At 45.7% G+C, this 111867-nt stretch overlaps 2 protein-coding genes across 5 annotated transcripts; one reads left to right on the top strand and one right to left on the bottom strand.

Annotated features, from left to right (window-relative positions):
* The first annotated feature begins 12320 nt into the window (after window positions 1-12320).
* On the top strand, window positions 12321-52597 carry LOC127584293 (phospholipid phosphatase 4-like). Of its 2 annotated transcripts, none has more exons than XM_052040965.1 (8): window positions 12321-12442; window positions 35485-35595; window positions 36092-36201; window positions 37283-37373; window positions 38218-38281; window positions 41038-41162; window positions 46764-46934; window positions 49545-52597. In XM_052040965.1, exons 3-8 carry the CDS (start codon window positions 36142-36144, stop codon window positions 49709-49711), a joined length of 678 nt encoding a protein of 225 aa, XP_051896925.1. In that variant the 5' UTR covers window positions 12321-12442; window positions 35485-35595; window positions 36092-36141; the 3' UTR covers window positions 49712-52597. The 2 variants fall into 2 exon arrangements, with proteins under 2 accessions (XP_051896925.1, XP_051896924.1); XM_052040964.1 differs by lacking the exon at window positions 12321-12442 and adding an exon at window positions 27003-27398.
* A 4980-nt stretch (window positions 52598-57577) lies between these two features.
* Window positions 57578-100075, bottom strand: LOC127584375 (phospholipase DDHD2-like). 3 transcript variants are annotated; one of them, XM_052041148.1, is made up of 17 exons: window positions 99557-100075; window positions 86116-86482; window positions 84894-85104; window positions 83194-83384; window positions 80411-80500; window positions 78521-78731; window positions 76554-76695; window positions 75226-75434; window positions 74654-74760; window positions 73020-73112; window positions 69034-69129; window positions 68605-68772; window positions 65808-65963; window positions 64677-64779; window positions 61235-61402; window positions 60269-60428; window positions 57578-59423 (listed from the first exon to the last, which is right to left on the bottom strand). In XM_052041148.1, the coding sequence occupies exons 2-17, from the start codon at window positions 86455-86457 to the stop codon at window positions 59342-59344; spliced, it is 2529 nt and encodes an 842-aa protein (XP_051897108.1). In that variant the 5' UTR covers window positions 86458-86482; window positions 99557-100075; the 3' UTR covers window positions 57578-59341. The 3 variants fall into 3 exon arrangements, with proteins under 3 accessions (XP_051897108.1, XP_051897107.1, XP_051897109.1); XM_052041147.1 differs by having other exon boundaries at window positions 99778-100056; XM_052041149.1 differs by lacking the exon at window positions 86116-86482 and having other exon boundaries at window positions 99557-100056.
* Between the last annotated feature and the right edge of the window lie 11792 nt (window positions 100076-111867).

Raw genomic sequence — 111867 nt, 5'->3', positions numbered from 1 at the left:
GGAGACAAACACCTGAAGCTGTTCTATTGTGCCACTGAACAGTGCCAATGTTGGGATACATTGTTTGGTTGTAAGTTCCACAAAAAGCTTGGTGAATGTATGAAATCTATAACCCCAGGGCACATGGTAAAACTCCATTTATTTCCCATTGCAGCAGTTTAGTGCTTACAATACACAGAATGCACCATTGCGAATTGAGTCCATCCAGAGTCTGTGCCGATAATCAAGCACCAATTTACACAATAGTGTGTCACTATTTCCTACAACATTCTGTTTCCTTCTTCATGTGACACTGATTGAAACCTTTAAAATCGGTCCCAAATGGGTTTGGTACTCCTGTGTGGTGCGTTAGGTGTCTTGAGTGGATTGATATCTTTGCATGTCACAATGACTAACCAAATGGTTATTAGTTGCATAGTTGAGACATAATGTTTCCTAATTAACCAATAAATATTCACCTTGATCTGTTGAGGCAGTATTCCTCCGAATCTGAGGCAATATTTCCTGGATGCTTCCTCGTGGACCCTTTAGTTCAGCCCTATAGAAGTTACCTCTTCCTACTGTGGCTCTATTTCTTTGTCCATCTCTTCCTACACATCCACGGCACCTATGATGTTCTCTGCCACTTTGACAGGTTCCAGTTTCCTGGTCCAACTGCTTATCTTCACCGTGGATATCCAATCTCTCTATTAGCTTCATTCCACTCTAGGAGGGTCTGAGGTCCCTTCACTTGGTTGAACTGAGACCCCCTTCACCACCACACCTATTTTGCCCGACTGAACTCGTTCTTACATTGAATAACTTCCCCTTCAACTTCACTCACTTGCTGCAAGTCAAAGGCGCAGCTATGGGAACTTGCATGGATCTAAGCTAAGACTCTCTCTCCACAGGATAGTTCAAACAACCCTCGTTTCAGGCCCATTCAGCCTTCCTCCCTCAACTTTTTCTTCCTTTCCGTTGATGACCATTGGTTCTGCTTCCTGCACTCATGCAGAAATTAAAAGAATCATTACCCCTGCTGCTACCAACCTACCCAGCTCTCACCTCCACAATGTCCATATTTGGGTCTTCCCTTTTTTACTCCATGTCAGGGGAAAGGTTAGTAGTCAATATCCATTGTAAGCCTCCAGACTCTCTCAGCCATTTCAATTACACCTTTTGCCACCATGCTTTCTGCAAGGACTCCCAGTTTCTCCATCTGTCAGATTGTTCTTACAATGAGGCTTTCCACACCAATGTCTTTGAGATACCTTTCTTTCTGCTTAACCATGGTTTCTTCTCTAGTATAGAGCAGAGTGCAAGGTCATCAGAACAGAAACAGGCCCTTTAGCTCACGTATCCATTTTTCACCACCTGATCCGTGACCTTCACAGTGCCTTGGTGATTCAAGTACTTGTCTGGACACAAATGTTGCGAGAGTCTCTGCCTCTACCGCCTCAGGAAATGTGTTCGAGATTGCAGTCACCCTCTGGGTGAAAACTATCTTTCTCAGATCCCCTTTAAAGCTGCCCTTTACCTTAAACTGCCACCATGGAGAAATGTTTCTTACTATTTACCTTGTCTATGCCTCTCCTAATTTTGTATATTGTAAAAGTCTCCCCTCAGCCTCTTCCATTCCAAGGAAAATAAACCCAGCCAATCCAGTCTCTCCTCATAACTGAAACGCTCCATCCCAGGCAACATCCTGGTGAATCTCCTCAGTGCAATCAAATTCTTCCTATAATGTGGAGACCAGAACTGTACACAGTCGTCCAGCTGTGGCCTAACCAATGTTTTTTTATGAAGTTGTAATCCCAGCGGTTATATCCTATGTCCTAGCTAATCAAGGCAAGTATCCCATAGGCCTTCTACACCGCACTACCTGTGCACTACCACCTTCAGGGATTCTTGAACTTGTACATCAGGCTCCTTCTGTTCCTCAGTACTCCCTCAGGCCCTACCTTCATTGTGTATGGCCCGTCCGTCACAGTCCTGCCAAAGTGCAACTCACACGTCAGGGGAAATTGCTCTGCCCAAGTTACCAACTGATCAGCCTTCCAAACTCCCCATTCAATGGGTCATCCTCTGTCATCCCTGCCATTTTCCACTACCATACCATCTTCCCCTCCCTCCCCTCCCCTCCCCTCCCCTCCCCTCCCAGCATTCCAACAGGACTGGTCCTTCTGCAACTCCTTGGGTTGTTCCTCCATCTCCACCAACTACGCCCCTTACACAGAACACAGAACATAGAACACAGAACACAGAACATTACAGCACAGTACAGGCCCTTCGGCCCACAATGTTGTGCCAACACTTTATCCTGCTCTAAGATCTATCTAACCCTTCCCTCCCACTTAGCCCTCCATTTCTCTTTCATTTATGCGTCCACCTAAGAGTCTATTAAATGCCCCTAATGTACCTGCCCCCACAACCTCTGCCGGCAGTGCGTTCCACGCACCCACCACTCTCTGTGTAAAAAACTTACCTCTGACATCCCCCTTATACCTTCCTCCAATCACCTTAAAATTATGCATCCTTGGGTTAGCCATTTTCGCCCTGGGAAAAAGTCACTGACTGTCCACTCGATCAATGCCTCTTATCATCTTGTACACCGCTATCAAGTCACTATCAAGCCTTCTCATGGCTCTTTCCTGTGCAACCTTAAGAGTTGCAGCATCTGATCTTCTCCATCTTCCCTACCCAGCACACAGATACCCAAACGGCTCTTCCAGTTCTAGCAATGACTCATTTGGATCTAGTCTACTGCATTCACGTGTGCTCACAATGTTGTGTGGAGCTCTGGTATCCCTACCTAAGGAAGGGTATACTTACAATGGAATGAGGGTGATGGAGGTTCACCAGGCTGATATCTGGGGTGGAGAGTTTGTTGTATTAGAGAGCAAGCATTTTTGAGAGGTGATTTCACTGAAGTATACAGCATCCTTACAGAGCTTGACAGGGTAGATGTGGAGCTTGTGGTTCCCCTGACCGGGGTCCCTTGAATCAGGGGTCACAGCTTCAAGATAAGAAGTTAGCCAGTTATTTGCAGAGGTGAGGAGGAATGTCTTCACTTAGGGTAGAGAGCCTTTGGAATTCTCTATCAACTACCTATACACTACCTTTGTGGAAAACCATTCAATTCATTTCTTCGCTATCCCCAAACTCTCAACACACGGCTTATTAGCATTTACCATTCTTCTTCCTTCTGAAGTGATTATGATGAGTTCTAGCCACACAGGAGCTTGAATGTCCAGACAGCCAGAATTAAGCACAGCTTCTTCCCCACTGCTAACAGGCTTCTGAACCAATCACCTCTTTCACACCCCTTTCCCGGTAGTGCTGCCATGTTCTCGGACTCTTAACTCTCCCTCTCTCAGTTGTCCTTTATTGCATTACTTCAGATTGCACTACAATCTTTGCACCATTCCCTTGTTTTTGTGCTCCGTGTATTTATTGCTGTGTTTATTATTGTCATGTTTACTGTTTACTCTGTGAGCTTCACACGAACAAGGAATTTCATCACCCTGGTGGATATGACAATAAACTAATCTGCATCTATTTTGCCAGTGTCTCTGGTAGGGTGATTCATCTGCCCACACCAAACTACTCATCAACAGGACTCACAACCTCTACCTTTAATGGTTTTGAATGAAATCTTGCCTGCTAGTTATTATCTTCCCAACCAGTGTCAAAACCTTTCACCAACTTGAACTGATCAAAATTTAACTCTGAAGGTAGTCATAATGTAAGGGGTGAGAGTTTAAAGTGAAGATGTTCAAGGCAATATTAAGAGAAAGCATACTGTTGTGTCCATGCACCTTTTGCCTCCACAATGCTGCTTGACCTCAGCATTACTAGCCATTTATCTCCTTTGAGATGCTTGAATTAGTGGTTAAGTTTATTTACACAGTACTGGACTTCACTAGTAATTCACTGGCTGTAAAACACCTTGGTGTATCCCAAGGCTGTGACACTGCAGGTAACTGAAGGCGGTAGGTTCCACTTCACTGTCTACTCCAACGCTGCTGAAGGACTGTGCGGTGTTCTGCTTGCCTTACTACGGGAGGATGTGATAATGTGGAAGGGATTGCAGAGGAAATTTATGAGAATATTTCCCGAACTGTAGAACTTCAGCTACGAGGAGACACAAGTTACAAGGGCGCAAGGGCAGCACGGTAGTGTAGCGGTTAGCGTAACGCTATTACAGCGCCAGTGACCCAGGTTCAATTCCGGCCACTGTCTGTAGGGAGTTTGTACATTCTCCCCGTGTCTGCGTGGGTTTCCTCCGGGTGCTCCGGTTTCCTCCCACATTCCAAAGACGTATGGGTTAGGAAGTTGTGGGCATGTAATGTTGGCGCCGGAAGCGTGGTGACACTAATGGGCTGCCTCCAGAACACTCTACGCAAAAGATGCATTCCACTGTGTGTTTCAATGTACATGTGACTGATAAAGAAATCTTATCCTATCTATCTTATCTTATCTTATTTCCTTTGGGAAGCGACCAAGGGAAGGTTTAAACGAGATGTATGACATCATGAAAGGCCTGGACAGGGTGAACTCGGTTCCCGTGACAGAGAGATTGATAGAGATTGATAGCTGGGGGCATAACTGACAGAAGCACACAAGGAAAAGTTCGTTCACCCAGAGCGGGGTTGTGGCCTGGAACTCACTGCCAGAAGCAGAACCACTGACCACGTTTGGAAAGTACCGGAATGTCCGCTTGAGGAGCTGTCACTTACAGGATTAAGGGCTGAGAGATGGGAGGAGGAAGAAGCATCACTTGCCGGTCTGAATGACCCCTGACTGTGCGGTGAATTTTGATGATTCCATGATCTCCCAAGTTGTTAGATTCATTAATCTCTTATGTACTTTATCAGGGAGCTTAACAATATTCTCAAAGTAGTAATTCTAACAACTAATGCAGTACTTTAATTGAGCCTATCCATGATTTTTCCTTCATTGTCACTGTGCCAGTAGGTTAACCCATGTTGGTAAGTAGGAATCTCTTACTAGCCAGCATTGACTGCTCTACTGTGGCTGGAGAGCATTAGGTCTGCAGAACAGATTTGCCGCACATTTGGTTACCACTGGCTGGGCTAGCATTTATTACCCTGACTGATGTCCTGCAGTGGAATGAGTCCTCCAGCAGCCAGGACCACCTCTCCTTTGAGCCACTGAGCCTGCTACACTGGGACAATAAGAGCCGAGGTCATACTGTGAAGATTCAAATCGGGATAGATATCATTTTCACAAATGACCAGCCTTTGACACGAGGGAAGATTTATGCCCTTTACATTTTGGTTTTGTTAGAATGGTCAAGATAGATCAATGTGAACAAGGACTCCTACCTTAGCAAGAAGACAAATCAAACTGAACCAAAGCTTAAAGTTTCAGATGTCTGGGCTACAAATTCCACTGGGGAGCTCTTGCTCCCCAATCTTGACTCCAGTCACTGCGTAAGTATTCCAGGACCAAATAGGAAGTCATTTGGCAGGGTGATGGATGATCTTGCATCATCCCTGTCTCTGCACATCCTTGACTTGCCCAGATTATCTATCAATTTACAACAAGGCAAAGTATTAACCTTCAGATATCATTTGATAAACGCTCTTATCTTTAGCCAGTGCTACTGAATCAACTGCTTCTCAATTGTGCTATTCAAGATGTAGAAAGGCTGGAATACAGCAATGTGTATGACCAGGAAGGGATGTTCAGGTCAATCAGCGGGGTGCCTGTCACCTCTGTGTACCTCACAACCTTTCTCAGTATTTACCCGTCCAAGTCATCCTCTCCACCTTCATAACCCTCTGCCTCCATAACCCTCCACCCACTTCTGCTAAATGGCCCCAAAATTGAGCTATCACCAGTTCTTAGGAGAACTTTTATGCTTAATGCATGGTCACACTGCTACCATGCTGAGGACGGTGTTAGAGTGTGCAACACTCACAGGTACAGAGAACACAGAGGGTAAGTAGGTAGCAATGTCAGTGCAGTGCTGAATTGTTGCTGGCATTGTTGACCAACCTCTTATGTGAGACGTTATCAAAAGTCTTCTGGAAATGTAAATACACAAGCTCACTTGTTCCCCCTTATCTACACTACTAGTCATATCTTCAAATGGACTCCAATAATTTAGCAAACATGATTTTCCTTGCATCAATCCATGCAGCTACTGCTGAGTCCTATTATATTCCAAGGTGTTCTGTTGTGACATCCTTCATTATAGATTCCAACATTATCCCTACTAGTTGCTGTTAGTTCCTTGTTATCTCTCTCCCTCCTTTCTTAGAGAGTGTCACATTTCCCACCCTCCAATCTCCAGGGACCATTTCAAAATCAATAGCATTTTGTAAAATGATGATAAAGCGTCCACTAACAATAACCACCACTTTCAAAACTCTGCAATATAGATCATCAGGTGCTTGGGGTTTATTGGTTTTCAGTCTCACCAACTTCTCTAGTATTATCCAGACCTTGGAGCCCTTATTTTAACAACATTTTGTCTTTGTACCTAACCTTTTGAAAATCTAGGTATACTACTTCTACTGGTTCTCCCTGGTCTAACCTGCAATTTATATTCTTAAAAAAAACACTAATAGATTTGTCAAATGTGATTTTCTCTTTATAAAATCACATTGATGTTGTATAATCTTATTATGATTTTTCTACTGCTTGAATGACAAGATCCATCCCTAATGATGGATTCCAGTTGGAGCAGTAAATCTTCCTCTTAAGTTCAAGTTTCAATGAAAGGTCATCGAACTGAACTGTTAACTCTGTTCCTCCCTCTAATGTTTGATCTGCTGATTATTTTCTGTTTCTGTCTCTTCTTAAACTGCCTTTTTGCCATTGTCTGATTTGATTCATCAAGCTTGAAAAAATTGCATTGGAGCAGTGTACTGCATTATGTGAAAATAATTGGAGTTTTGCATCAAGCAATGCAAGATTGTCAATCAATGGCTCTTGCAAAAGTAGACCCTTAACGGCACTTAAGGAGTCAATTATTGCATGTGACAGATATCGACTTAAACTTGTAATTTGTACCAACATAACGTTCAGTGTAACAACAGTTTGAAAATAACACATCTTCACAGCAAACCAACAATTCAAACAAGTTCATTAATAAAATTAATCACCAGCCTTCACTATACTTACCAATATTTTTTCCAAGATTAGTTGCTTTTTGAGTTCAAAGTAGCAGTCATACACTTTCAGGATTCTAGCTTATACAATTTCTTTCCAGTCGATAGCTGGGATAGTTTGGGATGATTTGGAGTCTTCGAATACTTTGTAAGAAGCTGTTTGGTAGCAAGTTTGCATTTAAAGCTTCACTCCCTTTTTCTGAGACTGTCAGATGTAATGATCAACCTTGAATATCTAGATAAATAATTAAATGTCAGTTCAGTCTATCTCATCCAATCATAGCAAACAAGACTGCTCTTTGTCAAATGTTTAAAAGATACAATGCCACTATACAAACGGACCTTTGAACGTGTAGCAGTAAGGACAATTATACCTATGAACGCTCTTCATCGGCACAGTTTTTTTGAGGATATTGGAGAATTGGCATTTTTTTAAATTGCAGATGAACTTGACTTCAAGGATTTAGCTCTAACAATGTTTCCGGATGTGAGAGCTGATGATCCATTGTATCTCTCTGAACAAGGATCTGTGGGGAACTGTATCAAAGTCAACAAAATGATTACAAAAGAGCAGAGATTGAAATGCCAATGCGCTATTGTTGTCAACCTTCTCTGGGTTGGGCGTTTGTCGGTTTAAGCCGCATGCCGGAGACTTGGACAGAGAATCTCAGCTGATGCCCAAGTCCAAAGGGAGAGTCTGGCATGCTGGAGGTGAGCTGTTAAATCGGCGTCCTGTTGGCCATCTCAGGTGGATGGAGAAATTCACCTGGTGCAATTCTGGGGATGGCGGTCCTTCCCGCTGTCTTTGTCAATCAAGATTACTAGCACGGATTCCTTGGCCGACACCACACTGCTGTGTGTGAAAGGCTGCTGTGAGAGTTTCCTGCAGAACTTGCTCCATGGCAGTGACGACTACATTTCAAAAGCACCTCACTGGCTACGGGCAACACACAGTTGACGTTTTGGGTCGAGACCTTTCATCAGGACTGGAAAGGAAGAGGGCAGAAGCCAGAGTAAGAAGGTTGGGGGAGGTCTCTCCACAGATGCTGCCTGACCTGCTGAGTTCCTCCAGCATTGTGTGTGGTGCTCCAGATTCCAGCATCTGTGGAATCTCTTGTGTCACTAACTATGGGACATCCTGAAGTCGTGAAAGGCGCTATGAAAACACAGCCTGTTTCTTTAGTTTGCATTACACTTCCTGCATGGTTTTGGAGATATTTGCAAAGCAGGCTCCTTGAAGATCATGTTCTCTATTTTAATATGATCGCAAAGTCAATGATTCTCCGCATTGGAATTACTTTGTGATGACAGATATTCCCCAGGGCTGGTCATGAGCAGGGGATAACCCTCATGGTAGTGTATTTGGGTAACTGGAGTTCAGGTTCGGGTGACCCGCTGCACTTTGTGGCTGGATGGAAGGTATGCTTTGGCAGGTTCACTAAGACATAGGCAACTAAGTTACAGCACTGAGAGGCCCTTCAGCCCAAACAGTTCCTGCTGGAGTTCATCCTCCACATCTTTGCATGAGCAAATAGTCCTAATTACGTCCACCGTCTCTTCCTCTGAACCCTTTATCCTTCTTTCTGACCTACAGAAATTCGCCGGCAAAGTTAATGCAACACATTAACGTCAACGGAATCAAGACTCGTCCTTCACAGCTGCTGAACGCGGGCCCTGTAATAGTGCCGTCCGTTAACCTTGCTTTATCTCTTGCTGCAATGATCTGTGTGCCCTTGAAAGATGGGACTTGATGTACCAGACTGACAAATGGTGACAGGCTCTGAAAACAGGACTTCATTGTTCACGCAGAGACTGAATGCTGGGCAAGGTTACTCCTACAGCGGTGCAAAACAGCTTCAAGGCCACTCCTGTTTGGAACAGTACAATGGACTGACATGACTTATGGTCGTGGACATAACTAGTGGTTCTGGTCTCACCCCTGCCTCGGCTCATTTGATGTTGAACTCCTCATCCATACCTCTGTTGCCTCTGGACTTGACTATTCCAAAGTACTCCTGGCCAGCCTCCCTTGTTCTATTCTCCACAGAATTCACCTCATCTACAACATTAAGGCCCATCTCTTAACGTAGACAAGTCACGTTCACTCATAGAACACAGAACAGTACAGCACAGAAACAGGCCCTTGGCCTGTGATGTTGTGCTAAACTAATTAAGCTAATGACGCCTAATTAAACTAATTCTTTCTGCCTGCACATGGTCATATCCCTCCATTTTCCCCTTATTCATGTGTCTATCTAAGAGCCTCTGATACACCTCTACCACCACCTCTATGCCTCCACTACCACCCCTGGCAGCGCATTCCAGGCACCCGCCACTCTTGTGTAAAAAAAACTTGCCCCACTCATCTCCTTTCAACTTCCCCCTCACATTAAATGCATGGCCTTTAGTATTAGACATTTCGACCCTGGGGCAAAGGTACTGTCTGTCTAGTCTATCTATGCCTTTCACAATTTTATAAACCTCTATCAGGTCTCACCTCAGCTGCTGCTGCTCCAGAGAAAGCAACCTCAGTATGTTCAACCTCTCCTTATAGCACATGCCCTGTAATCCAGGCAGCATTCTGGTAAACCTCCTCTGCACCCTCTCCAAAGCCTCCACGTCCTTCCTGTAATGGGGAGACCAGAAATGAGTGCATTGCTCCAGACATGGCCTAACCAGAGTTCGACAAAGCTCATCACTCCTGTGTTTTCTAACCTTCTTTGTCTCTGGGTTAAGAAACAGCCAAGTCTTAAAAGTCTCATCCCCCTTTTCAATTCCAACTCCCCTCACACCTCCCTATATATAGAAAGACTCACTAATGTCTTTCAGAAGAGAAATCTGCTGCCCTTACCCAGTCCGGCCTGTAAGTGACTCCAGACCCAATGATGTGATTAACTCTTGATGGCTCTCTGAAATGTCCCGGGATTTAATTGGAGGTGGACAATAAATGCTTCCTTGTTAATGTTGTCCACATCTTCTGAAGGAGTAAATGAAACAGTTCACTTCCCATGGCAAAACCCCAAATTCCATACCCTTACTTTTCTGTTTGCCCTTTTATTGTCTGATGAACATTTGCCTTAAAATCCTCTGGTTGACAACAGCACTGACTATATATCGATGCATCCAATATTAGAATCACAGTAGTTTTCCTGAAAGCATCACCTTGCACTTACTAACATTAAAATACATCTTTATTTTCCAAACATAATATACCCACTGTTTCCTTTGGTCTTGTGAAGAATTAGTTTTGGGAAGTATTTTTTTCTGGGCATTATCCCCATCTGTCCAGGAGGAAAGTGCATTAGATTATTACCAGTTAGTCTCGGGAACCCAGTTACTTTGTACGGCTGGTAAGGTGTGTTGACATATGCCATATCTTGATGTGGTCATCAAAACTAAACATTGTTCTCACTGGAGATATCCAAATGAATGGAAATGTCTCCTGAACTAAATCCCATGGGATGTCTTTGCCCCTTGGGGAAAAAATGGCCCTAAGATCCAAAATTTATGTTTTTTATCCTGCTAATCAATTTCAATCCAATTTATTATCCTTCTCCCACATTCTTTAAGCATGTCTTGTATCCTACAATAAAGTAATTTTTGGCTGAAAATCAGATCCAAGAAATTTCCCACCATTTACCATGCTGCTTCAAAGAATGCATTGGTTTGTTAAGAAGATTCAGCAGGGATATGGCATCTGTGATGATCTCTGGACATTTTAAGTTAGTGCAAAATGCAAACCTTCTGAACTCAACACTGGCTCTATACCAAGAAATGCATACTCAAATTTCACTGTTAGACTCATCCAAATGTATGGAAATGTTCTCTCAGTAAAAGTTTAAGTATCAGAGATACTTTGAATTGCTTATCCATGGAAACAAACAATTCCCAGACTGCCATCTGTTTAAAATGAATTAGAAATCTGGTAAACAGTATGACGGATATAACAGACCTCAGGGACACATGGCTGGAACCGTGGAATGAGCAGACAAGCAGCAAATGAAGTTTAATGCCCAGAAGTGTGAAATATATTGGGAGGAAGATCAGGAGACAACAGAGATTAAATGGTATAGTTCTAAGTAAATGGAAATGTCTCCTGAACTAAATCACAACGTTCGAGCAAAGAGGTTGTGGGGATAGAGGGACATGGGTGTGCATGTACAAATCTTTGGAAGTTCAAGGGCAGGTTGAGAAGGTGGCTGGAAAAGCTAATGGGATGTCGGACTCCATAAGTTGAGGCATACAGTACAAATGAAAGGTTAAGTAGAAATTTTATAAAACATTGATTAGGCCGCAAGAAGAATATTCATACGATTCTGCATCACTGTACATGAGGAAGGAGTTGAAGGTCCTTGGAAAGCTGAAGGAATGTCTCCGGAACGGAGGCTTACAGTTGCAACAATAAACTGGAAAAGATAAGGTTGACTCCTTCGAGCAAAGACGGTTGAGGGGAGATTTCCTAGAGGCGTATAAGATCATGAGTAGTGTGGAGAGGGTAAAAAGAGAGAAGCTTTCCCATTAATAGAGGTTCAAGACCCAGAGGATGCAGAGTTGACGTGAGAGGCAAAACACAGGATGTTTATCTCCACCTAAGGCAACAAATGGGGCCCGATTTCTTCTGAAAGACAGTCCCAATGACCGTGTAATGGCCCTTCAATAAGGAACAGAATCGATCTAGATGATGTAGTCAAGTCCCCAGATTAGAGCTCAACCTTAACGTAAACCTCAGCCATCCACAACAAAGTGCAATGATTGGAAATCCCATCCATGTCAACCTGAGAGATGGTGTGCACTGAAGATGGAGAAAAGTCTGACCGACTGGCTCCATTGGTAGGACTGATGCTAAGATGCATTGGTTGTGATTATTTCCAGTGTAACCCTGATCTTGGGAGAAGAATGAAAGCAAATGTGTTCACTTATAATGAACCAAGACTTTCTGTTAAATATGATGACTCACCTTTCACAACCTTTCACTTGCCGTGGATTTTTCAGAATTAGCCTAACCTCCAAGTTGCAGGAAGGTTGATGGGAGTGGGAGCTGTGGCTACTCACATGCCCCGGGCCCTGGTTTACCTTCTTTCCCAACACCCTCTTTCACCTTGCACCATCACATCCTCTGCTGCTTTATATCTATTGCATTATTACTTACAGGAAGTCCCTGGGTTACGACAGGTTCCGTTCCTCAGAACTGTTTGTAACCTGAACTGTTCATAGATCAGAAGCAAGCAACAACAGTGCGTGGGAGAGGATCACAGAAACAGCGGCGAATGGAGAGCGAGGAGGCGCGGGGCGAGCAGCCGCCAGCCGGCCTCACTGATTCGGTGAGTGAGACAGTCTGCTCGGTGCTCCCGCCTCTGCTCGGCTCCGCCCAGCCCCTGGTTGTTGTGGCTCGTGGGTGGAGGGGCTGGGGTGGGGAGAGAAGGCAGGCAGAAATGCCCCATTCCCACCCGGCAGAAGACTCCTGCAGCCCAGCAGCAGCCAACAAATCCACCCTCATCCATCCTGCCCGTCTCCCAAACGCTTGATTGTCTGTACGGGGTGTCTACAAGTCGGGTGTTCATAACACGGGGAGGAGCTGTACTGATCAATTTCTTGGGATGCGGCATGATTGGAATTGATTACGCCTACCTAATTACCCTTGAAAAGGCGTTAGTGAGCTGCCTTCTTGAACTACTGCAGGTTTTGTGATGAAGGTATTCCCGCAGTCATGCTGAGTGAGCAGTTCCAAGACTTAGACCCAGCGATAGTGAAGGGACTTTAATATATTTCCAAGTCAGGATTCTGTAAGTTGTTCCTATTGATCCTGGTGGCAGAGGTCGTGGCTCTGGGTGCAGCTGCCAGGACATTCCAAAGACGTACGGGTTAGGAAGTTGTGAGCATGCTATGTGGGCGCTGGAAGCGTGCCGACACTTGCGGGCTGCCCCCAGAACACTCTACGCAAAAGATGCATTTCACTGTGTGCTTCGATGTATACGTGACTAATAAAGATATCTTATCCCAGGCAAGTAACTGTTTTCCCCCGGGTGCTCCAGTTTCATCCTACTTCTCAAAGATGTGCGAGTTGGTACATTAGTTGGGAGCTGTAAATTGCCCCGAGTGTGGAGGTGAGGGGTGGAATCTCCGGGACAGTTGATGGGAAGGTGAGGAGGAAAGCATTAGGATTAGTGTATAATGTAGGAATGAGAGGGTGGTTGATGGCCTCGGACGTATGGATTTACTCCATGTTCCACCTTCCTCTCCGGTCAGATTCCATCATCTTCAGTGCTTTGTCTCCTCCACCTATCACCTCCCAGCTTCTGACACCATTCCCACTCTCTCCTTCCCCATCTACCTATCACCTGTCCTCACCTGGATCCACCTATTGCCTGCCAGCTCTTGCTCCACCCCTTCCCCCCACATTTTTATACCGGTTACCTCCCTTCAACCTTTCATTCCAGATGATGGGACTCGGCCCAACATGCCGACTGTCTACTTCCCTCCACAGATGCTGCCTGACCCGTCCAGTTCCTCCAGCTTTTTGCGAGTTACTTTAGGAAAAAGTAGTAGGGAGTTGGATTACTCTGTAAATTGGCACAGACTGGATCAGCTGAAATGGCTTCTTTCTTTGTCAAATGGAAAATATATAGTTGACAAAACATGGAATATTTAGGGTGCCAATCAAATCGTTTTCATTACATAGAACTAAAGCACAGTACAGGCCCTTCGGCCCACAATGTTGTGCTGACATTTTATCCTGCTCTAAGGTCTACCTAACCCTTCCCTCCCACATAGCTCTCCATTTCTCTATCATTCACGTGTCCACCTAAGAGTCTATTAAATGGCCCTAAGTATCTGCCCCCACAACCTCTGCAGGCAGTGCGTTCCACGCACCCACCACTCTCTGTGTAAAAAAACTTACCTCTGACATCCTCCTTATACCTTCCTCCAATCACCTTAAAATTATGTCCCCTCGTCTTAGCCATTGTCGCACTGGGAAAAAGTCTCTGACTGTCCACTCGATCTATGCCTCTTATCATCTTGTACACCTCTATCAAATCACTTCTCATCCTCCTTCTCTCCAAAGAGAAAAGCCCTAGCTCACTCAACCTATCCTCATAAGACATGCTCTCCAATCCAGGCAACGGCCTGGTAAATCTCCTCTGCACCCTCTCTAAAGCTTCCACATCCTTTCTATAATGAGGCGACCAGAACTGAACACAATACTCCAAATGTGGTCCAACCAGAGTCCTATAGAGCTGCAACATCACCTCGCGGCTCTTGAACTCAATACCCCAACTAATGAAGGCCGACACTCTATACGCCTTCTTAACAACCCTATCGACCTGCACGGCAACCTTGAGGGATCTATGGACATGGACCCCAAGATCCCTCTGTTCCTCCACACTGCTAAGAGTCCTGCCATTAACCTTGTAATCTGCTTTCAAATTCGATATCCCGAAGTGTATCACTTCACACTCATCCGGGTTGAACTCCATCTGCCACTTCTGAGTGTTCTGGGTGTTGTGTTCCGGTGTTGTAGAGTTTCTTGATTGGCTTTGGAGCTGCACTCAGCTACAAACAGAGAGTATTCTGTCAAGCTACTTGCATGGGTTGAGCGCCTTTGGGGTGTTTGGAGGTGTTGGGAGCAGCCTCTGACCTGGTGTTACATTTTGGTGGATGTCCCAGATGAGTTTTTTGTGAATGGTGTTCCCCATAACATCATCAGAAATAGAAGCAAGGGTCATCCATCCTTGTACCTGGTCAGGCATTCAATAAGGTCACAGCTGATCTTTTAAATCAGTGCAACTTTCTCAGCCTCTGGATTCGTTTATCTTCCCATTCTGGTGAAAGATCATAATGAGGTAGTGCACAAGCTCTGAAATGACTGATGTGATGTCTGTGGATCCAAGCACAGATCCTAATGGTTGCAGCTTCACCTCAGCATCTAGAAATGGTTTTATGTTCTTCTACGTTCATTCTGTTGCTTCACTTTAATCAGGTCTCCAATTAATGACCAAATTAAGATGCTGGTTCATTTTTGCCAGGATTCCTGTATAAAGCTCACTGCTGTGATCTAGTGTGATGGGGTTGTAAGAACTGGACTGCTATTTCTTCGCTCAAGAGTTTTATTTTCATGCAAGATATAGGTTAAATAATCTGAATTTGACAACATTGAATTGCAAAGAGATGGTCCATCTCAGTCATAGCTTAAGGTGAAATGGAAGTGTTGGCAAGTGAGATAAGATTTAATATTCTAGATTGGCCTAGATAAGGTTCTAGTATTATGTCTCAAATACTAGAGACACAAGAGACTGCAGATGCTGGAATCTGGAACGACAAACAATCTGCTGGAGGAACTCAGCAGGTCGAGCAGCATCCGTGGGGGGAAAGGGTACTGAAATCTGAAATATTGACAATTCCTAACCCCTCCCCCCACAGATGGTGCTCGACCAGCTGAGTTCCTCCAGCAGATTGTTTGTTGCATCTCTAATACTGGTCATCTTCCAGCTAAATTTTCCCATTCTGTGTCACAAAGTCATGTTCTTCAGAAGATCCTAGCAAAGGTAGTTGTTTCTTATAAAATTAAGGGAGGCTGAGATAAGATGAACAGGAAGGAACTATTCCCTTTGATAGACATCAGTAACCATGGGATAGTACTTAAAGGCAATCGGTAGAACGATCAGAGGGGAGTTGAAGCAAAATTATTTCACCCAAAAGGGGTGGGTCTCTGGAATTCATTTTTTGAAAGCATAATATATTATTTATAAAGACATATATGATTGGACGATGTACCATGACCTACAAGGCTAAATGCAGAGAGCTGGGAAGTGGGATCAGTTTATTCAGCTGCATGGGCCGAGATTACCTCCATCTGTAGATTTCTATTACTCTATGACTCGGAGACATTGATCCAGAACTGTCAGCTGTCAATTCATGGAGAGAATTAGTTTGGTTTTGAGCATGGACTCTTCCATTCAGTTGGTTGATGAAGCAGTCATTTATTCATCCTCCACAGACAACATCTCTTTGACCAATACCTTGCTGCACTTTTTACAAACCATTTCCCTCCGTATAATTCTTGCAGGTTCTTTTTCCTTCCTGTCACTTTCATCAGCCCAGAAGAAATTCCCCCGAAAAGTCAGATGTTGCAACACATTAATGTCAATGGAAACAAGGCTCGTCCTTCACAGCTGCTGGACGTGGGCCTTGTAATAGTGCTGCCCATTAACCTTGCTTTATCTCTTGCTGCAATGATTTGTGTGCCCTTGAAAGATTGGACTTGATGTACTGGACTGACAAATGGTGCAAGGCTCTGAAAACGGGACTTCATTGTTCACGCAGAGACTGAATACTGGGCAAGGTTACTCCTACAGCGGTGCAAAACAGCTTCAAGGCCACTCCTGTTTGGAACAGTACAATGGACTGACATGACTTATGGTCGTGGACATAACTAGTGGTTCTGGTCTCACCCCTGCCTCGGCTCATTTGATGTTGAACTCCTCATCCATACCTCTGTTGCCTCTGGACTTGACTATTCCAAAGTACTCCCGGCCAGCCTCACAGAATTCACCTCATCTACAACATTAAGGCCCAGATCTTAACATAGATAAGTCGCGTTCACTCAGAACACAGAACAGTACAGCACAGAAACAAGCCCTTGGCCTATGATGTTGTGCCAAACTAATTAAGCTAATGATGCCTAATTAAATTAGCGGTTAGTGTAACGCTATTACAGCGCCAGCGACCCGGGTTCAATTCCAGCTGCTGTCTGTAAGGAGTTTGTACGTTCTCCCCGTGTCTGCGAGAGTTTCCTCTGGGTGCTCTGGTTTCCTTCCACATTCCAAAGACGTACGGGTTAGGAAGTTGTGGGCATGCTATGTCGGCGCTGGAAGCGTGGCGACACTTGCGGGCTGCCCCCCGAACACTCTATGCAAAAAATGCATTTCACTGTGTGTTTCGATGTACATGTGACTAATAAAGATATCTTAAACTAATCCTTTCTGCCTGCACATGGTTCATATCCCTCCACTTTCCCCTTATTCATGTGCCTCTCTCAGACCCTCTTATACACCTCCATCGTATCTGCCTCCACCAACACCCCTGGCAACGCATTCCAGGCACCCACCACTCTCTGTGCAAAAAGAATTGCCCCACACATTTCCTTTGAACTTTCCCCCTCTCACCTTAAATGCATGCTCTCGAGTATTAGACATTTTGACCCTGGGGAAAAGGTACTGGCTGTCTAGTCTATCTATGCCTCTCACAATTTTATAAACCTCTATCAGGTCTCCCCTCAGCCTCCGCTGCTCCAGAGAAAGCAACCCCAGCATGTCCAACCTCTCCTTATAGCACATGCCCTGTAATCCAGGCAGCATTCTGGTAAACCTCCTCTGCACCCTCTCCAAAGCCTCCACATCCTTGCTGTAATGGGGCGACCAGAAATGAGTGCATTGCTCCAGATATGGCCTAACCAGAGTTCGACAAAGCTCATCACCCCTGTGTTTTCTAACCTTCTTCGTCTCTGGGTTAAGAAACATCCAAGTCTTAAGATTCTTACCCCCCCCCTCCCCTCTTCAATTCCAACTCCCCTCACATCTCCCTGATTCAGAAGCCTCCTCTAACCAGAGAACTTTCTGCACGGCATGGATTCTGGGCTTTACTGGTGTGTGACTTTGATTGCTGTACCTTTTCTCCCATCGGTTGTCTGTGCCCCACGCTCTGGAATTTCCTCCCTAAATGTCTCTATTATACACATCTCTCTCCTCTGTTCTGCAGCAGGTAGTACCACTGCCCCACAGCTCCAGCATCCTGAGTTCAATCCTGACCTCCGGTTCTGGCTGCACGGAGTTTGTGTGCTCCCCTGTGAGCTTCCCCCGGGTGCTCCAGTTTCCTCCAACAAAACTGGTGCACCCGGGGAAGGTTAATCGGTTACCATAGATCAGCTCTATAGCTGTGTGGTGAATTTGGAGACTTAAAGGTGATTTAACGGACATGTGAAAAAGAATAAGTGGAAATAAGTGGGAGAATGGGATTGCCCTCAGAGCTGGCATAAACTTGATGGGTTGAATGGTTTCCTTCCATGTCGTAAAGAAATTTGAAAGATAAAATGCTGATTTAACTTTGGAGGCTTCTGATCTACATATTCTGGCTTTTATTTCTCTTATAGCCAGGAGGGCTGTGTTGCTTAAATGGAAGGAAGTTACTCCACCTACTCCTGCTCAATGGTTATGGGATGTTATGTCATACCTGAATCTAGAGAAGATCCGTTGTTCAATTCTTGAATCTGACTTGGACTTTCAAATCCTGTGGGGACCTTTTTTGAATTATTTTCAAAACCTTTGGTTTGGTAACTAAAGTACAGATATTGGCTGATATCGTTATGTCTCAAGGGTCTTTCAGCAAACAGCTTCGGTTTCTGGTAGTGGGTGTAGATTTTTTAATAATAAAGTTATAATAAAATTATTCCAATTTTTTCTTTATTAACTAACTATTACATGTGATTATTAATTTAGAGTATTGTGATCTCAAGTATGATTTAACACAATGTATTCAGTAGTATTTTTATCCTCTCCGATGCATGTACTCTGTATTTTTTTTGTGGAATTAATGAAAATATTGTAAAAAGAAAGAAAGATAAAATGCTTGTTAAAATCTCCCTTGAAACATATAAAATCCCAAGGGGGCATGACAGGGTTGTTGTTGAGACGTTTTCACCAGTGGGAGAATCTCGAATGAGGGGACAGAAAGGGGCTGGTGACTGATAACCACAGTACGTTAAACTTTCTTCTCACAGAGGGAGATGAATCTCTGGGATTCACCGTCTCGCAAAATTGTGGAGGCTGGATCATTGGAAGTATTTAAAGTGGCGGGAGGTGAATGTTTGAAAAATCGAGGGATTGAGGGCTGTGGGGATCTGGGAGTTGAGGCCAGTGTAGATCAGCCATGATCACGTTGAATGGCTTGAGGGGAGAGTGGCCTACTGCTGCTATTTTTTTGTGTTCTTTGTCCAAGCCTTTGCTCTCTTGCCCTCGTTCCTCTTTATATGGCTCAGTACCAAATTTCTGCTTGAAAACATTTCAGTGGCATGACTTGGGACGGTGATGGTCGCCTTGTGTAAGATTTGCTATTTCTACTACTGTGGTATGAGTGTGTGGCTGAAAATCCTGCCATTGTCATGGAATCACACAGCACGGAAGCAGGCCCCTCTACCCCATGAGTCCACACCAACCATCAAACCGCCCATTTACACTAATCCGACACTAATCCCATTCTTTTCCCCCAATATGCCCACACTCACTGACACACTACAGGCAATTTCCTGTGGCCAATTAGCCTACCAGCCCACATGTCTTTGGGAAGTGGGAGGAAACCGGAGCACCCAGAGGAAACTCACGCAGTCACGGGGAGATCGTGCAAACTCCCCGCAGACAGCACCAGAGGTCAGGATTGAACCTGGGTCTCTGGCGCTGTGAGGCAGCGGCTCTATCCACTGCGCCACCGTGCTGCCCACGTATGTCATGTGGTACCTTACAGTCAATAGCAGCAAAACTTGCATTTGTGGGTATCTTTATGTGGATACAGTGGTGAAGCAGTCTTAGGGTTATGTAATTAGTCCCAGTGAAAAGGCAATGAAAAACACGACGATGCTGGAGGAACTCAGCAGGTCAGGCAGCATCTGTGGAGAAGAACAGATGGTTAACGTTTCGGATCCGGACCCTTCTTCAGGACTGAAGATAGGAAAAGGGGAAGCCCAGTATATAGGAGGGAAAAGCAGAGCAGTGATAGGTGGACAAAAGAGGGGAGGCGGGGTGGGCACAGGGTGGTGATAGGTAGATGCAGGTAAGAGACAGTGATAGGCAGGTGTGGGGGAGGAGGGGAGAGCAGATCCACCAGGGGATGAGTCAAAGGTAAGGAGAGAGAGGGAAAAAAGAGGCTAGGAAGGGGGAGAAGAGAAGAAGCGTGGTCGGGGGGGGGGAAGTTGTGGGGATTACCTAAAGTGGGAGAATTCAATGTTCATGCCGTTAGGCTGCAAGGTTCCAAGACTGAAAATGAGGTGCTGTTCCTCCGGTTTGCGCTTGGAATTCTCCTGGCAGTGGAGGAGGCCGAGGACTGTAATGTCAGTGATAGCTTGGGAGGGGGAGTTGAAGTGACTGGTAACGGGGAGATGCAGGTCGACGAAATGTTGGTTGAAGGTGAGTTTTAGGAAGGTTTTCCCAATGCAGAGAGGGAGAAGGGGAAAGGCACTGGGCTTAGATGAATTTCCAGAGGAAGACAGGAGGCTATTGAAAATCAGCAACGTGTGGATATGTGCTGGGAGTGGGGTGGCATTAGTCAAGGTGGTAGATCCCAACACCATAGAACAGTACAGCACAATACAAGCCCTTTGGCCCACCATGTTGTGCCAACCTTTAAACCTCGCCTAAGACTATCTAACCCCTTCCTTCCACACATCCCCCTATTTTAAATTCCTCTATATGCTTATCTAACAATCTCTTGAACTTGACCAACGTATCAGCCTCCACCACCACCCCAGGCAGCGCATTCCATGCACCAACCACTCTCTAGGTGAAGAACGTCCCTCTGATATCTCCCTTGACCTTCCCTCCCATTACCTTAAAGCCATGCCCTCTTGTATTGAGCATTGGTTCCCTGGGAAAGAGGCACTGGCTGTCTACTCTATCTATTCCTCTTAATATTTTATATACCTCTGTCATGTCTCCCCTCATCCTCCTTCTCTCCAAAGAGTAAAGCCCTAGCTCCCTTAGTCTCTCCTCATAATCCATACACTCCAAGACAGGCAGCATCCTGGTAAATCTCCTCTGCACCCTTTCCAACGCTTCCACATCCTTCCTATAATGAGGCGACCAGAACTGGACACGATACTCCAATTGTGGTCTAACTAGAGTTTTGTAGAGCTGCATCATTACCTCGCGGCTCTTAAACTCCATCCCATAACTTATGAAAGCTAACATCCCATAAGCTTTCTTAACTACCCTATCCACCTGTGAGGCAACTTTCAGTGATCTGTGGATATGAACCCCCAGATCCCCCTGCTCCTCCACACTACCCAAAATCCTGCCATTAACCTTGTACTCGGCCTTGGAGTTTGTCCTTTCAAAGTGTACCACCTCATACTTCTCTGGATTGAAATCCATCTGCCACTTCTCAGCCCAGCTCTGCATCCTATCAATATCCCTCTGCAAGCTTTGACAGTTCTCCACACTATCCACAACACTACCTACCTTTGTGTCATCTGCAAACTTGCTAATCCACCCTTCTACCCCCTCATCCAAGTCACTAATAAATATCACGAAAAGTAGGGGTCCCAGAACCGATCCTTGTGGGACACCATTAGTCACAGCCCTCCAATCTGAATGCACTACCTCCACCACAACCCTATGCATTCTACAGGCATGCCAATTCTGAATCCACACTGCCAAGCCTCCCTGGATCCCATGCCCTCTGACCTTCTGAAGAAGCCTACAATGTGGAACATTGTCAAACGCCTTACTAAAATCCATGTAGACCACATCTACTGCACTACCCTCATCAATCTTCCTGGTCACCTCCTCAAAGAACCCTATCAGGCTTGTGAGACATGATCTTCCCTTCACAAAGCCAAGCTGGCTGTCCCTAATCAGTCCATGATTCTCTAAATGCTCATAGATCTTATCTCTTAGAATCCTTTCCAACAGCTTGCCCACCACAGACGTAAGGCTCACTGGTCTGTAATTCCCTGGACTATCCCTACTACCTTTTTTGAATAAGGGGACAACATTTGCCACCCTCCAGTCCTCCGGTACCATTCCTGTGGACAACAAGGATTCATGATTCCATGATCTGTCAATCAATTATTTGCCTAAGGTGCTGATGTAACTGTTTGTGAATGTACAGCTGCAATCAGCGCTGTGCAGAAGTTTATCTTCTGTGGAGGGAGTGAAGAGAAAGAATTCCTAAGACATTTTTCAGGCTCCTTGCAGGACCCCCCAAAGCCCTTTACCACCAGAGATGTAGTTTCGAAGTGGAGTCACTGTAGTGAAGTCCGAAATGCAGCATCCGATTTGTACACAGCAAGCTCCCACAATTGTGCTAATGACCAGATAATCTGTCTCAGTGACGTCTTGACTTATTTTGCATTTTCTCTTCCCTATTGTGATGGATTCATGAGCGGGCCCTGACATCACTGTGTTCCCACACTGTGACCTCACCCAGAAACAGCACTGTCTGGCAGGCTGACTGTGCAGAGTTTTGAGGTGCAGAATTTCATCTCGTATTTCCCTTTGTGTTCCTATTTCAAGTACTCGGCTGCTCTCTGTTCCTTCTCACACATTTCCCTCCTGAAATGCACCGTCTATTGTCCCTCTCTCAGTTTAATCTGTCATTTCATTTCCTATTACTGTCTCACTTTCTACAGCTGTAGATGTAGGTGGCCTGTTTGTGGTGTTCTCTTACAACCTGGAAGGTCATGTGACCCATCAAATTTATTCTGTCTCTTAGAGTAATCCCATTAATACCATTCCCCAATTTCTCTGTCACATGCCCATCGACTCCCCCCAGTGGTCCCATTAGCTAAGGGGCAAATTACAGCGGCCAATCAATCTACCTACCCACATGTCTTAAGGATGTGGGAGTAAACCGGAACATCCGGGGGCAATCTCAGGGATCAAATGGAGAACGTGCTAATTGGAATGTGGAGCTTAATTCGGATAAGTGCATGGTGTTGCATTTTGGAAAATCAAATCCAGGTAGGACCTTCACAGTGAACAGCAGGGCCCTGGGGAGTGTTATAGAACAGAGGGACCTTGGAGTACAAGTATATGGTTCACTGAAAGTGGAGTCACAGGTAGACAGAGTGGTGAAGAAGGCCTTTGGCACGGTGGCCTTCATAAGTCAGCGCATTGAGTATAATAATTGGGAGGTCATAGTGTGTTTGTATAGGACGCTGGTGAGGCTGCACGTGTACAGTTTTGGTCACGATGCTATAGGAAATATATCATTAAGAGTGCAGAAAAGATTTACAAGGATGCCACCAGGACTTGAGGGACTGAGTTATAAGGAGAGGTTGGACAGGCTGGGACTTTATTCCTTAGAGCTTAGGAGACTGAGAGGTGATCTTATAAAGGTGTATAAAATCATGAGGAGCATAGATAGGGTGAATGCACTCAAGTCTTTTGCTCACAGTTGGGGTATCAAGAACTGGAGGGCATAGGTTTAAGGTGAGAGGGGAAAGATTCAAGAGGAACATGAATGGCAACTTTTTTACACAAAGGGTGGTATCCATGTGGAAAGAGCTGCCAGAGGAAGTTGAGGCAGGTACAAAAACAACTTTCAAGAGACAGTTGAACAGGTACATGGATTGGAAAGGTTTAGAAGGTTATGGGTCAAATGCTGGCAAATGGGACTGGCTAGGATGGGGCATCTTGGTCGGCATGGACCAGATGGGCCGAAGGGCCTGTTTCTGTGCTGTCTGACACTGTGACTCCACACAGACAACACCAGAGGTCAGAATTGAACCCAGGCCGTTGATTTGCCCCGATCTTGGTTTTGACCATGTGCCTGGTTGATGGTCAGATTTTCCAAGTATTTCCCTCTCGAGCCCAAGAGTCAAAGAGGCTGGGAGGTGGGTGAGGACGGGGTCGATGGCAGTGGGAAGGTGAGGATGGAAGAGACCTGGGTACAAAGCTGAGATTCCCAAGTAGAGGAGGTGTCCTGGATCGGATCTGTGCTTTACTACTACTCTCTTTCCCTGTTTCTCTGTTCCTCCCTCTCTCATGGAAACACTTAATGATGAAGCCGGGCTCAAGAGCCGGGAGAGAATGAAGCAAATCTATAGTCACAACGTGGTACAGCACAGTGTGCAAAACTTTCCGAGCTGTGCTCAGCAAGTTTTCCCTGTGACCTACCTGGATCTTGCAAGTGATTAGTCATTCTGCAATAAACAGTAACTGATTTGTGCATTAGACCTGATTAGATCCTGGGCTACGAAGAGCATGCAACAGAAAGTGAAAGGACACACAGGCACAACTAAGTGATGACAACCAGCACAAGGCGATCACAGGAAAATTGAGGAGAGGCAATGCAGATGCAGAATGAGTAATGAAAACCCACACGGTGCAGGGATGTTCGGTCGGGCAACACTGGTTGGTAACTTAGCGATTTCGTTGTCCCTTCCCTTCTTCTTCTCGGGCAGTCCTTCAGAATTGAGGATGACTTGCTTCTACTCTGGTCCAAATAGTCTTTAAGGTGGTGAACCTCTTCCACCACGTACGTAGGGATGGATAACACAGCCGCGAGGTTCTCAATACCGTTCCAAATGCTCCTTCTCCACTTTGAGTAGTTGTAGTCCAGAGGTTCCGATGTCGTCCCGAAATCAATTTTCCCCTTCTGTCCACTGTAAGTAACACAGTGCCACGAGGTCGATTCGAACAAATACCTTTATTGGCAGTGCACCGCTGGGAGGATTCTCTTCAGCACTCACTAAGAGTCGCTTCCCGAGTTCTCCCCGAACAAAGGGCAGACAGACATTTATACAGGAATTGTCACGCACATCCCATGCAAACGGCGCCTCGAGTTTCGGTCAAGCTATAGAGATCCCGAGACAGCTATCACAGCTTTTGTCTGAGTATAATTGAGTTATAATCAAGGCTTTCAAAGGCAGGTATCACCCTTCATTGTTCAGACCAAGTCATCACCTCGATGTTAATTACACCCAGTATCGCCACCGTCTGACATATCGGAATGATCCGTTACCCGAAACAAAGGCAGTTAACATACTTAACATTCCAACCTAACTAGTGGGTCAGCAGCTTGCTAGTCCTTGCTAAAGAAATATAAACGCATATATATATATTTTGTTTACCAGTTATAGGTATGGTTGCAATTCTTAACCCTTCACTTCCTCACCCAGGGCTCAGTGTGGATGTTGCATTTCTTTAAGGAAGCTTTGCGTACATCCTTGAATCTTGAATAAAGAGAGATTGGAGAGGCTGGGTTTGTTTTCCTTGGAGCAGAGGAGGCTGAGTGGGGAACCTGATAGAGGTGTACAAAATTGTGAGAGGCATAAATAGGCAAGATAGCAAGAAACTTTTCCCTATGACAGGGGTGTCTAAAAGCGAAGGGCATAGGGTTAAGGTGAGGAGTAAAGGGTTTAGAGGGGATTTGAGGAAGTATATTTCACCCAGAGGGTGATTGCAAGCTGAAACACACAGCCTGAGAGGCAGGCACTCTCAGAACATTTAAGAAGCATCTGAGTGAGCACTTGAATTGCCAAGTTGCAGTAACTATGTACCAAGTGCTGACAAGTAGGATTGGTATGGTTAGGTTAGCATGGACATGGTGGGCCTGTTTCTGTGCTCTATCACTCTCAGAGTGTGATAGATTTTGGGGGAGTTGGTGGGAGTGTGGGGAGAATAAAATAGTTTCAGGAAGGATGTAAATGGGTGTTTGATGGTCAGCACGGAGTTGATGGGCTGAAGGGCCCCACTCCATGTTGTATGACTCTATGACCCTTTAGCATCATCTCAAAGAAAGGTCATTTTTTTCAGTTTTCCCCCAACATTTAACCTATGATATAAGAAGAGAGAACTTGTGTTTGATGATCCCAGGACATCCTTAAGCTCTGTATCCCCAATGGAGTGCAAGGGAGCAGCAATGGAAATTACTGAATTAGATAGCTCCAAAATGAAAATAACCTCTGTGTCCGACAACATTTGTGGAGAAAGAGAGAAAACAACTAAAGTGTCAGGTCACTGACCTTCCATTGGTTTTAATATGGAATGAGTAGAGGGTTTTGCACTGAAATATTTGGCACAATAAACGTTAGTGGACAATTTTTGTTGTAGCAAATGATCACAAGTTGTAAACCATAATGAAGGGTTAGGCCTTTCTTCACTTTCAAGAGATGCTCTTTGGAACAATTCAGTGCTGGGACCTATATATAAATAAATGAGTTGGATGAGATTGTCTGTGGTCTGATAAGGAAGTTTGCTGACAGCACGAAGATTGGCGGAGTTGTAGATAGCAGGGATGGTTGCCTAAGTGTAAAGAGGGACAAAGATCAGCTGGAAAGTTGGGCAGAGCAGTGGCAGACGGAATTTAATTCAGACAAGTGTGAGGTAATGCATTTTGGGTTCTGTTACTGGCTGGAATATTCATGTTCAAGTTCATTGTCATAGGCATACATACCCAGGGTATAAAAGGCAGTAACCAAAACGTGGCTTTCTGATTTGGATCATTTGCAGCATCTTTAAGGTTTTGTTTCAATTGGTAGCAGAAGGGGAATTCTGCACTTCAAGTATTACCTCATTGTTTCAGAGTTCCAGAAAAGGAATGAACTTCAGAGCTTGAAATGATGAACAGTTTATGCCTTCTTGTCCCAATTCGAGCACTTACACAGAGCTGGCCTTGTTGTAAGTCGATTTGTTTTGTTATTTGGAGCCCAAGATCTAAAAAGAAGCTTCTCAATCCCCGAGTTAACAATCTGTGCTGCACTTATATGTTCGCAATGCCTCCTCATCTCCCTCGGTTCCTAATCTTGGAAAGTCTCTATTTTAGAATACCTACTTGCACAACTTGTTAAACAGTCCGCTCTATTAACTTTCACAATCCCTGATGAGCTATCTGATATCCCTGATTTTCATCACTCTACCTCTGAGTACAAGAGTAAGATTTTATCTGATTATGCTGCTGTGAATTGGGACCTTTTGCAATGTTAAAGACCCCCACATAAACATAATTATTTATTCATTTCCTTTAAATCATAACCCTGCCTGTTTGACAAGCATTATCCTTCATGCCTTCAATTGACTGATTGATGTCTCCTATGCACATCTATAGGAATATGGGTTCAGCTGCTTCCATCGAGTTGCATTTATATACTGCCTTCAATGCAATCAAACGCCCCTATTTATCCCAATTTAACACTGTGGCACAGGAGGAGACCCAAGGGTAGGTGACCGGCAGCTTGGTAAAAGGCTTTAAGCACCGCCTTAACATTGGAGAGGGAGGGGATTAGGACCAATTGAGACTCTGCAGAGTCTGGAAGACCCAGTCTCAGGTCTGAAGGTGCCGTGCTTCTCCCGACCTGAAGGGATCGCTGTCGGGGGAGGACCAACCACGGATGGCGCCGCCGCCACCCTCTTGCCTGCCACGTCAGTGGTTTCCAGGTGACCGGGGCTGTGTGGATGGAGCGGCGGCGGGGTGAGCGCGGCTGAGGGCCCGGAGCCTGAGGCGGGCGGTCCGGCGGTGGGACACAGGAAAACGGGTCCATTCGGTGCAATGCGAAGCCTGCGTTAAAATGTACGTGTTCGTTCTGGGTGTGGGGCTGGGGGGAGGATGGGATGGGCTGGGCCTGGCCTGGCCTGGCCTGGCCTGGCCTGGCCTGGCCTGGCCTGGCCTGGTGTCATCAGGGCATCTCCTCCCCTCACATGCAGCCAGTTACCCTCCAGCATTCTTCCTCGTCCCCTGCAGATGCAGGTAATGCGCAGCACTGCAGATGGCACAGACGGCAATGGGCACTGGGCCTCCCTCTCGGCACTGACCGGTGGCGATCCCCCATGGTCACCTTAGACCGGTGCGATCCCCGATGGTCACCTTAGCATTTCTTTCTTGCATTACTTCAGATTGCATTACCACCTTTGCACCATTCTGTTGTTTTGCACTTGTATTTCGAACATAGAACAGCACAGGAACAGGGCCACGATCTTGTGCCCAACTAATTAAATGCTTAACTAAATGAATCCCTTCTGCCTAGACAATGTCCATATCCCTCCATTCTCTGCACATTCATGTGCCTATCTAAGAACCTCACGCCTCTATCGTATTTGCCTCCATTACCACCCCTGGCAGTGCATTCCAGGCACCCACCACTCGGTGCATTTTGAGAGCCTCCCACGGGCAAGGGATTTCATTACACTCTGGTGTATATGACAATAAACTAATCTGAATCATTGTTTACAGAAAAGAAGGCACGTTGTGCTGTGGCCAGCTGCTTGCTGCGCCAGTCTAAGAGCGAACCAGCCAACCTAACCTTAACAACAAACAGGGTGGTTCACACAGGGTCACTTCTGGATTGGCGATCAGTAACTAGTAGTCAATATTAATGACTTGCATAAAGTGATGGCATATACTGCAGCCAGATTTACTGATGATATAAAAATGGGTGGGCTAGCAAGTTGTGAGGGTGACGCATAGAGCCTGCAAAAAGGGATATGTGAACAGGCAAGGAGTTGTTGGAATATAATGTGAGGATATCTAGTTTGGAATAATGAAAATGCAAGTTGTTTTTTAAATGGAGTGAGACTATAAAATATGTTGTGGTACGAAGGGATCTCAGGGTCCTAGTGCAAGAGGCCCAAAAAGTTAGCATGCAGGTACACCAAGTAATTGGGAATGTTGACCTTTATCGCAGGGAGTATGGAGTATAACATTTGGGAAAGTGATGTATGCTGGTGAGACTGTACTTGAGTGCTGTGTAGAATGTTAGCCTTCATAGTAAAGGAATGATATATTTGCTGAGAAGGTTCATTTGATTGATTCCTGGAACGAAGGGGTTGATGTATGAAGAAAGTTGGAGTAAGTTGGCCCAAGTTTAGAAGAGATCTTGTATAAAACACAAGATTCTGAGGGGATGTTCCCCCAGAGCGGTTATTTAGAAAATGGCAGCATAGTTTCAAAACAAGTGTTTGCCCTTTCAAGATAAAGGTTGTGAACCTTTGGGATTCATAATCCCAGAGGGCTGTGGAGACAGAATCATTGAAGATGGAGGTTATCAGACAGTTAAACCACAAGGGAGTCAAAGGGTATAGGGAAAGAGCAGGAACGTGGTGTTGAGGCCAAGATCATATCAGAAGTGATCTTATCAAATGAGGGAGTGTGCTTGAGTTGCTGATTGGCTGCTCCTGTTCTTGTTTCGTCTGATGTGATGTGGTCCTGTTGCATGCACTCTCACCCGTAGCCCTTTGTCTTTCTCTGTGCCAGACACTGGTTGGATGTACCCTTGACAGATGCATGTCTGCTTCCACCACTTGTTCTGGTTCATCCTGTCATTTTCTGTATGTAGAATGTTGTCCTATCCCCTCTTCACATTCTCTGTGATCTTTATTGCTCTGTACAAGGTAGCTCTTTATTATCAAAGTGTAATCTTAGTAATTGACAAAGGATTTGAATTAAAATTATGTGAAGTTTTAGAGAATTGCATTGCAAATCATAATGAGATATTTTTCATTTTGTTCTTGTAATCATCAAATATGTCATTTTCCACTTTTATGGTACCTCAGCTCTTGGCTGCTCCATCATTTCTAAATTACCTGAGATTCAGCAATAGATAAACAGAATCCTTCTGCAACTAAACATTATAAAGATCACAGTTATTTCCTTCAATTGATTCCAAGATGAGCTTTGGGGACATTTCTGCATCATTGCTGCCTATTTCCACATTTGTAACATTGTGCAACTCTGCCATACTATACCTTCTATAGAGTTGCATCCTTCCTGTCACTTCTGTGACTATCCCAACACACCCCTAGCTCTCCTTCCTAGTTCTAATCTGTGAAAACTTGGTCATTCAAACCTTGCTTGCACAAATTCCATTTTCCCATCACCCTGCTCCTGTCAAAATTAATCAACACCAGAGGTAACCATGTCTTAAGCTGTTCAGGTTCTGAATCCCCTCCTTAAACCCTTCATGTTTTAGGGCACAAACTGACAAAGCCTTTGGTTTGCCTGCTATGGTTTTATATAGATCTGTTTCAGATTTTGTTTGGCAATTTTGTTCACAGTGACAATTCACAGTGACTTCCTTCCATGCTGTGTGATACTGTGAATGTCAAAAGTTAGGTGGATCAGATTTTGGCTGTTGTTTATTGTGACATTTGAATCTGTATTATAGAGCAAGTGACCCAAGTTGGTCAGTGACTGATAGCAAAATTGGAAGCATGCTCCATTGGAAGAGGCATGGTATTGGAAGTTGTGCAATGGTGAAAGTTTGGTCTTCTATTTTGTTAACGATTGGTTCCATTTTCATGAAACTTTTTCTTTCTGCCTGGGATTGAATGGTTAAACTCCAAGAGTAAGTGAGATAACTCTGGCAGGTTAAACTCTTGATAAGACTAGCATGTATCCCATTGATTGTGGAAGACAGCAGGCTCATCTGATTGGGGGGGGCTTAAGATCAATAAAGGAATTCTTAGGGTTACTGAGGAAAATTCTTTACTCCAGTGGGAGAGTCCACAGTAAAACAACCTGATTTTGAAATTGCAGCTAAAGCCTTTAATTAGACAATGGAATACACTTTTTCCACACAAAGGATAATGATTCAGATTAGTTTATTGAGATAATACACCAGGGCGCAATCAAATTTCTTGCTTGTGTGAAGCTCACAGAGTAAACAGTATACATGGTAATAAATAGAGTGAGCTCAAAAACAGTGGAATGGTGCAAAGTACCGAGTCCAAACGACTATAGTTAGTGACAAAAAGAAATGAATTTTGTTTCTATAAATTACTATGGATATGGGAAGTTGGGAAATTGGAGCTTTGAAGACTGATGAGTTTTTAGATGTGGGTATTAAAAGATTTGCACAAAGATGGAGCTGGGATAACTGATCAAGACTGAAGTGGCTGAATGGGCCAGCCTGCGTCCATCTTTTAAGTTCAAGTTATACTTTATTGTCATTCACCCATATGCTGTAAAACACACGGAGGAACAAAATGTCATTTCCCCCAGACTCTCACAACAGAGGACGTACATAGAACAGAGAAATACAATAAACGCAGACAGAAAAATTGTGCAAGCACAAATAGTGCAAAAAATGGTATATACAGGATACAAAATTAGTGCAAGGTTAGTGCAAAACTGAATTGGACAAAGAAAATACAGAACTCAGTGTATTGCACTAAGTATATAAACATGTTCAGCAGCAGCCAAAGTTCTTATGCGCTATCGTGCAAACCAGGACTTTTGATGTGGCTTTTGTCTGAGACTTATTTAAGGAATTTGAGCATCACTGTTTAGGGCCACTTTTTTATTGACCATCTGAAATGGTACTGACCTAACTGGGTGGCTTGCAAAGTCATTTCACAAGGCAATTAAAGATTCAAACAAGTTGTGAGTCATGAGACACATATCCAGACAAGGAAAGGGTGGCAAAGAGGAGAGTAGAAATAGAAGGGTCACTTATGAGTTGGGAGGCTGTGCCTCATTGAGTGCTGTAGGGATTGGTGCTGGCACTCCAGCTGTTCATTATCTACATCAATGATTTGGATGAAGGGACCGAGTGTAAGGTCTCCAAGGTTTCTGATGATACACGCTGGGTGGCAACATGGGCTGTGAGGAGGGTGCAGAGGCTTCAGGGGAATATAGACAGGTCAATTGAATGATCCAGGACATGACAGATGGCATATTACTTTGGAAAAATGTGAGGTTCTCCATTTTGAGGAGGAAATAATGGAAAGGCAGAGTTTTATTTTAAATGAGCAATTGAAAGGTGTTGATGTTCAGGGAGACCCAAGTGTCCTTTCACACGGAGCACTAATGTGTAGATACAGCAAGCAATTAGGAAGGCAAGGATGGAGTTGTACTCTGTTGGAACGGGATTTGAGTATAAAAGTTAAGACTCCATTCTGTGATTGTATAATGCCTTGCTGAGACTGATCCTGCAATATTGTGCACAGATCTGGTCTTCTTACCTAAGGAAGGATATACTTGCTGTGGAGCAAGTGTATCAAGGTTCATCAAATTGATTCCTGGGATTGGGGGGGTGGGGAGGGGGGGTTACATCAAATGAAGCAAGATTAAACAGTCTGCGCTGGGGTGGGGGGGGTGGTGGGGGAGGAAGCAGAGCAGAGTAGATTTGGGGGTGATGTTTCTCCTGGCTGGGTTGTCCAGAACACTAGGGGTTGTGGTCTTAAAACAAGGAGTTTGCCATTGGAGATGGAGAGCACATTCCTTCACCCAGAGGGTAGGGAATCTTCAGGATTCTCTATGCAAAGGGCTGTGGAGTCATTGAATGTATTCAATACAGAGAATGATAGATTTTTAGATATTAAGGGAATTTTCCATATTTCCTACAATGTAGAAAGAGACCATTCAGCCCATTGGGTCTATGCAAGCACTCAGTAGTACTATTTCCCGCACTTTTTTTTTCTCATAGCCTGTTCTCTCTGCATTCCCATCAGCTTCCTCCCCAGATTCTACCACGTGCCCATATCCTAGGAGCAATTTACAGTTGACACTGTCACGGAGAACGTGCAAACTCCACGCAGACAACATCACAGATCAGATTGAGCCCGGGTCACTGGAGCTGTGAGGCAGCAGTTCTACTAGCTGTGCTGCTGCCGCTCACCAGGGGTATGTGGTTAGTGCAGGAAAGTCGCTCTGTGGTGATAGACCAGCAATTATTTTATTGAATGGTGACACAAGAGAATTTGACATACTTCTGCTTCTATTTCTTATGTGCTTGTGTTCCTTTTCTGAGCACGTTAGCGAGCCAGATAGGTTTTCCATCGTGACTGGATAATACTGATTCCAGATGTATTCAACTCTCCCACAATGGCGATGGGTGTTCATTGTATCTTTAGATCATTGGTCCATGTTGATGGATACTAGCCCTGTAATTGTACCACTGTGCTGACGTACTTAAATTAGTAATTTGATTGTTGGAATGCTGAGTGGAAAATGTAATTAAGCTGTGTTTTGCACTAATATTTTTGATTTTTTTGGGAGTTTTGGCCACTGGTGAGATTACAAGAAGACCAAATTGGTGCTAAATTATCTGAGTTCACAAGATAGGAAAAGGCGTCAATTTAATTTGTAAATACTGTAGTTGGTTTGACATCTGTCTGTGAGGCTGGTTGTTGCACCAACTTCACACTCAAATGTTTGGTACTGAATTCAAGAACTTGTTACTGTTGGAGGACAGTGGCACACAGGACAAAATCACTGGCCTGTCCAGCCTCTGCCACACAACTGCAGTGTCCTGTGTGTCACAGTGTAAACCTTCAGCCTGACCTGAAGCCATTCTGGGAGAAGCTAAAAATGAATTTCTGTACAAGATTCTTAATGGAAGAAGTTTCAATCAGATGTGTTTTAATTGCCTTCAATGTCATATGATGTCCCTGTGGTCCTTCCTACCAGGGCTTGGATATTGTATTCAGTGTATTGAATAACATACAGCTGACCTACAGAAAGCAAAAGCTTCAGTGTTTTAATTTAAGGCATGGAGACTCTACGCCACGTTCTGGCATTGTCGAATCTTACAGCACTGTAAGTCCATTTGGCCCATCATGCCTGTGCTGGCTCTTTGCAAAAGTTGTCCAATTATTTACAGATCTGCAGGAAACCTACAATTTATCCTGATTTTTTTAACTGTCATACCTTGCACGGCCAAAATAAATAATATGACATTTGTGACTGAGGTTAGGTGACTGATCTTATGCAGTTACTTTACCTTCAGAGTGGTGGGGTCAAACTGCAAGAATATCTTGTGTCTTCTGTTTCCAAGAAAATATTTAAGGGCATGCATTTAAGGTGATAGTGGGTAAGTTCAAAGGAGATGAGTGGGGCAAGTTTTTTCACACAGAGTGGTGGGTGCCTGGAATGCGCTGCTTGGGGTGGTGGTGAAGGCAGCGCATTCTAGAAGCTCTTAGATAGACACATGAATATGAGGGAAATGGTAGGATATGGACATTGTGCAGGCAGAAGGGATTTGTTGGATATTTTATTACTATTGTAATTGGTTTGGCACAACATTGTGGGCCGAAGGGCCTGTTACTGTGCGGTACTGTTCTGTGTTCTACTTCTGATCTATGAACCTTGGGAGGTTAATTGAGGGTCAAAGTCGAGTTTATTGTCTTATGCACAAGTCCATGTATGCACAGGTGCAATGAAAAACCTACTTGCGGCAACATCACGGGCACATAGCATCAGATAAGTTGCATTCACAAGAAAACATAAAACAAATTATACACAAAGTTTACAAGAAAGAACACATTAGACACAATCCATTTACTGCAAAGTGATCAAAATGGTCATATTATTACTAAACTATAGTGATTAGGATTGTGCCGGTTGGTTCAGAACCAAATGGTGAAGGGAAGTATCTTCTTGAACCTGGTAGTGTGGGACTTCAGGCGGTCTGTACCTCCTGCCCGATGATAGCTGCAAGAAGATGGCACGGCCCCGGATGGTGGGGATCTTTGCTGATGGATATTGCCTTGAGGAAGCACCTCATGTAGACACTACCAATGGTTGGAAGGGATGTGCCTGTGATATATTGGGCTAAGTCCACTACTCTGCAGCAGCTTGTGGTTCCTGTGCATTTGAATTGCTGTACCAGACCATACACAGTATGGGTAGGACATACACAGTAAATGGTAGGGCCCTAGTGAGTGTTGATGAACAAAAGGACCTTGAGATACAAGCCCATAGATCCCTGAAAGTGGTAGCACAGAAAGGTAGGGTGGTGAGGAAGATGTATGGACGGTTGCCTTCATCGGTTATGGCATTGAATATAAGAGCTGATACATCATACTACAACTTTATAAAAAACAGTGGTTAGGCCACACGTGGAGTATTATGTGCAGTTCTGGTCACCACACAATAGCTAGGATGTGATTGTGCTGGAGAGGGGCCAGAGGGGATTCACCAGGATGTTGCCTGGGATGGAGCATTACAAATATAAGGAGAGATGGGAATAGGGAGTGTTTGTTTTCGCTGGAGTGGAGGTGGCTGAGGGGTGATATGAGGGGGGTAGATAGTAGGAATCTTTTCCCCCTTGTAGGGTGTGTCAAAAACAAGAGGGCATAGGTACAGGTAAGAGGATTGGTATTTAGAGGGGATTTGAGAGGGTATTTTTTCTTACAGTCAATGGTCAGTATCTGGAATGTGCTGCATGAGGTGGTAGAGGCAGGTACTCCCACAACATTTAAGAAGCACCTAGACAAGCACTTGAATTGCCAAGGTATGGAAGGCAATGGACCAAATACAAGTGAAGGACCTGCTTCTGTGCTGTATGACTCTGACTGTACTACAGGACGTCTCCACTATGGTGGTTTGTCCACTTGCAGGTAAATGTCGAAGTCACAAACTTGTCAGATCCAAAGTTTGATGTGCTGAATCACTGTTGCACAATTGTGCAGCACAAGTTCCAATCACTTAAGTATAGCGTGAAATAATTATTAATTCAAGCCTGGGTTTGATGTATCAGGCCAATGAGTAGAAATTGTTGCTTGTGCTCCTGACACTAAAGGTACAGAGGTGGCAGGTGAGATAATATGGAGATTAAGAGGGGACAAGTGGGAATGAAAGCAGCTCAAGGGTCTACATAACTGAAACTGCTAAATTTCTTGTAAGGGAACATTTAACAGGTGTCTGTGCTTTCAAACAGATTGGCTCTGAAGCAGCGGACCAATAAAACTTGGGCCAACATGCGGAAGAATGGGATAGCGAGTCTGATCTGTGAACTTGCACTAAGATTGTTCCTGTTTGGGATATTCCTGTGAGTGAATGAAGTCGACTCTTTTTGAGTCCTTTTTCCTGGTGTTAACTTTGAGCATTGTTGCATGTTGTCCATTGTAATCATTTGTAGCAGATCATTCCAAAAAGGGACTGATTGAATATTTGAGGGATATCGAGGAGTTGGGTATTGGTGGGTGAAGGGAGGAAGTGGCAAAGAGAAATTTTGGTGGTATGAATCAGGGTTAAACTTTACTCTTGGAACTTAAAGCCAGGGTCATTGTTGGGGCAATGCAGAGGAAGATTCCCTTGCATGCATTGGTCCATACCTAACTTGAAAGTGATTATTGCCATTGGGTGTGGGATTCCCCAACACCAGCATTTTCACCTTGAGTGCATGGGTTTTAATTTAATTGAAATAAGTGTTTCAAAGTTGTCCCGCTCTTATGCTAATGATATACTTGGATAAATATGATATCTCATCAACATTGGAAGAAAGTTTCTTCAGTCTTCATTTGATATATTCCTTTGTTTGGTAGGATTTCTGAGACATTGAACTCCATTCCACCGAGTTATCCATCCAGAAGAGATGTGGTTCTACAAAAAACCCTCGAGCGAGAGGGACACGGTTCCTACTTGGCACATGTTTGTACGTAAAATATTATAGAATTCTTAGTGCAGTTCTAATAATGTAGCCTTTGCTAGTTAATGACACAGGGCAGTTATTGGACATCCAGCTAAACAACTGTTCTGGATTAGTATGGGCAGTGCTAGTCTGGTAGCTTAGTCCAGGGGCATTGAGGCTACTTCTAGTGCTTCCAAACCCTGCTGTGGCTTTCAGTTGGGGTGAATCTGTTCTTCCTGGTCTTTACAATTCTACTCGTGCAGTAGATTAACCAAGTGGCCAGCAGAGCATCTCGGCTGTCATTAAAAACCTCACTGGTAATGGCCCTGCCTAAACTGCAGGATGAACCTTAAAAAACGATTGCAGACAAAAATGTGGAAAAGTAATACTTCTTATTAATAGCAGTAATCTGTGAAAGTCAGTGAGCGTTATTCATTCTTGGGGGATGGATGCAGCTTAATATATAAAAAAATTTTTATACTTAAGAACGTTTTGCAGCTGTTAATGATGTTGACATGTGACTGCTGTCTTTGTCCCAGCTGTCAACCATCATTCTTCAGCAAAGAATTGTGGGGGGGGGTGGTGTGGGTGAGGTGAATGTGCTGGCAGTTGGCACTGGTGGCTCAGATTGTGGCTCAGAGCTGTTCCCTCCCACACCTGAACTGGCGGAAGGGTGGCGGGCGCAGCCCAAGCTCTTGACCCAGTCTGTGCCAGGGACCATGTCGCACTGGCCTGCCACCTGCCCCTCACCAGCAGAGCAGGCGGACTCCCTGGAACTTCTGCAGGCAATTAATCATACCCACCATTTTCCCTGCTGTCAAGTACTCACTAGCCGCTTGCCTGCACCCATTGCTCTGTATGTTTCCCTCTCCCAACTGGGTGGGTATCTGGAGCAGTGAGACTTATTGCATGTGTGAAAGGGGTGGCACTCAGTACTAATGACCAAGGCCAAGAAACTGCAGTGGAGGCCTAATGCTGCAGAATTGCAAGTTATATCGGCCTTTGCCTATTGGTCACGTTAAAGTCTTTTTCATCTGCAGTTTTCACTTCCTGTTTGTCCATTTTATAAAATGGCTGACAACATGTACCTCTTGTCCTTCCACAGGCCATTTCTTTCCTGACACCATTGATGGCAATACTTCTGATGAAGGTGCTGAATAGAACTGAAAGTGGGGACGTGAAGGAAGGCTTTTTAGGTGAGGGATACCATTTGCTTCGGTCTTGCTTGCTCTCAATGTTAGGTCAATGAATATTTTTATTGAAAACTTTCTGATGAGCTGCATCTCAAACAGTCTGTTAATCATGTCAGAGCATCCAAACCTGCTTCCCAGGTCATCGTTTGAAGTATTGTCACGATGGTTATTTAGGGAGGATGAGTCAGGCAGTTATGCATAAAAACAAGTGTGTGGATGGCTGGTTCCTGTTTCCTAACATTTGAAAAATGTCTCTCTGCCAGTTTGAGGCTCCATCAGTACCTAAGCTCGGGTAATGTGACCTGGCCCTACACTTCCAGTTACAAGACCTTCTTGTGCCTGATGTTGGCCAGGCTTTTTGCAACAGCACTACAGTTGGCCAGTGTGTTCCCAGGTCAGGGACTAACATGGCTTGTCAGTGAATTTGTAATGTTCAAGTGGCACAGACAGCTTGAGTGCTTTGAATGATTTTATTGATCTGCTAAATTACAAAACCAACACTTGGAGAACCGAGTACAATAGATTTGCTCTGGATCTTGAAATATTTCAATTCAGATTGACTGGAGGGAAATTGCGTATAGAATTTTGACACTGGTCATCTTGCTTGCTGTGTTATGGAGACGATTGGCCTTCAATTAGGACCAGTTGGGTCAAGATGTTGGTAAGAGTCAGGGCAGCTTTGTGGTTGTAATGGAAAATATTGCCTTCTCTGTGCCCTTGTACAAGGGTGGAAAAATGTAGTGAGCTCCTTCGAATCTGTCATGATACCTTGTAAGCAATTCTGTGCAAAGATTTTATTTTGTTGTAATAGTACAAGTCAAAAGTAATCACTGTTTTTCACTTGCAGCGGCATCTCTGGGCCTGGTTTTGAATGGAGTGATCACAAACACTTTTAAACTGGTGATTGGAAGGTAAGTTTTGCTCAACATCTGGAAACTTAAAATATTTTTGTTATTAAGTTTAAGGAAAACTGAACTCTTAATGATTAAAAATTGTCAAATGCATTATCAAATAAAAAGGTCTACTACTTACTGTTCTGTTGGTACTTTCTTCCCCTTAATTTCAATGTGGCTGTTCTACCAGAGAACTAGGCAATTCTAGGAAGTCTGCTGTCTAGTCAGACTCCTGGAGGAGCCCTCTGCTGCAGGGGTAGCTAGCAGTATAGGCGGCATGGCAGAAGATGCTATGACTGGATTAATTCATCTGCCAATGGTGGACTTGAAGACCTCAGTGGAGAGTAGTGCTTAAGTCTGACGGAAGGGCTGGCACCGAGGCAAAAGGTCTGTCCTCGTGCTTTGACATCTTTGAATCCACTTTGCCATCTTAGAACTTCCAGAATGGACAGTGGCAGACCTCAATGTCCTGCTAAAAGCTAGAATGAAACTACGGCAAATCATTTTATTACTGTGGTCTCCATTGAGAGGTGCTGTAGCTGGCCATGATTTTACTCAGTGATAAATGAGTCCCAGAACAATATTTAATTATTTGCCTCGGGCCTTGTGAAAAGATTGAACTGTTCCTGTCCTCCAATGATGCCTTTGAGGCTTGTGTATCGACCTTCTAGGGTGTTATATTAGTTAGTATCTTTTGTAATTGGCTATTATTTGATGTCCATCATTCTCTTGGAAAAACAGCACCGTCTAATATATAAGCTTGATCAGGTCTACACAAACCTGTGACGCTGGTCCTCCATAATCTATTTAGTTAGAAAAACACAATCAACTGAAATACATTTTGCCATCATCATCTTAGAAATTTTGATCAAATCATCTGGAAGTCTGTCCCCTCAGCTTTCAAGACCCTGTCCTTTTTAACTTCCTTTTAATACCTACGATGCTTCAGATTGGGTCTTGGTTATTTCTTCCTAGTCTGCACCCTTTACAAAATCTCTTGCCCATGTAAATAAGACCAAAATGACAGACAGTAGGTCTGTCCATGCTCCTGTTCAAAATAGGTTGCCTTGCCATGCAGGTGATTGTTCAGTAAATGTTTTCCATTGCATAATTGCTGTAGCCAAATCTTTGCCACAGTGGTTATGAATCTTGAAGGGGGGACTTGCTTTCCTTTTCCACCTATGTACTGCATGTGTTGGACACTTTTCCTGCCCATGTACATTATTTTTCTATTAACTACCATTTGCCTGCAGTGAGCCAATTCCCAAATATATCAAGGTCCAGCTGTAGGAACTGAGCATTGCCAACTGCATTGGCACTCGTAAGATGCCTTGTATCATCTGCAAGCATTAGGATTGCACCTTCCCCTTAACCACCACCAACCCCATCCCCAACCAAATTGATCATCCAAATCACTTAATGGAAATTCAAAATGACATAAAGTCACAAAATCAATTTTTGAAGGACACCATTGGTTGCCACGTTGATCCAAACCTGTACGTCATTACTTTCTGCCTCCTTCCTTCCAATCAGTTCATAATCCTAATTTTATTTTTAACAAAATCACAGATACTAGAGGCTTTCAACTTGCAGTTAACCTTGTGGTAGACAATCAAATATTGTTTTGGAAGTGCATGCAGATGTCTACAGGGCTTTTGTCCTCCAACATCTTTGTGCCTCTTCTAATCAAACTAAATTCACACTTGTGTGACAATGGTTTTTGAAGGGTATGTTTGGGCTCCCGGATATGCCTCTCTCTAGCCCTTTGCTGGATCCCTAACGATTCCCTCAAACCTCTCTCCCTTGATGATTCTGAAGTTTCACATTCTGAAAGTGGCAGCATGAGTGTTGGAGCAAAAACAGTCATTTTTCACCTGGCCTTGCTGAACAGACAGCAGATCCCCCTGTTGTGGCACAGCCTTGTATACTTATGAAGAAGGAAGCATGGATGGAAACTACATCTGTTCAGATCACTGCTGTAGTTTACCATCTAAAGGAGATGCCCCTCATCCCTACCAACATGTTCCCTCATCCCTCATGTGATTATGAACTGTCTCCCCCACCCTCTGCACGTTAAATATATCAGATTCAGATTATTGTCGTGTACACCAGCGTGCAGTGAAGTTCCTTGCTTGCATGAAGCTCAGTGTAAACAGTATACATGGTAATAATAAGTATAGTAGTGCAATCTGAAATAGAGTAAAAAGAAATTCTAAAGTGACAATAACAGAATAACTGAGAGAAGTAGAATTAAGAGTCCGAGAACATGGCAGCACCACTGGGAAGGGGATGTGAAAGGGGTGATTGGTTCAGACCTCCCACTGGTTCCCCTCCCCACCATCCTCCCTTCATCTCTGTCCCTTTGTCCTTTTCTCCCTCCTCCTGCTCCAACTGGCCCCCATCACCATATCTCTTTACCCTTCACCCTCTCTGCCTGCCCATCACCCACACACTCCTCCCACTGGTTCCCCTCCCCATCTCCTGCCCTTTATTCCATTCTCCATCCTGGGCCCTTGATTGGTTCAGAAGTCTGACAGCAGTGGGGAAGATGATATCAATGCTGTTGACCTCAACCACACCTTATGGTAGCAAATTTACATTCTCATTGGCCTGTGGATAAGGAAGCTGCTTCTGAATTTTCTGCTTGATTTATTTTGTGCCTTTTACTACCTCCTGGCATTCTGAATCCGTAGGAGCCTTTAAGGTCTAAACTCTATTGTACTGTGGTAGGAGTGGTGCACCGGGTGATGTTGACTGGTCCTCACTGTTTGCAGGCCTCGGCCAGACTACTTCTATCGTTGTTTTCCGGATGGAGTGGTGACGGAGGACATGCAGTGCACAGGTGATCCTGCTGCAATACTGGAGGGAAGGAAGAGTTTCCCCAGTGGCCATTCTTCTTGTAAGTACATCACCATGTACTAATCATATTCACTTATGGAAATGGCTACATAGGACTTGCCATTCTTCAATGTTTAACATCATGTAGGCAAGTTCAAGAATGACCATTAGTCAGTTTTTGACATGACTTAAATATTTTACATAACGTTCTGTTCTTGCTGCAACTGTGCTTAATCTTCCTCCATCCCATGATGCAGATTGTGCTGGATATCACCTTTCGACCACTGGAACATCAGGAAATAAACTGTTGCTCAGTTCACTGAAGAGAGGGGTATGGAGAATAGAAAGTTCAGGGAGGGATATGTTGATCTGGAGCATGTCAGTATTAAGAAGGTGGAGGTGTTAGATGCCTTGGGATGCATAAGGGTGGAAAGATCTGCCAGGACTGGATGAGATCTACCCCAGAATGCTATGGGAAACTAGCAAGATGATTGCTGAGGCCCTGATGGAGATTTTTGCATCTTCATTAGCCACAGGCAAGGTACCGGAGACTGGAGGATCGCTAATGTTGTTCCTTTATTTAAGGGCAACAGGGGTACCAAGGTAACTACAGGCTGCTGAGCCTCACATCAATGGTAGGGAAATTATTGGAGAAAATTCTAAGGGACAGGATTTGTGTACATTTGGAAAGGCTGGAACTTATTAAGGAAAGTCAGCATGGCTTTATGTTGGGGGATATCCTGTCTTACTAATTTGATTGAGTTTTTTTTTGAGGTGGTAACAAAGGAGATTGAAGGCAGGGTAGTGGATGTTATCTATATGGACTTTAGTAAGGCACTTGACAAGGTCCCGCATGGTAGGCTGGTCCAGAAAGTTAAGGCGCATGGGATCAAAGGCAAGCTGGTTAATTGGATCCAAAACTGGTTTGGTGATAAGAGGCAGAGGGTAGTGGTGGAAGGATGTTTCGTTGTTTGGAAGCCTCTGACTAGTGGTGTACCCAGCGATCGGTGCTGGGACCTTTGCTGTTTGTGATGTATATTAATGACTTGGATATGAATGTAGGAAGTATGATTTGTAAGTTTGTAGATGACATGAAAATTGGTGGTGGTGTGGATAGTGAGGAAGGTTGCCTAATTCTACAGCTGGATATAGATCAGATGGAGAGTTGGGCAGAGCATTGGCAGATGGAATTTAATCCCGATAAGTGCAAGGTGATGCATTTTGGGAAGCCAAATAGTAGTAGAACATGTACAATAAATGGTAGGACACTAGAGAATGTTGATGTACAGAGGCATGGGGTCCAAGTCCATAGTTCCCTGGAAGTGGCAACACAAGTGGATCGAGTGGTGGAGAAGGCGTATGGCATGCTTGACTTCATAGGTGTAGGCATGGAATGTAAATGTTGGGACTTTACAAAACACTGGTTAGGCCACTCTTAGAGTATTGTCTGCAGTTCTGATCACCACACTATGAAGGACGTGGTTGCACGGGAGCGAGTGTAGTGGGGATTCATCAGGATGTTGCCTGGATTTGAGGATTTTGGATATGGGGAGAGATTGAATAGGCTGGTCTTGTTTTCCCTGCAGCAAAGGAGGCTGACTGGTCATGTGATAAGTAATAAAAGACATAGATAGCCAAAATCACTTTCTCGTGGCAAGGGCATCAAGGACAAGAGAGCATAGTTCTAAGGTGAGAGGAAGAAGTTTTAAAGGGGAACAGTGGGGAAAGTTTTTCTCCCCCAGAGCAGGTGTTACTGGAACACGTTGCCGAGGGAGGTGGTGGAATTGGATACAATTACCACGTTTAAGAGGCATTTAAACAGACACTTAAATAGGCAAGGCATCGAAGGATACAGTCCCAATGCAGGTCACAGTCATAGAGCAAAACAGTACGGTTACAGGCCCTTCGGCCCAATAAGTCCATGCCGACCATGGTGCCCACCCATCTAGTCCCAATTTCCTGCATTTGGCCCATATCCGTCTAAGCCATGTTCCTGCATGTACCTGTCCAAGTGCTGCTTAAATGATATTAATGCACCTGCCTCAACTACTTCCTCTGGCACCTTGTTCCATACACTCACCACCCTCTGCGTGAAAAAGTTGCCCTTCAAGTCCCTTTTAAATCTTTCTCCCCTCACCCTAAATCTATGCCTCCTAGTTTTGGACTCCCCTACCCTGGAGAAAAGACTGCTACCATCCACCTTATCTATGCCCCTCATGATTTTATAAACCTCCATAAGATCACCCCTCATTCTCCTCTGCTCCAAGGAATAAAGACCTAGCCTGGCCAACCTCTCCCTGTAACCCAGGCCCTCCAGTCCTGGGAATATCATCTTTTCTGCACTCTTTCTAGTTTAACCATGTCTTTCCTATAACAGAGTGACCAAAACTGTACATAGTACTCCAAGTGCGGCCTCACCAGTGACTTGTACAACTGCAACATAATGTCCCAACTCCTATACTCAGTACTCTGACTGATGAAGGCCAGCATGCTATACACCTCTTTCACCACCCTGTCTACCTATGACGCTGCCTTCAACGAACTATACGCTTGTACTCCTAGGTCTCTCTGTTCCATTACACTCCCTAGTCCCTAACCATTCATAGTATAAGTCCTACGCTGGTATGACTTTCCAAAATGCATCGCCTTACATTTATCTGTATTAAAAAGCATTTGCCACTCCTCAACCCACTTCCCTAACTGATCAAGACCCCCCTGTAATCTATGATAACCTTATTCACTATCAACAACACCTCCTAATTTCGTGTCATCCACAAACTTACTGATCAAGCCTTGTGTATTTGCATCCAAATCATTTATATAAATAACGAATAACAAGGGTCCCAACACTGACCCCGCGGCACACCACTAGTCATCAGCCTCCATTCTCAGAAACAACCTTCAACGACCACCCTCTACTTCCTACCCTCAAGCCAATTTTGAATCCACCTAACTAGCTCTCCCTAGATTCCACAGGACCTAACCTTACCAGCTACTGTATGGGGCCTGTCAAATGCCTTGTTAAAATCCATATAGGCAACATTCACTGCCCTATCCTCATCTACCTTTTTGGTTACCTCTTCAAAAAAACTCTGAAAGGTTCGTCAAGCACGACTTTCCACACACAAAGCCATGCTGACTCCTCCTAATCAGACTCTTGTCTGTCCAAATACTGGTAGATCCTGTCCCTCAGAATTCCCTCCAGTAACTTCCCCACTACTGACATCACGCTGACTGGCCTAAGGTTCTGGATTGTCCTTGCTACCTTTCTTAAACAATGGAACAGCATTAGCCACCCTCCAGTCTTCAGGAACTTCACCATTTGGTGATGATGAAGCAAAAATCTCTGTATGGGCTTCTGCAATTTCTCTTCGAGCCTCCTACAAAGCCCTAGGATGCACTTGGTCAGATCCCGGAGATTTATCCACCTTAATGCACTGTAAGGCTGCAAATACCTTCTCCCTGGTAAGATGAATGTTCTCCAAAACATCTGCACTAGTTTCTCTTCTCTCTTGAGCACCATGGTTTTCTCCTTAGTAAACAATGAGGAGAAATATTCGTTTGAAAATCCCACCCATCTCCTGTGGTTCAAGACATGGGCAGACCTACTCTCTCCCAGGCCACCCTTTTACTCTTAATATACCTATAGAACCTTGTGGGATTTTCCCTAACCTTACCTGCCAGATCGTTCTTATACTCTGTTTGATCTCCTGATTTCCCTCTAAGAGTATCTTATTTTTATAGTCATCAAGGGATTCACTCGTCCCCGACCTCCTAAATCCAGTGTATGCTTCCTCCTTTTTCTTGACCAGAGCCTCAGTATCTCTCATCAGCCAAGGTTCCCTAAACTTGCCAGGTTTACCCTTCACCCTAACAGGAACATGCTGCTCCTGGACTCTTGATATCACACTCTTGAAAGCCTCCCACTTGCCATTCGTTCCTTTCCCTTCAAACAAGCTCATCCAATTGACTTCAGTTAGATCCTGCCTAATTCCCCCAAAATTAGCCCAGCTTCATTTTAGTACCCTAACCTGTGGATCTGTCCCATCACTATCTTAAAACTAATAGAAGAATGCTCACTAGAGCCAAAGTGCTTCCTGACTGCCACTTCAGTTACCTGCTCTACCTCATTCCCTAAGAGAAGGTCCAGTATTGCACCCTCCCAAGTAGGGTCCTCTATATTATTGACTCAGGAAACTTTCCTGGACACATTTCACAAATTGCACCCCATCCAGGCCCTTAACACTCTGGGTAGTCCAGTCAGTACTGGGGAACTTAAAATCTCCCACTAATACAACCCTATTATTCTTACAACTATGAGCAATTTCTCTACACATCTGCTCCTCAAGTTCCTGTTGACTATTGAATACAGCCTCACTAGAGTGACCCTTCCCTTGTTTCTAAGTTCTACCCATATGGCCTCACTGGATGATCCCCCAAGAATGTCATCTCTATGTTACTGCTGTTATGTCCTCCCTTATCAAAAAGGCAACACCCCCTCCTCGCTTACCTGTACCTCTGTCATGCCTGTAGCAGCTGTATCCTGGAATATTGAGCTGCCAGTCCTGCGCTTCTCTCAGCCATGATTCTGTTATGACTGTAACATCCCAGTCCTTGAGCCAATCCACACTGAGTTTGTCCACCTTACCTGTTAAACCCCGTGCATTGAAATAAATGCAGGTAAATAGGATTAGTAGATGGGCAAAATGGTCGGCATGAAAGTGGTGTGTTCTTTCTGTGCTGAATAACTGTTACTCTAAATCATCCATAATCTCTTTTGAGTAGCAGGACAGGATTAAGGGTTAAAAGACTACTTCTCTTTCTCTCTGTCCACAAGCAGGAAGTTCCTATAAGAATGGAAGTGTCTCTTGATTGTTTCTTGATCAGGGTCTGTTCCCAGATTTAAGGAACGAAAGAAGTTGGTGCTGTAATTATTCTCTGTAGCCTCTGCTGCCCCCTTGAGGCTGCCTTGTGTCCAGGGAACGCCGTGCCTTCATAATACCCGGCTAATTCTGTCAGTTTCAGTATTGATGGGGAGATGGTTTTTCAAAAGCCCAGCTACTTCACTCCACTCTCAATATTCACTTCCTTGAAGTTGGCACCTTTTATTCACTCATTTGCCCTCCATATTGTCAGGAGTTAGGGTTTTATGCGGGCAATCAGTGGGTGCAATCTTAGGAAATGAACTATCATTTAATAGTTGAACTCTATGGATTTCCTTTGTTATTTGAGATCTGCAGCAGTTGCTATACACCTGCTCCTCGGTATGGTCAGTAGACTGTGGACAAATGGACAATGATGTCCTTTAAGAGAAGAAATATTTTTTGAATTTCAATCTATTTAAATATTTAAGTTGCTGAGAGATGTAACGGTCTTGTCTGAAAATTTAAATGCAAGGAGAAAGCCGCGCTTTGAATAAGACTCTATTAATGGGATCATAATCTGAATATTTCTGACTGCTGTGACTTCCTGATCACAAGGTACAATGCCTTAACCCTTCTTGTTATTGCCCTATCCTTAGATTTCCTTTCTGAAATCTTCGGGGTCCTGTGTTGTTGGCTTTGACCCATTATTAAATCCCGAGTATACTCCTGTGAATGTTACATTCTGTGCTGGTGACGTGGAGCAGAATTGCTTCTAAATCTTTTTCTTTCACTTGCAGTTGCTTTTGCTGGCCTTGGTTTCACTGCCTTCTACTTGGGAGGGAAGCTCCGCTGCTTTGCATCAGGGGGACGAGGAAAAGGATGGAGGCTGTGTGTGATGCTAATGCCACTCTACGTTGCAGCCGTTATCGCTCTATCACGTGCCTGCGACTACAAACACCACTGGCAAGGTGAGAAGATGGGCACATGTTGTGTGAAATGGTTCTTTTTGGTCTTAAGGATCAAGGACTCTGGACATGAGCTTTGGATATCAAAACTAGTTTAATCACAAAGGCAAACGCAGGGACAGAATGGATGGAAACAGACACACACTCACATACACGCAGGAGACCGCGAACATGCTGGGGGGGGGGGGTGGGGGGGCGTATCGCAATTAGGATAAGATACACTCATACACACAAGCATAATAACAATGTACAACTTCAGGATATAATACTTCAATGCTTGACCCACACTAGCATTGGCTCTAAGACTGCCTGGAATCTGAGTGAAACACTCCCAAACCACATGGTGATGCATTCTTACCAATGATCTCTGCAGCATTGTCTCACTACTCCTGGGGTCGTCCATAAAGAAAGGGCTAGGGGATTGCAGCCCTTTTTATGGTGCTAGGAGGCTGGGCGGAGCCTCACTGTTGTGATTTAAATGAGCCAATGGTCAGGCAAGTTTAGAGACAAAAGGTACTCTCACACCTGAGGGATGGGTGGAGCCGCACCTTGATTGACCGTAGTATCACTTCCGATCAGAGGAGCAATGCTGTCCTCTGGTCAGTGGGGGTCAGTGTCATTACTGTCACGTGACAGCCATGTGCTGTCTCACTACAGCACAGCAATGGTCAACTTTCCCTAACCATCCCATTTTGTTCCACAACTTGTTCTAAATCTCTTTAACTCCATGCTTCCCAACATGTCAACTGCTTCTCACAACTCATTTAGAACAGAATTCCTAGCAGAGTTTGGTAAAATGTAGGTCAACAAAAAGTGTTCATTGTCCAAGGGGTCCGCCCTCTCCTTGTATAAAACTTGGCCAAATTGTTAAAGCACATGATAGAGAAAGGAATACCAAGATAGGTTGAGGTGAAGCAAGATGGGAGAGGCTGATGAGGAGTGTGTGATAATCTGGGCCAAATTGTCTGTTTCTCTATGAATTCTGTTTAAATAACACCAACAATTCGACAGGGCCGTCAGAATTAAATGCAATATTCAGAATTTACTGCATTCATAGTTATGTCCCCTCTTGCCATGTCTGATTTGACCCCACTGATTTGGAGCTTTGGCAGAGTTATATTTCTAGCTACAGAGAGTTAACACTGCCTGTGTCCTGTTCCCTTATCAGCTCCCAGCTCTTCTGTCTGTAAGCTGAGAATATTGGGGAAGGCCTTGGTTTTCCAGAAAACGTCTGCTGAATCCAGTTGGAATTGGACCAAGTGATCGACAGTTCAAACCCAGTTAACTAATTTGTTTCCTTGTGGCCCCAGAAGATGATGCCCTGTCCTAACCTTAACAGCTGTCAACAGTTTCAGCCCAAACTTCCCATCCTTAAACTTGTTCTCTCCACTTCACCCATAACTTCTTTACTTCTCTGTTTGAGTTGTTCCATGGCCCCTCCTTTACCCGTTTTCAAGAACTCTGTTCAGTGCTCCATCTCTGCTGCTGTCAGTGGTGATTCCTGCAAATGCTTAATCCCCAATATCTTCCGAAATCTTTCTGCCACTGTTTTCCTTCACAGCCCTTACTGAAACCTAAACGGTGACCCAAACCTTGTCTGTTGCATTCGGTGCTCTCGATGTGGCCTCCTCTACATCAGTGAGACCAAGCACTGACTGGGCAACTGCTTTGTCGAGCACTTGGGCCCTGTTAGTCTTGGCCAAGTGGAGCTCCCAGTTGCTAGTCATTGTAACTCCCCTCCCCATACCCACACCGACCTGTCTGTCCTCGGCCTTCTCCACTGCCAGGGTGAGGCCAGACACAAACTAGAGGAACAGCACGTCATCTTCCCCCTGGGTAGTCTACAATGCGACGGCATGAACATTGAATTCTCCTATTTCAGGTAACCTGCTCCCCCTCTGTCCCTTCCTCTCTCCTGATCTATCCAGTTCTTCCTATATTCCCTCCCAGCCCCCATCACCCAGTTTCTTTCCCCTCCTCCACATCTGTCCATCACCCACACACTCCTCCCACTGGGTCCTCTCTTCCCACTGTTCCCATCTGCCCTCCCCACCTCTCTCATTTGGTTCCATGCTCCATCTTCCTTTCCTATTAGATTCCATCATCTGCAGTCCTTTGCTGCCTCCACCTATCACCTCCCAGCCTCTGTCGCTACTTCTGCTCTTCCCTCCTCCATCTGCCAGTCACCCCACCTCATCTGGATCCACCTACCGCCTGCAAGCTCTTGCTCCACCCCTTCCCTCACCTCTTTACACTGGCTGTCTCTCCTATACGCTTTCAGTCTAGAATAAGGATCTCAATCAGAAACGCCCACTGTCCATTTCCCTCCACAGATCCTGTCATACCTCCCGAGCTTCTCCAGCAGTTTGATTTTTGCTGTTCCTTCTTCCTGAAGTCAACTTTTTGTCCAACAGCTCTCCTCTGAAGAACACTGGAACATTTCACTGTCTGTTTTACATTGTGTTCTTTGCTATATCTCTTATTTAATAATAGTGGGAGTTTTCACCAAACTTTTCTGGTGAAGAACCACTGCAGCCTTTCTTCGATAAAGTAGATTTGTACGCAAAGAAACCGGTTCGTTCTCCATGATAAATGTGCTTCTTTGTCTTGCAGATGTGCTGTGTGGCTCTCTGATTGGATTAACTCTGGCCTACACCTGCTACCGTCAGCACTACCCGTCTCTGTCAGACCCCGAGTGCCACAAACCTTATCCAAAGACCAAACTCTCAGTGGCACAGGAGCGCAAGCTTGCCAACCCTGCCTTCAAACTGGATGTATAATGAGCTGCCCGCAGTAAGGCAACTCCAACCTTGTCCTCGCCATGTAAACTTGCTTTCCTTTTATTTTTAGGCAACATTTGCACATATTTATAATGGGACCTTTTGCAACACCGTAATAGTGCACATGCATACACAGCCCCGAAAGAAGTGCAAAACAAGGGAATTAAATGGACCAGCAAGAGACCAGAGCATTTCAGATTTTATTGGTTCATGAAGTTAAAATGGTTGATCTTTTTAACCTTTTCTAAAAACGAGCCAATTTTTTTTAACCAAAAGTATGCAAATAAAATATAGATGGTGTGAAGGCAATAGTTCAACATGGTTGTAAAAAGTAAGTGCATTTTGAAATTTCAAGACAGCTCCCCTTCCTAAGGTGCTGATAGTTTGAGTATAATTCCTTGACGAACTGACTTGTATGATGGAATTACTCAATGGGAGCAAATGATTGCATCAATCTGCTCTTCTGCGATGATCAGCAGGACCAAGTGGTTGATATGAATTTCACAGGAAAGCATATCATCATTGAAGCATGCCTCTTGATACATGTCATTGTCACAAGTTACATTACGGAATGTGCTTGCTCCTTGGGTGACCGCGTCATAAGGGAAGCTCTGCAGTTTTCTAGTTTTAGACCAAGATTGAATTTCCAAGTTTGGTACCATAAAAGCTTAAAACAGCAGAGCAGCTCGTGCATGAGCATCAGTGTCACATCTGTGCTGTTGCAGTGACATTCTATTCCAATTGTTTGGTCACTCCAGGGCAGACTGAAACCCTCCCCTAGTTTCAGGTGACTGCAGCAAGTCAGGAATCAAAGTTTAGATTGGTGTTGGTACAGAATTACCAACACCTCCTGCTCTTGATATAAATAAGCTTTTTTTGTGGACCTGATGATGTTGGACCTTTCTGATGCAGCTGAATAGTTTGCTAGGTTACTTCAAAGGACATCTGAGGCACATAAAGGCTAAGATTGAAGAAGGGCATTTGTATCTAGTGTATTTTAATGTGAAACCCACAGCTGTGTGGCCAGTTTGATTGAAAACACAAAACTTTACTGAAATTCTAAACTTATTGATAGTTGGATTTAAACTTGTTGGCAACTTTTTTTCCTAGCCTTTGGATTACAATCCAATATAGAACTGCACCCTTTTATAACATGTCTGTGGACAGGCTTTGAAAGGATTTCATACATTTTGTTTGCAGTAACTTAATTTATAGCAGATGATAAGAGGATAGCAGAGCTCCTCTTGATCTTGGGAACACTGAAATAAATTGAATCAGTTTATGACTTGCATCCCACCAGTTAACTGGTCATAAAAGGGGACCAGACCAACACATGTATGTAGCTGCTTATTATGAGGATCACCAGGGATTGAAGATAAAGCCCCCTTCCTATTGGAATTTGGATATTGTTCTTGAGGCTGCTTATCACACTGCACTATTTCACCTATTTCCATGGGGACATAAGTCTGCAGCCTTGCGTATTGTACTTTCGTATACTGTTTTGCATTGCAAAGCAAAGCAAAAGTGCTGGTAAACCTGTGACTCGTATATTTATTTTGCTTCAAGTTTTTAATGCAGAATTTTGGGTATTGTTTCCATGATTCCTCCTTCCGCTGTAAAGGTGGGGAGAGGAGAAATACTATTAACTGTGACTATCACCATAATATTAACATTTCACTTACAGATGGCTGTTGGCAGGGGATATCCATTGTTCAAAGGAACCTCCTCCATTGATGAAAGGGTCACGAACTAGGGGACATGGAATGAAGGTGATTGGCAAAAGAGACACGAGGGAAAAATTCCCCTTGCCCTGAGTGGTTCGGGTCTGGAATGCACGGCCACAGGCAGTGGAGGAGGCAGATTCTATTGTAGCGTTCAAAGAGCTGGATAAGATTCTGTAAGGCAAGAATTTGCAGCAATTATGGAGAGCAGGCAGGGGAATGGGACTAGCTGGGTTGCTCTTCCAGAGAGCTGGTGAGGATTGGGCAGGTTGAACAACTGCTAAAGCCTTTGTGTGTTGGGGTAGGAGTCTGTGTGCTGAAGGATGATGCAAGGAAAATGCTTTCTCAAACCATATTTCCAATAATTCTGGTGGGTGCAAACAACTGCACCAACGAGACTTCGGACGAGCCTCCCCACCCCATTTTAAAACTGCAGAGATGTTTAGGTGCAGTTAAATGTACATGCACACACCATGACTATTTGCTTTGCACTTTCAACAAGACTTTAAATGCTCAGAGGGCACACTTTTGTACATAGTTCAGCTTTAATAACGTTGCATTATATTGTTGTCATGTCTTAACCATGACTGATACCCACAGCAACGTCACTGTTTTGCTGGCCTGTTGGGCAGGCTGCTGGTTGGACCTTAAACTAACTCTTACTCACTTCATTCCTCTTCACCAGGACCTAACTGAACAGAAACACTGCCCAGCTGCAGGAAAAAGTAATGACCTTGTAAGTTGTGCTGTCTCCACTTGTGGTTCTATAGTGCCTTGTGCAGGACCTGTTTGTCACGTGTCAGAATGGCAGTGACGGTACATGATATACTGTACATAACTAAGCTAATTGCTTCTGTTCAGAACTTTGAACAGACACAGTAACAGGCTAAGGTCAGAATCTAGTCTGAAGAAAGGAAAGCACAGAGCCATGCATGGATGTTGGGAAATTTCTGTTCCATTGCCGTGGAACGTGAAATTCAACTGAATGTGGAAAATGCAGAGCCAACTGTGATCTTTGCAAATTTATCAATTCACTGACTGAACTGTCTATGCAAGGGAGATCGAAGTGTTAGTCCTGTGATCATTGCTGCCTGAACAAAGTAATTTAAAATCAAACCTGTGGATAACTCTGTGTTCTAATAAAACTAAGACCAATATTTAAAAAGCTTTGTATTTCTTGATGGTATTTGTTAATAAACCATATCTTAGATGTTGAATGTTTGTTCTGTACAGCTAAGATTGAAGTTGGCACTAATTCTCCAGAAACAAGGCATTTATTTTTTACTTGAAAAACAGACTCCCAGTGCCTTCATCTGGACTGTTTATCAGATGAAGGGTCTCAACTTGAAACATCAACTGTCCATTTCCCTCCATGGATATTGCCTGACCTGCTGAGTTCCTCCACTGTTTTGTGTGTTGTTCCAGATTCCAGCATCTGTAGTCTCTCCTGTCCCCATCCCAGTTTCATTAACAACAATGAAACCCAAGACATCTCAGTGTTGACACTCTCAGCTCTAATCAGACTGTTTGTTTGTAGATGCAAGACATGATCCACTGATTTGAGCAAAAATTTAGATGGTCTTTGATGGTAGTGTAGATTTGGTGATTTACTATGAATTTTACACTGAAATGTTTACTCTTGCAGACAAGACAGACCACAAAACTAAAGACTATTTTTCCACAATGTTGTAATTTGTGGAAGTATCTGGTGCAGAACTAGGTGGGTCTGGGATTGGATCAATAGGCTAAGTTCCAGGAGCAGGACTATGTCTGAGCTTACAAAATGACCCAGTGGCCAGATGTTACAGAAACTGCAATATCACAGCTTAGGTAGGGTACTAAATGTAGCTGGATGTTTAACAATATACTAACTCAAAACAAATGCTGAACAGTCTTGTGACCCTGAACAACTAAATGTGACATTCCATTCACTCCCTTCTGCTTGGTTCCAAAGCCGGGCTACTCTGACAGCACCTCCCAAAGCTGAGGCCTTCAGGTGCATGACAACAACACTGCACTTGCCATCTGGGCTGTGGGAAGAACATTGCCGTTCCTTCATCATCACTGGGCCTAAACCTGATACTGTTGAGGACAACTGGGGATGGACAATAAACGCTGGTCTTCTAGTGATGCCAAAAATGAATTTTGGGCATCACAAGTTTTGTTCAGATTTAAACCAGGCCTAAACATTCCAATCTAAATTCTACTTTTTCTAAAGTAAACAAGAATTGGCTGCACAGGCATTAAAGCAATGGGTGATCACTGGGCAGAGCAGTAGTGAAGGGTTCCCTGTGGCCATCCCCCTTTCAAACAGATGTACTGCATTGGATACTGCTGGCAGGGAGGTCCCCTCAGGGGAAAACAGCTAGGTTTGTGGTATCACTGGGGACTCGGTTGCAAGGGGAACAGACAGGCCACAGACGAGTTTCTCGAATGGTGGGTTGCTTCCCTGGTGCCAGGATTAGGTATGTCTGAGCAGCAGCACATTCTGAAGGAGAGTGAACAGTCAGTGGTCATGGGTCACATCAGTACCAATGACATGGGTAGAAATAGGGGATGAGGTCCTCCCAACATAAACTTAGACCATAAAGGCACAGGAGCAGAATTAGGCCATTCAGCCCATCAATCTGCTATGCCATTCAACCGTGGCTGATTTTTTTCCCTCAATGTCATTCTCCCTATAACCCTAAACTCCCTTACCAATCAAGCAGATTAAAAGAGCAGGACCTCCAAGCCTGCAGTCTCTGGCTTACTTATGGTACTATGTAGAGTCATACAGCCTGGAGACAGGCCATTCGGACCACCGCATCCACACTGGCCAATGGGCACCCACCTGTATTCAATCCCATCTCCCAGTACTTGGCCCATAGCCTAGGTGATCCAGGTACTTGTCTATGCAAGACACTTAAATGCGGTCAGTGACTGCTGTTACTCTCTCCTGCAATGTGGTCCAGATACGCACCATGCTCTGGGTGAAAGAGGTCCTCCTTAGATCGCGCTCTCTCTCATCCCTTACCCAAAAATCAATGCCCTCTAGTTTCATTCACCCTTGATAAGGTAACTGCAGGAAACATTTCACCTTATCTATATCTCTCATAAAATTTTACATACCCCAGTCACGTCCCCTCTTAAACCCCCTCCGCTCCAGGGAGAACAGACCCAGCCTGTCCTCATAACTAAAACGTTCCCTCCCAGGCAACATCCTGGTGAATCTCCTCTGCACTCTCTCCAGCACTATCACATCCTTCCTTGTGTGGTGACCTGAACTGCACGCAGTCACCCAGCTGAGGTCTGACCAACGTTCTATAAAGTTGGATCATAACCTCCCTGCTCTTGCATACAATGCTCCAATTAATGAAGGCCAATATCCTGGCTGCCATGTTATCTATCCATCCTGTTGCCTTCAAGGATCTTTGGACTCGCACACCAACGTCCCTCTGTTCCTCACTACTCCCTCAGACTTTATCATTCATGGTGTTTGTCCTGGTCTCATTAGTTCGCTCAAAATGCATCACCTCATATCGAGCAGGATTAAACTTCATCTGCCCTTTCACCAACATATCAATATCACCCTGTAGCCTAAGGCAACAGATCAACACCTCCACCAATCATTGTATTGTCTGCAAACTTGCTGATTATGCCTCCCACGTCTACATCCAAATCATTTACGTATATTGTAAACAGCAATGGTTCCACAGGGATCGGTGCTGGGACATCACTTGTCACTGGCATCCAATCACAAAAACATCTCTCTACAATCACTGTCCTGATGAAAGGTCTCAGTCTGAAATGTCAACAGTTCACTTCCCTCCATAGATGCTGCCTGACCTGGTGAGTTCCTCCAGCATTTCCTGTGTGTTCATCTACCACCACCCTGCCTCCTATTGCCAACCCAACTTTAGATCCAACTTGCCCTGTTCCTAACCTTTTGGATCAGTTCTCCCATGTGGGACATGTCAAAGGCCTTTCTGAATCCATGTTCTACTGCACTGCCCTTGTCAATATACTTTGTTACCTCCTCAAGATATTCAGATTGGCCAGTTAGGATCTGCCGTTGACAATGCCATACTGGCCATCTCTGATCAGTGCCTGCCTTTCCAAGTGATCACAGATCCTCAGAATTGTTTGCACAATAATTGCCCTGCTACTGACAGGTCTGTGATTACCTTCTTGAAAAAGGGGGAACCACATTTGCTGTCCTCCAAGTCATCTGCTACCTCACTTTAGCCAGTGAAGATTTTAAAAATCTCAGCCAGAACTGCAACAATCTCTTCCCTTCCCTCACATAGCATCCTGGGGTAAATCTCATCTGGCCCTGGGGATTTATCCACCTTTACCCTCGCTAAAGCATCAAATACCTTCTATTTATAGAGACTTGCACAAGAATTTCACCTTCTCCTTCACTCCATTCCCCAACTACTAAACAGACTTTGTAATAAGTGTGAAAAGTATTCATTTAGGACCTCACCATGCTTTTGGCTCCAGGCACAGATTGCTGCTCTTGTCCCTAATGGGCCATCTGGTTATTCTTTTGTTCTTAATACAAAATGCTTTCAGATTTACCTTAATCCTGTCTGCCAGTGATCTTTCATGACCCCTCTTTGCCTTCTTAATTTCCTTTCTAAGTGTCACCCTCCACATCTTAATACTCCAGACGTTCTCTGTAACTGCCAAATACTTCCTTTTATCTCCTTATTCAACCAAATGAGTGTAGGAATGGGAAGGGAGGATAGGGCAGATGAATGTGTGGGGAAAGGGATGGTGTGGGAGGTAGGGAGGGGTTTAGGTTTTTGAATCATTGGGACTGCTTCTGGAGTAGGTGGGACCTGTACAAGCAGGACCCGAACTGGAAGAGGACTAACATCCTTGCAAGGAGTTTGCACATGTTGTTGGGGAGGGTTTAAACTAAGTTGGCAGGGGAATGGAGTGCAGAGAGATTTACATTTGGGGTGGAGGAGGTGAAGAGGCATTGGGAAAGTACATTCAAATATAGAAGTAAAACTAAGTTGATCTGGTGGGCAGAGCAGATAAGGTATATGGGAGGATTGGAAGGCTAAATTGCATCCATTTTAATACAAGGAGCCTGAATGGTAAGGCAGATAGAGCTTTGATCAGCACATGGGAATATTTACACTATATTGAATACTGAAAAGCCTGAATAGAGTGGATGTGGAGAGGAGTTTCCATCAGTAGCAGAGTCTAGGGCCAGAGGGCACAGCCTCAGAATAAACTCCCTTTAGAACTGAGATGAAGAGGAATTTCTTCCAGTGAATCAGTGGAACTCATTGCCAGAGATGGCTGTGGAGACCAAGTCATTGAATGTATTTAAGGCAGAGGTTGAAAGATTTTTGATTGGATACGGGGAGAAGGCAGGAGAATGGGGTAGAGAAACAAAAGCATCAGCCACGATTGAATGGCGGAGCTGACTTGGAGTGAACGGCCTAATTCTGCACCTATATCTTATGGTCTTGTATTGTTTCAATCACTGAGACATGGTTGAAGGAAGGGCAGGCCTGACAACTCAGTGTTCTAGGGTATAGAAGCTTTGGGCTTGATGGGGAGGAATTAAGAATATTGCACCTTGCAGTATTGATTCAGGAGATCATCACTGCATTAACGAGGGATGTCATCTTAGAAAGCTCTTCAAAGGAGGCCATAGGGGTACAAGCTTGGAAATAAAGTAGGGGCAATCACTTGGCTGGGATTATCCCACCAGTCAGCAGGAGAAGGTGCAAACTCCATACAGACAGCACCGGAGGTCAGGACTGAACAGGCGTCACTAGAGTTGGTGGCTGCTGCTTCATTTTGTCATTCACAATTTCACCTCTTTTGTTCTGCTTCTCCCAGAAAATTGCATACCTCAATGCACTCTGTACTAACTCAATCTGACTACACTGTGTAATGAACTGACCTGTACAATCGGTATGCAAGACAAGTTTTTCACTGTACCTCGGTACAAGTGACAATAATAAACCAATTCCAATAGGGCGAGAGTGCCTGAGAGATTTAGCCAAGGCACCACAATTAGAAAGTACAGTCTTCTGCAGACTGAACTGAATGTAGAAAGCGTTAGTTGTTCAGACACAAGGCATGGTAAAGGTAACCATTACTGCAGCATCTAACACACTCACACTCTGGTGCTGAACTTGCTCAACTGAACTCACGGATCCTGGAAGGTGTTCCTGTGGAAGGTGGTTTCTGTAGGAGCTGGTGTGCCTGCCACAATGGTTCAGGGACCACCTCTGGCCGATCCAACTGCTCGTGAATGGGATATAACCATCTTCTCAAATGGATGAGTGCTGTGAAAGATGCCCCCAGTCAGATGAAAGGCCAGAGGTGAGACTACAGCCCTGGGTTCAGAGATTTGGTGCAGAGATGGGTCTTGGTGTTTATATTTTAGGATGCAGTGACCGTCCTTTTGTACAAGACTGAGAAGACACCCACCACAGCAGTGCAGCTTTACCGTTGTTGGAGACCGCACCAGAGGTCAGGACAGAACCAGCCTCTCGGGAGCTGAGAGGAGGAGGTCTCCACAGGAGCTATCTCTGGAGCAGACTTCTTATGAAAGGAGTGGAGCTCTGTGCCACGGCTACCAATGCACCGCCACCAATCCACGTAGCCAAGTACTTGGTCGCAAAGCACACCTGGAGCTACTGGTCTGATAACTGGTTCCCTGCCACAGCACCCAACCTTGGAGAAGCGGGACTTCGGGGTGGTAACCCAAGGATCTCTATCGCACTGAGAGAAATGGGAAGCCCAGGCAAAAGATTCAGGGGGAAGCTGTAATGAGACACCAAGTTTTATACAAATAGGTTTTTATCCCCCCACACACACTCTGTGCGGCTGATCTGAAACACTTTGGAAAGGCAGTCAATGTGTAGACAGCAAGCTGCCATGCAGGCCAATCAATTCATTTTGGTTACATTACTCCTTGTAGATGGGACAGTGGGAAGAAGTTCCTGGACAAGAACTCAGTTTGGCATCGCAAGTGAAACTGGAAGAGAGAGCAAAGATGTGGCGGTGGGGAGGAAGGGGAGGAATTCTTTTCCAAGTTAATGGCCATTGGTTGGTTCTAAAGCCGCTGTGCTGGAGTTTCCAACAACGGCAAACACTGTGTGTCACAATCTCAGTTCCAACCTCTCCAACATTCACTGAACACCCTCTGCTTCTACATTACAGACATGTTACTTTATTGCTGGTGCATTAATGAACGTGCATCTGATCCATTTACAATTGCTCCAGAACTAAATAGCCACACCACAGGGTGACAAGGACAAAAAGTGAGCATGGGAACTCAAAAACAATGTTACAAAGTGGTTTAGTCATGAGCCCCATGGGACACTTGGTTGCAAAGTGATGATGCAAGTAAATCAGAATATTTCAAGTCTTAAATCCACACTCAGATTAAAAGTGCATTTACAATCCAAACCAGGAAACAAATGGATAAACAAGTCTGCGTTACCTGGTCTGTAGTAACAGCTCCAACATCAAACTCCATCACAGACCACACTCTTTCCGATGCTGAAGACCACATCACTGACTAAAGTTAATCCTGTTAATTGGATGCCAGCACTGATAATGTTTGTGGGCAGGTTACAGACAACAGTGCCTTCAATGCAATTTTTGGAGAGGTTCCCTCCCCTGCATCTGCTGGTTGCAGACACCCTGCATTGCTCAAAATCCAAACTTCAGACAGACAGGCGTTCCAATGCATTTGGCAACCAACCTCATTTGTTACAGAGAAGTTAATGGAAGTCCTCAACACCTTCAGGATTAGCAGCTTCGCTTGGAAGGAAGGAAGAGGAAAGAAAAACAAGGAATGGGGTCATGTTGGGTGCACTGGCGATTCCAACTCTGCCAGCGTTGGGGCGTGTTCGGAGATCTCCATCCCCACTGGTGCAGGTCTCTGTTAGTGCTGTGCTTGTTCAAGGCTGACACCAAGTGTTTGATAAATCTCCTTCAGAATTAGTAGAGCTGTGTCCTCAGATTCCCTACAGGACAAGAAACCACAGTTAACTTTCAAAAAACTGGGAACATTGGAAATAAAACAAGTCAATTTAATTGTTGGGCAGACATTCAAAATACAAATCCAAAAGCAACTGCAGAAAGTCTGCAGAACTTTGTGCATTGCCAGCTGGCCTTACAGTTCACCCAACAGCACGTTATGACCAAGGAATTTCATTCAAAGTTAAGTTGCTGCTGTGATGCAGGAAGCGTCCCGGCCAATTTATGTAAAGTCGCCATGAACAACAACCAGAGGAGCCGTCTTAGAAACGTTGGTCGAAGGGTGACCAATTTGGGCAGATCCTTGAGAGCCCTCGGAGGTGTCCAGAAGGACACATTTGGGAATGGGCAATGAATGCTAGCCTTGCCTGGGACGTCCTGTGTTAGAATAATACAGGGCAACTCCCCTACTCTTCAGAGGAAGTGCCATGGGATCTTTTACGTCCACGTGACTGCACTTGTTTCATGGAGTCATACAGCACAGAAACAGGCCCTTCGGCCCACCATATCTATGCTGCCAGTGTACCTAACACTAATCCCATTTACCCACATTAGATCCATAGCCTCCATGCCTTGGTGATTCAGATGCTTCTTAAGATGTTTCACCTGCACGTCAGCACTGCTGACTGCTCTGGGCAACTGGCCCACAACGTGCTGCTCAAGCACCTGGGCTGTGCTCCAACTCACGACCTTCCCGACTCGAGGGACGAGAGGATGCGGCCAGTGTTTGCTCCACTCCTCTGACACGTGGTCCACCCCATGGACCAACACCCCACCAACTGGACCGCTGGGAGGAGTCTCCCTCATCTACAGCACCATTGTGGCCCCCTACCAGTAACAGAGGTGGCTCTGGAGAGCGAAGAGGTACTCGTTGAAGCTCTCAATGGGCTTCTCCTGCAGCACGTAATCAATGCGCTGCCCGCCATTTAACATCCCGATCTTGATCTCCTCCTCCTGCTGCAGGGAGCCACTCCCGTCCATGTCCGATCCAGCTTAAAAATAGCAACAGGCGTGGGTTAGAATGGAGAGGGGCGGCAGGGTGGTGGGCCAGTTCAACATCCCAGGCAGTAATTCTGCTCACAGGGGGGCGGCAGCACTCTGTCCTGTGACGGGCCGTGGGTTACTGCACAGTCCTGTCTGGAATATCAGTGATCTAGAACAACAGGGAGTGGGTTGGGACAGAGCGACAACACACACACACACACACACACACACACACACACACACACACAGAGGGAGACAGAGAGAACACGCAGAGTGGGATGCAGGGGAGGATAGGTGAGGCGGGAGGGTTGTCGAGAGTTGGTGTGGTGCTGCAGAGGGCAGTGGATGCTCAGTTGAGGTGTGCACACAGTATAGTTGGACTCTGAGGCTAATCAGGAGACATGGACATTGCAGCCTTCTGAGCAGGGCCAAGGGGTTGGGGAGCCCTCTCCCCCTCCTACTTGTGACACTCAGAGCGGGGACCAGCCGCCCTTTCTGGGCACTGGACCCAAACCCGACACTAGGCTCCAGCCCCTTGGCCACAGAGACCAGATGTCCTTCACACAAGCTGCTGGAGTGGGACCTGCCCCACTGGAGGGAGGCTCATCATTAATTCGCCCGGTGACCCCGATCTCTCAGTGACTCGAATGTGTCTCTCCTGCTTTGGGTCCACCTCCCCTCCCAGCCGGGACCAACGCTTCCCGATGGACATCTGGACTCCTTTGGAAAGGGACAGGCAGTGTTTGGGCAGCGTTCGTCGTTGGGGTGCGGGGAGTTCCAAAGCATGCGTGGAGCCACAGGGGGACGGTCCCACCTTCGCTCTCGTTGGCCACTGGCTCATTGGGCACCGCAGTCGCGTCAGGCAGCAGCTGGGGGGGCATGGGGGACTGGATCCGGGTAAAGGACTGCCAGGCGTTCCGCAGTGAGCAGAACAGGCCATTCTTCAGGTCGGAGCCCATCCGCGTCAGGCTGTCCTTCAGTTCTGTTGGGACACAAAGAAAGCACAGTGAAACAAATCAACCTCAACGCACCAGTCTCAGCAGCACAAGCTGGCCATTCAGCCCCCTCCAGTCTGCTTTCCCCACTCAGTCTATCCATGAATGACCCAGTGGCCACATCTCTCAATTCCCTCTTTTTCAGGCTCAAATATACTCAACAGTCGAGATCCACAACAATGCAGAGAGCAGATCGGTGAAGAAATTTCTCCTCTTCTCCGTCTTAAACAACTGACCCATTATTGAGATTGTCCCTGGTTCTTGACTCTTCATCCAGAGGAAGCGATCCCGCAGCACCCGCTCAAAACCTTCCTCTGAATCCCCTCCATCTAAAGGAGTCCCCCTCTTGTTCTCTAATCACCTCATTTGAGCTCTCCTCAGGATAAACCCCCTGAACCAATTAATCCATGCAGAACCAAACTCCAAACCAGAGAGAGAGTGACACGGCACCTTGTATCCCAGTGGGATCTCACCAAGACCCAGTACAAATGGAGGGGGATTTCCTTACTCCTGCACTGAAAATCCCTTTCAACAAAGGACAGCAAACTACACAGGCCCTTCGGCCCAACTCACCCATACCAACCAAGATGTCTATCCAAGCCAGTCCCATTTGCCTGCATTTGGCCCATATCCCTCAAAATCTTTCCTCTCCCTGTATCTGCTTAAGAGTCTTTTAAATGCTTGTAATTGTACCCACCTCTACAGCTTCCTCAGGCAGTTCCCTCTGTGTGAAAAACTTGCCCCTCCAGTCCCTTTTAAATCTTACCACTCTCACCTTAAATCAATGTCCTCCAGTTTTGGGAAAAAGACTATGGCCATCCACCTTATCTACAGCCCTTAAGATTTTATACAACTCTGAAGGGTCACCCCTCAGCCTCCTATGCTCCAGGGTAATAAGTCTCAGCCTTCTCTTATAACTCAAGCCCTGCAGCTCGTAGAGATAGATTGGAAGGCCAATCTTCATACTTCTCCCACTCCCCTCCAAACAGAAAGACTCGATGATTGATCAACACTTGTTTTCTTTTGAAAATGACATTCAACTGCATGCAACAACCCTTTCTCTCAGTGTGCTGGTTCAGTGCTGACGCTGCACACAGCCCTGACAAACCACATGCCCAGTGATTGGCTCGTGGACAAGCAGTGCGACCGGGCAGGGACAATCCTGACGCAGAGAGGATGTTTCCGTTACTAGGAGAGTCTCGGATTCGAGGGCACAGCCTCAGTATAAAGGAACGTCCCTTTAATACTGAGATGAGGGGGAATTTCTTCAACTAGAGGGTGGAAAATCTGTGGAATTCGTTGCCACAGATGGTTCTGGAGGCCAAGTCATTGGGTGTATTTAGGGCAGAGATTGATGGGTTCTTGATTCGTAAGGGGGTTAAGGGTTATGGGGAGAAGGCAGGAGAACGGGGTTGAAAAAGTTCGGCCATGATTGAATGGCGGAGTAAACTCGATGGGCCGAATGGCCTAATTCTGCTCCTATATCTTATGGTCTTTATGATCTTATTTAATGCAACATTTATTTTCATTTCTACAAAGGCTTTCACAACTCTTAGGCAGAATGTTCTGGGACGTCCCAAACATGAAAGTAATTCTGGTCACTGTCGGAACTGATGAAACTTGAGGATGGACTCTCACCAACAACAATGGGAAAATGATCAAGAACCGTTGGAGAGACAGATACTAACCAGGACTTTAAATTCAAGGGAATTTAAATTCTGTTCATGAAAACACCAACTAGTCTTAGCAACGATGACCACAAAACCCAACTACTAGATTGTTGTACACAAAAAAAAACACACCACCATCTGGTTGATTTTCTTCAGAGAAGTAAATCTGCCCTCTTTACACAGTCTGGATGGCAAGTGACTCCAGACTCACTCCATGTGGGATGGCTCTGTGAAAAGGCCTAGTAAGTCCTCAGTTGTAGGCAGCTCACCATCACCTTGTCGAGGGCAATTAAGGACAGGCAATAAATGCTGGCATCTCCAATAATGCTGAGATTCTGGGAAATGAATTAATTGGAGAGCACGTCTTATGAGGATAGGTTGAGTGAGTTAGGGCTTTTCTCTTCGGAGAGGAGGAGGATGAGAGGTGACTTGATAGAGGTGTACATGAGGCATAGATCGAGTGAACAGTCAGAGACTTATTCCCAGGGTGAAAATGGCTAACATGAGGGGGCATAATTTTAAGGTGATTGGAGGAAGATACAAGGGGGATGTCAGAGGTAATTTTTTTTTATTACATACAGAGTGGTGGGTGTGTGGAACGCACTGCCAGCAGAGGTTGTGGGGCCAGATACATTAGGGACATTTAAGAGACTCTTAGATAGCCACATGAATGATAGAAAAATAGGGGGCTACGTAGGAGGCAAGAGTTAGATAGATTTTAGAGCAGGATAAAATGTTGGCACAACATCTTGGGCCGAAGGGCCTGTACTGTGCTGTAATGTGGTATGTTCTAATTCAAAAAAAAAGGAAGACACTGGGGAGAAAAGCCTCCCACTTTCTTCCATTGATGCCATGGGCTCTACTACATCTGCCCGGGAAGGAGAAAGACAGGGCCCATTTTAAACACTTAATCCAAAAGGCAGCACTGTTGACAATACAGCATGCCCTCAGTACTGCACTGGAGGATTGGCCAAGGTGTGTGTGTGGTTGGTCCACAGCAACTGGATTCAAATTCATAATCTGAGCCACAGCCAAAGACAACACATTGCTAAAGAATCACAAAATAAGGGTGGGGGACAGGGAGGAAAATTAAGTCAGAAGAAGTGGATGGATTGAAAGTGTTCCATCACTCAGTGGTTCTTTGGGCACCAGAACAGGCAGCCCTCCAGCAGTGCCCTTACCAAAGGATCTGTTCTGGGGTGCCACAAGCATTGGGCACTGGTACCAGTCTGGGTGACTGCTCCCAGGTAGAGACACAGCCATGGTCTCCTGCCAGAGGTCTTAAGTGGGAGGATTGGGTTACACCCTGTGTGGGTTATGGGAAAGGAGAATGGGACTTCACTGGGTGGTTCCTTCAAGGAAGGATGGCCAAGTACAATATGTCACATAGCATTCTCTGGCCCTCTACAGTACCACCTGTACAATGAGACTTCAGCAGCAAGGGAAGCCGAGATCCACCTCAACTCTGAGCAGGAGCACGTGATCTCCAAGTATATGTGGCCAGTAACTCGTCACTGGGGAAAACATGGTCAGACCTTGTGCTCACCAACAGGTGTGTTGTTAGGTCCTGACCACTGCACAGGTGCCTTACCCAGGTGCATCCTCTTCCTGCCCTTGTGATGGGGAATCAGCATGGGCTCCAGCTCCACCTCAGGGACGATCATGGGTTCAAGCCTGTAGGCGACAGGGTCAAACTACAGAGGGCAAAAGGAAGACATTCACCATCACCACAGAACCTCTGACATTCCTTGGACCAATTCTAGTTTCAAACCCATCACGTTCTGGAAGAAGGGATCAATCAGGAGAGACACCTCAGGTGAGCCGAGCTGGTTACAGAGTCCAATCCATAGAGCACAGAAACAGGCTGCGGGTCCACTGTCCGCACTGACCTTCAAGTACCCACTAACACTCACCCCATTTATTCTCCCCACGTTCCAGCTAACCACCCTTCCCTATATTCTACCACTCACCCACACACTAGGGGCAATTCACAGCAGCCAATTAACCTACCAATCTGCACATGGGATGTTTGGACGTGGGTGGAAACCCACGTGGTCACAGGGAGAACATGCAAATCCTGACCTCGGGTCTCTGGCGCTGAGAGGCAGCGGCTCTACCCGCTGTGCCACTGTCTGACTGGGCAATCCAGCACCAGATTGCTCAACCAATTCCAAAGCTTTACACATGCTCCTTTTCCCTTTCACACACACCACTCTCATCAATTTGATGGCTTCATCAGCAGCTTATCCCCATGGTAACCCCAGCCTCAGTTTACCAGAGATAATCCCTTTGCCCTGTCACCCCCTCCCTCCTGCAACTCAAAACTCAACTAATTTTCTCTTCTTCCCAGTTTAACTGAAGGTTCTTCCACATGAAACGTTAACTCTTATTTCTCTCCCCACAGATGCTGCCTGACCTGCCGAGTGTTTGCAGCATTTTCTGTTTTAATTTCAGATTGCCTTTTTAAAAAAAATTATTTGAAGCTTCGTATCAAACTCCTTAAAGTTATCATGATAGTGGTTTAACTCTTCAAGAGACAACTTCAAAACCATAAATCAATGCGGGATCATTTTATGCCTCGCCCATTTGAAAACATGTCGTCTACTACTCAAGGTCAAGGTCTCTATTAAAACAGCACACCAGGAACACGGAATGGATATTAAGGGTTTCCTCACTAACTTTCTACTGTTATTCTTGCCAAGACGGTGGAGCCGGTACTTACAGGGTGGTAGATGTTGAAGAATCTCCTGCACGTCGGGAACCTGTAGTTGGGATCGATCCTCTTCAGTCCTCGGACAGTCAGAAACATTCCGATGGGCGAGCCGAATGCAAAGAAGACCTCAGGCTCGAAGTTCAGACGTGGATAATTTACCAAAACCTTTGGGGGGGGGGGGGGGCGGTGGAGATGGAATTAAAGAAAGGGATTTGAATGGATATACAGCATAGAAAAATTTGCAAGGCTACAGTGAAAGGGCTAGGGCGGACAAGAGACTTGGTCTGGTAAAGACCCAGTGCAGATACAATGGGCCGAATGGCCACCTTCTGTGCCCTAACCATTCTTTATTCCTTGTAAATTTTAACATGGAACCAGACAGCACATCTCCTTTCGCAGGGAAGCTATTAGCTCATACTCCTTCTGCTCAAAACCTTCACCAAATGATACCAAGGATGACAGGACCAAAGGGAATGGGCACAGCTCCTTTGTGGGTTGGCGGGGAAGATGCTGAGACACTGTTGGCTGGAAAGTTAAACACCACGTTGCCGAACTGGGGGCTGAGGCGAGGCATTAGTCCTTGCACATGGATATGAAATTTGTCAATTCTCAGACATTGAGACTAAAAAAAAAGAAAGACAGAAGAAAAAAAAGAGAGATGAATCTGGTGAAACTTTGTTGCATTCTCTCCATCGCTGTATTCTTGTCCTCCTTGGGCAGGGGGACCAAACCTGGCCTCAAAAGGCCAGATGTAGTCTCATCAGAGCCCTACATAATTTCAGTAAGATGTCTTCATTCTTGAATTCAAACCCTCTAGTAATAAAGGCTAACATTTCATTTGGCTCTTTAATTGCTTGTTTTAATCACTATGTTAACTTGTAGTGATCCATTATGTTTCAAATACCAGTACCTTTCAATCTACTTCCCCACCCCACCCAAACAGTGGACAACCTACTTTTGCTTCCAGCTTGTTCCTCCTCAAATGCAAACCAACCGAGAGTCACAGTTCTGGGCTTCAATATGAACAAGCAACTTGCCAGCCTAACCACTCTTCCTTCTCTGCCTCTGTTGCTCAGCAGCTACCGGCAATGATTCTGCAGCTCAAGGTGTACTTTTCCTCTCATCCCACACTTTGACTCTTTTACTGCCCCATTACCACCCAACTTTGGTTTGCACTCTCCTGTCATTTAAATCTTCTCTGGCACCCATCCTATTCTACATCTTCATGTTCATTCACCTCCCCATCCCTGGCTCTGAGTTTGGCCAAAGGCCATTACATCTTTAACTTCTCCAAAGGAAAAGTACATCTGAACAGCAGAATCATTGCCAATAGTAGCTACAGCACCGCCTCTGTTGCCTCCATTTCTCGCTACACAGACATTGCCTGAACTGCTGCTTACGTTCAGCTATTCCATTCCAGATTTCCAGCAATACTTAGCTTTGGTTTTAACAGAAAATATTCACTGGTACAAAAGGAGACAAGAAGTCAACCCATACAAAGACATTGACTCTCTGGATAGAACTTGGAATGAAATGTTTAGCAGCTGGTCTGGAGATACAAGAGCGTGGACAGTGAATTCAGCACTCGGCACTTTTTGGTTCATCATCGTGTGGGACAAAGCAAAAGATTCAATTAAAAAAAAACTTAACTTGAATCACTTTTGGAATCATTGAAGATTTACAACGCACAGAGATACTCGGCCATGGGTATTTCCGCTGGTTGAATGAGGCATGTTATTTGCAATTGCCTTAAACAACACAGATCAAGGGACAAAGATAGTTACTGGAAACACTCAGCAACTTTGACCTGAAATGGGAACCGTTTCTCTCCACAGATGCTACCCAACTTGCTGAGTTCTTCCAGCATCTTCTGTTTGCTACTCCCCCCCCCTCACCTATCACCTGCCAGCCTGCACTCCTCCCCCTGCCCCCATCTTCTTATTCTCTGGCTTCTGCCCTCTTCATTTTCTACCCTGATGAAGGGTCTCAACTCGAAATGTTGACTGTTTATTTCCCTCCATAGATGCTGCCTGACCTGCTGAGTTCCTCCAGCACGTTGTGTGTGTTGCTGCAGATTCCAGCATCTGCAGGACCTCGTGTCTTCTGTTTGCTTCAGTTTTCCCAAAATCTACAATTCTTGTTTTAAATGTTCAAGATGTAATTACTGTTTATGAACAACTCCACACTAACCAGACAATGAGTTACATTGCCCAGTTAAATTACATAAACTAGTTCAAAGGCAAGAAAAGCATCACGCACATACTGAAAGTTCATTTGGCTGGAAATCGCACAGACGTCATGGACTAGGGAAGACACGCACACAAAGAGCTCGAGAAGGGAGCTGTATTCACCAGGAATCTATTGATGGATCCAAGACTGTGCTTCAAACGGACAAAATGGACGAAGAAGTAGTTATTACAGTAAAGATGGTTGACTGGATCAGCCCAACACAGGTAGTGCTCCCTTTTACTGATGAGATCAGTGCTCCGGCGTTTGTAAAAGTCTTCCTCTGAAGAGTGACTCTGTACCCACCAATGTAGCACGTGACGGCTGGTTCAGAGTTCGTGCCAACTCTTAGGCAAGACCCCAGGGTCTCTGTTTACACTGACTGCAATGATCTTGGCAGAAATGAAATCCTTAGCTTGGGATTACTGACCAGCAATCCCATCCATGTTTACAGTCGTTGACAGTCTATAAACTAGACCAAGCAAGGACTGGGGTATAAAAGCCATTGCTGCCATTTGTAGTTTGCATTTACTCAAGGTGCCTGCTCTCCTCCTCCACTGGAAGGGTTGCCCCGACTCACCTGACCGATGCCAACGTCAAACTGCTCGTAGTTGACCGAAGTGAGACTGCTGGTGGACAGGGGTCTCTGTGACTGCTCACCAGCGCCCCCCTCCTCCGAGGGCAGGCTGGCTTTCTCAGGGATGGCTCTCACCGCTGGCTCACCGATCTGCTCCTCTTCCTGATGCTCCTGAAAAAGAGAGAGTGACTCTAGCAACAAGGGCAGTGAGGTAACGCACACTTGGAGAAGTGACAGAGCCCGATCCTCTCGCGTTAACTCAAATCCCCCTCCCTGGTACTCTGTAAACCAGACTCTGGAGAACCTATGCCACTTCTCTCTGGATGGCTTAGCAGCTCATGGATTACTGAGCACCTCCAGTGCATGAAAACATTCCTGCCAACCACCATCACAGAGATTCAGTACGACACACAGCCAGTGAGCACAGCATACCTGGCTGTGAGCCAATTTCTTCGCCAAACTAAGGATTTTCTTCCTCGGTCCCAGAGGAATCCCCAAGTCCTTCAGTTCAGCATCCGAACACATCGCCTGGCAAGACAAAAAGCGAACAAAAGCATTTATTTATTCATTCCCCCTGCTTAGTTGTGCTCAAGGCGGCGGTGGCGAGCTGCCTTCTCCCACTGCTGCGGCCGGAATGGTGACAGTGCTCCCACACTGCTGTCGGGGAGGGAGGGGGAATTCCAGGATTTCGATCCGTAAATGATGCACTTCCAAGTTGGGATGGTGCGTGACCTGGAGGGGAACCTGCAGGTGGTGGTGTTCCCATGCACCCACTGACCTTGGCCTGAGGTAAGATATCTTTATCAGTCACACGTACATTGAAACACAGTGAAATGCATCTTTGCGTGGGCTATTCTGGGGGCAGCCCGCAAGTGTCGCAACGCTTCCGGTGCCAACATAGCATGCCCCCAACTTCCTAACCTGTTATATCTTTGGAATGTGGGAGGAAACCACAGCACCCGGAGGAAACCCACGCAGACCCAGGGAGAATGTACAAGCTCCTTACAGACCGCGGCCGGAATTGAACCTGGGTCGCTGGTGCTGTAAAGCCTTACGCTGACCACTACACTACCGTGCCTGTCATGGGTTTGGCAGGTGCTGTTAAGGTCACCTGGGTTAACGACCACAGTGATTTTGCAGATGGTACACACAGCAGCCAGTGCGGGCCAGCTGTGGAGGGAATGGACACCCAGGGTGGCAGAGGGGTGCTTTGTTCTTTATGGTATCAGGATCCTTGCAGCTGAACTACCTGGGCAAGTATTCCATCACACTCCCGACTTGTGCCTTGTGGGTGGTGGAAAGGCCACAAATCCTCTCTGCCAAAGTCATTGATACAACCAAATTGATCCCCACAGTAATTCAGTCAAAGGCCTCAAAATGCTCTCGTCAAAATTCTTTTGCCAAAGGCCCCAAAATCCTTTCCACCAAAGTCACTGATACGACCGATTTGATCCCAACAAATTCCAAATCATTTTGCACTTCGGCCAAGCCTGAGCAACTTAACACCAGGATCTCAAATCTCACACTTTCTCTGTCTTTACCTCTCGCTGTCTTGGTAAAGCAGCCAGCATAATCAAAGACCCCACCCACCCGGGTCATTCTCTCTTCTCTCCTCTTCCATTGGGTAGAGGATACAGGAGCCTGAGGGCATGTACCACCAGGCTTAAGGACAGCTTCTACCCCACTGTGATGAGACTTATACAGTTAGATGGACTATGACCTCACGATCTACCTTGTTGTGACCTCGCACCTTATTGCACTGCACTTTCTCTGTAGCTGTGACACTTTACTCTGTACTGTTACTGTTTTTACCTGTACTACATCAATGCACTCTGTACTAACCCAATGTAACTGCACTGTGTAATGAACTGACCTGTACGACTGGTTTGTAAGACAAGCTGTTCACTGTACCTTGGTACAAGTGACAATAATAAACCAATACCCCCGAGGAGGGCAGCATTTTAAACTGGGTGCCAATTTACAGCTAGGAAATAGTGGCTCTCTTTCCCACAATCCTTCCCTCATTTCCCCAAGGATATCATAACAGAACACACACTGTGGGCCGAAGGGCCTGTTCCTGTGCTGTACTGTTCTAACACATGTGGACACTGCCTCTGAAAGGCAAGGCAAGTCAGAACTCACTGCACTTGACCTGAAGCGGTTCCATTACTTTCCTTCTGACAGCCAGCAACAGCTGGGAGTTGATGGGTGTGTCTCCATCCTTCTAGAGCAGATCTACAGGCATCCACCCCTCACTGGGTTGGAGGTCCCTCCCCCTGCCCAGAGCAGGAGAGGTCCATGACATTGGACGCTCCTCATCACCCACAGTTGCCACACCCCATTTAATTGCCACGTCCCCCTCGTCTTCCACAGCCTCGCTATTCAGCATGCTGGGATCAGTGCTCATTCCCTGTTCCTCCATATTCCCACACAACTGAATCTCACACTCTCATTCACCTTTCTTAGTAAAGTTCCCTCATTTGATCACTTCATCCAAGCTTCCTCCGGTCGTGTTAACCCACCCACTGCCACCCTCCCTTGTTCAGATCCCCAGCCTCACCCCAAACCCCATGCTTTCCTTTTGCCACCAGTGCTCTGTGTTTCGTTGAATACAGGATTCTGATCGCTGCCTTCGATCTCCATCTCAGAGTGAACCAGATCACTGGCAGCCTTCCTGGAGTCGGTGTCCAACCCAGGAGCCTCCGTATCACAGTCCTCCCTCCTTACCACCCTCAATCACTTGTTGAAGCCCTCCCTTCGGCTCACCCCAAACCTAGACCACTCCATTCCAGCCCAGATACAACCGTCCCAACGCTAGAGCTCACTTCCTCCAGGTCGAGCCCCTTCACGGCCCTCCCCATGGTTTTGGGACAGTATCAAAGCCAATGACACAGGAGTTAACAGCACATGTCCCAGTGGAAAAATAATCTCCCTGTTGAATAAGAGAATCCTTAACACGCTGAAGGGACTACACAAACTGGGATAAGTTTTCCCAAAGCTTCTGTGGAATGAGATCCGGAAAAGACAAATGCTGGGGCAACTAGAAAGTGTGATCCAGGAAACCGCTGAGGCGTGCCAGTGTCTTTACTTGCTTAGAAGGTTAAAAGGAGGTTTGGCCTTTCACTGAACACGCTAACAAACTTCTACAGGTGTACTGTTGAAAGTATTGACTGGTTGCATCACGGTCTGGTACAGCAACTTGAATGCACAGGAATGCAAGAAGCTGCTGAGAGTAGTGGACTCACCCCAATACATCAGGGGCACATCCCTCCCCACCATTGGGAATACCTACAGGAGGTGCTGCCTCAAGAAGGCAACATCTATCATCAAAAATCCTCACCATTCGGGCCGTGCCATCTTCTCACAGCTACCATCGGGCAGGAGGTACAGATGTCCCACACCACCAGGTTCAAGAACAGCTACTTCCCTTCAACCATTCGGTTCTTGAACCAATTGGCACAACCCTAATCACTACCTTAGTATAGCAACACTATGACTACTTTGATCACTTTGTACTACAGTGGACCTTGTTTTTCATTCTAATTGTGTTCTTTCATGTAAAAATTGTGTACATGTTTAATTTGTGTTTTTCCTGTGAATGCTGCTTCTCTGATGCTATGTGCCTGTGAGGCTGCTGCAAGTAAGTTTTTCATTGCACCCGTGCACACATGTACGTGTGCATTTGACAATAAACTCGACTTTGAGAAATCCATAAGATCAGGAGCATTCAGAAACAAAATCATAACGTTTGCCCGTGAAGGAAAAGGAAACAAATCCAACTGGTTTAAAGGATCTTGTAAGAATGAGGCAGCATATGTGGTGAATTGGATCTCGATAGGGCTTTGTCAATTAAGCTTGGGCCAATTGAAGGAATTAATAGATCAGATTTTGAAGTGAATAGAACTGGGTCCAGGGATTAGTGGCTGACGGACCAACATGAACTTCTGAAAGCACTTCCAGCGAGTTCCCACAAGTGACACTTTACAATGCTCTTTTGCTGAAACCTTCACCTGAATCAGAAAGTGCTACAAAAGTCCAACAGTCTCCAACACAATAAAGGACCAACCTTACCTGGCAAGTGCTTACACGTGTAACAAAATAGAAATAACTTTACATGGGACCAGACAAAATAAATCACCGGAAGGAATTATTATTTAAATATAAAGAAAATGGAAAGCCAAGTGTCTGACCGCTCGAAGCTGCCTCAACAATGATCGGGGACAGCGAGTGAAAGAGACCCGAGGTAAAATCCACTGACCGTCCCAGTGTAGCCCTACAGGTTCGGGTGTCTGGGGCTGTCCAAAGAGTGGGCAGAGGTGTGGGGGGGGGGGGGGGGGTGGGGGTAGGTGTGGTGACCAGAAGTGGAATAGCCATCAAATGAGGAAAATCAAGACATGGGGCTTTCAGAATGATCTTACCAATGAATCAAAATCCAATTTTTCCTTTTCCAAGACACTCTGGAATTCAGATAGCCCGTGCATTTTCAGAGCTTCTTCCAAGCTCTTCACGTTCTGTTACAGTCAACAGAAAAGAGAAAACTTCAGTTCTGCGCAAACTCTTGCCAAACCTGTTCGACTCAAATGTAGACCCAACGATATGGGGGCTCTGTGGCTTGGTGTCGAAGTAAGGACATCAGCAGCAGCATGATGGGGACACCTTGCTCACATTCAGAGGTTCACAGATGGCTGCACAGAGAGGGTACATGATGATATAGGGGACACCAGGTACATAACGATATGGGTGACATCGAGTACTGTCCTGGTACACTGGGCGTTGCTCTCAACTCTGGGGTCAGAAAATAGTGGGTTAAAATCCCACTCCAGAGAGACCAGGACACAAAGGTGTTGGCTCACCATTCTGTGCCACACTGTTGTTGAAGCTGCCTTTCTAAGGGGGTGTTAAAGGTCTCTTTCCATGCACAGGAGGCAGCAATGGGTCCCAGACTACATAGTGGGTAGGAGGAGCATTCTCCCTGGTGTCCTGACCAATATTTGCCCCTCACTTAACATTATCAGATAACCCAATGATCATCGCATCCAGTGTGAGGGGGCTTGCCAAGCGTAAATTGCCAGAAGCAATTCTTACTTCACTATAGTAACTACACCATAAAAGGTATTTCATTGGGTGGAAGGCATGTGGGCTGTCTAGGAAGAGGCAAAAAGCGCTACAGAAATGCAGGTCTGCCTTTGTTTCTCGACCTGTTGTACTGTCTCCAAACCAACAGTCAGTGAAAGGCAGGAGGAGTGAGTGGAAGTTTGACCAAAAGTGAAAAATTAGACACGGGCTGAGAATGGCTGCTTGGGTATTGGCAAACAAAACCCTGGTATGTTTTCTCTGAAGCCGCTGTGTTCAGCATTTCAACACGTTTAACAGGGTCACCAAAACAGATGAGTGGCCTCATTAAGCAGCTGAACAATAGCATCAGGACAGACGTACACACATCAGCAGGCCGAGTTAGATGAGAGAGGACTCGGTGGGCCAAATGGTCTCTTTCTGCATCATGAGAAATTTCAATTCCATAAAATTCAAACCCACAAAAGCAGGAGGAGACCCTCCCACCAATTCCACAACCATGACAGGTCCAAAACTCCATTCAGTTTGCTCTTTTGTTCCACATCCCAGATACCAACCCAATAGCATTTCAAAGGAACCCCAATAACCATGGCCCCACAGATTTCCCCAGGCCCTTGAGGAAAGGACATACGTGGGAGAGTCATAGATTTGCTTTGGAGTTTGCAAACTTCTCCTTGGTCGAGGTCCTAGTTTGAAGAAGTGGTACAGTGTTCATTAAAGGTGCCTAATTACCACTAGGAAAGTTGTAATCACTCCTCTCTCCTGGATCACAGCTCTTTGTATCTCCCAGTTGTGAAGGACAGTGGGAGCTAGACTCACCCAAGGACACACTCGAACTAGTGTCAAAAAATAATGAGCAAGAGGTGACTGTCGAGTACCAATCCCAGCTACAATTGCCAACCCAACCTGCTTATTGATCTCATGCTGAGCTCCACAGGGGGTGTGGTCTGATGCCCCACCCAAGAACACCAGGAAGTACCTTGGCACAGGAATGACAATTCCTTCTCGGAAGTGGTTGCCTCGGTGTTGGTTCTCTGGAGCCCACATCTACCTGGTTTGTCAGTATGTCGAAGAGGATCAGGGAACCTGTGGAACAGAGCACATACTTAGATGGAAAGGAAGTGTGGCAAGGGCTTCCTTGGTTTACAGAGGCAGCATGGAGTCAGCATGCACCTTAGCAACATCTCACATTGTCAGTTGGTCAAAAGACTGGTGTGCATTGCTATATTACTGCAAGCAGGGCGTTAAAACAGATACCAGAATGGAGGGTTCACTGAAACCACACTAATGGATGTGTGTTTAACTGCACACATTCACAGTTTTCTCAGTGAAACAATGGTCACCTTTGAAAGCACACCTTGGGTAGAGAGATTAAATTTGGAGGCAGTATTGGAGGAGGTATCTCACAGGTCTGCGCTAGATGGAGAAGGGATGTGGGCCACGGAGGAGGGACACCGAGGGTAAAAGGTGTAGCGTCACCAGGAGCCCGTGAAAACTGAGGAGGGACAAAACTGGAATAAAACACTCTGCTGACCGATATCGCTGCTTTACCAAGACTGTGTCCAGTCACCGAAACGCCTCCACTGAAGTCCGGATTGCGTTGCTGGAAGATGGTCAAGAGATGGTTCATCTCACTGGCAACTGTGTCCACTATAGTCTGACAGTAGGTGGGGCTGTTGTAGAAGAAAAGGTCGAGGAGGGTCTCGTTGGTGAAGTGTCGCAGACGGCTGATGCTCGGTAGCGTGATCCTCCGAATCTCTCTGGCAGGAGTCAGTGAGAGAGGGGGAGTCAGCGCAGGTGTGTGGCAACAACACTAATAGCTCACTGATGGCTTGAACCTTGGCTGGAAGGTTTCTGCTGTTCTTGACAGAGGAAGCACACAGTGGGAACTCTACCACAGAGCTTGGTTTACACTGGGACCAGCAGCAAGGAGAAGGCCATTCAGCCCCAGATCTGCTCCATCATTCATTGACATCAAGATCAACCTTTTACCCCAGTACCACTTTCTTGCACTAACCTGACATCCCCAACATCTTAATACCTCCCCATCTTTGCATATATGTATTCAGGGACAGAGACTCCACACCATCTCGGGTACAGAATTCCAAGGATTCACTCCCCTGTGGGTGAAGAAATTTCTTCTCCTCTCAGTCCTGAATACCCTGACCATTTTTTTTTGAGACTGATTTCTGGTTCCTGACACACCAGCTAGGAGATCCATTCTCCCTGCACCTACCTTGTCAAGGCAGTGAAGAATTTTGTACATTTCAATGCTAATGATTAGGTGAGGTTAGGACAAATCTCCCTTGGCTCTGGCACACTACAGTGCACCAGCTCCAAGTGGGTGCCATTGGTCCACTCTGGGCATGGGGGGGGGTGGGGGGGGGGTTCCCCATAGAGTATCAGGCTCCCAATAAGCAAGCACTGCCACAACTGAAAGACAGCCTCTGAACACATGGCTGTGATGCAATCCTCATCATCAGACACACAACACAACTAGAACTATGGAAGGCAGCAGTGTACATGAAATGTATTAGAAGCTGAGAATACGTTACCCTGAAGCATGCAATAAACACAATGACATGCATGCATTTACCACATGCACACAAAACATACACACGCAAGCACACAAATAGACACACAAGATGCAAGGATGCAGAAAAGAGCTGCACATATGCATACAGCCTGCACTACTGTACTTTGCACCATTCTGTAGTTTTGCACTCGCTGTATTTATTATTGCCATGTATGCTGTTTACACTGAACTTTACATGAGCAAGGAATTCCATTGCACCCTGGTGTATTTGACATTAATCCAAATCTGACACACACACACACACACACCCAGCTCAATACAAATCGGGAATATAGACACTCACTCATCCACCCCTGTTGCGTCTCCATGCAAAGTGCAGTACCAATTGACGGGCAGAAACTCCACGCGACCAACCTTCTGTTCGTCTTGTGCCTTCTTGAAGTGCGTTTGCAGCAGGTTGAGAGAAGAGTTCCGAAAATCATTCACTGCAAAGGGGCAGAGTGGGGGTTAAATCAGCAAAAGGACAGCCTGCAGCCCAAGAGGTCAGGAGGCAAAACTACCCACTATATCACAATGGCCAGCAAGGGCAACTGGGCACAGCTTTGCTATTCTACTGGTATGAGAAGCCAGTGCTCTATTGTTAACTTGCTGCATTTTCAGGAGTCTGATGCAAGATCACAACAGTGTCTAATAATACATCAAAGAAGACAGAGGTGGTGCAGAACTCATTATTACCAATGTTCAAAGAGCCAGGTGAAGGTTGCCCTTGGTAAGTTACTGTAGACACGAGGGAAGAGTTCCTACGACCTACAATGCACATTACCAAGGGTCACCTGCTGTATTTTTCAGCCCCACTTCCTCTTGGACTGCTATCTATCTGTCTCCATAACTTTCCAATGGAGCTCAACACGAGCATGAAGAACATCACTGCACAAGGACACTGTAGCCATCTGGCATCAGCTTCGAGTCCAAGCATTTCATAATCTGTATCCCACAGACACCTCAGGCACATCTCCTTGTTTCTCAAGAGCATTCCCCCCCACCCCCCCTTTCTCCCATTGAATCACTCTTGCCTTCCTCCCTCTTCTCTTCTCCCCCCACCACACAAAGTTTCTTTAATCTTTATCCAGTTCTGAAAAGTCATGAACCTGAATCATTGACTCCACTGCTCTCCCTGCAGATGCTGCCTGACCAGCTAAGCACTTCCAGCATTTTCTATTTCAGACTTCTAGGTTATACAGCCTTTTGTTCTTCAGTTAATTGTTCACTTCTCTCTGATTTTCAAGGATCCTTTTTTGAAAAGACGTGACCAAACACAAAATAACTATGTTGCAGTTCAGATCTTGAAGGGGCATTCTTAAAGCAGACAATAAGAGAAATGTCTTTAGTTTCAGTCACATGCCAGGGGTTACTGAATGGAATTGGTGATGGGACTCAAGACAATGGCTTTCATCTTCCCAAAATTTAGCTGGAAGGAATTTCTTCTCATCCCAGTACTGGACTCAGGACAATCAGTGCAATCATGCTTCAGGATAAAATACTAGTTGCCAATCCAGAAGGGGATGGCTCCATCCAATAACTTTTAACCAGAAAACAGCAAAAAGCTTGAGACACAAGAGACTGCAGATGCTGGACTCTGGAGCAATGCACAAAGTGCTGGAGGAACTCAGCAGGTCAGGCAGTATCGACGTTTTGAGTCGAGACCCTTCATCTGGATTGAAAGATAGACTGGACTGGAAAGCGTGCAGAGAAGATTTACAAGGACGTAGCCAGGACTAGGGAGAGGTTGGCCAGGCTAGGTCTTTATTCCTTGGAACGTAGGAGAATGAGGGGTGACCTTATAAAAGTGTTTAAAATTACGAGAGACATAGATAAGGTGGATGGTAATGTCTTTTCCCCCAGGGTAGGGGAGTCTAAAACTTGGGGGCATAGATTTAGGGTGGGGGAAGAAAAAGGAACCAGAGGGGCAACTTTTTCCACAGAGGGTGGTGAGTATGTGGAATGAGCTGCCAGAGGAAGTGGGTGAGGCAGGTACAACAGTAGCATTTAAGAAGCACTTGGATGGGTACATGGAGGGTTGGGGCTTAGAGGGGTATGGGCTGAACGCAGGAAATTGGGACTAGCTGGGTGGGCACAGTGGTTGGCATGGACTGGTTGGGCCAAAGGGCCTGTATCCGAGTTGTGTTGCTCTATGATAAAAGGGGAGATGGCCAGTATAAAAAGGTGGAAGGAAGGGGTGGAGCGAGCTGGCAGGTGATTGGTGGATCCAGGTGAGGTGGAAGGAAAGAGTGGAAATAGGAGAAATCTCACCGCACTGAATGATGCTACGGAATCGGATGTCACAAGCCGGCCCAATTCCATGCACCATGAAGACCAAGTGATCCACCTTCACAGGTTCACCGGCGAAGATGTCCCCGTAGGTCTGGTCCGTGCCCCTTTTCATGGCCCACGGTTTACTCTGCTCGGTGGAGGGAGAGCCCCACTCGTCCAGCGACCCCGACGGTTGGAAATGCATCATCAGCTGAGGCGGGGCCACAGGACAGCGAGCGAGAGGGGAGAGAAAACACAGCTGGGCATTAGACACGAGTCACTTCCATCAGGAATAATAAATACCCCCCTGCAACAACATCACAACAACTCAGCCCAAGTCAGGAGCTGGTCAAACCTCAGACCAGCACAGCACAGAGGGAGTCCTGCACTGCTGAAGGTTCCAGTTTTTGGTTTTTAACATTAATCGAGACCCCACCCCCTTCCTCTGCTGTGAATGTTTCAAAAAAAAGCTTAACTTTGAAGAGTTATCCCTGTTCTAACATGGTTAAACTTGGCCAGTTCTGAATGATGTGGACACAAGCCTTTCTCCACTGTGCTAAGGATGTCCAGGCTCACATTTCAATGCCAAGGCTGTGTGCATACCTGATGTAGATTGCTTCTTCCAGCTGTCAATCTTTGCTACCCTTATGAACATCCAAAATATCTCCACTCCTACAATCCTCGGCTTTTGAACATCCCAGAAGTTAACTGCGACTGCAGATGCTGGAAATCTGGAGCAACGCACGCAAAACGCTGGAGGAACTCAGCGGGTCAGGCAGCATCTGTGGAGGGAAATGAACAGTCGACATTTCGGGCTGAGACCCTTTATCAGGGCTGGAATCAGGACAGATTCTGTCTTCTGCCCTCTTCCTTTCCAGTCCTGAAGAAGGGTCTCGGCCTGAAACGTCGACTGTTCATTTCCCTCCATAGATGCTGCCTGACCTGCTGAGTTCCTCCAGCATTTCATGTGTGTTGCTCCAGAATTTAATTGCTCCACCCCAGGGCCATTCCTTCAACTGCCCAAACCTGAAGATCCTGAATTCCCTCCTTCAACCTCTCCTGTGTTCTGCTTCTCTCTTTCTCTCTCCCCACCACCGCCCACCCACCTGGGTCATTCTCTCTTCTCTTCCATCAGGTAGAAGATACAGGAGCCTGAGGGCATGTACCACCAGGCTTAAGGACAGCTTCTACCCCACTGTGATAAGACTATTGAACGGTGCCCTTATACAATGAGATGGACTCTGAACTCACGATCTACCTTGTGACCTTGCACCTTATTGTCTACCTGCACTGCACTCCCTCTGTAGCTGTGACACTTTACTCTGTACTGTTATTGTTTTTACCTGTACTACCTCAATGCACTCTGTACTAACTCAATGTATTTGCACTGTGTAATGAATTGACCTGTACGATCTGTATGAAGACAAGTTTTTCACTGTACCTCAGTACAGGTGACAATAATAAACCAATTCCCCTCTTTCTTTCTCCCAAGATGTCCCTATATACTTGACCAAGTTTTTGATCACCTGCCTTAAAATCTTATCAGGCTTGTTAAACGGTGCTTCAGAACCCTCTTGCGAAATGTCTGAATCTGCGTGCCTGTGATGCTGCTTCAAGCAAGTTTTACACTGTACCTGCACCTCACTGTACTTGTGCATATGACAATGAACTTAACCTGGACAACCTCGCTACATTAAAGTTGCTGTATAAATGCAAGTCTTTTCTGCAGTTGCTAGAGCAGCGCAGAGATCAACTTCCACGGTTTCAAAAGAAGTGGCAGGACTGGGCTCAGTCTGCTTCCTGCCTCACCTACAACATAAAGCACTCAAAAGGTCTCACAAATATCCCAGGTCTGTGAAGTCAGAGCGCACATCTCCGCCAGGCAGTCACCTTTGGATTGTGGAGGATAATGATTTCTCCTGTGCTGAATTCTACCTTCCTGTTCCATTCATTGGTTATCACAGCCTCTTTGTACGATTTCTGTGGAGAGTCAAGAGTTTCCATCAGGCCGGGACAGAGGAATCTCATTTTCAAACAGCGCGTTCTTTTAAAATGAAGAGAATTACTTACAGAATATGGATGTTACTGGCTTGCCTAGTATTTACTGCCCATCCCCTGAACAGTGTGCCTTGCCTGAACCATTTCAGAGGGCAGGTATGGGTGTTGCCCCAGATTTGGAGGATAATGATTTCTCCCATGGGGAATCCACACTAGAGCAGGGAAGAGCAGTGGATTTCTTTCCCTGCTGGAAATCAGTGACAATCTGGTAGTTTGGCACATTACTGCTATCGGCTTTTACGTTCCAGATTTATTTATGTAATCACCTAGAATATTTGAACTCGGTTGTCATACTGGGATTTGAACTCTCAAATCCAGATTAAACCCAGGACTATGGTTGCTGGGCTTCAGTCCTCAGACCTGTGGAGACAGAAGTTCAAATCTCTTCAGGGTAACAAAGGGATTTAACTTCAGTTAATTAAAATTTGTTGCTTGTATCAGTCTTAAAGCTGTTAGATTGTTGTACAAACCCAAAACTGAGGAAATCGATCCTGACCTGATCCAATCCATGTGTGGCTCTGGAATGGCTGTGCAAACCACTCAGTTAATGGACAATTAATGGGCTGTGCCATACCTCATTAACAGATACATAAAGAAACAGCAGAGACCATTGATCTTTGGTGTGGAGCCCAATAGCCAGTGTTCAATAATGCACTGCAACAGTTCCAGTCCCAGCTTCTGTGCCCCACACTGCAAATTCAAATCTTTTCAAATAATTTCAGCACATGAGTGGCCATTCAGCCCACTGAGTCTATGCTGGCACCTGGTGGAGCAACTCCTTCAGTCCTACTCCTCTGCACTTTCTCATCCAATTCCCTTTGACAGCTCCAACTGTTTCCACAGCCTTACAGAGACCAAGTTTCAGACCACGACCCCTCCCTGTAATACTGAGCTTCTCCTTGCATTGTACCTTTTGCCCCAATCCGTGCCCCTGGTTTGCTACCAGGGAGCACATTCCCTCCAATCACCCTCCCTGGCCCAGCTCCTCAAACTCCTTGCAACCTTCTTTGCAGCAAGGAGAAAAAGAACAGCCCCTCCAGTCTAACCCCTCTTCAAAACCACTCTGGGAATTTTTTTTGCACCCTCCACAGAACCACGACTTCCCCCAAAGTGCAGTGAGCAGAATTGGATGCTTAAGCAGTGTTTTATGAAGGTTGAACCCAAGCTCCCGTCTGCCTCCATTTGTGAGTCACGCATGGTTTTCACACTCCTCTCTCAACACGCCCTGCCCACATTCAAATAGTCACGCACTCCCTCTGCTCCTGCACATCCTTCGGAACGATGCCATTGAGTCAACAGCCTCACCTTGTTCTGTTGAAGTGATTCACAGCACACCTCATGGTATTAAATTTCATTGGACCACTCGCCTACCTAATGCAGAGTTAGCAAAGAAAGAAGGGCCAACTGTGTGGGTCACAGGACAAGGACAGGCTTGTGTAACAAGGCAGAGGTTTGGACCACTGGGGATGCAATTTGATGCTGCAAGTGTGAGGTTATGCATTTGGGAAGAGACAAGAAGGGAATACAAAGTAAATGAAGGTAGTGTAGAGGAACAGATGGCTCATAGACATACATCCCTCAAGGCCCACAGGTAGACAGACAAGGTTGTTCAGAATGCATCTTGGGTACTTTGCTTTATTGGCTGGGACACGGCACATGAGCAGGGAGGACATGCTTGAATTGTGCAGCAAAACCCCAATAATCTGTTGTGCAACTATTCGGAAACCTCCCCCAACGGTTCAGCATCTGGCTCACCTGATGGGAGTAAATTTCGTCGGTGTGCCCGGGCTCCCCACAGCCCACCTTGTCCAATCTGACCATGATGCCTATTACATGAACCTCATTTGGCTCCATTAGGCCCGTGTCTCTCCACGCCTTTCCTACCTGCCCAAACGCCTTCTAAACATTGTAATTGTATCTGCCTCCACCTCCTCCTCCGGCAGCTCGTTCCATATAACCACCACCCTCGGTGTGAAAAACTTACCCGTCACATCTCCTTCAAATTCCTTTCCATAATGCTATTATAGCGCCAGCGACCCAGGTTCAATTCTGGCCGCCGTCTGTCTGTACATTCTCCCCGTGTCTGCATGGGTTTCCTCCGGGTGCTCCGGTTTCCTCCCACATTCCAAAGACGTACGGGTTAGGAAGTTGTGGGCGTGCTATGTTGGCGCTGGAAGCGTGGTGACACTTGTGGGCTGCCCCCAGAACACTCTACACAAAAGATGCATTTCACTGTGTGTTTCGATGTACATGTGACTAATAAAGATCTTCATCTTAATACCTGTGCCCTTTAGTTCCAGAGTCCCCTGCCCAGGGAGAAAGGCTCTGACCATCTACCCTATCTATGCCCCTCATAATTTCAGAAACCTCTATAAAGGAACCGAGGGGTAACCTTAAGTTCCAGTGGGAATAAATGCGGCCCGCCAAGCCAGCCAATTGTTGGAGGGGTCCCAGACAAGTGTTTGCCAGGTGCTCTTGCCAGTGCAAGGGGCAATGGGAGTGAAATGAAGGCAGGATTAGAGTGCCAGCCAACAGCCAGTGACAGACGCCCAGCGCAGAGGGTGCACCTGCTGAGATGAGGGGTTAAGGGCAGATCTTGGTTTGTGGCACCGTACCTCGATCTGCTCGCTGAACTCCTCGGTGTAGGGGTTAAACCTGCTGTCCTTCTCGCCCTTGTAGAACCAGGTGCATCGCCGCACTTCGCTGGGCGTCTCCTGCCAGTACACCGCATGCCGTGAGCGCTGGATGAGGAACACGTCGTAACGCCCGCCATCCGTCGCCACAACCACCTCCTCCGAGCTCGACACTGGAAAAAGAGGAAAGGCATTCCCGAGTGGAACTACTTCCCGTTTTTTTTGTCTTGTCCTTCCGGTCCAGATCTACCCTCTCAAACCAAGGAGGACTATCTAACCACACGTCCGCATCATCCTCTCTCCACCCAGGGACACAGTGGAGCAGCTGGTAGAGCCGCTGCCTTACAAAGCTGGAGACCCGGGTTCAATCCGGACCTCTGGTACTGTCTGTGTGGAGTTTGCAATGATCTCCCTGCAGCTGTGTGGGTTTCCTCCCACATCCCAAAGATGTGCGGGTTGGCGGATTCATTGGCTGCTGTGTATAGAACCTGGCGGAAAAGCGGATGGGTTGGTGGGGAGAATTAATGTTAAAAGAAAAAGGGTGCTTGATGGTTGTTGTACATTCAGTACTTCAAAGAGCCATGTTGTATCTATTAAACTAGGATCACACGTGCCTCCCCACCTGGCACCACAGTGGTCTCTGCAAGTTAACGCACTTTGTTCAACACTCAGGCAACACCACTTCCCGTCATGCTACCACGTTACCCTCCGGAGCTCCCCCTCACATTGCTCCAACTCCCCGTGATCAGCAATCCCCTCGCCTGCCAAGGATACGATTGCTCCCGGCCACTGTGACAGAGCGGCTCTCGTGGAAATGCACATTGGGGGGTGGGGGGGGGGGGCTCCAGTTGGGATTCCCCCTTTCTCCCCCCCATCACTGAGCAGGGAATTTCCGGGCTCCCACCAGCGGTCTGTCGGGACCACAAACGACACAATTGGCGCCATTCCACCATCAGAGCACTTTTGGTCTCATGCTTGTCGTCAGATTGAATTCGCCCCACCACAGGCAGCCGTGTGGGAGATTGTCAAGTCTCCAAGCTCTGGAGCTCTCCCTTCCGTTTCATTCTTTTGACTTCTGTCCTTGACCAAGCTTTTGGCCACCTGACCCAGCATCCTCACATAGTGTCAAACAAATGCAACTGTTGTAGCTTTAGCTGCAGAATCCAACCCAATGCTATGCGCCACCTCTCACTGTTCCTCCCGCTCCACCAACAGCGGGTTTCTTCCCTCTTTCCCACTTCCAATAAACCTCACATTCTCTGCATTCCCCAAGTCAGTCAACAACCTTCCAGCAGAGTTAACCGGGGTACGTGGCTGGTAGAGTTGCCGCCTCACAGCGCCAAAGACCCGGGTTCAATCCTGACCTCGGGTGCTGTCGGCGTGGAGTTTGCATGTCCTCCGTGTGACGGCGTGGGATCCCCCTGTGCTCCAGTTTCCTCCCAATTCCCAAGGTAGGTTAATTGGCCAGGGCAAGTTGTTGGTTGGTTAATTGGCCACTGTAAATTGCCCCTTATATAGGCAAGTGGTAGAATCTGGGGTGGGAGGGGGGTGTTGATGGGAAGGTGGGGAGAAATTAGCATAGGATTAGTTTAAATGGAAGCCTTATGGTCAGCAAGGACTTAGTGGGCTGAAGGGCCTGCTTCCATGTTGTACGATTCAGACTTTACTCGCTAGGTGCCTACCAGAACGATACTTCTCCTCCAGCACGAGAGAGTCCAGTTTACTGAAGGGAGTCCACAGAGCCTTGGAGTCTTCCATCTTGCAGTGGAACCAATGAGGCTGCACCGGTTCGTAAGGGCTCAGCACAGGGTCCACCTTCGCCGTCTCTCCACGACCTGTCAGTATCGGGCGATCAGGCTGCCCCTCTCCCCGATCCATTGTTCCTGGGGCACCCTGAAACATTCCAGCAAAGCAAACGGATCACTCCAGCAGAAGGTGGTCACGTTCACAATCTGTCCACGGTGGTGGAAGCCGCGGATCTCCTTGTCACCCAGATATGGAGAAAAACTCAGCAACAAACAATCTGCTGGAGGAACTCAGCAGGTCGAGCAGCATCTGTGGTGGGTGGGGGGGGAGGAATTGTCGACATTTTGGGTTGGAGCCCTGCATCAGGTCCTGATGAGAGGTTTTGACCCAAAATGTCGACAATTCCTTCTCTCCCATAGATGCTGCTCGACCCGCTGAGTTCCTCCAGCAGATTGTTTGTTGCTCCAGATTCCAGCATCTGCAGTCTCGTGTGTCTCCACTGAAAGCTCAGCTGTTTCTATGCAGTGTCATCACATAATGCCTCCATACCTCCACCATCCCACATTCCTGTCCCTCTAACCCCAATGCTAGTCTGAACCTGCAGTCACTCTGCGCTATTAAGTTCCTCTAGTATTCCTAGAGATCTTCGCATCCTCTTTAATCACAGGCGAGGTCCCAGAGGACTGGGGAATCGCCAATGTTGTTCCTCTGTTTAAGGGCAATAGGGGCAAACCAGCAAGTTATAGGCTGGTGAATCTTATAGCAGTGGTAGGGAAATTATTGGTTATTCTTAGGGACAGGATATACTAACATCTGGAAAAGCACGGACTTATTAGGGATAGTCAGCATGGCTTTGTTTGGAGCATGTTACGTCTTACAGACTTGATTGCTGGAAACACTCAGCAGGTCAGGCAGCGTCAATGGAGAGAGAAACAGAATTAACATATCATTTCGCAGACCCTTTATCCAGTTCTGACCATGGGGCTTTGACCTGAAGCATTAACTCCGCTTCCCTCTCCACAGATGCTGCCTGACCGGCTGAACGTTTCCAGAATTTTCTGTTTTTGTTTGATTTCTGCAGTTTTTTTTTTAAAAAAGATTTTCAAATAAAGTTTGGTGTCCCACTGAACCAAATGTCAGCACTGGGGCAACACTCACCTGGTGCGATGGAGTGGTGTCGGGAGTGTGGTGTTGGTCAGAATGAAGGTTGCCCATGCTGCGACCCTGCTCCTTGCTGCGGCTGACCTCGGGATCTTCTGGGGACACTGAGCTGGCAGCGTGACCTGCCCCCTGCTCTGCAGGCTCCTGGCAGAGGACAAATGAGGAGGTGTGTGCCATGGATATCGGTGGGGAAAGCATTGGTGCCGAGGATGGGACCTGGCCATCAGTCGTCAGCGGCAACAGTCCTGTCACCTCTGTACAAGTGTCGTCAGCCAGAATGCTGCCTGTACCTTGCTGCTCAATGTTGGTTGGAACAACAGGAGAGGGTGGCCCAGCCATCTCGAGAAGGAGGAACTACAGAGCCCTGGAGGAAACAGAGAATTTAGTGGCAGTTCAATGCAGGAGTCCACTTCACCTACACCATCTCTGACATGGGAGCAGACAATCCTCAAGCCCGTTCCACTGTTCAGTCCAGTCAAGTTAGGACCTGACCCAACACATTCCCTCTTCCCCCACATACCTCCGGTTCACAGAAATCCACCAGTCTGCGATTCAAAACTACCAACCTGGCATCAATTGCCACCCCAGAAGGGAATTCTGAATTTTTGTTGCCTTCTGTGTAGGGAACTGTTCCCTCACTTCACTGATGTCAACAATTCCTACCCCCCTCCCACAGATGCTGCTCGACCCGCTGAGTTCCTCCAGCAGATTGTTTGTTGTGCCAGATTCCAGAATCCGCAGTCTCTTGCTTCTTTTCCCTCATTTCATTCCCAAAAGATCCAGCTCTAATTTACAGAATCGGCCTTGGAGACATTGGAGCAACTGGTCCCTCACAGGTCCTGGCTAATTTAAAAGGGCCAATAAAAAGGAGATCATGTCAAGCAGAACGGCCATTTTGGAGCAGCCATTGTCAGAGTGGACAGAGTCAGAGCGAGTGGCTTTGGCACAACAGGCTTCAGCATCAAGAGGCAGAGACCATCTGCAACAACACTGGTGAGTAGCTGGTAAGTAAGGGTAAGGTTTACTGTTATTGTTATAGAAGTAGACTACAGCTAGGTAAGAAAAATAATAGTTCAGATGGAGGGCAAGGTGATGTGCTGCAGCTGCATAATGTGGGAGCTAGTGGACCCTGCTGTGGTGCACGGTGACCACATCTGCAGTAAGCGCTTGAGGAACTTCGGCTCAAAATTGATGAGCTGGAGTCACAGCTTCAAATACTATGTAGATGCTGTGCATCAGGAGGCAGTCACCCCCCTTAGAGCAGGTACTTCTACAGTCCAGGAGGCAGATAGATGGTGACCGTCGGGACAGAAAGAGAAAGGGAACAGGCTGACAGTGCAGAGGACCCCGGAGGCTGTTCCCCTCAATAACAGGTTTTCCGCTTTGGATGCTGTTGAGGGGGATAACCTACAGGGGTCAAACGGCATAAGCCAGGTCTCTGGCACGGGGACAATGTTGCCTCACAGGTGGAAAAGGTAGTTAAGAAAGCTTATGGGATGTTAGCATTCATAAATCATGGGATCAAGTTTAAGAGCCATGAGGTAATGATGCAGCTCTATAAAACTCTGGTTAGACCACACTTGGAGTACTTTGTCCAGTTCTGGTCGCCTCATTATAAGAAGGATGTGGAAGCATTGGAAAGGGCACAGAGGAGATTTACCAGGATGCTGCCTGGTTTAGAGAGTATGCATTATGAGGACAGACTAACAGAGCTAGGGCTTTACTCTTTGGAGAGAGGGAGGGTGACGGGAGACAATGATAGAGGTGTACAAAATATTAAGAGGAGTAGATAGAGTGGACAGCCAGCACCTCTTTCCCAGGGCACCAATGCTCAATACAAGAGGGCATGGATTTAAAGTAATGGGTGGGAAGTTCAAGGGAGATATCAGAGGAAGGTTTTTTACTCAGAGAGTGGTTGGGGCATGGAATGCGCTGCCTGGGGTGGTGGTGGAGGCAGGTACATTGGTCAAATCCAAGAGATTGCTAGATAATCATATGGAGGAATTTAAAATAGAGGGATATGTGGGAGGAAGGGGTTAGATCGTCTTAGGTGAGGTTTAAAGGTCAGCACAACATTGTGGGCCGAAGGGCCTGTATTGTGCTGTACTGTTCTATGGTTCTATGATAATTTAAAAAAAGACTAACATTCCATCCCCCTACCCCTTCCCTTAGTCCAATACTCACCTACCAGGGGAATTTGTTCCTCTTTACCTACCTCATAGATTCCCCTTAAAAATGGCTTGAAATGGGTAATAATAATTACCCACTTAAAAGTTCCGCCAGTGTAAACATCAATGTTACTTCCGACAAAAGATACTGAGAATAGTCACAAGAGATCAAAAAACAAACATGGAGTCAGTGGGAGGTGTGACAGAAAGCATTGGCAGTCTGGTGGGCTTTAAAGAGGTCTTCAGACAGGTAAAGGCAGGAGGTAAAAAGGTTTAATTGACAGGAATTGTAGTATCGATACTGGTTTAATGTTGTCACTTGTACCGAGAGGTACAGTGAAAAACTTGTCTTGCATACCGTTTGTACAGATCAATTTATTCCACAGTGCATTGAGGTAGTACAGGGTAAAAACAATAACAGAATACAGAGTAAAGTGCCACAGCTACAGGGAAGTACATTGCAGGTAGACAATGAGGTGCAAGGTAGATTGTGAGGTCAAGAGTCCATCCCATTGTATAAGGGAACCGTTCAATAGTCTTATCACAGTGAGATAGAAGCCGTCCTTGAGCCTGTAGGTATGTGCCCTCAGGCTCCTGTATCTTCTGCCTGATGGGAGAGGAGAGAAGAGAGAATGACCCGCGTGGGTGGGGTCTTTGATTATGCTGGCTGCTTCACCAAGGCAGCGAGAGGTATAGACAAAGTCCATGGAGGGAAGGCCAATTTCCGTGACACGCTGGGCTGTATCCATAACTCTCTGCAGTTTCTTGCGGTCCTGGGCAGAGCAGTTGCCGTACCAAGCTGTGATCAATCCAGATAGGATGCTTCTTCTATGGTGCATCGATAAAAGTTGGCAAGTGTCAAAGGGGACATGCCATATTTCTTTAGTGTTAACAGGGTATGTTTTTACTTGTACTACATCAATGCACTCTGTACTAACTCAATGTAACTGCACTGTGTAATGAATTGACCTGTACAATCGGTTTGTAAGACAGTCTTTTCACTGTACCGAGGTACAAGTGACAATAATAAACCAATACCAATGAAGGGCATCTCTACTCAACTTTTCATCCCCCTTTCAGTCATCCCCAGGTGGTTTACAGCCAATGAATTATTTCCAACATACAGTTGATGCTGTAACATAGGAGTCAATTTGTGCATAGCAAGCTCCCAGAAACAGCAAATACAATAACTTGTTTATGAGGGTTAAATATCGGCCCAGACACTGGGACAACTCCCTTAACCCTTCATCAAAATACAGCCATGGGATATTTTACACAAACCAAGGGAGCAAATGGGGCTCATCTGAAGTAGTGCAGCTCTGAAGGTGTTCTTCAGAACTGCACTGGGAGCGTCGGTCTGGATTTTACTCTACTCTCTAGAGCGGGGTTTGAACCCACAACCTACCGGACACAGGGCTTGCACGGATTCCCACCATAATATTCTGCCAGTCAGATGTGAAAACAGCAAGGCATGTGTGCTCCTAAAGCACAAGGCTGGCTGGCTTTTACTCACTGGTCATCAGTTCTGGGAACCGAATCAGCAGCCAAACCTTCCATAACCAATATAGTGCTTCCCAACCATCTGATACCAACCCAAAATCCAGGACTGGGAAAGTTGGGGCAGTTAGATCAGTGTAAGTAGTGTTCAAATTATCAGCCAATAAGTCCTTCAGACTGTCCCAGACTGAGAAGTCCAATAGACGACAGAATGCCATTATACAGGACAGAGGATGAGGCAATTTGACCCATTGCCCCTGTACCAACTCCTTGATACAAGGCAGCCATTTATTGCTCTATTATTCTTTCCCCTGTAATCCTAGAAAGATTTTTAACGTTATGCAGTATTAAGCTTCCATCATTTTTAGCCCCTGCATTCTTGATTACTACCTGCTTTAAAAAAAAACCTCACTGCACCCCTGGATTCGTTTTGCAAATGATCTTAAACCTTCATGTGTCTGCTGAGGAGTGGTTGTAGCACTTTCACCTTGGTCAAAAGCTTTTGGGTCAAATCTCACAATAGGTTCACAGGCACAAAAATCCAGGCCAACACAGTGCAGGACTGAGGGAACGCTGCATGGTCAGATGTATCCATAAAACCATTGTCCCTCCCTGGCGGACATGAAAGATCCCACAGAACAGCAGAAGAACATCAGGGGAGTTTATCATCAAGTGTTCTTGTTAAATTTATTCCTCAGTCACCAACATAAAACATATCTGAGCATTATCAAGGTGAAGGAATATACGATAAAATTACGATGTCGGGATGCCTAGAACATAGGGATCTTGGGAGTGCATACTAAGATTCCTGACAGTAGTGGGACAGGTAGATAAAGGTAGTGAGCTTGATTTTGGATATGAAAGGGTTCTCTTACAAGTACAGGTTAAGGAGACTGGTGCCACACCCCCCAGAGTAGAGAAGAACAAGAGATATGGTGATACACAAGAACTTTGACAGGGCACATGCTGGCAGGATTATTCCATTGGTGGGGTGAAACTAGAACAATGGGCATAGTCTCAGGGTGAGGAGGAATCTCTTTTCTCCAAAGCATTTGCTACACTGTGTACTGAGCCTGGGTCACTGAATATATCCAAAGCCCGAGATAGATCGATCTTGAACTGAACAGGCAACAGGAGCCAAGGCCAAGATCTTATCCAATGGCAAAGACCTTAAGTTCTCAAGTTGACACAGCACATAGGATACTTGCTTTATCAGGCAAGGAACATAATGTAAAACAGTGGGATTACAACATTAGTTAGGCTACAGTTTAAGTACCGCGCAGAGCCAAGATCACCTTATCCCAGGAAAGGTGTGATAGCACTAGGGTGCAGAATAGATTTACAAGGATATCGTAGTTACTACTTGACAGATTGACAAAGGTGGAATTGTTTGGAACAAGAGCAACCAGAACGATATAATTAAGTGTAAACACTACAGGTCAATTTCCATTACCAGAAGAGCTTGCTAACGAGAGAATATAGACCTTAAGGTAACTAGCAGAATGATTAGGAGGAACATATTCTTTGTCGTCTAACAATTCAGGCAAAATAAAGACGTCTGACAGTCTTTCCAGGAGAAGATTACTCAAGGGCACGTAACTCAATACAACACATAGTTCTGTCGGTGTATCAACTGTAGCTCTGCTGATAACACCCTGACACCTTAATCAAGAAACAAACCAGAGATCCCAGTAGAAATATCTAAATAGGTTGCAGTACCAACAAGATCAGAGTTTTTGTTTTTAAAAATCACCTGCTCTTCCAGGTGAATTAACTCAAACCCCAGCCCATATTTATCTCCTAACATCAAATAAACCATTATCACATTGCTGTCTGTGGCAGCATCCTGTGCAAAAGCTGGCAGCCATTGTTTCTATGTTCCACAGCAGATATGATTATGAGCAGCTCATTTACCTTCAATGGTGAATTTCATTGGCTCTAAAGGGCTCGAACCATCCCAAAAGACATTATAGGAATGCAACCTTTCTTGAACTGCTCCCATGGTTTAATTTGCTCTCTTGCCACTTCTCAGCTGTTTTGTTTATGTTCCACCAAGCTGACTCCAAAAGGCTGGAGGTAGAGATCCCCTCTGCCCCCTCCCCACCCCCAGTTCCCTCTGAAGCAACAGTCTTTCCCTGGAATCTCAAGGGGCAAACCACCTTACTGTGCAAAGCACCACCTCAGAGACAAAATCAGTCCACATCCACATTTTGTTGGTGACATGGGCAGGGATCACAGTGCGCCAGTACAAGGAATCATCACAATTTCTTTCACGATTCCAGTGCAGAGGAACCATAGAACCATACAGCACAAAACAGGCCCTTCGGCCCACCATGTTGTGCCGTCCATCAAACCACCCTCACACTACCTAACCTCTTCCTCCCGCATATCCCCCCATCCCACACTCCTCCATTGGCCTATCCAACAAGCTCTTGAACCTGTTCAATGTATCTGCCTCCACCACCACCCCAGGCAGTGCATTCCATGCACCAACCACTCTCTGGGTGAAAAACCTCCCCGACATCTCCCCTGAACCTCCCACCCATAACCTTAAAGCCATGCCCTCTCCTCTTAAGCATTGGTGCCCTGGGAAGGAGGCACTGACTGTCTACTCTATCTATTCCTCTCAGTATTTTATATATCTCTATCATGTCTCCTCTCATCCTCCTCCTTTCCAGTGAATAAAGCCCTAGCACCTTAAGCCTCTCCTCATATTCAATACTCTCTAATCCAGGCAGCATCCTGGTAAATCTCCTCTGCACCCTCTCCAATGCCTCCACATCCTTCCTATAATGAGGCGACCAGAACTGAACACAGTACTCTTAAGTGTGGCCTAACTAGAGTTTTGTAAAGCTGTATCATCACCTCGCGGCTCTTAAACTCAATCCTGTGACTTATGAAAGCCAACATCCCATTGGCCTTCTTAACTGCTCTTTCCACCTGTGAGGCAACTTTCAATGAACTGTGAATATGAACCCCCCAGATCCCTCTGCTCCTCCACACTGCCATTTACCCAGTACTCTGCCCTGGAGTTTGTCCTTCCAAAGTGTACCACCTCACACTTCTCCGGATTGAACTCCATCTGCCACTTGTCAGCCCAGCTCTGCATCCTATCAATATCCCTCTGTAAGCTCCGACAGCCCTCCACACTATCCACAACACTGCCTATCTTAGCGTCATCTGCCAACTTACTAACCCAGCCCTCCACCCCCTCTACCTGGAGAAAGGTAGTGGATTTCATTTTCAGGACATCATAAAACTTTCCAGCTGGTGAACTACTTTTGAGCTGTAGCCAGTGTTGTCAGATAGGGAACACAGTTTGGAGACTGCAAGCTGCTACAATGAGCAGCAGCGCAATGTCCAACCACCCTAGGCAGGAATTCAACCATCAACTGATATTAGGGTTAGTGAGTAGACCTCTCCCCTTAACCAGTAAATTCTGTTTTGAGTCTCTTGCTAGAGACTCAAGCACAGACATCTAGGAACACCAAGGGAGTGCTGCATTGTTGGAGGTGCAGTGAGACACTGAACCCAGGCACTTCCGGTCCCACAGGAGGATGTAAAAGACCCCACTGCACTATTACACAAGGCTGACAAGCTACCCCATTTTTCTCTGACTCAACATCACTGAAGGTAAATTAGAAGCTCCTTATCACAATACTGTATGTGGGAGCTTGCCGAGCACAAATTCTCTGCTTACAGCAGAGACTGCACTTCAGAAAGAGCATATAGAGCTATAAGACGACAAAATAAAATTTGCATTTATGAAGCCCATTTCATCAGGCTGTCTTGTACAGGCCGTGTCATCCAGAACAGTCGTTTGTCTGCACAATTGAATACAATGCCACACAGTACATCTTTGAGCAGCATTCATTTTCACAACAGCTCTCCCTGGGCTCCCCTAGGCTGTTATTGTGCACTGAAAGTTCAGTCCAGTCAGTTTGTCCCCCAGACCTCCTTTACGTTCTCTGCACCTACAAGGGAACAGTCCCTAAACGGATATCAGTTGAAATTACTCGTGCACAGCAGAGAACAGAGTTGGTTTACACCAGCTACTGCAGGAAAAAAATATTTCATGTCCTAATTTGTTCTTTTTGTGGACCTGGGGAGGTTTCGAAAAGGTTAGTGGACGAGGTCTGAACAAAACTAGGATTTGAAATTAAAACTGAAATTGTTGAAACACTCTACATGTGTGAAGTGAGAAAAGAGAGTTAATATCTTGAGTCGGTGATCTTTCAGTAGAACAAGAAGTTACAAAATAAGCACTTTTCAAAAGTTGGAGGAAAGGAGGTGTTGTTGTGGTAACACAGGAACAACGCATGAGAGGGTGGAAACAAGCAGCAACGAAGGGGTAGGCTTATTAAATGCAGCTAATCTACCTGGAGGAGATGTAAACAGAGGGAATTCAATGAGAACAGGAGTGTGAAAAAATAACTTGCAATGCAGAACACAGCAGTTGCTGGAGAGCTGAAGTGTAAAAGAATGCAGGAAATACCTAGCAGACCAGGCAGCATCTATGTGCAGAGAAACAGAGCTGATGTTACAGAGTAACGACTGACAAACAGTAACTCACCTTTTGTCAATTCACGTTACTGTCCTCAGGACTCCAATATTTCAGATAACCAGCCTTTCCAGTTCGTGTCAGAACTGGCTAGTTCCGATGCAAGCTCAATAACATTTAATATGACTCTGCTTCTCTCTCCACGGCTGCTGCCTGACCTGCTGATTATTTCCAGTATTCTTGTTACTTCAGATTTCCAGCAGTTGCTGTGTGTTGTATCTCACACTTCCCAGCACTTACTTACTCCCATTCTCATTTCTCTCCCTTTTACCTATACCTCCTCCAGACTAATCAGCTGCAATTAACAAGCCTTCACCATCCTCTCTCAGCCAATACCACCTGCATCATTCATTTTCTCTTTTTCCTAATGACACAAGGTCATTTCAGCCCTGTTGAGTCTGCTGCCGCTGCCAAGTGCAATCCCATTCCACCAATTTTCCCTGGAACCTTTTCTCCCCATACACCAGTAAATTCCAACATCACGAAGTGCATCGAGAGGCTGGTCACGGCACGCATCAACTCCAGCCCGCCAGATAACCTCAACCCACTGCAACTCGCCTATTGCCGAAACAGGTCTATGGCGGACACCATCTCCCTGGCCCTACACTCCTCTCTGAAGCATCTGGACAGTAAAGACACCTACATTAGACTATTGTTTATTGACTACAGCTCCACCTTCAATACTATAATTCCAAGCAAACTCATCACCAAACTCCAAGACCTGGGACTCAACACCTCTCTTTGTAATGGAATCCTTGACTTCCTGACCAGCAGACCGCAATCAGCAAGGATAGGCAGCAACACCTCCGGCACGATTATTCTCAACACTGGTGCCCCACAAGGCTGCGTCCTCAGCCCTCTACTCTACTCCCTATACACTCATGACTGCACGGCCAGATCCTGCTCTAACTCCATCTACAAGTTTGCAGATGATACCACCGTAGTAGGCCCTATCTCAAATAACGACGAGTCAGAGTACAGGAAGGAGATACAGAGCTTAGTGACATGGTGTCATGACAACAACCTTTCCCTCAAATGTCAGCAAAACAAAAGAGCTGGTCATTGACTTCAGGAAAGGGGGCAGTGTACATGCATCTGTCTACATCAATGGTGCTGAGGTCGAGAGGGTTGAGACCTTCAAGTTCCTAGGAGTGAACATCACCAACAGCCTGTCCTGGTCCAACCACGTAGACACCATGGCCAAGAAAGCTCACCAGCGCCTCTACTTCCTCAGAAGGCTAATGAAATTTGGCATGTCCCCTTTGACACTCACCAACTTTTATCGATGCACCATGAAAGCATCTTATCTGGATGCTTCACAGCTTGGTAATGGTAACTGCTCTGCCCGTGACTGCAAGAAATTGCAGTGAGTCATGGACACAGCCCAGCACATCACAGAAACCAACCTCCCCTCCGTGGACTCTGTCTATACTTCTTGCTGCCTTGGTAAAGCAGCCAGCATAATCAAAGACCCCACCCACCCTTGGCATTCTCTCTTCTCCCCTCTCCCAGAGGGCAGAAGTTACAAAAGCACATACCACCAGGCTCAAGGACAGCTACTAGCCCGCTGTTATTGAACCATAGAACAGTACAGCACAATACAGGCTCGTCGGCCCAAAATGTTGTGCCGACCTTTAAACCTCGCCTAATACTATCTAACCCCTCCCTCCCACATATCCCCCTATTTTAAATTCCTCCATATGCTTATCTAACAATCTCTTGAATTTGACCAACGTACCTGCCTCCACCATCACCCCAGGAATTATAAGACTATTGAACAGTTCCCTACCATGACCAGATGGACTCTTGACCTTACAATCTACCTCATTATGACCTTGCACCTTATCGTCTACCTGCACTTTCTCTGTAGCTGTGACACTTTACTCTGCATCTGTATTGTTTTCCCTTGTACTACCTCAATGCACTGTGCAATGAATTGATCTGTACAAACGGTATGCAAGACAAGTTTTTCCCACTGTACCTAGGTACAAGTGACAATAATAAAAACCAATTCCAATTCGCCCTAGATTGGCACATTGTGTTCAGTTTGTGGTGTCCCTGCCATAGGAAAAATGCCAACAAGCTGGAAAGAATGCAGAAAAGATATTGCCGGGACTTGGGGGACCAAGTTATAGGCGGTTGAGCAGGCTAGGACTTTATTCATTGGAGCATAGGAGAATGAGGGGTGATCTTACTGAGATGTATAAAATCATGAGGGGTGTGAATAGGGTGAATGCACTTGGTCTTTTTCTGAGGGTTGGGGAATCAAGAACTGGAGGGCACAGGTTTAAGGTGAGAGGGAGAGATTTAATAGGAACTCAAGGGCAACTTTTTATCCAAACAGTGGTCCGTATATGGAATGAGCTGCCAGAGGAAGTAGTTGAGGCAGGTACATTAACAACATTTAAAAGGCACTTGGACAGGTATGTACATGGATAGGAACGGTTTAGAGGGATATGGGGCAAACAGGACTAGCTTAGATGGGCATCTTGGTCAGCATGGACCTGTTGGGTCAAAAGGCCTGTTTTCCGTGCTGTATTACTGTACCCAACGACTCACACACACTATCAGAGCAGTTTACAGCAGCTAATTACCTCAAACTGCAGGTTTCATCACTGGAAGTGGGAGGAAACCAGAGCACCCAAAGAAAACTTGGGCTCACAGGGAGAGCCTGCCAACTCCACACAGACAGCACCAGAGGTCAGGATCAAACCTGGGGCCCTGAAACTGTGAGGCAGCAGCTCCACTAGCTGCACCGCTGTGTGGTCCCCACCCTATCACAGACACTTTGTTCTCCTCCACCCCTCCCTGCCTCTTAAAATGTGGTTTTTCTAAATTGTCCTCGTTCGTCAATCCAAGATGGTTTCTATTTTTCACTCTCCATAGCTGCTGACTGATCTGTTATTTCTAACATATTGTGTTTCTGTTCAAGATTCCACCATCAACCGGGCTTTGCTTTTTAAGATAAGATCTTTATTAGTCACATGTACATCGAAATCACACAGTGAAATGCATCTTTTGATTAGAGTGTTCTGGGGGCAGCTCACAAGGGTCACCACGCTTCCGGCGCCAACATAGCATGCCCACAACTTCCTAACCTGTACGTCTTTGGAACGTGGGAGAAAACTGGAGCACCCGGAGGAAATCCACGCAGACACAGGGAGAATATACAAACTCCTTGCAGACAGCGGCTGGAATTGAACCCGGGTCTCTGGCGCTGTTATAGCATTACGCTAACCGCTACACTACCGTGCCTGAACCGTACCATGAAGACTAGGATCTGAATTTATCTATCTAAAATATAAAAACATGTACAAGAGCAGGGAGGTTTTGCTAGAACTGTAGGCAGCACTCCTTGTGTTACAGTTGACTACTGAATACCATTCTCCTCACATAACAGGAGAGACTAGTACACTGGAAAGGGTGCAGAGGAAATTTGAGGATACTGCCAGTACTGGAAAATTTTCAGCGTGATGAAAGATTGGATTAGCTGGGGTTTTCTATGGAACAAGAGTGTGGCAGAGGGGACAATTAACTGAGGTGCATAAAATAATGAAGGAACTGAAATGGAGTAAATACTTGGCCAAAGGCTCACAGAGTCCGCATCATACAACACAGAAACAGGCCCTTCAGCCCAACTTGTCCATACCCACCATTGGTCCTTCCTATGCCAGTCCCATTTGCCTGCATTTGGCCCACACCCCTCTAAACCTTTGCTGTCCCTGTACCTGTCCAGATGTCTCTTAAATGTTGTAGCTGTACCCACCTCTACCACTTCCTCTGGCAGCTTGTTCCACAAACCACCAGCCTCTGGGTGAAAACGTTGCTCCTCACGTTCATTTTCAATCCTTCCCCTCTCACCTTAAATCAGGTTTAGATTGGAATAAGACTGGCCATTCACCTTTATCTATTCTTCCTCACAATTTTATATACCTCCAAAAGTCATCCCTCAGCCTCCTATGCTCCAGGGAAAAAAAGTTCTAGTTTATCCGGCCATAACTCCTTCCAGTCCTGATAACATCCTCGTGAATCTTTTCTGCACCCTTTCCAGCTTAATGACAAGTCGACCAGCACTGTATTCAGTACCCCAAGTGTGGCCTCAGTGTCTCATACAGCTGTGACAATGTCCGAATTGCACCCAAGTCCCTGACTGATGAAGGCAAGTGTTCAAACGCTTTTTTCACTCCGTGTCACTGCTTTCAGGAAACGGTGTTCCTGTTCTACGACACGCTCCAGGGCCCCGCCATTTATTGTGCAAGTCCCGCCCTGGTTTAATATTCTAAGATGCAACACCTTGGACTCGTCCGGGTTAAATTCCATCTGCCACTCCTTGGCCCACTTTCCCCATCGATCTAGGTCCTGTTGTAATCTTAGGCAACCAACTCACCATACCACCAATTTTGGTGTCGTCCACAAACGTACTGACCAGGCATCTACGTTCTCATCCAAATCAGATACATAACAAATGGCAGTGGATCTAGCAGAGGTCCACTGTGGGTGAAAAACCACAGGGCACAGATTGAAACTGATTGGCAGAAGGACTGAAGATGATGAGGACAAACTACTCTCAACCAGACCAGTGGGGTGCTGGAACTCCCTGAAACTGTGCTGGAGGCAAAATCCTTTACCACGTTTAAACTGTTGGATGCGCACCTGAAGAGGATGGATCTGCAGGGCTATAGATCAGGTGATGGATGGTGGGACAAATTGGGGAACTGTCATGTACACAGTGGGCATTCTGTGCGGTAAACTTCCTACCATTCCACATGTACATTAGCAGATGGGAAAAGGCTCTGTGCAGGACAGTGCTCTCCACTTCATAACCAGAAAGGCAGAGTTACATACACATCTTTGCAAATAACCATAGACTTGAACTTCAGGGTGCCCTCAGACACTTTACAGTCAATAAAGTACTTTGTACTAACTTGTAATCTCGCTTACAACGTTGGAAATTTGAACCCAACAAGCTCCGACACCAACTGTAATGAGTTAATAATCAAATTATCTGGTTTTTTCATTTATGCTAATTGAAGGGGTAACAACAAAAACGGGTCTGACCTCCTCCAAAAATCAACACTACTGAATCTTTTATATCCAACTTGATAATACAAACAGGGCCCGTACTGGAGAGTCTGCTGGGCGGGCGGGGGGTTCTTCAAGTATCTACAACTGAATCTGAAAGCTCTACAACGTGAACATCGGCGTTACTCACATGAAAAGACGCCCAAAGAATAATTTACACAGTCTTGGTTCCTGTGACAATTAAAGCCCTGGGGTGTGTTTTTTTTCACTGTATCCCGGGCAGCGCAGGAGTTGCAGCGCGATGTTGCCAGTTCAAAATGTTACACCCGAAACGGAACGTTGCAACTGTTCAAATTGATACAAATTCCCAGGTCAGGGTTCCAAACGCGCCGCCCGCGCACCGAAATTAACCTGCAGCAGCGGCCTGCAGCCGAGCCGAGCCGGGCACCAGGCGATTTCAAGCGTTCCTTCTCCTCGCCACTCTACCTCCACCAGCACCCACTCCACTGTTTCTCTTTCGCATCGCTTTTATTTCCCTTTAAGATTCCTGACCGCATTTGTTCCACCCCAAATCCTTAATACAACGTCAACAAGAGCAAAGGTCAAGCGGCGCCCGCTCGTATTTGGGAATTGTTAAATGCAGCTCTTTGTATCATCTGTCTAATCAGGCGGATTGCACCATTGCAAATATTTTTCCACTGGGCTTATTATTAAAGGGGAAGCTGTGACCGGGAGCGGCACTTTTGGTCCAAGGACGCCCCCTACCGAGCCTGTCTGAATTAAGGAATCGGGAGAAAAATGCCCCAACTGGTCTGTCATGGCAGTCGCGAAAGGGATTGTACATACTGGACAGAACTGTGCCAGCGCATTCACATCCGGCTTTAAAGGTTATGGATTTAAGCCTCACTTGTGAACAAAAATCTAAATCCACAGCTGCTGGAGTTGCAGCCATGATCAAATCAGAATCAGGTTTCTTATCGCTGACGTATGTCGTGAAGACATAAAAATTACTACAAGTTACCAAAAAAATAAACAAAATAATGCCAAAGAGGAATAGCGAGGTAGTGTTCCTGGGTTCATGGACTGTTCAGAAATCTGATGGCAGAAGGGAAGAAGCTGTTCCTGAATCATTGAGTGTGGGTCTTCAGGCTCCTGTACCTCCTCCCTGATGGTAGTAACATGAAGAGGCGAGAAGAGGGCATGTCACCGCCTCTTGAAGGTGTCCTCGATGGCGGGAAGGGTTGTGCCCGTGATGGAGCTGGCTGAGTCTACAACCCTCTGCAGCCTCTTTCGATCCTGCACATTGGAGCCTCCATACCAGGTGGTGATGCAACCAGTCAGAATGTTCTCCACTGTACATCTATGGAAATCTGCAAGAATCTTTGGTGACATCCCAAATCTCCTCAAACTCCTAATGAAGTAGAGCTACTGGCATGCCTCCTTCATGATTGCATCAATGTGTTGGGCCCGGGATAGATCAATAGAATCAGAATCAGGTTTATTATCACTGACATATGTAGTGAAATTTGTGGTTTTGTGGCAGCAGTACAGTGCAAGACATAAAAATTACTATGTTACAAAAACAAACAAACAAACAAACTGAAGTTCTGTCCTCTCTCTGGGGCAGGGGTAAAAGATACCATGGGGGTAATTGGGATATCCTGCCCCAAATGTGCACCTCAATCATATTCAGTGAAACAGATGTTCTTTTTTCATGTGTGAGAATTGTCATTTCATTCATTGCAATTGTGACTACACTTCCAAAGTCCAGTCCAACTCTGATAATCCGGCATCCGATGTGTTCAGAAATCCTGATAGTCTGGCATCCGGCTCACCCGTTCACCAGGAATGTGAGCTGGGGGTCCAGAGTGCAAGCGGAGAGCGCAGCTGGAGCCAGGGCCAGGATCTGGGCTGTGGGGGTGGGTGTGCAGCCGGAACAGGGTTGGGGTCAGGAACGTGGGTGGGTTTGTATCTGGAGCCAGGGTCCACAGTGGCTATATATTTCCTGCTCCTTTTATATTCACTGGGTTCACTGAGCAATTTATTATGCAACTGTGTAACGCATCAAAAAAGTGAAATGAAAGTGTGTTTGAGTATTAATAGGAGCAAATGCAATAGTCCGTAAAATCTGCTGGTCTGGCACCAACATCCCGAGGGTGGTGGATTATTGGAGTATCAACGATACTTAATTAAGACATAATACATAGGAGCAGAATTAGGCCATTCAGCCCATCGAGTCTGCTCTGCCATTCGATCATGGCTGATTTATTTTTCCCTCTCATCCCCATTCTCCTGCCTTCTCCCTGTAACCTTTGATGCCCTCACTAATCAAGAACCTATCAACCTCTGATTTAAATATACCCAATGGCTTGGCCTCCACAGCCGTCTGTGGCAATGAATTCCATAGATTCATCACCCTCTGGCTAAAGAAATTCCTCCTCATCTCTGTTCTAAGGGAACGTCCTTTAATTCTGAGGCTGTGCCCTCTGGTCCTAGACTCCCCCACTACTGAAAACATCCTCTGCACCTCCACTCTATCCAGGCCTTTCACTATTCGGTAGGTTTCAATGAGATCCCCCCTCATCCGTCTAAACTCCAGCGAGCACAGGCCCAGAGCCATCAAACGCTCCTCGTATATTAACCCTTTCATCCCTGGGATCATTCTTGTAAACCTCCTTTCGACCCTCTCCAACACCAGCACATCCTTCCTTAGATATGGGCCCAAAACTGCTCACAATACTCCAAATGTGGTCAGATCAATGTCTTATAAAGCCTCAGCATTACAACCTTGCTTCTATATTCTAGTCCTCTCAAAATAAATACTAACATTGCATTTGCCTTCCTTACTACCGACTCAACCTGCATGTTAACCTTTAGGGAATCCTGCACTAGGACTCCCAAGTCCCTTTGCATCTCTGAATTCTGAATTCACTCCCCGTTTAGGAAATAGTCTACGCCTTTATCCCTTCTACCAAAGTGCATGACCGTACACTTCCCTACGCTGTATTCCGTCTGCCACTTCTTTGCCCATTCTCCCAACCTGTTCAAGCCCTTCTGCAGACTCCCTGCTTCCTCAACACTACCTGCCCCTCCACCTATCTTTGTACCATCTGCAAACTTGGCTACAAAGCCATCAATTCCGTCATCCAGATCATTAACATATAATGTGAAAAGTAGTGGACCCGACACTGACCCCTGCGGAACACCACTAGTCACTGGCAGCCAACCAGAAAAGGCCTCCTTTATTCCCACTCTTTGCCTTCTGCCAGTCAGCCAATCTTCTATCCACGCTAGTACCTTTCCTGTAATACCATGGGCTCCTATCTTGTTTAGCAGCCGCATGTGTAGCACATTGTGAAAGGCCTTCTAAAAATCCAAGTAAACAACATCCACTGACTCTCCTCTCTCTATCCTGCCTGTTACTTCCTCAAAGAATTCCAACAGATTTGTCAGACAAGACTTCCCCTTAAGGAAACTATGCTGACTTTGGTCTATTTCATCAGGTGCTTCCAAGTACCTTGAAACCTCATCCTTAATAATGGACTCTAAAATCTTATCAACCACTGTAGTCAGGCTAACTGGCCTATAATTTCCTGTCTTTTGCCTCCTTAAAGAGTGCAGTGGCGATTTTCCAGTCCTCTGGAACCATTCCTGACTCCAGTGATTCTCGAAAGACCACTACTCATGCTCCACAATCTCTTCAGCTCCCTCTTTCATAACCCTGGGGTGTAATCCATCTGGTCCAGGTGACTTATCCACCTTCCCAAGCACCTTCTCCTTAGTAATAGTGACTACACAGTGTCTTCCTCAGAGAAGACTAACGCAAAATACTTATTCAGTTCATCCGACATTTCTTTGTTCCCCATTAGTACTTCTCCAGCATCATTTTCCAGTGGTCCAATGTCCACTCTTGCCTGTCTTTTACTCTTCATATATCTGAAAAATCTTTTGTTATCCTATTTTATATTATTAGTAATCTTACCTTCATATTTCATCTTTTCTCCCCTTATTGCTGTTTTAGTTGCCTTCTGTTGGTTTTTAAAAGCTTCCCAATCCTCTAGCTTCCCACAAGTTTTTGCAATATTTGCAATATTTGTATGCCCTCTCTTTTGCTTTTATGCTGTCTTTGACTACCCTTGTCAACTTCCATCTTCCCTTTAGAATGCTTCTTTCTTTTTTGGGATGAAATAATTCTGCATCTTCCGAATCACTCCCCAAATTACTACATTGCTGCTCCACCGTCATCCCTGCTGGGGTCCCCTTCCAACCAACTTTGGCCAGCTCCTCTCTCATGCCTCTGTAGTTACCTTTACTCAACTGTAATACCAATACATCTGATTTTAGCTTCTCCCTCTCAAACTGCAAGGTGAATTCTATCATATTATGATCACTGCCTCTTAAGGGTTCCTTTACCTTAAGCTCCCTAATCAAATCTGGTTTATTGCACAACACCAAATCCAGAATTGCCTTTTCCCTAGTGGGCTCAACCATAAGCTACTCTGAAGAGCCATCTCATAGGCATTCTGCAAATTCCTTCTCTTGGGATCCAGTACCAAGCTGATTTTCCCAGTCTACCTGTCATGGTTCCAAGTGCTGGCCCTCCATTCGGCTCCATTGATGGTGCCTTGTTGTGTAGCACATGGAGTCCATGCACTAATAATCACATAACGACACACACCTGAGCCCCATCAGGAGACTAGCATAAGACCCCTGGTTTCACTGGCACTAGTTGCCAGAGTATTAGTCAATCTTTGGGTATATGTTGTCTTCTGGCTGCTTAGAGTTGTCAACTCTAGAGCAGTCCTGGTTTCACTTTCCTCTTAGGATATCCAGTTTTCGTGTTGGGAGCCCACCTCAGAGCCCCGAGGCAAGATTCCTTCCAGTTGCCGCCTGCTTTCGGTTCTGAGGAAGCATCCTGACTCCAGTCTCGTACCAGTGTGCTGCATTTGGGTTCTCTGCGAGCTTGCTCTTCGCTTGACATTGTGACACTACCTGCATATTGAAATCCCCCATGACCACAATAACATTGCCTTTCCTACATGCCCTTTCTATCTCCTTTTGTAATTTTTACCCCACATCCTGGCTAATATTCAGAGGCCTGTATATAATTCCCATCAGGGTCTTTTTACCCTCGCAGTTCCTTAACTCTACCCACAAGGATTCTACACTTTCTGATCCTATGTCACTTCTTGCTCAGGATTGATCTCATTTTTTTACCAACAGAGCCACCCACCCCCTCTGCCCACCTGCCTGTCTTTTCGATAGGATGTGTATCCTCGGATATTTAGGTCCCAGCTGTGATCTTCTTTCAGCCACAACTCTGATGCCCACAACATCGTACCCACCAGTTTATAATTGCTCCATAAGCTCATCTACCTTGCTTCGTATACTGCGAGCCTTCAAATATAACACCTTCAGTCCTGTATTCACCACCCCACTTCTCAAATTTGTCTCCATGCTGCCTGAAAAATTCATAGCCTTTTCCAAACTTTGTCTTATTTTTTTATTCTGGAGGCTTCAGTAACTTCTGCGCTCTCTTTCCCTTTTACTTTATCCATATTTTTCCTATCTGTTGAACCCACCCCCCCCCTACATGTTCCCTCAGCAGAACTTCTTTCCTTGTTCTACCTACATTGTTGGTATCCACGTGGACCACGACAAGTGGATCTTTCCCCTCCCACTCCAAATTCCTCTGCAGGTCAGATGAGATGTCCTGAACCCAGACACCAGGGTCTTCAGGTCTCTCGATCCCTGTGACGGAGAATTGTGTCCATTCCCCTGACCATACTATCCCCAATCACAACTACATTTCTCTTCTCTCCCCCCCTCTTGAATGGCTCCCTGAATCACGGTGCTAAGGTCAGTTACTCATCCTTCCTACAGCCCCCACTCTCATCCACACAGGGAGAAAGAATCTCAGACCTGTTGGACAACCTCAAGGGCTGAGGCCCCTCCAGCATTACCTTTTGGATCCCCTACTTGCCTCACTCACAGTCACACCCTCTTGTCCCTGACCACAGACCGAATTAGAAGCAGTTAATCTAATTGGTGTGACTGCCTCCTGAAACACAGCGTCCAGGTAACTCTCGTCCTCTCTGATGCGTCACAGTGTTTGAAGCTCAGATTCCAGGTCATCAACTTTGACCCTGAGTTCTTCAAGCAACCAACACTTGCTGCAGATGTGGTCACCAGGGACATCAAAGGGGTCCACCAGCTCCCACATCATGCAGCTATAACACATCACCTGATCCTGCATCCCTACTTTATTTAATTAGTTGTAATTTGATGCCAGTATCCTTGTTCAAGTCTCAACTGGAAGCCTGTTGAGCAATTACTCCCTCTGAGTAATTTAAAGAGGAAAGATTAAGGGGTTTACCTGGTCCTCTCCGAAGCCTCTTGAGCCAAAGCCTCGAAGTCCCACTCTTACGCTGGGCTAGCCCTACAATGGCCGCTCCACTTGAGCTTTCCTTTCTTTTATTGGCAGCTGCTGCCCGATTAGCTAATCAACGAGGCTCGCTCTTTTAAATCCGTCCCGCTCTCGCTCCTGCAAAATGAAACTCACCAGCAACGAGACTTAATTGGATGCAAAGTGCCTTGAGATGTATTGAGAAAGATGCAAAATAATTCTTTATAAATGGAAGTCTTTACACACTGAACCTCATGCTACTGAAAGTCAGTGCAGATCTTCATTCTCCTCACTCAGAGCAGACTGTGGGTGTGAGCCTCTTTCTGCTATTCCACAAATTGATTGTTGGAATGCAGCAGAAATTACTGTATTTGTTTTGCAGGACTTGGATTTCCAGCTAATTTCCTCCCTGGAACTGCAGGAAATCATTGCAGGAGCCATGCCAGTTATGCCAAAAAGGGGGCAGATAGAAGACTGGCTTTAACTGCGCGGTGGGAGTGAGGAAACAGAGCCAAGTGAATAGGGCAGACTAGGTAAATTGCTCTGCATTGGGACAAAAGATTGTTACGGTAAATGTGCTTCAACCATTCAGTTCTTGAACAACCTGAACAACCCTAATCACTACAGTTTAGCAACACTATGACCACTTTGATCACTTTGCACTAAAATGGACTTCTTTGTTTTGTTTTAATTGTTATTTCTTGTAAAAATTGTGTATAATTTGTTTTATTTATGTTTTCTTGTGAATGCTGCTTTTATGATACTCTGTGCCTGTGATGCTGCTGCAAGTGAGTTTTTCATTGCACCTGTGCGTATGTGTACTTGTGCACATGACAATAAACTTGACTGACTTTGACTTGAAAACTGGAGATGTTTTAAAGAAAAGACTTTGCCATTTTCAGGACATCCCTTAGGATATCACGGTGAATAAGAACAAAGAACTCCAGTAGTCAAACATTTTCCCTTCATAAATCCAACCACGACGTTCACTTCAAACACTGTCACTATTGTAGTGTTATTGCACATTGCTGCGAATGGGAGTTCACTGTGCGTGATGTGATAATTATTAAATTACTATTTTGAAATGTTGGGTGTTTAATGTTGTTCAGAGCACAGAGGAAGACTTGCTTTATCCCCCACAATCATGCTCATAGGATCTTTTACATCTACCCTGGAGAACAGACAGGGCCTCAGCTTAATCTCTCATCTGAAAAACAGTTTCTTCAATAGTACACCACTCCTTCTCCCCTGCTTCAGGCTTCATCACTTTACTCTGGTCTCTGGAGTGAGACTTGAACTGACATCCTGTTGCCTTAGTGAGAATTAGTGCAAGTTAGCCACAACCGAACGTTGTTAGTTACACAGGTTGCCCTTCTTCAAGAACCCGTGTCTGCATCCATCTCGGGTTACAGTGAGGGAATTCCCTACTGAGCATCTGCAGGGTACAGAGTGCCCACAGTTCATAATGTCATGAATGGGGAACAGATTAACTATGACAAGAGGAATTTAACACCAAAAAGGCTATTCCTCAGTCCCGGTGAAAGGTCTTGACCCGAAACATCAACTGTCCATTTCCTGAGCAGGGTAGAAGCTGTCCTCGAGCCTGGTGGTACATGCTCTCAGGCTTTTGTATTTTCTGCCTGGTGGGAGAGGGGAGAAGAGAGAATGTCCCAGGTGGGAGGGGTCTTTGCTTATGCTGGCTGCTTTACTGAGGCAGCAAGAAGTGTAGACAGAGTCCATAGAGGGATAACGGTACAATTTAAAAAAGAGCTACATGGAAATATTTCTGATAAACCTAGCAAGCTTCCGCCAACAAAGTTTTAGATGGTGGGTTACTCCAGACAGCTCTTCACAGAGGTCTGGTTTAGAGGCATTAACATAGGGTCCAATATAGATCACAAGAGTAGGCACAAGTCTGTAGCACATTCAAAATGCTGGCGGAACTCAGAGGGTCAGGCAGCATCTAAGGAGGGAAATGGACAGTTGACTGGTTTTGGTGACTGTCCATTTCTCTCCATAGATGCTGCCTGACCCATTGAGTTCCTCCAGCATTTTGTGAGTGGCTACAGATTTCCTGCATCTGCAGTCTCTCATGTGTCTCCATGTAGACACAAATTTGTCTCTCTTTTATTGGTTATCAGAGCCTGATCGACATAAATCACTAGACAGGCCTTACCCCAAGCATTGCATTGACCTCTGTTCACTGCATCACAAGAAGGATGTGATTTGGAAAGAGAGGAACGAGAAGAAATCTATGAGGATGTTGCCAGGTCTGGAGAATTTTAATTCTGTGGAAAGATTGCTGATTCCTGGGTGTACTGTGAAGGGTCATGGCTGTCACGTGACACCATTGACCACATGGTCGAAAGCCACACCACTGTCAATCAAGGTCTGGCTCCACCCACCCATTAGCACACACGCTTGACCATTGACCTTTGTAAACACCTTTGCACCTGACCCTGAACCATTGGATTGTTTGAATTACCTGGGCTGGACCACCCAGCCCTCCAGCACTATAAAGAATGCCACGTGTGCATGGTTCGCTCTCTTTTGATTGCTCCAGGAATCGCGAAACAACGCTGAAGAGACCATTGGTAAGAGTGTGCACTTCCACAAGGGTTAGGAGCGGCTTAAGTAGATTCCCAGTAGTGTAGAGCCGGTGCTTGCACTGAGGTCGAGGGGTCAGGCATTGTATTGTTTCTTCCTTGATCATTTGTAACCAGTTTGTTGTGTGTGTGTGTGTGTATCTCACCCTTATTGCGATTTTCCCCATGTTCGCGATCACCCGTGTGTGTGTGTGTGTGTGTGTGTGTGTGTGTGTGTAAGTGTGCATCTGTTTTCTGTCATCCTGTCCCGCGTTTGTCTTTGCAAATAAATCATTTTAACTCCAAAGAATGTGTCCAGAGTCCTTGCCCTTTAAGACCTTACGAACTTGTCTTACAACATTGGGTGATTTTCTTCAGGACACAGAAAGCTGATGGGATAGCTAGTCAAGTTGTGTAAGAAAGCCTAACAAAGGGTGAATACAGATGACCTCATTCCCTTTGTGGGACATGGTTGGTAGAAGTACTAGAGAAGGACGTCAAAGAACTCTTCTCCATCCAGAGTGTGGTAACCACTGTTGGAAAGTTTAGTGGGGGCAAAAATCCCCTTCAAATATAAAAAGTCCCTGGATGAGCACTTGAAGAGGCTGCAGGGCCATAGACTGAGCTAGCAGATGGACATCTGGATAAGTTCTTTCTTGGCTCACATGGAAACAATGGGTGAATGGTCTCTTTCTGAGCATAAATCCATGTGGTTCTTTAAACTCCGAAGAGCTTTTTAACCTTTGATTTACACTGGGTGCTCAGGAACTTTGATAGAAAACATCCTGATGGGTTGCATCTCAACCTGGTGTGGCAACTGCTCCACTCTGGACCGTCGGAACCTGCAGGGAGTGATAAACACTGCCCAGTCCATCACAGGCTTCATCCAGCCCATCTTCACAGTGCTTTATATCAGGAAGCTAAACATTATCGTCAAGTATACCTACCACTCTGGCCATTCCCTTTTCTGTCTTCTACCTTCTAGGAGAAGATACAGGAGCTTGAAAGCTCAGACAATCAGACTCAAGAACAGCTTCTTCCCCACAGTGGTCAGACGTGTGAACCCATCACCTCTTTCACATCCCCTTCCCAATGGTTCTGCCATGTTCTCAAACCTTTAATTCTTCCTCTTCTGTTATTGTCACTTCAGCATTTCTTTTTGCACTACCTCAGTTTGTACATTGCACCATTCTGTTGATTGAGCACTCGGCGCTGTATATATTGTAGTATTTATTATTAGCATGTATACTGTTTCCTCTGTGAGCTTCATGTGAGCAAGGAATTTGTGTATATGACAATGAACTAATCTGAATCATTAACCAGTTGAAACATGTGGTGAAATCAGAATCAGAATCAGGTTTTTTTATCTCTGACTTATATGACATGAAATTTGTTGTTTTGCAGTAGCAGTACAGTGCAAATACTTAAAAATGACTATAAATTACAAAATAACTAAATAGTGCAAAAAAAAAGGAATAACGAGGTAGTGTTCATGGGTTCATGGACCATTCAGATCTGGAAGCACTATTCTTGTGAGTGGCATTAAACAGAATTAATTTATTAAATTGCACCTGCCCAGCTAACCCCAAATCAGGGATTAATTTGGGATTAAAATGTCCAAGGGCTCAGACAAGGCCTCAAGTCTCCCAGACCATAATGGCTCTTAGAATAATTGCAGCAAAAATCCTCTCAGAGGTAATATGCCATTTCATGATATCACAGGAAGAACCGGGCATTTAAATCAAATGTTTGGTGCAGGAAGGAAAACTTCACAGAGTTCTATTTAACAGCTCTCTTTAAGATATTTTGAGTTTGATAAAGTTATTTAAAGCATAACTCATTAGAGGAGTTCAAATACTTCGAATGTCACAGTTAATAATTCCAAACAAGACTGTAGATTGAATTAAAAATAGAAAATGTTAGAAATCAAGGGAGTGAGAAGCAGAATTAATGTTTCAGTTTGAAGACCTTTCATCCCTAGAATCTGTGTTAACTCTGGATTAAGCAAGTATCATGGCTTGACCTTGTCAACTAACTATGCTGTACAGGAGCTTTCTAAATCTGGGAGTGCTGTAACATCAGCATTTCTGTGACACATTTCCTCAAATGTATGCTGATACATTGATTCAGTTATTTCCACATTCAAGATAGTGACACATTAGTGTCCACAGTGTGAAATTGACAGCAACTTCGAGACATCTATGCTTAACATGGAAATCCCAATGTCAGTGACAACCTTCCTCATTAGCCTTCTGCAGTAGAAAACCAACTCAACTGATATAATCTTAAAATGGCTATGAAATAATCTCACTATAAAATAACTGGAAAATCTTACATAGAATCATGAAAAGCTATAGCACTGAAGGAGTCTATTTGCCTATTGTGTCTATGCGAGATTGTTTCTTGAGGTCCAAGTGAGTTTAAACACTATACTATGTCATCATTACTGAATCAGAATCAGACTTATTATCACTGACATATATGATGTGAAATTTGCTGTTTTGCTGGCAGCAGTACAGTGCAAAGACGTAAAATTACTATAAATTACAAAATAAATAAGTAGGTCAAAAAAAAGGAATAACGAGGTAGTGTTCATGGACCGTTCAGAAATCTGATGGTGGAGGGGAAGAAGCTGTTTCTGAATCACTGAATGTGGGTCCTCATGCCCCTGTACCTCTTCCCTGATGGTAGTAACGAGAAGAGGGCATGTCCTGGATAGTAAGGGTCTTCAGTGATGGATGCTGCCTTCCTGAGTACCATCCCTTGAAGATGTCCTCGATGGTGTGGAGGGTTGTGCCCGTGATGGAGCTGGCTGAGTCTACAATCCTCTGCATTCTCTTGCGATCCTGTACATTGGAGCCTCCGTACCAGGCTGTGATGCAACCGGTCAGAATACTCTCCATTTGTAGGAGGCTTTGGTGATACACTGAACCTCCTCAAACTCCTAACAAAGTAGAACTGCTGGCATGCCTTCTTCATGATTGCATCAACGTGTTGGGCCCAGGATAGACTCTCTGAGATGTTGACACCCAGGAACTTGAAGCTGCTCACCCTTTCCACTTCTGACCCCTCAATGAAGGCTGGCATGCGTTCTCCTGACTTCCCCTTCCTGAAATGCACAGTCAATTCCTTGGTCTTAGCAAACATTAGGTCCAATAATTAACCAAATGGACGTGGACTGTCATTTTCCCACAAAAATATTTCAACGTTTATTTTAATTTTTAAATAACTGTGATATTACAAGCTTCTATCATAACTACAAACGTATGTTCCAGTCTTTAATTTATATTCCATAATACATTAATTAAAATTGTGCTTTTTCTATACTAATTTGCTGCCTTTAATGTGATTGGCTGCTCAGCCAGCTGGATGACATCACACCTTTGAAACTTTAAGGTGAGAGGGGTTAAACTGAAGGGAGATAAGTGGGGTAAGTTATTTTACACAGAGAGTAGTAGGTGCCTGGAACGTGCTGCCAGGGGCCTGGTGGAAGCAGACACCTCAGTGGCA

This window comes from Pristis pectinata, chromosome 29, assembly GCF_009764475.1.
Source record: "Pristis pectinata isolate sPriPec2 chromosome 29, sPriPec2.1.pri, whole genome shotgun sequence".
NCBI classification, from domain to species: Eukaryota; Metazoa; Chordata; class Chondrichthyes; order Rhinopristiformes; family Pristidae; genus Pristis; species Pristis pectinata.
The sequence above is the reverse complement of the archived record's forward strand: the minus strand, read 5'-3'. Positions and strand labels throughout refer to the sequence as shown.

Excerpts from the sequence above, each read along its gene's own strand:
- LOC127584293 (XM_052040965.1), top strand. The coding sequence starts at position 36,142 with ATGTGGTTCTACAAAAAACCCTCGAGCGAGAGGGACACGGTTCCTACT. Across the intron at positions 36,202-37,282 it reads TTCCTACTTGGCACATGTTT|GCCATTTCTTTCCTGACACC; the intron begins GTACGTAAAATA and ends GTCCTTCCACAG. Across the intron at positions 41,163-46,763 it reads CCCCAGTGGCCATTCTTCTT|TTGCTTTTGCTGGCCTTGGT; the intron begins GTAAGTACATCA and ends TTTCACTTGCAG.
- LOC127584375 (XM_052041148.1), bottom strand. The coding sequence starts at position 86,457 with ATGGCTGGGCCACCCTCTCCTGTTGTTCCAACCAACATTGAGCAGCAA. Across the intron at positions 83,385-84,893 it reads GGAGGAGAAGTATCGTTCTG|TGTCGAGCTCGGAGGAGGTG; the intron begins GTAGGCACCTAG and ends CTCTTTTTCCAG. Across the intron at positions 64,780-65,807 it reads TCTTCAACATCTACCACCCT|TTTGACCCTGTCGCCTACAG; the intron begins GTAAGTACCGGC and ends TGCCCTCTGTAG.